Here is a 136513-nt window from a genome sequence, read left to right as displayed (position 1 = left end):
TTGGGAATTTCACATCATGCACCCCAATCCAGCTCACTTCCCAGTCCCTCCATATCTTCCCCTCACCTCTGTAGTATGCCCCACCAAGTCCCCCCAAATTAATTAAAAACAAAACATCCAAACACACACACACACACACACACACACACACACACACACACACACACACACACCTCACTCCTCTCTTTATGCAGTCCAATAGGTTATAGATGGGTAAGATGTTACAGTGGCCAACCCCAGGCCCAGGATAAGTGTCTGTGTGGTACCTGAGCTGGTCAGTGTGCGGGGGCCAGTATTCCTATGGGAGATGGGACCAGATATCCTGCTGCAGTGTCCAGCGAGGGAAAGGGTCAGCTATCTCAGGGGTAGCGAAGGGCAGGACCAACTCAGCAAATGTACATTCCTTAGAACCTCAACCCTGTGGAAACAAAGGAACATACAGAAAAATAAAGAGTCAGAGAAAAAACACAAGAAACATATATCCACAGAGACACACACATTGACAAACTCAGAAATCCCATAAAAACACAAAATCAGAAACTAGAATATATAAGCAAAAGATACTTAGGGTAAACACAAAGATGAAAAATAAATAAATAAAAACTGCTGAAAACACCACTGGTTTGTTTTGTGTTGGCCGTCTACTGCTGGAAACGGTGCTTGCATTCAAGAGTGGTTTATATAATCATGAGACTTCCGTGGGGAAAATTAATTTATCATTTGTGCGATGTTAACAATTGGAAATAGCTTCTGGGTTAGGGATGTAAGATGCGTACACTCCCACTCTCAGCATCCATCAGGCCCAGAACTGTGCAGGTCCTGTGCATGCTGCTACAGTCTCTGTGAGTTCACATGTTTACCTGGTCCTGCTGTGTTTAGATGGCCATGTTTCCTTGATGTTCTCTATCTCCTCTGACTCTTAGAATTTTTCTGCCTCCTGCTGTACAGGGGTCCCTGAACTTTGAGGGATGGTGATTGTTGGAGACATCCAATTTAGGACAGTGTTAAGGTATTTCACTTTCTGAACATTGTCCAGCTGTAGGTGAGTATTCATTCCCATATATTGCAGGAGGAAGCTTCTCTGGTGATGCCTGAACAGTTTAATCTCTTTATACCACCTACTATTTTCATTATAGTAGCACTAGTTTTAATATTTTTAAGTGCACTAATGTCCATTGCCTTCGTATTGGATCCCTACTAACTAGAGTGGCCTTTGGGGTTACCTCCAGTGGATTCTTTGTTTTAATTCTTATCCAAATCCATAGATCATCTGCATAGAAAACTACCCAGAATTTCAAACTACTCATTTATATTTATAGTATTTATCAGTACTTAATATTTTATAGGATTTCTTTTACTTTAACCTGTGTGTAATATTAACTATGCAGAGATCTCTCATCTTGTCTATAATAAACACTAAGAACAGTTGCAATAAAAGTTAATTTATAATATACCTGTAGCATGTTGATTTCATTATCAACCTTGTTTCTTTATCCTTCAAACCATACCCTTACATGTTAATTTTAATTCTCCTCATTAATGAGACATGGTCTATTTCCCTCTACATAGTTTTGGGTTGACCTTTATTGGTGTTGGTTGATTAATGACCATGTCCAGGCTTCAAAAAGCCATATAAATTTTATTTGATTTCTTCTACACCATAGAGCATTGGTATATAAGCTTGCCTTGGGTAGGCAGCTGATAAATGAAATCTGAAACATAACTGTATCTTCCTAGTTACTTCAGATGAGGTCATTCTATACCCACTATCAGCTGAATATCAGATATGACAGGACAACAGAGCATGGTATATAGCAGATCACACTATAAACAAGTACCACCAATACTGAATTACAGAAGTCATTTGCCAGTTCTATGAGATACATTATAATTATTTTAAGACAATGACATTGTTTTATTGAGTCAGAAGAAAAATCATACAACCATAAACCATAAAATTCCATGCAATATATTATTAATGTGTGTTAGTTGAAGAGGCTGTAAGCTATACTTGGTAAAACTGGACCTTTTCTTTGAGCTAAGGATTTGTATCTCTGCCTAATGTCTTCCTAAGCTGAACAAAACAGTTCTTTAAAAATCAAATCTAGGGGCTGGAGAGATGACTCAGAAGAGCACTGACTGCTCTTTCAAAGGTCCTGAGTTCAATTCCCAGCAACCACATGGTGGCTCACAACCATCTGTAATGAGATCTGGTACCCTCTTCTGGCCTGCAGTCATACATGCTGTATACATAATAAATAAATTAATCTTAAAAAAAATCAAATCTAAAGCTGGGTGGTAGTGGTGCATGCCTATAATCCCAGCACTTGGCAGGCAGAGCTAGGTGGATCTCTGTGAGTTCTAGGCCAGCCTGGTCTTCAGAGCGAGATCCAGGAGAGGCACCAAAACTACACAGGGAAACCCTGTCTCAAAAAAAAGCAACAAGAAAATAACACTAACAATAATAATAATAATAAAATCTATCCTCTTCTCTCCATTTCCATTTCTCTTGTTAACAGTGCCACTACCCTAGGCAATTAGTTACCACTTTCATTCCGAATTGACTTATTTTTATTCCCCATGCAAGGTCACTCTGTTTTCTTACCATATGGGAAGCTTGGAGTCCTTGCCTTCTTACTGACTTTTATTTCAACAAAGCTAGTCAAGACCAACTCCTCTAGATATTAACAAGAAACTAATTGTTATATTTCTTAGTGCTTCACAATGTTAATATGTTTTATTTAATAAGAGAACCAACTCCACAGAATTGTCATCTGATCGTTATGTGTGCATCATGACACACTCTCACTAATGATACTAAATAATTAAAAAAAAACTGTATCAGTCAAGGCTTCTGTAGTTTACTTCAGAGTACAATGGCAGTTATAAACTCTTTGTTCTGTAACATTCCTCAACTAATACTATAGCAACCAAGGTTCTTTACCAGAATGGTTACTCAAAGATCTTTAAAGGTCTGTGTTCAAGTAACTTTTAAACTCTTACCCTGGAATAAAGTCCACATAGATCCCACGTGTCACTACATGCTGCTACTGGAAGAATTTTTGTAGACAGAAAATCCTCTTTTATAAATACTATATTCATCTCTTAAAATGAAGAAAATCATCATCCTCTTCTGGATGAGAGTCGAGTGTAATCAATGTGATATACAGTGTCTTTCTGGGTCTCTCCAGAAATCACGCCAGTTCATTGGCCTCTGGTAGCAAAAAGTTGAGCATTCAGGAAGGAAAATGTACAGATGGCCATGATGAAAGGAGGCAATGTTTTAAGTGCAAATATGTACTTGTTCTCATGGGTATTCTGGATATGAATTTTTTAAATTAATCACTATGTTGATCAAAGAAAGATTCTGACTGACAGCTGCAAAGCAAAGCACCTGTTATATGGTCTAGGGCTCCTTCTGCCTCACATTGCTTCTGGTAATATGCTTACACTGCATCATATAATCTTATCTTGTGTCTATGCTCAGAGACCTTTATAGGAAACTGCCGTGTTGGTCTGAAAACCTTGCTTTTGTCAAAATCCCAGAAGTCACCAATCAGAGATACACAGGAATTGCACTAAAGAAAGTCAAGCTTTCCTATGTAGGTAAAGCAAAGCTGAGAATGGACAGGAGGAATTGAACCATGGGGATGTGGAGGTGACTGGGGAATTTTAAACAAGAAAAATCATAAGAGCAAGTGATTGCTTTTTCCCTACCCTAAGGCTAACCTCCACTTCTGCTTAGTTCAGGTTATAGCAAATTATATTACAGGAAGTCTAATACTGTTGGAAATCAAGCAAGTTACTTCCTTTCTTCACACAAGTGAAGTAGTTTTTAAAATTCTTCTCATTCAGTAAGCTCATAAGTAACTTGACAACTGAAAACTTTTGGTATCAATTTATACATGTGCTCACAGTGGAGACACTATAATCTCTGGTTCATAACGTTACTCCAAGTTAATAATATTTTACATGCTCCAGAAATAAGTTTGGATGGAAAAATTACATTTTAAAGTCATCTTTATTTTGTTAAATGATAAAACTTATTTCTACCTTACCTGAAGTATTCATTCTGATATGCAGCTGGTTGCTTTTCATCATAATAGTCACTAATTGTGATTCTTTGTAGAGATCATACAATGAGATAAGGATTTGCATATGACCAGAGAAGTCTTTGTATATAAACATATATTCTCAAGACACTGACTGCTAGTAGTAGTCGTTGTCAACAGGACTATGTGTGTAAGCAGATTTTTCTGTCCCACCAGCAAGCTCCCAAATAACCACATGGAGACTTATTATTAATTATGAAAGCTCATCTAATAGCTTAGGCTTGTTTCTAACTAATTCTTATAACATAAATTAACCCATTTCTATTAATATACATGCTGCCACTTGGCTCACGGCCTCATTTCCTATATGTCATGCTTCCTCTACATTTGGCTGGTGAATTTGCCTTCTTCTTCCCAGTGTTCTCTTTGCTCCTCAAATTCTGCCTAGGTTTTGGCTTTTAGATTTTTATTAAACTAATCACAGTGACATATCTTCACAGAGTGTAAAGGAATATTCCACATTTCCATGTTTTTGTCTAATTAAAAAGTAAGTTTTTAACACTAACATAGTAAAACTACATAAAGTAAGAACAATTATCAGGTATTGTCTAAGTAGAAAGGAAAAATATTAACTTTAACAAATGAAACTATATAGCCAGGCGGTGGTAGCTCACGCCTTTAATCCCAGCACTCAGAGAGGCAAAGCCAGGTGGATCTCTGTGAGTTCGAGGCCAGCCTAGTCTACAGAGCAAGATCCAGGACAGCCTCCAAAGTTACACAGAGAAACCCTGTCTCAAAAAACCAAAAACAAACGAACAAACAAACAAAACAAATGAAACTATAAAAAATAAGAACAATTATCAAGTAAGAATTAGAGTTACAATTTCTAGTCCATATGTATTTGGCAAATTTAGAGAAAATAATCCATTATATATTTTCTTTTGATGAGTCCAAGTCTTGTACTTAATATATCTTCTAACATAACTAAGGAAAACTATAACTATAACTATCTCATCTTCAACAGTATCAGGGACTCAAGGAGGATATAATATTACCTGAGTAAACAGGAAGTATAGTGCAAGCCACTTCTAAACCTATAGAAATAACAGACATCTGGATGCCTGGACTCAGCCCATCTTTTGGGAATGTTGACATTTTGTTGTCAAGACTGCTTTCTGTTGTCTGTGGGTGCTGGCATCTTTGGGGGACCCTGAAAAAATTAGGATAATGATCAAGTTCTGGCTAGAATAGTCTGTGATGCTGGACCATCTCAGCTAGCAGCCTTAAAGCTGTTCTGGAGACAGAACTCTGAGGAAACTGCAACAGAGGCACTCTGAGAGTTGGATCACCTGGGCCACCTGTTTTCATTGGTGTGTGTTCTTCTTGCTCTGAAAAAAACATTAACTTTCAAAGGTAGTATATATGTCTTCATTAACACAAGTATGGGCTGTGCATTGTACACAAGCCAGCCAAAGATGACATTTTTACTTTTTTTAATATTTTTTTATGGTTTTATGTTAGAGCAGGTAAATATATGTCATCTGTCTTATAGTTACTTTATGTTTCTTTCTTTATGTCTGTAACCAGGATTTTCAGAGGTTCTTCCATGATCAGATCTGATCTCTATCAACTTTGAATAAATCCATAGTCTTTCATTTTCAAAAGCATAACCTCTACCCAATGTAAAATGATTTTGACTTACATTTTGAAGTTAAAATATTTTAAAAGTATATAGGTCCATTATTGAGCAGTTTCCATAATCCAATGTCTCTCAGCAGATGTTTTTTCATAAGCAATCAAAAAATTTAAAGTTAGTACAACACCATATAGGTGTAGACTCACTGTGTATTTCCCATCTCAACATGACTTTTTTTATTTGTAAATGATTTACTTTTCTCTATGACTGTCTACACCCATTTTCTTTTTTCTTCTTAAGCTTATGCACATTTTTAAGCACCCTGTAATCTGTTTAGTTATTTTTTTTCTGTTTGAACCTGCTTTACTATGATCTATTACCTTTTCTGTCTGCATAAGTTAAATCTTAAATCACTGTGTGCCTTATCATGGTGTACTGGTGGCTCAAGTCTACAGGCAGTGCCTGAGAGATACATCTCTGTACCATGGCCCACATGAGAGAATGAAGATCTAGGAAGTGGCATTTGACTCCATTTTTGTGTGTTTGGAACCTTTTTTTTTTAAGCTTTGCCACATCCTATGTAGAAATACTTTCCTAGATGTTGGGTACTATTTTTGTTTGTTTGGTTTTTGTTTTTCATTTTTCATTATTAAGAAATTTTCTACTCACTCTACATACTACCCACAGTTCCCATCTCCTCCCTCCTCCCACTCCCCAGCCCTTCTTCCCAAGCCACCCCACATCCCCACATCCCCCAATCAAGGTCTCCTATGGGGAGTCAGCAGAGCCCAGCACACTGAGTCTAGGCAGGTCCAAGTCCCTCCCCACTGCACCAAGGCTGTGAAAGGTGTCACACCACAGGCACCGGGTTCCCAAAAGCCTGCCCATGCACCAGGGATGGATCCCAAACCTTCTGCCTGGGTGCCTCCCAAACAGTTCAAGCCAAACAACCATCTTCTGTATCTAGAGGGCCTATTTCAGTCCCATGGGGGCTCCACAGCCACTAGTCTAGAGTTCATAGGCTTCCACTTGTGTGACTGGTCATTTCTGCACATCTTCCCATCATGATCTTGACGTCCCTCACCTGCAGAATCTCTCCTCTCTCTCATCAATTGGATTCCCAGAGCTCAGCCTAGTGCCTGGCTGTGGATCTGCCTCCATCAGTCACTGGACAAAGGCTCTATGATGGTGGTTAGGGTATTCATTAGACTGGTCACCAGAGTAGACCAGTCCAGGCAGTTGGGTACCATTTGTAAGCAGATGTTTATGTCCTGCCATCAAGCTCCCAAATAACCACATGGAGACTTATTATTAATTATGAAACCTTGAACAAATAGCTTAGGCTTGTTTCTAACTAGCTATTATGACTTAAATTAACCAATTTCTGTTAATCTATCTGCTGCCATATGGCTCATGACTTGTTACCTCATTTCCTATATGTCATGCTTCCTCTCTGTCTGGCAACTCTGCCTTCTTCTTCCCAGCATTTCTTCTGCTCTCAAAATCTTGCCTAGCTATTGGTCATTTAGTTTTTTATTAAGCCAATCACAGTTATATATTTTGACACAGTGCAAAGGAATGTTCTACAGATTATGTGACAGAAAGTTAGAAAGTTTTCCAATACTCTGTTTTTGAAGCAAGGTTTTTTTGTTTTTTGTTTTTTGTTTTTTTTTTTTTTACTTTACATTTTATTTCTAAATGGAGAATGTATCTTCCTGGATAAAATTTTTATGATAATAAATGATAGCTTTAATTATTATCAGCTCCTTGCTAATCTTATAAATAAATTGTTCACAGATGTACAGGTCAAGCTGACCCAATGCCAGACCAGCTCTTAAGGTCTAAACTTCAACCAATGATGAATACACACAAAAGTAGTTCTGTTCTCACTTTCTTATGCTGTCAGGATGGGACTGTTTTGAAATCCCCAAGCTAATGTCAACTCTCAAACCATGTGAGATCCTATGTGGCACCACTGCAATTTCTATTTCTATCTTGCAAAACAAACAAAATTTCTAAAGTGCTCTACATGAATTGCCTGTATGCTAATTGCCATCTCCAAACATATGTTCCAGGGATATCAACTTTAGTATTGCTAAATTGTTCACAATTCCAGCTTGTCCAATAGTCAATGGATAATGAATGAGAACAATCATGAGAATACACTTTTGTTTTGGCTTTTTTTAAAATGTGTAGTGGTTATTCTTTATTGTCAGCTGGATTATACTAAGAAGCTCCGAGATTCAGATTCATAAATTATGCTTCTGGGTATGTCTGTAAGGACTGACTAAGGCTAAAGGAATCTGGCTCAAGGATGTAGAACACTATCCCATTAGCTGTAGGTGTAGACAGAATCAAAAGAAAAGGCTGAGTAGCTGAATTTTTGTCTCCTTGCTTCCTGGCTATCATGAAGTGTCATGCTCTTCCCATTACGAGGTACTTGTAAAATAGCACATCTCTCCTTATAATTTACCTCAGATATTTTTACATATAATGAAAGTCTCATAGAACACTATTTAGTTATTTAAATTCAGTTCTTCCTGTTCGTAAAATTGCATTCAAGGTTTTAAGCTGAAATTTATTTCTCAAAATTTACTGTCAATTTTAAAGCTAACTGCAAAACACACTTTTCTAAAAAAAAATGGTTTCTAATTTTCCTTTTTTTCTGTAAATTTTAGCATCTCTTTTTGTGTATCTTGATTATCCATCTTAAAAACTGTGATGGTTAGAATTTGAATCTATGTAATTCTATGTATTAGCTTCATGGACTAAACACAAAAGAAAGAAGAGGAAATCTAAATGAGGACCAGCATTTATCTTTTATTTCATGTTGGCAGACAGTGTGAGCAGCTGTCTCAAGCCCCTGACACCATGGCCATAATCACAATTCAAAACAAGCCCTTCCTTAAGTTCTCTTTCATCAGATATTTTGCCACTATAATGAGTAAAACAATTGATGCACAAACTTATGATGACTCTACATATGATAATTAACTTATTCTTAAAAATATAACACTCCAAATCCTGTCCATCACAAAATTCATCTGTCAATATTTTAACAGCTTTCTCTGGCTATTACCAGCCAGTAGCTTTGACTCTTCTCAATGTTTATAACAAACATCTTTATTTTTTATTACTGCTTTTATTAAGAATTTTTTAATTCATTTTACATACTAATCAAAGAACCCATCTTCCCTCTACTACCCCTCCAACCTCCCCCTCCCAAACCACCCCCATTCTCTTCTACAAGAAGGTAAGACCTCCCATGGGTACATGAGGTACATTTAGTAGAGGCAAGTCTGAGCCCCTTCCCCTGCCTCGAGGCTGTGCGAGGTGTCCCATCATAGGTAGTGGGCTCTAAAAAGCTTGTTCACTCACCAGGGATGGATTCTGATCCTGCTGCCATGGGGCCCCTTTAACAGATCAAGTTACACAACTATTTCGATATGCAGAAGGCCTAGTCCAGTCCTATGCAGGCTCCACAGCTGTGGATCTAAATTTCATGGTGAGCAATGGAGGGTAGGGGATGGGGGATGAGAACATAAGGGAACCAGATGGTCGAGCTGGAACATGGATGGAGTGGGAGAGCAATGAAAGAGATACCATGATAGAGGAAGGCATCATGGGAGTAGGGAGAAACCGGGTGCTAGGGAAGTGCCCAGGAATCTCCAAGGATGACCCCAGCTTAGACTACTAGCAATAATGGAGAGGGTTCCTGAACTGGCTTAAAACCCAGTGATCAGATAGGTGAACACCCTCAATGTCTTCATAGAGCCTTTCTCCAGTAACTGATGGAAGCAGACGCAGAGATCCACAGCCAAACGCCAGACCAAGCTCTAAGAGGCCAGTCCAAGAGAGAAAAGAGGGATTCTATGAGCAAGGGCATCAAGATCATGATGGGGAAACCTACAGAGACAACCAAATAAACATCTTTATTATTCACTCATTTGTCAAAAAAACAACTCAGCTTCTTCTATGTAGTAACTGTTTCATTGAAAATGGAAACACACTTAACAAAGAAGCCATGTAACACTCTCAGAACCCTTAACTTCAGCTAATAAGAATTTTAATTAATTTGTCGTTTTTAACTTCTTTTCTTTCTATTTTTTCTGCACTAATCTCAAAGTTCCTGACATATTAATTACTAATACAAGCACCTAATCAAACTAAGAAATATTTCTTTGTCTGTCCCTTTCTCACCTTCACTCTCTTCACTTTTAAGAAACTACAGTGATCCAAAACTATGCATTCAAAAATGGCCTGTTCAATTGAACTGACAGAATATGAACTATTTTGGATAATATATGAATATTTTAGTAAGGAAGAGGAAAAAAGTTTCATAAGATATCCCCCAAAATTCTCCATGTATTAACTATGTATTAAACATTAAAATGTATACCTAGTGCATGCATAGTATACATTCTTTACAATATTGAACTAAAAATGAGAACCAGACTAATATAATCACAATCATACCCAATTTTCTAAAATGTTGAAAATATGGGATCATATGGCTATCACTAATGGCTTTCTCAGCAATGAACTGCATAAACAAAACCATAAATATGGTAATCTCTCTGTCTCTCTGTGTCTCTGTGTCTGTCTCTGTGTCTGTCTGTCTGTCTCTCTCTCTCTCTCTCTCTCTCTCTCTCTCTCTCTCTCTCTCTCAGCCAGTCTGGTCTACAAAGTATCCCACAAAGTATTCTAAGGCATAAAGGCCATATATTCAGGGAAAATTTTGTGGAGACCTAGACAGGGAACTACAAGTAATTAATGACTATTGGGAAAGGAGAATTAGCCTCCTACAATGATGGGTCTCCTTGTTTGCACAATGCAGAGAAGTCAGCCCTGAAACCATATATACAAAAACAGAAAAGAAGTGGATCAGCAGGTTACACTCACATATTTGTTCATAGGCACATGTACATGTGTGTATGTGTAGCAATAATATTCAAAGAAAAAGAGACTATCAATTTGAGAGAGTGGGTATGTGATAGGTTAGAGGGCAGAAAGGATAGGGCATGTGATGTAATTATATTTCAATTAAAGCATATTTAAAATAAATTGTCCAAAACCACTTAATTTATTAAAGAATCTATATTCAAATTTATCACCAATATATGTATGTACATAGGTATCACAATTTTTGCTCTGTGTGTCCTTTAATGTAAAAAAAACAAAGTCAAAGCAAATTATAATGTGGGGTTTAATCCAGTTCACTGTATTTGTACTTGTTCTGAATTAGCATCTAAAACTCTCCTTTTTTAGCATTAGCCACACTACTTGTTCTATTACTTCAAACCACATTTTTGTCTATAACACCCACATCCATAGTACACTTTGATTCTCACTTATATTTGCATAGTTTGTTCTCTGATGTGCCTTTGCATAAAAAGCACAAGTCTTCAAATCAAGACGAAATTAAATTCAGAAATAACATCTGTGACTACACATTTAAAAAGCTTTATTAAACATTTTAAAACATGCTTTATTTTAGCTGGAAAAATAAAACTGGAGAATTCAGACGGCTTTGCAAGAGTCTCTACATTATTTTGTATCAAAGCAAGGCCTTAATATTATATAATAGGTTGAGAAAATATATACAAGAGTACAATCTAAATCTATTTGTAAGAATGCTGTATTAATCCTACATTAGAAAGAATTTAGTTATATATGGTTTTATTTTAAAGTTAATAGTAAAATTTAACCATGTTTCAATACATCTTAAGTGTATAAGTCATTTTTCATGTTTTTAAAAATAAAAATATCAGTTTATAAATGAATCCATAAATCCAAAACTAGTTAATTTGTAAATATTTCATAAATTATTTCACACATTAAACGGTATGACATGTATGTATATAAAATGACTGACAAAACCAAAATCTATATACCTCTGGACTTACTTGGTTCCATACATACAAGTTTACCTCCAGTCCTCATAGACAATTACAGTACTGGATAGTCAATTTAAAGCAACTGATGTATAGGAAAAGAACCTGTGATATTCGTTAATTTGAGAATCAGATTGTAGAAGACAAGTTGACTCAATAATGGATGTATATTTTCTTCTTTCTGGCACAAACATAAGGGTTAAATTTGAAAGCAAGAGTAGAGTTTCTCAAGTCAATGAAGGCATTTAGTTCATTAAGTAATTACACAGTCATGCTAATTCCGTCATTTGGGTGACCCTGTCCTTTCTTTCTCAGTCTCCACATCAGGGCATAAAAATAGGAATTTCTATCATATGCAATCAGTGTTTGGGACACAGTGATTATTTCATAAATGCCATGAAGCCCAATTATGTATAATACAGCTAAGAAAAAAATGATGACTTATAGTAAAATACCTCTTTATTCCAGAGTGCTCATACTCCCACATTTTTTGGGTGTGTGTAGCTGGAGAATTTTTCTCCAGCTCCTGCCACCAAGTCCCGCCAGTCCCAGAGCCCATTTATAAAATAAACATACAAACTCTTATATTATTTAAACTGCTTGGCCATTAGCTCAGGCCTGTCATTGTCTAGCTCTTACTCTTATATTTAGACCATTTCTATTAATCTTTACTTTGCCACGTGGCTTGTGGCTTACCGGTACTTTACATCTTCCTTGTCCTGATGGCAGCTGGCAGTGTCTCTCCCTCAGCCTTCCACTTCCCAGAATTCTTCTCCTTGTCCCGCCTATATTTTCTGCCTAGCCAATGGCCAATCAGTGATTTATTTACTGACCAATCAGCAACACACTTGACATACAGACCATCCCACAGCAGGTGTGTGTGCAGACCTGGTGGAATTGATAGCTATTAAAGATGAAATGAATATATTGACTTAAATGGATGGTCAGAGTAATTCAACAATGTCTGTCTCACACTAGAGAGGCCAAGAACTTTGTAGTTCTTTACTCAGTTCACAATGCTGGATGCTTCCACAGTCCAACCTGGTGCAGGAAGACTGCGTGATTTCTGAACAGCAATTGGTACTCAGTCAACATTGGAAGCATGAAGAACCTGATTTTAATATTAGAAAATTAACCAGAAGTGGCAGCAGTAGAGTCCATGAGTTTGACAGTGTGAAGGCCACTCAAGCAAAAAGCAGAAAAAGTGGGCTCTTCATATCAATTAAGACAATTGAGACAATATCCCACAGGCAATCCTGATGTAGACAATACTTCACTAAGATACTCTTCCCAAATTATTCTATGTTGGTCAAGGTGACAATTAAAAAAAAAATCACTACTTCAGTCCTTCACAACTTTACCCACAAACACTTCACTCTAAACCACAGCTTGTCCTGAGAATTCTAAATTTATTTCATAATATAAAATATAGTGCAATATTCTAGACCCTCCATTGCAAATAAGGCTTCACTTCTCGTGGCTTTTCTAGGCATTTCTGCAGGAAATACAGTCCTGCTACGTGTTGTTAGGCCTCAGTTACTTACGATGACTTTTCAGCAATGATATCATGTTGACAACTCATACTGCATTGCTAAGTTCTGCTTCCACCCAGAGACGTAGCCTGCAACACTGCCGCCTTGGATGACAATTGTGTGCTGACCACAAGAAGGCATTTTTCTAATGACCTAATAGAGTACAGGAGCTGGTGCTGATCTCTTTAACAAGCATGGCTACTTCTTTAGCCACAGAATGACTAGAACACACAGAGTCTTATCCAAAATACCACACAACAATACCCTATTCCTGCTCTTGGAAGAGTATTTGCTATTTTCCAAAATCCAATGAACCTGGTCTGAGTAGACTACGTTTCTCTCAGTATTCTTATATAAGCTCACACTGAAATAGCCCATTAATCTCTGCTCCAAGTATTCAATGGATTTTTTTTTTTTGGTTTTTTGAGACAGTGTTTGTCTGTGTAGTTTTGGTGCCTGTCCTGGATCTCGCTCTGTAGAACATACTGGCCTTGAAAGCACAGAGATCTGCCTGGCTCTGCCTCCTGAGTGCTGGGATTAAAGGGATGTGCTACCACTACCTGGCTCAATGGATTTTTTTAGTGTAGCATATGAAATGCTTCCATGTTTCTCCCACAAAGTATTCCAAGGCATAAAGGCCACATATTCAGGTAAGAAGCCCACTCTTGGTACTGATTATGTACTTCTTTCATTTTTGATGCTGAAATAAAATATTAGTAAATCCTAGGATGTAGTCCATCCCTGTAGAAGGAACACGAGATAGCTAGTCATATCACATCTATAGTTAATAGCAGAGATAAAAATGTTGCATACATGCTGGCCAGCTTGCATGAAAACTGCAAGATTTCTCCACTATTTTACAGTTCAGGACCCCTGCCAATCACAGAGAAGTGTTTCTTCCCATATTAATTAATGTAGTTAAAACAATTCTCCACAGACATGCCCACAGGCCAGCACAATGTAACGAGCCCCTAAAGATCCTTTTTTTCAAGGTAATTCTGAATTGTTCCAAGTTGAAAATTAAGGATAACGATCACACCTGTTTGATTGCTTTGTTTAATTTTTCTGTTTTTACGTATAAATAAAGGATTGAGCTTTTTAATGATCATATAGAGCCAACATAAAGTAAGGATCATAGAAAAAGTGAGAGAGGGAGGAGGAATATTTCTCAGCAGCATTTGTCTTATTTAGAGATATATCCTATAGGCTATCTTTTCTCCATTTGGATCTCCTTTCATACAAGAAGGTAGACAACATTAGATACATCAATGTTAAATCTTGATTAAGTCCATCCAGAATCTATTTACCGAGTAATGAACAACTACACAAATTAAGGTGTTACATTACTACTGCACAGAGAATCAGTAGGATTGCCAATATTAGGAATCTTTATTTCTTAAGGAATTATACTATAGTGCTCCCAGTAATTTTCATCCTTGGAAAATTCATAGAATGAATATATGATTTGTTATTGTTGTTAGATTCTAGAGGACTAAGGGTGCCTATAGAAGTAGAGATTTATTCAGATTGGAAATACCTGCAGCTGCCACGAATGTATTGTAGTGCACTATGCTCTCAGCTCCTTAGAAGAACTAGAAATAATATGATCAGCCATGATCCATCCTGCTTAGAGCATTGTTTTAAACTAAGCTAAATGTTTCCAACTTGGTAAAAAATGTATCTATTACTCGAAGAAGTTTAAAATTGCTGCTAGAATTAATGTGTAGATACCAAAAGTTTTTTTTTTTTTTTTTAAAGTGGGTGAAATGCAAAAATAAAAACATAGATGTTTGGAGAAAGTTAGAACAGGCATATATACTTTGGAAATTATTTTTCTGGGCTTTTAGGGAGAAATTCATGCTTACTTTTATATGGTCATAGGCATGCGAATGTTGGATGTGTTTCTTCCACCATGTGTGTTCCAGATAAATGTGCTGTAAGTATATTTACCATCTTTCTTGCCTTATATGCATTTTCTTTTTTTTTCTTTTTTTCTTTTTTTTTTGCATGTGTGCAGTCTATTTATTTTTACTAAAGTTGTGTTCACCAAACAAGATATAAAGTAGAAGTTTTAGAAAACACTGAACCAAATCATGTATCATCGACTTGAAATCAACATTCAGATATTATCATCACATGAGATTTCACAGCAGAGTATTATTTTTTAAAAAATGTGCTGTTTTAGTTTTTTTTTATTAAGGGATTTTCTATTCATTTTACATACCAACCACAGATTATCTTGCCCTCTCTCCTCCAGCCCCCCAGCCTTCCCCACCAACCCACCCACCCCCATTCCCACCTCCTCCAAGGCAAGATCTCCCAGCAGAGCCTGGTACATTCAGTAAAGTCAGGTCCAAGCCTTTCCTCCCTCCACCAAAGCTGTGTAAAGTGTCTCACCATAGGAACTAGGCTCCAAAAAGCTGGCTCCAAGCCCCAATCCCACTGCCTGTGGCCCCCCAAACAGTTCAAGCTAAACAACTGTCTCATCTATCCAGAGGGCCTAGTCCAATACTATGGGGCCTCCTCAGCTATTGGTCCACAGCTCATGCATTTCTACTCATTTGGCTAGTTGTCTCTGTACTTTTTCCAATCATGGTCTCTATATCCCTTGCTCATAGAATCCTTCCTGTCTCATAGATTGGACTCCTGGAGCTCTGCCTGGGACCTGGCCATGGATCTCTGCATCTGCTTCCATTGGTCACTGGATGAGGGTTCTACGATGACAGTGTATTCAGCCATCTGATCACCAGAGTAGGTCAGCTCAGTCACCCTCTCAACTATTGCCAGCAGTCTATGGTAGAGTCACCCTTGTGGATTCCTGGGAACATCTCTAGCACTCTGCTTCTCCCTATTCGCATGGTGTCTTCATTTATCATGGTATCTTTTTCCTTGCTCTCCCACTCTGTTCCCATTCCAGCTCAAACCTCCCGCTCCCCTAAACTCTCATCCCCTGTTGCTTGCCCTCCATTACCCCCCTCGCCCTCAATTTGCTCATGTAGATGTCATCCATTTCTCCATTTCTGGGTGATCCATGCATCCTTCCTAAGGTCCTCCTTACTAGCTAGCCTCCCTGGAGCTGTGGGTTTCAGTCTGGTTATCCTTTGCTTTATATCTAGAATCCACTTATGAGTGAGTACATAGCATATTTGTCCTTCTGAGTCTGGGTTACTTCACTCAGGATGATACTTTCTAGTTCCATCCATTTGCCTGCAAACCCCATGATGTCATTGTTTTTCCCTGCTGAGTAGTACTCCATTATGTATATGTACCACATTTTCTTTATCCATTCTCCAGTTGAGGAGCATCTAGGTTGTTTCCAGGTTCTGGTTATTACAAATAATGCTGCTATGAGCAAAGTTGAGCATGTGTCCTTGTGGTATGATTGAGCATTCCTTGGGTATATGCTCAAGGATGATACAGCTGGGTCCTGAGGAAGATTGAGTCCTGATTTTCTGAGAAACCACCATACTTATTTTCAAAGTGGCTTTACAAGTTTGCATTTCCACCAATAGTGTAAAAGTGTTCCCCTTGTTCCACATCCTCTCCAACATGAGCTGTCTTCAGTGCTTTTGAACTTAGCCATTCTGACAGGTGTAAGATGGTATCACAGAGTCATTATCTAATGTTATCTACCTCCTTGTATGAAAGGAGATCCAAATGGAGGAAACCTAGACATATAGGATATATCTCTAAATAAGACAAATGCTACTGAGAAATATCCCTCCTCCCTCTCTCACTTTTTCTATGATTCTTACTTTATGTTGGTTATATATGATCATTCAAAAGCCCAATCCTTTATTGATGAAAAATACAGATTCACTGCTTCAGATCCACCTATTAATAGAAAATTTCTCCATTTTGTTTCAGGCCTCCAAGTCAGTGTTTTTCTATGACTCAACAATGAATCATTTTCTGATTTTGCCTGAAAGCTATAGGCCACAATTACCTACTCATAATGACCTCAGAACTTTTTCTCCTTTTCAGTTAATGTTTCCAAATCTTGTAGATTGCCATAAATATCTAAGTGATTTAACATTACTACTTTTTAACATAATGACTATACATTCTTTATTATAACTATTAGACATTTTTCTTTTCTCACTAACAACATCTGGGATTAAACAAAACAAAACAAACCGACAAAAGTCAGGAATACAGAGATTGAAACAAATCAAAATAAATTTTATGTGAAAAACCCACCTTCACCTTTGTGTAAGCAGCTTTTAGTGTTGTTGGATTCATGTGTTTTCTCTTTAGTGTCACCCTCAGGTTGGATATAGAAACTCACTTCTAAGTGATATAGAAGAAACAATGGATGCCACTTCTGAGAACAGGTTACAAATGACAGAAACTATTTGTTTATCTCCTATAAATTTCACATTTTCATTAAGAAAAGACAATTAGTATGTTTGAACTACATTAGAGAAGGTCATGCAGTGGCATTAAAGGGTCTGAGAATCACCTGTGGCACAAAATATCTTGGAGTTCTATTCTCACCTGTAGTTGAACTTTAAGGTTACTACACTGTAGTTGAATATTTGTTTAACTATGCAAAGATGTGTTGCATTTGTTTAACTCTATAAAGAAAAATTCCAGGTACAAATAGCACCCAACAGGGCCTGAATTTCCACATAGGGCTTGGGAAAACTGAAAAAAGAAAAAAAGAAAGAAAGAAAGAAAGACCGGATATGGCTTCTTTAAAAGGTGGTGCTGTACAGCAGAGCACTTGAACAGCTGATACACAAAGTAGAAACAGCAAGCTAAGTAAAAACACCTGCCACAGTGAGTGCACCAACTTTTTAGTGTTGAGGCAGTTAAATGCAGCTTTGTTAAACACAGCTCCCAGTCAAAAGCAGCTCTCAGGCAGGCCAGTGGGCTTAAGGCTCAGCTCTCATAGACCCAAGGAGGAGCTGGAGCCACCAAACAGAGGGCATAGGGGCCACTTAGCAGTTTAAGGTTTGGCTCATGTCAGAAAACACTACAGGTACATGATAAAACAGGACCAGACCAAAAAAACCTTTAAACAGGTTACAGTGTGCATATGTGATTAGGAAAGAAAAGAAAATGGGTATAGACTTTTTTCCACAGGAAAAATTAAATAGTTTAAAAATAATTAAGTAAAGTCTTTAAAGAAAGAGTAAGGAAATATAAAAAGAATAAGCCTCATAAAGACGGGAAATATACAAGGAGTCTAGATCCTGTATGATGGTCTTTTTTTTTTTTTACTTTGAATTTTTTGAATTTTGATAAGAGAATCACAGCTGCTAAGAGGCATGAGATTATAAAAGGAATTGCTGAATTGAATGAGCCCAGATACTTTAGGGATATTTTAACTTTAAAATAGAATTCAGAAAATGTGTTGCATTGGGGGAGAGGTTGTGCTTTTGTTTCCACAGGAAATAAAAGGCTGTGGATTCTATGAATTTAATAGAGATCATAATAATTGATTGGGGGTATCCCCAGAAAATCTTGGCTACAGATACAACAAAATAAACCTATAAACACTACAAGACAGGTGACATATATAATGATCCCTTGACATGGAAACAGCTCTGAAACTGAGTGAGACATAATAAATCTTGTTGTTTACATAGTCCTCATGACTTCTTATTACATGGCCTCCTTTCACATAGCATGAATAGAGGTGTAGTTACACAGTCCAAATTTATTAAGTTTACAAATTTTTTTTACTTGCTCAACCATAAAATAAATAAATAAATAATATATATATATATATATATATATATCTTTGGCTGGCTTGTGTACAACACACAGACCATACTCATGTTAATACAGGTATGTATGTTACCTTTGAAAGTTTGTATGTTTTCAGAGCAAGGGAACTAGATACCAATGAAAATTGGTAGCCCTGGTGATTCAGCCTTTCAGAATATTTCTGTTGCAGTTTCCTCAGAATTCTGCATTCAGAACATGTTCAAGGCTGCTAGCTGAGATGGTTCAGGCTCACAGGACTTCAGACAAGCCTTGTACTTTCCCATTACACAGAGACTGGATGACAAATGTTACAGATAGTTTTCACAAGACTTGACAATTTTCTCAATTTTCTCAGGGTACCCTGGGGATGCCATCACCCCATGATAGCAGGAAGCAGTCTAGAGAACACAACACCAACACTTCCAAGAGGTGGGGTGGGTGATTTTTAGTCATTCAGTGGGTTAAGGATGCTTGTTATTGTTTGGGGGGGGGTATAGGAATATAGGATAAAAGACAACTATTATTCTCAAATATTTTACATTTGTATGGATTTTGATATATTGATACAAATTTAAAGTTAATTTTTATACTGGACATATGTTTCTACTCTTGTTTAAGATATTGTACCTCTGCAGCTCATTTAAAAATGTAATGTATAATTAAGAACTACAGATTAGTAATTAGTCCTGTATAATAATCAAACTTGTAGTCAGTCGTGTTAGATATGTTCTCAAACTTAAACAGGTATTTTTTAGATAGATATGTTATCTTCAAATGCTTCAGAGACCTACAGAATATGGCATTTAAAACATCTAATAACCTAAGGCTTTTCATGACAGTGAGACATGCCTGCTCCTGGCAGCACCAATTTACTTCAAAAAAAAGGATGATAGGCATTGAAGAACCTCCATATGGAGTTTGCTTTCATGTGGCAATTTAGCAATTTTGGGAAGAAAGTATTCTTTCCCTGACTGCTGACAGTACACTGTCTAAACTAGACATGTAGGATACAAAGGAAAGTGACTGCTGAACTTTTCCAGGACAAGGTAGTACAGTACTTCAAAATTCCTTCTTCATAGAAAAGTCTGCCAGATATTCTGCAGGACACAAAGGATATCTGTCAGATATTCTAGACCTATAGGCTGAAGATGGATACCCCAATGCTGCAAAGAAACTTTGGGTGACTGTCCAGGCTGCCAGCTGTTTCTGTCATTTCAATAGTTTTGGAAGTGGCTTGTACTACACTTCCTGTTATCTCAGGTAATATTATATCCTCATGTCTCTGATGGAGTTGAAGATGAGAGAGTTATAGTTACAGTTTTCCTTGCTACTAAATTAAAAAAAAAAACACTCACGAAAGAGGTATAAAGTGTATAAGGTTGAGAGACATAAAAGCTTAAATTGTTTATCTAAGAAAATGTTTTGAGGTTGGTAATGCAAGTTAGAATAGAAAGTAAATTAGGTACACAAATTTGGATTCACCAGGATAGGATCAATAATAAATATTTTATCTGAATTTGCCAAATGCAAGTAGATATTGTAAATGTAATTCTTACTTGATAATTGTTCTTATTGTATATAGTCTTACTATGTTACAGCAAAAACCTTTTTTTATTTAGAAAAAAAGGATGAAATATTGCAAAATATTTGTTTAACTGTGCAAAGATGTGTTGCATTTCTTTATGTGGCAGAATACTTGTTTAAGTATATAAGAATGTGTTGCATTTGTTTAGTTGTCTAAATATGTGATGCTGTTTCACCTCTCCTGCCTAAGGCACCTGATTGGTATAATAAAAAGCTTAATGGCCAACAGTGAGGGAGAAGGTATAGATAGGAACTCAGGACAGGGAGAGTAAGTAGGAGGAGGAATTAAGCTTGAAGAATGAAGGGAAGGGGAAGGAACAAAAGAGATGCTGGGAGACATCAGTGGTCAGAAAGCCAGAAATAGAGGAAGCTGGAAAGTAGGACATATAGAATGAATTAAAGGTAAATACCCAAGGCAAAATATAGATGAATCAAAAGCAGATTAAGTTAAAAGAGCCAGTGGGACAACCTAAACAAAGGCTGAGCATTCATAATTAACAATAAGTCTCTGTGTTGTTATTTGGTTGGTGGCCCAAAGAAAAATTCTAACTACACTGCACCATTGGTTGATTTATTTGCTGCAACTTTGAATGAGAGCTTCATTGAGAAAAATACAACCAATTTAGGACCAGTTTCTGAATTATAGAAATTACAAAATAATAATTGTTGATTATAGTAATTACTGAGTTTTGGAGTAATTTGTTATATACCATTAGGTATCTAAAACAAGGCTTCAACAAAATTTACTGAGAAAATTGTACAACCTAATATTTTTTTTATTAACTTACCACTTGTTCTGTTCTAGGTATATATTTACCATGAAAGAAAATTATTGCCTCAAAGGACTATACATATTAAGCCACATTAAAATCACTTTATTATCAGCTGGGCGGTGGTGGTACATGCTTTTAATCCCAGCACTCGGAAGGCAGAGGCAGGTAGGTCTCTATGAGTTCTAGGCCAGCTTGGGCTACCAAGTGAGTTACAGGACAGGCAGGATTGTTTCACAGAGAAATCCTGTCTTGAAAAACAAACAAAAAATTTATTTTATTGTCACATGTAATAATGATGCTACTTTTTAAATTAGTTAAGTTAAATTGCCTATTTGTGATTTATTTTCTTTATTTATAAAATGTAAATCACACATTGCTGTATACTTTAAGTAAGAAAATGAGAGAGCCTATGTAGCATAATGTAGTGTATTCATTTTTTAAAAAATGGGATATCTACACTAATACATATAAATATCACATCAAAAAAATCTTATGCTAACAATTAATAATGATGTATCAATTGATAAGAACTTCTATTGGTTTTGTGGCTGTCACTGATTTATTTACTTCAAGTTATGAGGTAAATGTAATTATCTTGTAGAAAAAGCTCAATGAATATAAAAGTGTGAAAAAGAAAATTAAAATAGTACTCCATGATAACACATGGAACCACATGTAATGATGCTAATTATTCTGCTTTTTCAATTTATTAAAATATCAAATGTTTTACATATTCATACTGGTATTTCTTATAATAGTGTTACATTTTTTGATGGTAAAGATCAGAGATGATTATAGGAATGATTGAATTGAACAAACAAATTAAAGGATTATATCTCAGTTCTATTTCTGTAAAGAGACAGGATGACCAAGGTAACTTAAAAAGAAAAAACATTTAATTTGGGGGCTCGCTTACAGTTTCAGAAGGGATGTCCATTGCCATCATGGTAGAGAGCATGACAGCACACAGACAGGCACATCACTGGAGCAGTAGCTGAGAGCTTACATTTCATATGCAAGTTGGAGGCAGAGAGAGAGGCTGGCATAGGCTTTTGAAACCTCATATCCAACCCCCAATGACAGACTTGCTTCAACAGGCCACCCTCCTAATCCTTCTCTGCACAGTTTCACCAACCAGGAATCTAGCATTTAAATATGTGGGCTTATGAGGGCCATTCTCCTTCAAACCACTGTAAATTATGAACTGTCTTCATAATTAATGCATTTACCTTTATATTTATGTTTAAAATTTAAATTGAGAACATATGCACAGGAAAGAAAACCTTAAATTTCTTTTCGTTTTTAAAAATAAGAAATGTGTATCTATATCTGTTTCTGAGTATGTCCATCTCCATGTGGGTGCCTGTTGAGCCCTGAAAAGGGTGTCAAGTTTCTTGGGGCTTGTATTACAGGCAGTCATGATCTGTGCATAGGTATTGGCAAACAAATTCTGGTCCTCTGTAAGAGCAGTATACACTTTTAACTGCTGAGCCATATTTCCATCCTTGAAAAAAAAAACTCTTACATTCTTAAGCAAACAATTGAAATAATTTCAAATATTTGCAAATTAATGGTGAAAGTGTTTTGTCTTTGTATCCAGCTATCACAAATTGCTATTTTTCAAGTCCTGATGAAAGAACTGCTTTATTATCATTACTTAATACCCAAATAAGAATTCTTTATGAAAGCAAAAAGTACCAGATGTTTCATAAGGCTCATAACTGCTCAACAAGCAAACATTAACTTATAAAAAAGTCATTGAAGTTATCAAAAATCATTTGCCTTGCTGTGAGTGATCTTGCATTATCTTTCATGTTACATTGATTATTGTTTTGGATAAACAATTACTCATGCACTAATCTGCCTTGTAAAACATGTCTACGATAATTTTCTTTTTTAAGTTATTGATTTCAATGAAAAGTTGAAGTCGTTTTCAGTTAGTTTTGGTTACTGGGCTGGGTCAGCTACAGCCTTAATCTTTAAGTAAATCAAACTGCATATTTTCATGATCACTTGCTTGAACAGCATTGTCTTAATTACTGCTCTCTGGCTGTGAAGAGACACCATGACCAAGGCAACACATCAAAAAAGTATTTAATCAGTGTCTTGCTTAGAGTTACCAAGAGTTATAATCTATTACCATGCATGATAGTTTTGGAGCAGCAACAGAGAGCCTTTCATCCTGATCCACAGGTAACAGGCAGGGACAAAGACTCTAGGCTTGCTGTGAGCTTTTGAAACCTCAAATTCCAGTTCCAGTGACACAGCTCCTTCAACAAGACCACATGTCCTGATCCATTCCAAACAATTCATCAACTAAGCTTACAAGTGTGAGCCTAGTGTGGGCATTTTCATTTAACCCACCAGCAGCATTGAATACACACTGCCCTTAAATGTGTTGTGACAAATGCTAAGGATACACACAGAGGACGGAATTTCTAGATTTTTTTTTAAATGTTATTTGTGCTAAATGTTTCATTACTGATCTCATTTTACATTTTTGTAGAAGTTTGAGATTTTCTTGCTACTAAGTGGGTACATTTTGTGAGTTCCTGAATTTTAACTGGCCTGATAATTTCTTCTTGCAATAGAATACAGCAGAAGTCATGGTGTGCATTTGTGAACATAAGCCATAGGGAAGCATCCTGGAATTTCACTTCCTTTTAGAATTTGATTTCTGATGTAAGAGTGAACCCAGCATAACTAAAATAATTAGATTGTACCCAAGAGACAATTGGATCCATGAGTCATCTCAGCCAAAGGCCATACATGTAAGAATCCAGCCAATATCAGCAAAGCTTCCCAGAGGAAAGGAAGGTCCTTGCAAAAAATGTTTTTCTGTTATAACATGAGCCCCCAGCACCTCTCTGCTTATCTAAATCAAACACATAAGATATGGCTTATATGCTAAGTTAATATCTACTGTTTTAGGAAGCTAAAATATTGTTCATATTTTATTTGAATGATTTAATATAAAATTAATGATGTATTTTAAATAAAATTTCCATGTTAAAAAAACTAGACTCATTTTTGTAGTTGTTATGTATTTTTAGAAGAATATTTCAATGTTCTCAAAATAGTGTCATGTGACCAAAAAGATATAATCAATTTTTATTATGTGATTAGATAACCCCTTATGTTTAAGAAAACGTAATTCACCTGTTGTATAAGTAGTCAAGTTTTATTTTAAGACCTTCTCTACAAAAGTAAATGTATTTACCAAAAATTCAAGATGCTTTCTGAAAAGATAGCTGAGGTGTTCACTAAAAGTTTTAATGTAGACATGGAAAGAACTCTAAGAAGAGGTGACAATGAAAACTCAGTTCAGTCCAACTTAGTTTACCAAGCTGGATCAAACTTTGGGAGTTTGATGGCAGGCAGTTTATTGCCAGCATATTTAACATAGTATAATTTGGAAAAAAAAAAGAATTCAGGTATAATACATTTCCTGGTGCACAAGGAAATATAATTACATCATTACTCAACTGAGGGTACGTGTCATTTCTTCTAAGAAGATGGGCTTTGGAGACAGGTTACCTGTATTAGTTTAAGGGTTTATGGAAGGATCTGGCATGGTTTTGGTAAAACAGGTAGTATAGAGGGAATTTGGGCTATTATACACCTCTGGTCCTGGTTGTAGCAGCTTGAGGGAGTCCCTGGCTATGCAGATAGTGTAAAGGTCTTTGGGACTACTAGCCACTTCCAGTACTGGTTGTGGAAGTTTGTTATGGCTTGGCCCAAGAGAGATTGCAGATCACCAGGCTGTTAATCACCTCAAATTCCTAGGTTTCTTATGTAAGAAGAGGTACCTTATCCTTTGAGGAGACATCCTTGTGTGATTAACATTCCTGTTTTCCCTGGAGATCTGTGGGAACAAGGACCTTCATGATCCCAACAGATAGCAACCAAGTACAGTTGGATAAAACGTTTGGAAATAAAAGTGGACACAAGTGGACAGTGACTAGATACAACAGTGCTTTCTAGCTTGCTGTAATTCAGTGCCTCTCACTACTGGAGGGGTATTCTCTCCCATGGACATATGAAAGTTTTGGGGTTATTTTTATTATTTTATAATATGGGTACTAGCATCCTATTCTGGATATAGGCAATGAATCTTGGTAAATACATTATAACACAAAACGATGAGACCAAATTGTGAAAAGGATCCTTATAAAAATTTGTATTGTGTTTTAAGAAAGAGAGAACTAGAGCAAACAAAAAGTGACACAGGTTGATTTCTACCCTAATAGCATCATTTTTAACAGTGCTGTTGATTCAAGGATCACTAGGAAAACAAGTCCTCAAGAAGCAAATCCAGTTGGTCAGGATAAAGATATGTCCTTTTGGATCAGGTTTTGGATAAAGGTAATATAAAATGATCATTTACTTTTAAAATATAGACCATTAAAATTTCCTGTTGTATTGCTTGTGAAGTCAGAGAAAAACGATACAACAAAAAAATTTTAAAAATGTAATTGAAAGTATGCTACATAAGCAGGTATAATTTTCAACTATTGTGAGGTAGTTGTGAAAGGGAAATAAAAGTATGTTTATATATATATAAACACTAGAAGATTAGAAAATTCCTTCAACCCTTTACTCTATTTTCTGTTTTAATAATAGTTTATTAAAATATGATTGAATCATTTTTGGTGGTGGTGGTGTTTAGTTTTGTTCATTTTGTTTCTGTTTTGTTTTGCTTTTTTCTCAACTGAATGTTATATTTTCTACCATCTCAACAGTTGTAGCATGGAGTTCTTGTGTTTTCTAACTGTTTGTGTATTGTTGTGGGAGGCCAGCTCTTACCTTTTAAAGGGTTGCTATGAGGAGGACAGAGGAATAAGAAACTTTTACATAGAAAAATAGTGGAGAGGAGACAGACAGAAATACAGGTAATTTTAGGAGGACCTGAATCAAAATCCACTGACTTCTTCTGTTTCTTCAAAGGGGCTTTTTATAACAATGCCAATGGGTAGGGCAAAAGACCTCCTCCTTGCTAGATCAAAGCACACAGCACAGCCAAGTGTAGACCCTTCCAAACACCTGGTAACTATGCCCATGGTCCAATCATTCCCGTATGTAGCCCGGCTGGGTAAAGTGAACTCAGATCTCACTAGGAAATTTCTATGGGTCTCTACAGTTTGTGCACTAACCTTTTTCAATCCATATTGTGTAAAGTCAAAGTTGTGTGTACATACCCGGTATCATGTATTTAAAAAAAAATGTTAAGATGTCATTTATTACCCAAGACATTTTAAAAATAAAAATGCAAGTTTCTGATTCATTCAATATTTTCATGTGGAAGGATGATGACTCAATTGTTAATGTTTAGTTGTCCCTTCAGTAGGTGATAATATACTGTGTTCAAGGGAACAGCAGGCTAACTTTCATCATTTCAAGGACAATAAAGATGGAAAATTCATAGACAGTACTCACAAGAAATTCTATGCTCGTCATCCCATGGCAAGGTTTCTCATGTTCCTGTCTTTGCAGTCATTAGCTGTGAGACTGCCTCCTTGACTGCTCTAAGAGTACAGCCAGTGCCCTGGCTGCCTGGGACCCACTTCCAAGCCTCGCCTTTGCCTTTAATACTTATCACTCTCTGAGAAGTTTACTTAGCTACTTTACCTAACACTCCTCAAAAGCAGGCATTTATGCAGTTTAAAAAAATCTGGAACTTCCCTGTGCATTCTCAGTCATACCATTTAAAGGTCCAAGCTATTACCCTTAAAGTCTTTCCTTTATATTTGTAATTCCTTCTAAATCATTCTCTTCTGAATGAAACATATGCTGCTCACACATTTACTTCAATATGCTCCCACATAAAACACACACTTTCCTAACCAAACATACTTCTCTGTCATCCTACTCTATTTTCCTAGTTGGCATCACAACATTTCTTAGTCACCACCTCTGCTTCCCTAGCCAATAAAATTCTGAACACTTTTGTGCTATGGAATAATCCTCTTGTACACTGTAAAGATTTGTCACCCTGATTAGTTTAATAACATGCTGATTGGGCAGAAGCCAGGCAGGAAGTTAGGCAGGACAATCAAACTGAGGACTTAGATGAAGAAGGGCAAAGTTGAGAGAGACACAAGGGAGCCACCCAAGAAGCAAGATGCCAGAGGACCAGTAAAGCCACAGGCCTTGTGACAATACATATATTAATAGAAATGGGTTAATTTAAATGTAAGAGCTAGTTAGTAATAAGCCCAAGCAATTGGCTGAGCAGTCTGTAATCAATATATAAGTCTCTGAATATTTATTTGGAACCAGGCAGTCAGGACAAAAAAATGCTGTTTACATGTAGTGCTCCAATGTGGCACACATACATCCACATAAAGCCTAGGAAACTTAAAATAAGGGTTCGAGATACACAAAAACAGAGCCAAGAGCAGCTTTATAGTTCATGTCTTTCATGTGGGCCATGGTACAGAGAAGTATCCCCTGGATGCAGGAAACATGCTTGAGCTGCAGCAGGGCAGATTCCCACAGTCTCACCCCAGCTGCAGTACAAGCGTGCACCATGTGGCAGGTTAGATGGAAAGGGTTAGAGATACACAGCAAGGACAGATTCAGACAAAAAGGTCTCTGAACAGGTCACAGTGTATTTGAAAAATGTGCTTAGGATTGGGAGTGATAAGAGAAAGGGAAGAAAAATTCACAGATTAAAAAATGATTTTAAAAATAGTAGTAAGGTCCTTAAAAAGGGAATAGAGTAATAAACATATGAAAAGCCACATAAAGATGGAAAATACAGAGTCTGAATTCTATATTTTATTATATTTTCTCTAGACTCTTTTGATTGTTAATGGACAAATTATAACTGTTGAGAGACATTTGATTATAAAAGCTACTAAATTAAATCAATCTATATATTTTAATAATATTTTGACTCCAAAATTTAAGTCAAAAGGTATGTTGTTTGGGCAGAGAGGTTGTGTTTTTGTTTCCGTAGGGAATGAGAGGCTATTGATTCATTCCAGGTTAATGAAAATCGGGTTTGATAGAGGAAAACTCCCTGAAATCCTGACTACAGACATGAGAAATAAACCTCAAGTATGGTAAGACACATGATGTATATTTTACCTGCTCAAACATAAAACAAAAATTATCTTCGGCTTGTTTGTATACAATACACAGTTTATATTTGCATCAATACAGATATATATGTTACTTTTAAAAGTTTGCATATTTTTAGAACAAGGGAACCAGACACCAATAAAAATGGCCCAAATGATCCAACATCCAAAACAGCTTCAAGGCCGCTGACTGAGATGATCCAGCCTCACAAAACACTCCAGCTAAGACTTAACAATTATCCTGGTTTTCTTAGAGTCTCTCGAAGATAACCAGTGCCCACCAATTAGCAGGAAATAGTCTAGAAAACTAAGTCCATATTCCCAAAATATTGGTTATAAATGTTTGTTTTCATTTAAGGGAGGGGCTGTTTACAAATTGTTATTGGTCATAGTCAATCTCTTTCTAAAAGAAGAAAGGGCAATATCATATAGAAATGGTGGGGAGAAGGGTAGATTATAATGATGAGGAAAAAGGTAGATTATTGAATCTACTTTAATCCAAAACACAATCTCAAAATATTTTACATTGGCATAGATTTTTATAGTTAATTTTGCTATAATTATATATACTTCTCTTTTTTTAAGGTATTGTGTTTATGCAATTTAACAAAAAATGTATAATTAGGTGATACTATGTCTTTCTGGGGTCTTTGATCTGAAGGCTACACAGTTATAATTATAGTTTTCCTTAGTTGTGATAAAAGATAAATTAAATACAAAACTTTGGACTCACAAAGATAAGACAGATGATAGAGCATTTTCTTTAATTTTGCCAAAACAAATAGACTGGATATTGTAACTATAATTCTTACTTGATAACTGTTTTTGTTATATATAATTTTACTATGTTAAAGTTAAAACCTTCCTTTGTAATTGGGCAAAAAAGGAAATGCTGTGGAATAATCCTCTTGAATACTGTAAAGATTTGTCATTCTTGAATTGGTGTAATAAAATGCTGATTGGTCAGTAGCCAGGCAGGAAATTAGGCAAGACAATCAAACTAAGGACTTAAATGAAGAAGGATGGAGTTGAGAGAGACATGAATGAGCCACCCAAGAAGCAAGATGCCAGAGGGCTGATAAAGCCATAAACCACATGGAAATACACAGATGAATAGAAATGTGTTGATTTAAATGTAAAAGGTAGTTAATAATAATGCTGAGCAATTGGCCAAGCATTCTGTAATTAATATATAAGCCTTTGTGTATTTATTTGGGACTGGATTATAGGAACAAAAAGCACTGTTTACACTTTTGCCTATATTTATTGCCCATGTTTACTTTCACGACCTTCTCTGCTATTGTCTGTATTAATAATTTTTTTATATTCAGGCTAGCAATAATGCTTTCTCAAATTGTCTTGATATTTCAAACCCTGGTTCTTTACTGTCTTTTTTATGCAGCAAAAGTACCCAGATTATCTCAGAAACAGAAATGAAGTCAAAATTTTAATGTTCTTTTTTTTTTACCATACTTAAAAAGACCACACTGCTTGTTATTCCTTTCTTGAATTAAAAAGACATATATTTCTATCACCTACTTATGCCAGTTATAATGAACATAACAATAGTTTTGTGCAACTCAAAATTTATTTTATGTGACTTGAAAAAACACAATGTCTGAGCTATCCACCAGGCAGCTCTGATCAGTAGCTCCTGGGCAGGCCAGGCCACCTAGCAGCTTAGGTACCCTAGCACAGGACAGGCCTTGCTCCACTAATGAATTATCCACCAAACAGTCCTGATAGGCTGGTGAAAGAGCCCACTTTGTGAACTCTGATAGCACAAAGTTGTTGTCCAATGAAAAGATGAAAAATTTAAACTCTGGGAATAGTCTCTAGAAACACACAGCCATGGTCCCATGAGATTGCTTCTCTAGCCTCTGTGCTGCTTCTATCCGTTGGCAAGAGGATTTGAGGCTCAGTGTGTGGCCCTGGCTTCACTGTCCATTGAACTTCTGGTACTGTTGCCTGGACCACACAGGCCTGCCTGTCAGCATACCTGCTGGCCTATGCACTCAAGAACGTCCTGGACTCAATGAGTGCCAGTCTCCAAGCCTGCCATAGCTGAAGGACTTCACAGCAGACATGCATCAAGCCTGCAAGCTTCTGAAGTATCCTCACCAGTGAAGATTCTCCAGTAGAACACTACAACAACATTTCTGCCCAACGAACAGTTCATTCCCCATGGAATGGGTGAGATGTTTGTTTAATTTTTATTTTAGCATATTATCATAAGGATTTTTTTTTGTGTGAGTAAACCAAGGATATTGGAAAGGCAAATCTTGTGTAGACTTCCTAATTGCTGAGGGTATTACAACCATTAGGCCTGTGTTTTCTGTACTAGTGACTGTTGTTTTATAGGTTCATTGCCTCATTTATAAATTTTCAGGCAAATCAAACCCTCTCCTACTTCAAAGTACACAGGTCTTCCCCCCCCCACCCCCCACCCCCGCAAAGTGGATAAACTTGTATCTCAGTCTTTCCATACAGTCAGTGCTCTTTTCAAAACCCAGCACATAAAATTCCTGTCCCTGTGGACCTGCAATGTAACATTTTTGTACCGTCTACACTGTCATTTTATTTCTCTTTATGCTTCTTTAATTTTCTTCAAACCATATATTATCAATTGTTTTGAAGCCTTTATTCATTTACTTTAATACTGGATTATAGAATCTCTGTAAACAATAGCCCTCCCTCTCTCCCTTTCTTTGTTTCTCACGTTCTCTCTCGTTTCATCATGGGCACTCAATAATTAATTATCAGGTGAACAAAGGATAGAAAAAGATTCTTCTGCTAAATCTCTTTGAAGGAATGGAAGAACACAAATGCAAAGCCCCTAGACATTTGAACACACTGATTTGTGTTCCCAGAGATCTTCTTGCTTATCTATGAGCTCACCACATTTATCTTTCTGTCTTTGCAAAGACTTGTGCTTTGGGTTTGGTTTCCTTGTGCTATTTAGCTTTGGGCTTCTTTTTTCCCCATACATTGCAGATTCCATTCATACTCTCTGGATAATCCTTTTTAATCTAATTTTTAGAATCCTCTTCAACGACATGAAGAGAGAATATAATTCTTGTAGGCTTGGTCTTCTCATCAATTGCTTAGTATATGACAACCACCCTGAAAATAAGATCCCTAGACCGGAACTTGGCCCTCACTCTAGACCTTGTTTTCCAAGTACTGAATAAATCAACCTGACCTTCTCAGGCTGCATCAAATTAAGTACAAATGTAATAATAATAATAATAATAATAATAATAATAATAATAATAATAAAACTACCCCAAACAACCTATGATTCTTCCATGCTCAATGAATTAATAACAGAACACCAAAGGACAAAATTACAAGCCAAAGGTTTTGTAGTTTCTATGTTATCTCTAAACATGTACCAAATCTATCTTCTTTCATTCTTTCCAATATAGTGCTTTGTCTTCTGAATATCTTACTGAACAATCAATCCTCAAGTAGACCTGCCATAGCCTTTCTTCCTCTGCAAACTGATTTGCTTATATTTTCCACCTGTAATAAAGGGAAATATTTTACATGACTTACAGTGGCTTACATGATCAGAATTCCAATCTAATGTCAGACTACCTCCCAAGTAACTATCAACTATAGAATATTTTCAAATATCTTGAATTTTTATATGTGAATTAATCTCATGAAAAAGTTAAAACTTTGTTGATCTTTTATTCGTGGATTGATATACTTTGTGTTTAAATTTAAGAGACCTGGTTATTTTAATATCTCCAATACTTAGGTCTTCTGAGGGTCTTAATTCAAATCTTTGCCTCCATAGATTTTTTTTCTTCATTTTAATCCACACTATTTTATCGCCCTGTTGTATAGCCACATAAGCAAAATCTACTGTCAGGTCTACAGTTCTATTCTGTCAGGTACTCTTTGTTCCTTGTTTCTGTTCAGTTGTGGGCAAGTGTCAATAGTAATCACCTTTCAGAGGTAGTCACTTCTTTAAGGTTTTCTGACCTCTAAAGTCTTATGCAAGTCCTTTCTTAGATACTTTAAGTCCTTTACAATAATGCAAGTTCATAGTTACATAGACTTTTAAGTAATTTAATTTCAGTTTCAATGATTTGACTGCATACCCCATGAAAACATATAGTCAGTATAGAGGATGTTCCATATTGACTGTACAAATTAATGGCTCTTACAGGGAAAAGATAATAGATTTGATACCATTTCCCCAATTGTAGATTCTTTTTGAACTTTTAAGGTTAACTACTAAGTTAATTAAACCTTTCTTTGTCCTTTGTCAATATATTAATGCGGGTAATGCTCTGCCTCTTTAAACACGACTGAATTCTCTCAGGCATAATTTATTCCTGCTCTGCAAGCTGAAATGCAGATTCTATGACCTTCTCTTTCCCCTAGTGTGTTGGACAGTTATTTAGTCACTTATGGTTATTTAAGTGCCAGATTATATCATTCTCTATAGTTGTCCCATAGGATATTGAAAGAGATACCTTGGGGTCACACAGCTAACAGGATGATGGCAAAATACACAAAATTTTTGGAAATGTAAATGGACAGAACATTGTAAGAATCTCTTTTCCAGTATTTCAATCACAAAACCTTTTCCTAATATAAAAGAAAATAATTTCAAAATCCAGGTGGCTGACACAATGTAAATAAACTCTTATGTAAGTAAAATAAAGCAAGCTATTTGAAAACATCAAGAAAGTGTGCATTTAACTCTAATATCCCATTTAATCTCTTATTGAATCACTATATAATCATCAAATAAATTAGTTATAGGATATGAAAGTGATTTATGGCAATGGAATAGTAATATACAATCTAATAAAAATAAGTTCATAAATTTTGACTCTTTAGATATCCATGTGGTTTGAGTTATTTTAACACTAAAAATAAATGAAGTGGATTATATGTGCAGAAAACTCAAATATGCTTGTTTATATTTTTACTAAAGGATATAATAACCTATCAACATAATGTGGTAATACACAAAGTATACTAAGGGCTCTCTTATATATTTATCAGTTACATCAAAGTCAATGCTAAGAGAGGAAATGGGCTTAGAGAAATTATTTGTAAAAATAGACTCAGCCTGTAATAGTTTTGAGGCAAACTGGCCAGATCTGCAAGGGGTCTTTCTGATCATGTGTCAAACCCCTATCATGTTCCAGATGGGGAAGGAGTTTTTGTGAGTTCACAGAGGTCACTGAGTCTCTGGTCAGAGGTCTCTGCTACTGCAGAGAGGGCAGCGTGGGCATGGGATGCAGTTTATAAATTATCCATTACCTTACAACTGTGGTGATAAATCAGTACAGCAAAGGCTAGAAATCAGATCTGAAAATGACAGAAAGCCACATAAAGGAAATCATTGTCTGCTCAGACTGGCTTTCATTGTGAGATTCTGACACTGAGCTGATGAGATAGAATTTTTGGGGGCCTTTAGAGGAGATAAAGGCATTTTGTGGAAGCAAATGACATAAATGATTAGGAGTTAGGTTGTGACTACAGTGGATCGTCTCTTAGGTGGTCCCTAAATTACGATTCTTCCCCATAATCATACCTTATACGATCAATCTGTTTTTCTGGGGCCTGGGGGCAAACCCTGACTTTCTCCTAACCAATAGAATGCAGTTTAGGCAATTAAATAGCACGCTGTGATTTAATAAGAAAGACTGAATTTCCTATAGTATGAATATCCGAGTCTGGATGTGGCAATAGTATTGTACAACATCACATTTCTGTAAGTAAAGGTGATGTCAACCCAGTGGTACCTGAGCTTAGGCATCATGCACTGCCAGCAACACCTACTCATGTGCTGTTAGTGTTCTCTGGACTTAGTGATCTCTTGTTGTTATAAGCCCCATCCGCAGAAGCACAAGCTTAGAGCCCACGAAATTATTTCTGCATTTCCTTAACTTTCTTTTTATTTATTCTTTGTGTCTTTCACATTATGTGTCTCAATCCCGTTCACTTCCCCGTCTCTTCGTACCTGCCATCCCATAGAATAAAATTTAAGAGAAAAAAATATGAAAAAAAAAGAAAAAGAAAAACCAATCTTGTCATGGAAGCTGTAGTGTGACAATGAGTCACCTGGTAGCCCTTTTGTCCTTATATCTTACTCGCAAGTGGTTCAAAGCCTCTGTTTTCTGCTACACTGTTGATGCTGGGCCCTCACTGGTATGCCCCTTGGGTATCCTATTGTTGTCCTGTGTTGTGGAGATCCTGCAGCTTTGAATCTGCAGGACTGGCCCCTTCACGTGCTCCTGACGATCATAGATGAAATGAATGTTCGGGTGGACCAACTTATAACCCTAGTTCTGGGCAAGGGTAGTGGCAGAGTTGGCCAGTCTGCCAGTTCTCCCCTATCCCCACAACCAGGGTGAGCTCTCCAACATTGCACTGGCTAGTTAACCTCTTAGAGCAAAGAGGAAGGGGCTGGACTAGTTCTCCTCCTTTCACAACTTCAGGGTCCATTCTCCAAACACCTGGCCCATCAGGGCGGGCTCTACTGTGTCGCCCAGGCAAGGTACAGGGGCCACTCTCCCTAGTGCTGCAGCTGGTGAAGGAAAGAGACAGCTCTCCTGTTCTTAGGACCTACAGGGCCATCTCTCCTGCCCACCACAGGTGGTGGTGGTGGAGCATCTCTCCCACAACCATACCACCAAATGGCAAGTGAGGGGCAGGGCCAGATCTCCATGCACACGTTCTTGGAGCTGGTTCACCCGTACCACTTTTTTTTTTTTAAGGAAGTTTTAAATCAATTTTACACACCAAAGATCCCCCTCTTCCCTACTCCTGCCTCTACAGCCGCCCCCCCAACCCCTCCCCATTCCCTCCTACAAGAAGGTAAGGCCTCCCATGGAGAGGTACACTTAGTAGAGGCAGGTCCAAGCCCCTTCCCCTTCCTCAAGGCTGTGCAAGGTGTCCCATCATACACCTGGTACCATTCTTAATAGTGTCAGCTCTGTTGTGCTTCCCAGGTGAGGTACAGGGCCCATTTTCCTGAGTTGCTGCAGCGGTAAGGGGGAGGGTCAGTTCCCTTGTCCACCACAGGTAGAAGGGTCAAGGGAGGGGAGGGCATCTTTCCCTCACCCTCAGCACTACACGGCAGACAGGGGTGGGGGGTGTAGCTGGTTATCCCACTCTCACTCCCTCAGGGCCAGCTCATCCGTGTCCCTGTAAACAGGGTCACCTCTGCTGTGCTACCCAGATGAGGTGCAGGTCAGAGCCCACTTTCCGGAGTGTTGCTGGCAAAGTGGAGGATCTGCTCCCTCGCCAGCTGGAGGAGATAGGGGCAAGGGAAGAAGGCATCTTCCTTTGCACCCACTGCCACACCACAGAGGAGGGAAGCAGACCAAATTTGCCTCTCTCCCACCCTCAGGGCTGGCTCCCCCACACCACTGTCTATTGGTCAACTCAACTGTGCTGCCCAGGCAAGCAGCAGGGCTTGTTCTGAGTGTTGCAGCTGGTGAGGGGTTGGGTCGGGTCTCCCACCTGCTGCAGGGGGCAAGGGGTAAGGGGTGAGGGGAGGAGGGCATCTTGCCCTCACCCATGCTGTGACACTGCATAGGAGACAGGCACAACCTGCTCTCCCGTGCTCATGTCTTCAGGGCCAGCTCGCCCATGTCCCTGAGAACAGGGTCAGCTCTATTGTGCTGCCCAGGTGAGGTGCAGAACCCGCTCTCTTGAGTGCTTCAGCTGGTGAGGAACAGGACCAGTTTTTCCTTAGTGTTTCAACCAGTGAGGGGCAGAGCCAATTCTGTACAGCCCTGTTCCTTTAGTGTCAGGAGCCAAGGACATCAACAGAGATGGTGGCTACATCAGAGCCACGAACCTAGACATGGGCTCCAGCAGCAGCCCAGGCACAGACATCACCATGGTTCTGAGTGGCAATCAAACCACCCACCTCAGCCTGCTCCTTATTTCTTTTGCGTCTTCTGATATGCCTCTGTCCACAGGACATGAATCTTTCTGTTTGTCTCTATCTCTGTCTCAGTCTCTCTCTCCTATACCACATACCATACATTTGCTCACCATAGTAGTGCCCATCTGCCAGGTGCTGCCAGGTGCTGCCAGGTGCTGTATTTTCTCCCCAGAGCCAGGGGTGGAAAGCCATAGGCCTGCAGGTGCGTTTTCCTTTTCCCACTCAGTCTGTCATGGAGCTGGGTAGGACCCTGCTTCCTCATCACGAAGAGATCATAATAGTGCCTAACTGCCCAGTGCCAGAGTGGGCTCCTGCTTGGTGAGGAGGTGTTGCTAGAGTCCTCACACTGACCGTGGCTAGAAAGCCTGGGCTGCCTTTGGTTGAATTCTGCCCTCTTGAGCTGCAATATTTGAAAGGTGGAATATTTATATATTTATTTATATAATTTTTGTGTGCATATGTGTTCATGTGGTTGCCTATTCCTGTGGGTGAATGTGCAGATGCTGACATCTGTGGGAGGAAATCAATTTCTAACTTATTCCTTTGAGAGAGAGTTTCACTTTAAACATAAACATCCCTGTTTCTTTTCTTTTCTTTTCTTTCTTTTTTTTTCCAGCCTGGCTGGCATCCTGCAAGCCTCAGTGATCTTGTTTCTGTATCCCACTTCTGACCTTCACTATGCCAATGGAGACCTGGAGACCTGAACTAGGGTTCAGAACTATCTCTCTAGCACTGTATTATTACTTATCAGTCCACTTGTTCATTCTTATTACATTACTGGGTGATACCATACAGATGTTGGGTAGAGACATTATTTCAGAGACGCTTAACCCATTGTGGCACAGGAGCTGCTCTGTTAGATGCTTACCAGAGAGAAATACAAGTTAGTTAATAAGCCTCTTTTGTAAAAGACAACAAAAGATGTAGTTTATATCTTCCATGATTCTGAAAAGGATATAAAATCCAAGATACACAAAAGCTAGAGTGATGCTTCATGGATTATAGAAAGAAGAATTTTCATTTTTGTATCAGCAAAATTTATATGTATATATTTATTAGCTACATCAGTAAGTTGAAGGGACAAGACTGAGTAACTAAGGTATTTATTCACATCAGACAAACCAAGGAATTTACTGGGAAGAAACTTTCAATACTTAGGCTTTTATACATCTTTTGTAAAAATTTCCCACATAAATAAGCAATCACAATAAAACTAACTATATGGTAACAATGAATCTCATGATGTCTCTAAAAGTATTAAAATACTACTCTAAGACCAAGTGAACATTTAAGACCCCTTCTCTTCTAAGCCGCTTTCCTATGTAACAGTACGCTTTCCTTGAGACACCATTTTTATCTATAGTAAAATTTTCACTATACTTTTCTCTAATAAGTGATTTTTGAATGAATCATAACCTTCCTCCAGTATAAGAAAACACTATAAAAGATACTCAGCCAGATAAGTCAATGGCTAAAATATAACTAAAAAGAAATTGGGAGTTGGATGGTGGTGGTACACATCTTTGATCCCAGCACTCAGGAAGCAGAGCCAGGTGGAAGGTGATCTCTATCAGTTCGAGACCAGCCTGGTCTAGAGAGTGAGATCCAGGACAGGCACCAAAACTACATGGAGAAACTCTGTCTCGAAAAACCAAAAAAACCAAAAAACCAAAAACCCAAAAACCCAAAAACCAAAACCAAAAACAAACAAACAAAAAACAAAAAGGAAGTAAAGTTTCAATATCAACAGATTCTTGAAGGAAGATTTAAATACTTATCTACCCACTTACACTCAGACAGCCTATTAATTGAAAAGAATGAGAAGTGAGTAAATATTATAAATATATGCTTTTAAACTCCTTGTGCATTAACAATTTTATGTATGAGCTGTGATGGTACTTGTGCTGGCTCATTTTTATGGCAACTTGACACAATCTAGGGTCATATGAAAGGAGTGACCTCAGTTTAGAAAATCCCTCCACAAGACAAGGCTGTAGACAAGCCAGTAGGACACTTTCTTAATCAGTTATTGATGTGGGAAAGTCCAGCCCGTTGTCAAAGTTGCCACCTTCGGGCTAGTGGTCCCAGGTGCTATAAGTCAGTAGACTGAGCAAGCCAATAAGTAGCACTCCTTCATGAACTTTACATCAGCGCCTGCTTCTAGGTCCCTGTCCAGTTTGAGTGCCTGCACTGACTGCCTTAGATGATAAACCATGAAATGGAAGTGTAAGCAAAATAAACCTTTTCTCACAGAGTTGCTTTTGATCACAGTGTTTCATCATAGCAGGTGAAGCCGTAATTAAGACAGTAACATAAGTATCGATATAGTAATACCAAGAGGAAACTGAGATAAAATAGGATCCTGATTCTCTAGAACATGGGTCCATGCAAAGACAAGCTGATATGTGACCTGATTCAGAGAGAAGAGACATTCAACTGTCAAGTGAAGGTTCACTAGATATCAGTCAGGACTGCAATAGTTACTCACTAATGTTAAGTGGGAGAAAATTGCCATGGAGATAATGATGAATCAGCTAGTAAAAAATTATGGTAGTCACAGTAAAAAAAATGTATTTCATCTAAGATGTGAAGATGAGGAGCCAAAAATCTCATTAGGTATCATTATTTCATTAGAGAGTGTCATTTTCTTGGTATTTTATTCTGCCAATATTGAATTATCAATTATTTAGTAATTTCCATTTATTATATTTTATCACATAAAATTTGATATAGGGTTGTGTTTCCTCCCATGTTCATGAATATAAAGCACACAATTATTCTAATGACTAATGCTATCACAGAATTACCTATTAAAACAATAAATAAGCCATAATGATAAAACAAACCTATATTTTAAAATAATTATGCACATACCATAATGATACAACGTCTTTTACTAATCCTTGGCTCTTCCTTTTGCTTCAAAGAATAGCTGCTCATATGATCATTTTATACACTTGCTCTCTTTTTGTCTTACTCATTGGAGGTTATAGGAAACACATTCAGTCATTTTATATTGTCAATGAGGTCACTAACCCTCTGCACGTATGGCCAATTTGGCATTATAGGAAACACTACATAGGTCAAAAGGTAAACCACAAACCAGTGAAGCACAGGGGAAAGCTATGGTCCTCAGCCACATGCTATGTAGCACATTTGTAGATGACCCAAACAAAGACTTGCAGCTTCTGCCAAGAACAAAGTTGAGACAAAAAAAAATAGAGTTAAAAAAAGAATCACAAGGGTCACAGAGAAACATTATTTTAAAAATATCAACCAATGCTAAATCTGTGAGATTTCATGGAGTCTGTCATCAGATTAAGTAATCAAAATCAATTTCCTAGGAAAGAAACCTAAGATATACATATATATATATATATAATATTACTGTCTAACCATCACTTACTCATCTGTTTTTATTATTACTGCAATTACAACAGAAGTAGGATATTTACTTAGCCCAAATTGGGGTGAATATTAATTTATATATTGCATGCAGTCCAAAGGAAGTATATTCATAAGAATCATTTTGTTGTTAGGAACTTGCTGATTTCTCCATTGGATAAGCATTAAGTACATACTGGTTGAATTTGTGACACAAGATATCTTACAGAAGCTAAGGTATTAGCATTAGGTAGAGAATACTAATAATCTGAATCTTAGTTCAGTGATATTGCTTTACTGTTAATTTCTAATTAAGACCAGAAAAGGTTAACCTTGTGGGTCCTAGGATAGAGTATCTAAAATATCAACACCTTTTTTTTGTTGTTGTTTTTTCGAGACAGGGTTTCTCTGTGTAGCTTTGTGCCTTTCCTGGAACTCACTCTGTAGCCCAGGCAGGCCTCGAACTCACAGGGATCCGCCTGCCTCTGCCTCCCACGTGCTGGGTTAAAGGCATGCACCACCACTGCCCAGCAAATATCAATATCTTACATTAAATAGTATTAATTACCATAAAAATTAAGTTATCTTTTTCCTCATCTGTAACTATTATAGTTATTTGTAAACCTCTTCATTTAGTAATTTCCACGGATTATGCATAGTCAAAGACTATCCCCACCCTGAGCTAAGGATGCAGACTTACAACCAATATCCTCCACCCACAGCTACTAAAGATTGACTATTGGCATGAGAAATGTAAATAATTTTCCACATATCAAGCACATTATTGAAGGCACCCATCTTTCTAGGACAGATACACCAGAATTTCTGAAGTAAATTGTTGTGGTTTTGCAATATTAAAAATGGTTGAGCTTGCATAGAGTAATTTTGAGATTTTTAATTGAATATTATTGATAGTTCATGGCTCTTGGAAACATACAGCTTACTATATGATACACAAATGACTAATTATTAAATCATTAGTTACATCATGTTAATGACACTCACTGAGACAAGCAAAAACAAAGCTTTGCAAGGTATTGAAGAGACAGTGCGCTGGTACCCTTTCCACTTCTGAAATTTTCGTATAGTATAGATGCCACCAGAGATTTATAAGTGTGTGTGTGTGTGTGTGTGTGTGTGTGTGTGTGTGTGTGTGTGTGTAAGAATTTGAATAATTATTAGAGAATGGGAATATTTGTTTTATGGTTTGGATATTTGGTTCCCTTGGACTGCATTCTTTCCCTAGGAATTCATCAGTTTACAAAACAAAAACTTCAGTTTGTAGATACCATGATGGCAGTGGTATCATCTACGCTTGTTTGTCTTGCCTCACAAATCTAACTAGACAAAAGTTTCTCTATTCTTTCAAAGATTTGCAGGATCAGAAAAAAACTACACTTCAGGATTCTAGAAGAGTTCCTATTTTAGAGCTGGGCAGTGGTGGCACACACCTTTAATCCCATCGGGAGGCAGAGGCAGGCAGATCTCTGTCAGTTCAAGGCCAGCCTGGTCTACATAAGGAGTTCCGGGAAAGGCACAAAGCTACACAGAGAAACCCTGTCTCAAAAAACAAAAACAAAACAAAACAAAAAAAAAGAGTTCCTATTTTAGAGAGGGAACTAAATTATGTACAAGTTTGACAAAAAATGAAATACTTTGTGACTACCACATATATCTGTTTAGGGGCACTAAAATAGTCTAAAAGGAAACACAAATTGAAAAAATGACAAATCCGTGCCAGAAAACCAGGAAGGCTGCCTGCAGACCTTCTCTTCCCTCTCTGTTTCCCCAGATACAAGCTTCAAGTCTCTGGAGAAGAATACCCATGGCAACCTTCCCTGTCCTTGTCTCATCTCCTGTGGGTACCACAGATCTTCCTACCCTGGCTTGTTGCTTTGCTGTAGGCCTTAACCCCAGCAGACACTGCTCTTATAAGACCACATTTCCACTCCCCTTTTGTTAAAGCTAGAGATCATATGTTCAGAAAAATAACAAGAAGAGAATACTATCAATTCAAAAGTCTCCAAAAGTCTTCATTTTATCCCAATATTTATTTTAAGTTTAATGTATTTCTGCTCATCATTTTTGCAAATGCATGATTTTGGGTTTGTAGATATGATATGCCATCATCCTAAATGAGACTAATTATGTCATGGGAAATTGTAAGGTACTTAGAATTAAAAGTATTTTAAAGTGAAAGAGTATACAGACCCTAAAGGATTGAATAAAAAAATCTAAACAATGTTATAACGATAAAATAACAACATATCTTCCATTACAATTTTCTTTTTCACAAACAATGCTACTCCAAACCTTAATTATCTTTCTTTACATCAGCAGATATATGTTCAGATATTCTTTTTGTACACTGTGAAGATGTGTTTCTGTTTTAACTTACCTGCCTAATGTGCCTTCTGATTGTTTTAATAAAGAACTGAAAAGCCAATAGCTAGGTAGGAAGAGGATAGGTGGGACTTCCAGGCAGAGATTGGAACTCTGGGAAAGAATCTGAGGTGGGAGAATTCAGCAGCCAGACATGGAGGAAGTTGGACATATGGTACTGAGGAGAGGTAAGGAGTCATATGGCAGAACATGGATTAATATAAATGGGTTAACTTAAGTTTGAAAAGCTACTTGGGAACAAGCCTAAGCTAAGGCCAAGCTTTCATAATTAAGAAAAAGTCTCTGTGTTATTATTTGGGAGTTGGTGTTTCAAAGAAAGTGTGACTAGATATATCAGATAATGGAGTAAAGAAAACAAACTTCAAACATAGTTGTGTAATGTTTGACTCAATTTTCTTTCATGTTACTAATTGAGTCAAGTAGAAGAAAGTTATTAGTATGTATGAATGTCATTCTTGATTCGGTACCATTAAGAAAGTGATTTTCTGAAGTAGAAGTTAATATTCTCTCTTTTAAAGAATGATTATCAACATTTCCCCAATACGATTGAATACAGAAGCTAGCCATCATAATTCTCAGTAGAAACACATACACAGATGGTAGTCTTAATGGTACTTAATTTTCATTTTTATTCAGATTTCTGAGTTCATTAGAGAGCAATATAGAAATGCGGGTGTATTTAGCATAGCTCTTCCCATTTGGATAACTAGAAATCTCCTTCCTAGCTTATCTGAATAAGCCTTTCTTGAGCTTTTAAAGTAGTCATCAGCTGTGCTGTGAATGAGTGGCAAAGATAAGATGGTCTCCCAGCAGATGGAGAAACATTTCAAGGAAATGTCAAATTTACTCATAATATTCAAGATATCACATTAAGTAAATGGCCACAGAGAATTTTATTCTGCTGCTTTGAAGGGGTTCTATTTTTTCCTTAAGCATTCTATGTTCCCCTTGGTGTATCACATATATAGTTTAACACTTAATGGGGATTCTACAACTCATTCATGGCATTTTCTGTCTCCTCCCTTCTGTCACCTATTATTGAGGTTATCACTAGTATACTATTCAGATTAATGTATGATTCTCACTTGTGTCATATAACAAATGAGTTAGACTCACAGTTTGAGGGTCATGATGTTCTACAGTTGATGATGTGATTTATATTTCCTCCCTAAAGTGTGATAACTCTATTTGCAGAGGGAACACTATTAAGATTTTATAGAAGTGGGAAGTTCCTGTCAAGGAGACTTAAAATACAATCAGCATTCACACAATGTTTTATCTTGTAAGATTTTGGTTTGGTATTTTTCCGTTGAATCATCTAAAATATGATAATAATGAATTATTTCATGTCAATAAGCTCTGGGGTAAGCCTGTCTCCCCATTCAGCACTAGGGTAAAGGGATTACATTATCATAATTACTTTTTTTGTGAGTGCTGGTTTTCTGAGCTAAGTTTCTCAAATCTGCATAACAGGTCTTCTTCCAAATGAATCATTTTTTTCACCCCTTTTACTTTGCTTTTAATAAGTTTTTATGTTTTAACTTTTGTTAACTTTACTTTGTCAAAAATTTAAGTAGCTGGCAAAAACTCAATAATTAAAATATGATGTTTTATAGTTGGATTATTTTACAATACAGAAAATGCCAGATATTTAAGTAAAAGCAGAAACTCGCGGTCAACTTTCCACCCCTGTTTTGCAGGATGCATCTTTTCCAGCTCTAGGCTTCAGTCCATTTCTGGAATTCTTGCTTTTTCCTTTGTGACACTGAACAATCCATTTAATTTCTTCATACTTCAGTCACCCTATTGTAAAATGAAGATTAATAATAGTATTTTTCTTGAACTCCATATGGTGGCTGAAGGAAATAAATAGGATAATGATCTTGAAATCCTTGTCATAACATGCAGGATGTACAGAGTACTTGATAAATGATCACTATTAGAATTATTATCTCAAGCATAACATTTGTCATAGTTCTTTAATTTCAACACTGGATCAAATAAAATACATTTCATGAACCAGGCACATAACTTTCCATTGGTAGAATCTTTCCTAGAGTCACAAAGTTCAGATTCAGATATCACTTAAGTGTTTATGAATATTAATTTCAAACAAACTGTAATGCCCCTGCAATTTTTCAAATTATGATCATCAGTTACAACTAACATTGAAAAACACATATTTTAATAATGATCTATGAAAATAAGAGGTCGACATCGTTGCGTTTTACTTGAACTTTACATGTTAGAGACTGTTGTGTGCTCAGTCATAAATAAAACATCTATAGCACCTTGACAAAGGCTCAGAAAATGCCATGGAGAAGGAGAGAAGATGGTAAGAAGAAGATGAGGAGGAAGACTATGAAATGCTATCCTGAAGATACGAGTTGACCATTGCAGTCACATATACATATATGCATAAGACCTGCATAGTGAAATAAAATATGAATATACAAGTTGTAGGAGATGGGAAGAAAATGGGCCAACAAGAGTGGAAAATTGATAAGATGGTATTGGGGTAGGTGGATGTGATCACAGTGTGTTGTATAAATGCAGGAAATGGCCAAGAAATGTGAAACTAAAAATGGTGATCACTTCACATTTTATGAATGTTCTGCAATTAAATAATTGTAGGGTATTAATGGGTAAATTATAACTTACCAAATTAAGATGTTATTTAAAACATTATAAATATTGGTGCATTTTTCCCATTTAGTGACTTAATTTTTGCATTTTGGCAGCATCTTTAATTTTTTTCAATTCTGATGAATTTTAGTTTATGTATTTTTCATTGTTTGTGTTTATTAAGTCAAATAAGCCTTTGTTGAGGTATCTTCATATGCTCTGAGGGAATTTTGCTTATTTTTCAAGGGATGCTGACTAATTGGAATGGTTGGATCAGAAAGTTGAAGTGACTACAGCAATGTCTGAAGATAGCAATGAAGGCTGTAACATTTAACTATTTTTAAGGAGAATTTTGTGTGACATATGTTGCTCTGTTGATAGCATTAAATATTCTCTAGGATGTTCAAATTTGGAGTCAGTTATCAAAAATGTTGCTATGGCTTTATCATATATATATATATATATGTATATACATATATAATTCTAAATAATTTGTCATCTTATTATGGTTATAAAATGATTATAAAACCATAAGTATATTTCATATCAAGAAACTTTCTTTTTTTTGTTCATCCATAAAAAGCAATTGATCTAATTAAGCTTGTCCTGAGATTTCAGCACTGCAGGCATGTTGTCAAACTCTAATTTAGTTCTGGGCTTTCTATTTTGATCTCTACATGAATGAGGTTTGGGATTTTATTCTTCTATCAAGCTCACCTACATTTTTCTTATATGAACAGCCTCTACCTCATTTTCTTATTATTTATCTGTTTGTTCGAGTGGCACTTCTAATTTCTTTCAAAAATTTAATTCTTGGATTAACAATTGCTAACTAGCATTAGAGACCTATGTTCAAGCCTAGATTGGCTTTTCCCAAGTTTTTATAAAAGACGCCTTTTGATTCCAGGCAAAATCTGTACAAGTCTTCCTCTCCCTCACATCATGAAATTAACAGGTCTGATTCAGCACTAATTTGCTTCAGGTAAATGGGAAGTATAAACATGTAGATGAGTTTATAGGTGGCAGAAAATTCATCGTACATGTTTTGTGTTGTTCATTATAACTACCTCTTTCTTTATTTTGCTAGGAAAGCCTTCAACTTCCTAATCTTTCAGCTCTTCTCTTTATCATCATTCATAGAATGATGATCCAAAACCAGTCTAAGACTGGTTTATCTGAAATGGCCCTGACCACCTTCCTTCATCTTCAAATATAATGATGCTGTGATAAGAATATCTAAGATAAGCTCAATGTTTGTAAACCCATCCAAACCTTGTGGCTATTTGCCAAGACAAGAGAACATCCAAACAAAATCCAATAAAAACAAAGCACTTCTCATGTTCCAAAATGCATAAGACATGGGGCGGGGGAATCCTCCGTGGTAAAGAGTATGTATTGTTTGTGCCAAGCATCTGAGTTTGATTTCTATCCTTTATATCATAAGGCTCACAACACCTCTGTAACATCAGTGCTAGCATCCATATGACCCTTCCCATGTTTAAATGAAATGACACAAAAATAAATCTTCAAATGCTATAAGAGAAGATTACATCTTGTTATAAACACACATGAGTACGTGTGTGTCTTTCCAAATGTGAGAATGTATTTAATAGCAATACATTATAATCTGCTAGTTTTATTGCCTGAAATTCACTAAGAAAACCTCATTTACCTTGGTCATTTGACAAAGTTTAAGTTCTGTTTCTAATATTAACTCTAAGACTACACATTAAACATCACAGGTTAAAACATATCTACACATCTATATTTGTAGTATATGCAATGGCTAGAAAGTATCAAAAGCCCAAAGTAGACATTCCAAAATGACTCAGTGCGTATGAATAATTCCACCAAGCCTGACAGCAAGCCACGTTTGGACTTTGGGAAAAACACATTACAAGCAAAAAATTAAAAAATAAAAATAAAAAAAGAATTTCTGCAAAACCGCTCTGGCACACAAGGACGTTAGGTCACATCTAAATCCCTACTAAAGTGCAGACACAGTCATCAGTGTCAGTGAGATTTAGAAGAGAAACAGTGTGATTGGATAAGCTATAATCTTTGGATAGTTAAACAGTTGTAACATGGAAGGAAATAGACAACCAAAAATGAAAAATTATTGTGTATTTATAACATCAAAAGGTGGAGGAAGCTCAGATAACAGAACACACATGAAAATAAACTTATATTACCCTGAAAGGAATAAGCAAGTTCTTATCATAAATCTAGTACAAGACAGAGTTCTCTGAAAAACTATAGCCCAGAATAGAAGATATGGCTGAGCATGATGACTATATATCACTTAATGTTTGTGTTAAGGTATCTAATGGGGAAAAATTTGTTCAGGACTCCTCTGGCACATGGTTTTGTGACTTAAGGATGTTAGGTCACATACAGTTAGGAAAAAAATAACTATTTTAAGGAACTGAAATAGGCCAAGATAATTTTGTTCTGGATTTGCAACATTGTAACTCTCTGCAACCTCTGAGGTTGTGAGCATCCTTCAGTGGGAAACACAGATGTGGCTCTTTTCTGGGAACATCAGCTAAGAGTTTCCTTCTTGGTCAGACATCACATTTTATGAATGATCACATTTTATGAATTGGGAAGCTAAATAATATTCTACAACTGGATATTATGGTTCAGTTCTAGAATGTAATGAAAAGAGACTAGGCAGGAATGGAGTATTCAGAATAGAAATAATTGGTAAAGCCATTAAGGAAGGAATCCCTGCTTCATAGCAAATTTGTTTCTAATTTTGCTCTTTGTGTCCTCTGTCTGATACAACATTTACAAATGACTCATAGTGTTACAACACTTAAAGAGTCTAAAGTGGGACTTTAATAAAGTAAAACTGTTATTCAGACAGTTCTTTTTTATTTTATTAAAACCAATGTGTTATAAAGAATGTGCAAATTTTAAAAATCACACAGTTAAATTAATGTTTTATTTCAGAGTATTTAATATTTGATCTTAGGCATATTACTTTACTTATTTATCTTTTAATATCAACTTTTTTAGGTAAATCTTGCATGGATAATCTAATCTTTTTAAAAATATCTATGTAATTCAATAAGATTACATCAGTTTCCTCCTCCCTTTAGTTCTCCCTGCCCCTCTACTATGCTAGCCTCCTTAACCCCTTCACATATGGCCCCCTTCAAGCTCATAGTCTCATTTTCTTTGATATTATTGTCGTGTGTGTGTGTGTGTGTGTGTGTGTGTGTGTGTGTGTGTGTGTGTGACAGAGGGGGCTGTTCTAAAAACTGACCACTGTATAATGAACAACCAGTCATGGGGCTCATCCCAATGAGAAGCTAATTCTCCTTCTCCCAGCAATCATAAATATTCTTTATATAATAATAATCCCCTAAGAGTGGGATTTCAAAATTTTCTCAAAAATTTCCCTTCCCACTTCAACATTTCCATTGATATTGTCAATATCCGTATCTGGTGTTTGCAGCCATTTCTAGGATAGACTGTTTCACAGCTGACTTCCTGGTGGTATTCTGGTTCTTACACTGTTTCTGCCTCTTCTTCTACTGTGTTTCCTGAGCTGCAGATGCAGGGGCTGTGATGTAAATGTGTACTTCTGGGCTGGGCTATTCATGATCTCTTGATTTCTACAATTGTGTCTAAATGTGGTTTCTATGTGATGGTCTCTATTTTCTAGAAGGAGAAGCTTCATGTTTGTTGTTGTTTTGTTTTGTTTTGTTTTGAGACGGGATTCGCTTTGTAGCCTTGGCTCTACTGGATCTCATAGACCAGGCTGGCCTTGATGTCACAGATACTCCTGAGTGCTGGTGTTAGAGGTGTGTACCACCATCACTCAGCAGGAGAAGCTTCTTTTATGAGAGGTGGTAGCTACACTTCTCTGTGGATATAACGATAAAATTTAGAATGTAGTAAGGAATCATACTGGTCTAGCAAACTGGCAGCAATAGATTCCCTTCTAAAGCCCATGACCACACTAGGCTAGGAAGCTGTTTAGGTTTCCAGTACCTGGCATGATCTCAGGCATTTCCACAATTTTTAGTTATAGTTAACTCAGTTATATTGTTTTCAACTTTAGGTTTCAACTCTCAGAACTCGATAAACAACATACTTTAACATTCTGGTTTTATTCTTTTCTGTCTATTTCCATTCCAAGAGTGGAATTATGATAAATTAGTTTACACAAAACTTTTCCTACCTTAAAGAATTTTTGTTTTTGTTTAAATTTCTCTATTTAAATTCATTTTATAATTATGATTTAATATGTCTTTTCTTATTTGATGGTTTCTTTCTGTCCTACTATTTACAAAATCATAAAAGTACACATTCTTAATTAAACAATTATATTTTAAATAAAAATGTAAAAATCAATCTGAGGTATCTAAACTAATAATTATGAGTAAAGGCAAAACATAAACATAGACTCATAAGGATGAATTATTATCAGGAATTATGAAACAGAAATTATATTTACGATGTGATGAAACACATTAGGACCATTTCTAACCCTTAAGATGTCTTTGCATGCCTCTAAACCAGCGGTCTTTTTCAAAGGACTATATTTTTACATAGTAAAATCTTTGAAAAGTTATATAAAAAATATAAACATTATAACAAGCAAGTTATAGAATATGTGACATGATTAAAAGGAAAATCATTAACATTTAATTAGTTTTATAGTCTTTGTATAAAGTTCATAAGGAAAAGGTGCATGTTTCCAGACAGTTTAAGGGAAAAGGTTTTTCCACAGATAGATAGGAAAGATTGAGGTAGTAAGGGGAGTACATGCTGTTAAGCAGGGTGAGGGCTGTGGCTGCAGTCATTTTGTTGGCTATGTAAGAGCCATCTGGGAGTCTGTGGATGGATCACAGGTCAATATTTAAACTGAATCTTATGAATGAGTTAGCAGTCTTATGTAAGGAAAATGATTAAAAGTAAATTAGCTCTCAGAGAAAGAGCAATTCACTGTTGTGGAGAAACCAAAAATCTGGCTACTTTTCCAGATCAGGGAGTGTGCAGAGAGGGAAAACCGCATAGAATGGTATGGTACTATTTCAAAATATTCTCCCAATTATGGCCCAATCACAATCACCCATAGTCTCAAGGTACTCTTTCCTAATAAAGCTTATTTGACAGGTAATTCTGTGTGGCCTCTCCTTTCCCATACTAACTGTTGCATTTGTTTATAATCATTGAATGTAAATTCATGATGACTGGAAAATTAATACAAAAAATAATAAAAATTAAGCAATGTTAACAGGCTACCAAAATATGTCCTAAACATGACCTAAGTACCTGCTTTTTAAAAACTTATGCTAATACATTTATGAATGTGAATTGCCAAAAACTTGAATTTTTATAATAAAGGTAATAATGAATATTATTTAAATCACAGTAAAGTGAAATAAGACTGTAAGGCAATTAAAAAAACTGGTTTGAAAAACAATTTACTCAGCAGACTTGTAAAATATATATGTGATCTCCATATGTAACAATTTGCCCTGCTGTATGCAGGCAGGAAATGAGGATGAATTCACTATGGAATGGAAAAGGCATTGATTGTTTTCAATCATCATTTCAAATTTCCATTAAGTTAATTTTTTTGGACCTCTCTCAATAGGACTTTTAACTTCATTTTTTTTATCATTTAGAAAAAATATTTAACCTCATAGTGAAGCATTGTGCCTTTAAAATGCAAATTTTATCATGTTTTCTCTATGACCTGATAGCTAGTTCTTTAAAATGCAAATTTAGAGCATTATATATTAGCAGATAAAAGAGATAATTGAGAATTAGACAAATGAGAAAAAAAACATTAAAGTCACACCTATCCTCTTCCAGAAATTTTAGTAAAATTATTGCTGAAACCTTGTCCCATCTTCCAAAAACTTGGATTCAGATATTTTATGAAATGATAAGCTTTATGTTGACAATATATTGAGCACAGCTAAATCTTTTAAAATAAAAGCTATGTATTTTCCAAGATCTTTGAGGAACGCTTTTTATTTTTCAGTGTCCTGTACTTGGTTGACAAATATCTCCCTAGATAGTTGACATCTTTTGAGGCTACCATAAAATTAAATAAATTATCCTCCCAATTCATTTTTAGATTCTTTGTTGATATTACATAAAAATTCATATTTGTAAATATATTTTCTTTTATTCTACATCCTTTCTTGGGACATTTATTAAGTCTTATGTATCTCTGTGTGTCTGTATTCATTACTTTATAATTTTTTGTACATGTGATCATTCATCTTGTCCTGGAGAGATGGCTTGGCAGTTAGGAGACCTTGATGCTTTTGCTGAAGATTCTCATTGAGTTGTCTATACTCTAGTTTAAAGCCTCATAATCATGTGGACCTCTAGGGATCCAAAGCCTCTTTTCAAACTTCCTGCCCCTGTACTAATGTGAACATACACCCATCCAAATCAGCACACCAGTACCTAATTAAAAATAAATTTTAAAAGGATAATTCAGCTTAGATATATATGATTTTATTATTTTTTTCTGATATAATGTCTTTTTATTACAATTATTAAGGCAGAAAGCTTTAAGTTCAACATTATGTTGTTTTCCATTGCCTTTTAAAAGTGTTCAACTTTTTAATATTTTTCTTTAAGCTTTGAGATCATAATTGCATCATTTCCTCTCTCCAAACCTTCCCGTATACCCCTTTTTGAGTTCTTCCAAATTAGTGGACTCTTTTTTCTTTAAGTGTTGTTACAAGCTCCCTTTTCATAAATTTCCTTAAAATGGTCAAAGAGAGAGGTGGGGAGGCAGTTCAGTAGTTAAGAGTACTTGCTCTTCTTGCAGATGACCCAGTATCCACGTGGCTACTCTCAAATGTCTCTTAACTCCAGTTCCAGGAGATAAAATGCTCTCCTCTAGCCTCGAGGGTCTCCTACACAAACATGGTACACATACAGACAAATGGGTACTCTTCCCTACTTTTGGAAGTATTTATAGACTGTTACAAAGTTTTTCGACTTTAAAAAAAAAAAAAACCAGAGAAAAGGAGATTACTGGGTGCCCTTTCCAAATTGTTACATTTACACAACTCCTATACTTTAGGCACACAGAAAATTGTAATAAATAAAGCAGAAATATTGTAATGTGTGGAGGACCAGGGCACCTGTATCCAATGAGTGTCTTCTGAACATGACAGATATTTATACTCATGAATTCTCAACATGATCACCTAAACCCAACTGGCATAATGATAACACCAGTTGACATGTCAATGCATATGGAGACATTTCCTAAGGCTACTTCCCTAGAAAAAGTACTATAAACAATTAATGGATACTTAGAGAAGGAAATTAGTTTTCTTCAGATATGATCTTTTGTGGGATAATGCTTTTGTACACTGGTTTAATAAAACACTGATTGTCCAGTAGCCAGGCAGGAAGTATAGGCGGGATAAACACACAAGGAGAATTCTGGGTAAAGGAAGGCTGACTCAGGAGATGCCAGCCTGCCATCCATGGAGCAGCATGTAATGCCACACAGGTAAAGTCACAGAACATGTGGCAACATATAGATGAACAGAAATGGGCTGAGTTTAAGTGTAAGAGCTAGTTAGTGGTAGGCCTGAGATAATGGTCGAGCAGTATTAATTAATATAAGCTTCTGAGTGATTATTTTATAAGTGGTTGCAGGGTCTGTGGGGCTGGGCAGGACCAGAGAAAACATCAGCTACGGTGATCCTCCATACCCAATTTCAAGTAGGCAGCCCTGAACACATGTAGATATAAACAACATTAAATAGACTCAGTGAATTACATACATACATATATACACACATGAGTAAATGTATATTATATATATAACTAATATATATATACATATATACATATACATATATATTGATTAAAGGAAAGGTCATGAATTTGAAAAGGACCTAGAGGAAGCATGGAAGAAGTGAGAGGGAGGAGAAGGAGGGTAGGAATGGTGTAAACACAGTACACAGGTATAAAATTTCAAAATTAATAAATTTAAAAAATAGATTTTTTTAACATTTCAAGAGATCTTTTGCTATTTATAGCTTCCCCATATATCTGGAATTTGGGGTCAAGACCTGTCTCTGTTAATCCCATCATGCACAGCTCACTCGTCTTCAACAATAAACCATTAAAAACACAAGTGGAAGCAAAGGACAGATAAAGGAGCTTAGTTCATTGTGGCCACATTTTGAAAGCAAACAAATAAATGGGTATAAGCACGCAAAGTCCATCTTTCTGTGTTTTGACATGAGCTTTCAGCTTAAAGTTATTTGATATTTGTAATTATCATTTGTTGATAATACTCTTTTCTTTAATGTACCTTTTTGTTTCTTTCTCAAATATCAGATGTCTGTAGTTTTAGGTATTCATGTATATGACTTCTGTTTTGTTCAGTTGGCCTACATGCATGTCTTTTTTTGTGTGTGTGTCAGTGTCAATATATTTTATTACTATATCTCTATCATACATCTTGAAATCTGAAATGACAATCCCTCTAGTATCACCAGGCATGAGAAAAAATTCTTTAGGAGAGCTGATTTGTTAGTACAAATGACTCTCAAAATAAGGTAGATTATGGCTGTTACTATTGTTTACTTCTCAGAAGTTGAAGGGAAGCCTCTGTTGTTGAAGACTGAAACCTTAGGACACAGATTATTTCACTTGCATCTAATATGAAAGCCTCCTTTCTGTGTTCTAGATTCCCTGACAGCAAAAAGTACTATGGTGAGCTGCAAAGTGAGAGAAGCAGTTATGAGAAACCTGGTCAAACTCCTGGAAGCATGGGTCTTATTGGAGAATTCACTGCTGCCACTGCATTAGACAAGCATAATTCCTAATTACTTTCTAAATCATGTTCTCACAGCCACAGATAAGTGTAGCTACCCTCCTCATCAAGGAAGTTTCCTTTACAAAAGAGACCATCACATCAATCTACAACTGAACACAATGCAGAGATCAGCAGATCATGGGAAGCTCAGCCACAACTGATGCATTCCCATCACAGCTTCCTCATCATTGCAGAAGAGCTGGTGGAAGGAATGTAAGAGCCAGAATACCAGGGAACCTGCTCTAAAACAGGCATCAAGAGATATGCTAATGCTTCAGGGGAGAAATGGCAAGGGGTCAAACCCCTGTACAAGGAAACACAGACAACTAATGACTACTATGAGAGGGAGATTAGTGTCTACTAAAGAGCCCCTATTTGGCTGTCCAATGCAAAGTAGACATCTCTAAAACCCAATACACACAAACACCAAAATTTTAGCCAAATGATTCAGCAGGCTGTATTTATATATTTGTGTACACACACACACACACACACACACACACACACACACACACACACCAACACATATATAACATTAGTAATTGTAGAAGAAGAATCTGTCAATTTGTCAATTTGTGAGTGATGGAGAAACATAAAAGGAGATGGAAGGATGGAGCTGGGGAGAGGCTGGGGAGAGGAAAGGGAAAAGGAAAATTATGTAATAATATTTCAATTAAAACGTATAAAACAGGAAAAAACAATTTAAAATTCACTTGGATTTTCCACGTTGTGTGAGAGTAGCATAAATCCCTAACAGATGGAGGAACAACTACTTCCCAAGAAAACGTTAACTTTGTGGTACTGATAACTTATCACACAGCTAAAGCTACATATGCATGTTTCTTAGAATTTGTTTAATCTTTTCTATAAATTTTAACACTGCTGCAGGCAAGGCAGAAAGAAGCTGAGAATTTTTCTTTCTCCAGTTCTGCCTGAGCTAAATAAGCCTAGTGCATTTCAGTCGTGCGCACACCCCACTCACTCCAGATTATAGAGATTTTAGGTTTTTTCTAATCATAAAATATTAGGTTTTTCCAGATGCTTTTTCCAGAGTGATTGGGATACATATGTATCCCTTTTTATTTTTTATTTTCTTCTTTTTATTCCATTAGTTAATTATATTACACTTACTATTCCTTTTTCAGTTGTTACTTTTTTTCAGGGGCCTGGTAACCCCTGCTTAGTTGATTCCATGGGTTGTACTCTGCTGCTGTCCTTGACCCCTCTGGCTCCTACAATTCTTCTGCCCCATTTTCCACAGGGTTCCCTGAGCTCTAAGGGGAGGCGCCTAACAGAAACCTCCAATTTGGGCTCTCTTTCTGCCTAATATTGGTCTATGTGTCTCTGCAGCTATCACAGTCAACTGCTAGAAAAAGCCTCTCTGATAACAATTGGGCTAGGCACAGATCTAAATATATGAGTATAGCAGAATATCATTAGTAATTATTTTATTGATTTTTTTTCTATTATAGGACTCTGTGCTGTCCAGCATCCAGGTCCCGGTTATCCAGGCAGTATCGTGGTTTGGGCTCAAAGTAGACCAGTTATTGGTTGGCCACTCTTACAAGTTCTATGTCTCCACTACCCCAGTACATCTTGCAGGATGGATAGTTAATAGTCAAAGGTTGATGTCCCAGTCCTACCACTGGAAGTTGCTTGCCTGCACTTGAGACCCTTTTCCTCCTACTGGATTGGCTTGCCTACTGGATTTGGTTTGGACTTAGTCTTATTGTCACTTGTTATGCTGTTTTCCTTTAATATGCTTGATAGGCCTGCTTTTTTCTGAAGAGAAATGGAGGAAGAGGATTTTATCTTGGGGAGAAGAGAGGTGTGTAAGGGAGGGAACTGAGAGTAGTGCATGGAGGGGAAACTGATTGGGATGTATTGTATGAGAGAAGAATTTTAAAAAATTACAGCATGGTAGGTATTAATATATGTTAGAGTGCATGTATGTGTTAAAGGGCTTTTAAATTTAAACCAAGCTATGAACTATCTCATTTATCTCCACACATATACTATAATGTGGTTGTGTATGAGTAATCATGCAGTAATAAAAAAGATAGACACAGTAGTACATGCCTACAATCCCAGAATGTGGGAGGCTGATACAAAAAGATCATGAATTCAAAACCAGCCTAGACTAAATGTAGGGGATAATGAGGTAGGAACACACAGATTAACAAGTTTCATGTTTAAAATAAACAGGCCAATTACTGGCACTATAAAAAAGAAAAAGAAAAGATAAAATGAATAAATAAACCAAAGAGGAAAACATGGAAATAAACTGAGCTATATTTATGTGTTTTTTTCTTGCCTTGTTTTAATTCTCAGTCCAGATTTATTGGAATAAGTGCCTTCTAGATAACTTGAGTACTTTGGCTCTTCTGCTGTCTTTATGATGTTAGTGAGAAACCATGGGAATTATACCTGTAACTTAAGGGAAGAATGAATTGTTAAATTCAAATAAGGTCCAGTATACATTGAGCCCAGTTGCTTTTGAGGAAATCCTCACTTCTAGAATTTAGACTATACCCAGTGTCCTGCCTCACAGTGGTGAAACCATATCATTTCTCCAGCTAGAAAAGGAAGCTTTAGATTTACAAACTTATCAATTTAGTTTGATTATGAGTATTGTAAAGAGTCCAGAATACAGTTCCTCTCAGAAAGAATCTTCCATGAGATTAAAAAAGGCAAATCCTATATTTCCCTTTACAGTGGTTCTGATGAGTGGGAGCAAAAAGAAAATACTTTAGCCAATTCTTGAGAACAGATTGTCATAATTTGGCCAGAGAAATTTTAAAGTACTGTGATGATATATTGTGTCCCCCAATATATTGCGTACCCTAATAAAGCTTATTTGAGGATTAGAGGAAAAAGCCAGCCACTATATTAAACATAGAAGCCAGCCAATGGTAGCACATGCCTTTAATCCTAGCATTCAGGAGGCAGAGAACCAGATTGAGTTCAAGGCCACACTGGGGAGCAGAGTCAGGCATGGTGACACATGCCTTTATTCCCAGCACTAACCATAAAGGTCTGGAGGTCTGTACAGACAGACCCAAAGAGCTGTAACTGTGCGAAGAGAAGAAGTGAGATGCAGAACAGAAAGGCACACAGGTGTGGGTATATAGGAAATGGCTCTTTGGCTGAGGATTTCCAAGTGGTAAGAATGTAGCTGGCTTCATTCTGCTTTTCTGATCTCTCAGTTTTTACCTCAATATCTGGCTCTGGGTTTTTTATTAATATGACCATTTAGTAATTCATCTTACAGAGTACAATGAACGTTTTGCTCTTTCTGTTTCATATAACTGTCACTGTATTCTCAGAATCGAGAAAATTTCATACTCTATTTGAAATAAAAGCAGATACATTGTCACTGAGGATGGTCCTTGCTGAACTTGGAATAGTTTCCTTTTAAGTCCTGTAATAACCCAGTCAATATATCCACAAAGCCTAAAAGATATTTAAGTCTTATTGGAGCGGTTGTCATGATGATAAAACCTACTTGCCAGTCTCCTCCAACAAATGTGCCTCTAGCTTCTATTGCTGTTGCTAATGGGAGTACAGGTGCTTTGGATGTTATTCTATGGGTAGCAGTTTTCTGTAAAGTTCACTGTGAGTTTTTAATCATGCAACCTTTACTATTCAGAGTCATTTGTTCTGTGCAGTTTCTTTAATAAAATGAATATTTTATATTTTTTAAAATATAAATTTTAAAATAATATTTTATAAGAATATATTGGTGACTTTAATATTGCTTAGGCTGCTTTCTCTGTCAACAAGCCATTGCTCTGCAAGTCTGACAACCTGAGGTAGAGATATTGGGAAGTCTATCTTTTAACTCTATGTCTTCCTCTGAGAAAGGACTGAACTTCTGTGAGTGTGGAATAAAAGGCAACCAGAGAATTACTCCAAACAAAACTGCATGTTTAACTCCCTTGCCAGCTACATGGTTTCTTCTTATCACTGAAGTTCCCCTTCAATGTCCTCTGCAGTAGACAACTGACTAACTTAGAATGGGTTATTTACTTCCTGGAGCAACTTAAATTTTCCTTTTCCACGTCTGACTTCTTTGCCACTTACATTAAAGAGAATTTCCTCTTACTAAATTCCATTATCAGTACAAATAATTAAGAAAACACAGCCAAAATCTGTGTAGACAGTTCTTGTTCCTACAGGTATTATAGTTCAAGAGGATAAAGCTTTGGAATGGAGTTATATACCATCTGTTTATTCTACTTTTCTTGCTCAATTAGCAAATCAGAAGAGGGCCCAATGACAAAGATTATATACATTTATCACTGTTGTATTATATTACCCTTAACTAATAATTGGTTTTTAAAGAGCATTTCAGAACTCAGTATTGTTAAAATTTCATTTGTAGATTACTATGGAAGGATAGGAAATCATTATCCATTTGGCAAGATATGGGGTTTTGTCATACAAACTGAACTTGTGATTATAAAAATTGCCCATCATTCTCCCATTCCACAGACAGATATTTATTTTATTGATGATTCATATAAGGTTATAGGCAGGAATTTATGTTCTGCACATTCATCGATCTATTAATATTTCTTTTTCCTCAGCTCTACAATTGGCAACTGGCTTTTTAGATTAACCTATTATGATTAATTCATAAATTCGTAAATATTGTTTCAGATTCTGCTTATGTTGTAGGATTGTCTCCAGCACACATGTGCTCATGTTTGTGCATACTCCAACTTCCCTGGTTTTACTGCAGAAAGAAAGAAGCATGCATTAACTTACCCTATTTGTACTTCTCAGAAGAAAATTGAGAATGGGTATGCATCTGTCATTGCACATGAATCTATTGAAACATTATGGATTCTTCTTTTGCTCTTCCAGCCCTGGGCCATCAAGAATGACAGTAGAGTGCAAAGGGACAACAGAAATAATTAGAAAGACAGCAGACTTCCAGCTAAATGGCGAAAGGAGAGACAGACCATAACATCAGAAGTCTAGCTTGCTCATCTAGGGCCAAGTCATATTTATCAACTGAGAATTTGTTCTATAAAACACACACAGATCAAAATATCACCTGATGATATTTTTTCTGGAGATACTAGCTGCTTTGACCTGTGCAGTGAATGCCTCAGAGTACATGTATTGGTCCTATATTTTTCATCCTCCTCTGCTTCAACTTGTAGATTGGATGGATGCAGCTCCTTTTATCTTTACTAATGCCTTTGTATTTATCACAGGAACTCAGGACCATAATAGACCCATTCATTCCTCTGAAAAAAGGACTTTATTTTAATTTTTCTTTGAGATTTGACTCAAATCCCACTTTCATAGGAGATCACAACATTTGTCTTCCTATTAAAGTGCAAATATGGGCTTACATTTTAGCAAGAGACCAGAACTATTAGCCATATATGTCTCTTTTCAAGATACCTTTAGATTTTTCTCTAATAGTATAACCAATAGCAATAGATATAGTTTGTATCCCTGTTCTTAGTGGCAGAATATAAGACAAACACTTTCACTGCTCTGATATTATCCATTATGCTATAATTTGCTTGCTTATGGGATACTCATCCATCAAATGACAATTAGAATCTATCAATAACATCAAATCAAAACCACTTTGAATATCATGCTATTAAAAAATAAAAAGTGGGGAGATGTCAGAATATGTTCCAAGAATGGAGTCTAGTGAGGAGAATTCCAAGTGCTTGTGAGAAAACTATGAAGAAACAGGAGTCTTGTGACCTCAGTTGCTTCAGAAACATAGAGTTGTTCTCAGAATGCGATTATATGCGCCTGCCAGGTGTAGTGAATAGAAGTGAGATTACTTCAGATTATTCATTAAATTGGCTATTTTTATTTGTTTATAATCTTTATTAAAAAAAAACAACTTTTTCCACTTAAAGCTAATGACAATATGAAGCTTTCTCTCATGAGTGCGCACTTTACTCATGTGACCCTTCTTAGCCCTCAGAATAAAAATTGTCTGATGCTCTGAATAAAGCAGGCTATTGCATGAGACTTTAGTCCATCTCATTTATCATCTCCATTTTCCCATATCCTACTGCCAATTATGGTGGTAAATAATTGGCCAAAGAGAATATAACATGTCTTAGTTAGTTAAGCTAAAAGATAGCTTAGATAATACTGAATAGCTAATTTCCCAATGATTCTTTAGATACAATTTTTAGTCATTATTAAAGGAATCCTTCATGATTAGTTGAACTGTGCCTTTAGTATTAATCAAAGCCCTTTAAAGTATGTCTTAATTTTTACTTTCTTCTTGTAGAATTTGAAGTTTGAAAAATGGTGATAAATAAGAGCTTCCTTACAAAATTTCCTAAATATGTCCAAGGTGAACCATTTGCATATCTTTATGTATTCCAGAAAACATAGTGGAATGTCTTGGTCCCCCTATGGATACCTCTCTTTTAGCTTGCTTTTAAACTTGTTGCCTAGTCTTTCTTAATGCTGCCCTTCACAGGAAAGTACGGGATTAACACATTTTCTCATTGAAAATTTTTATAAATGTTTCTTGGATGCAGACACTCAGTTCCTGTTGCAAGTCTAGTAAAACCAAGATTTTAAAGGAAATTACCAAATAGGTTAAAAAAGAAAAAAAAATATATTTGGCAATGAGGCCCTTTTTCTCCCCTTAACAGAAAGAATGCTGGTTGTGGTGGCACACACCAGTAGAATTTGCTGAAGGAAGAGGCAGGAGGATCACAAGTTCGAGGCTAGCCTGGGCTACACATTTTATGGCTGGGTGGTGGTGGCGCACCTCTTTAATCTTAAAACTCAGGAGACAAAGGCAGTTGGATCTCTCTGAGTTTAAGGGCAGCCTAATCAATAGAGTGAGTTCCAGGACAGCCAGGGCTGTTAAACAGAGATGCCTTGTCTTGAAAAACCAAAGGGAAAAAATAAAGTAAGACTATAAGCTATATTTTGTATTTTGTCAATGTTGCTATCTCTCAAAGGTGAAATGGAAATACTAAGGCAACTTAAAATGATGTTAAATTCAATCCTATTATTGAAATTTGGTCCTTTTGTTTGCATAAATGCTTCTAATTTGGTATAAACTTTCAGTTAAGTTTACAGTTCAGAAAGAATTTGTGCTGCATATTTCTGTTTTTTTTTTTCTTTCTTTTTTTTTGAAACAACAAGTTGTACAGGTTTAATCTAGACATTTGTTTGGCCGTTTTATTCCATCCCTCTCTTTATAATGCAGTTACTAGCCCTCTTCTTTGACTCAGGCCATATTTACACCTAAATGTAATTCCTATAGTAATTCCTCAGTTACTATATGTATTCATTATCCTCAGTTAACATACATATTTATTTTATGCTCTGTGATTATTCTTTTCAGATAATGTGTATCCTGTAGTTTCTAGTATTAGAACGCCTTTTCAGAGTTCCTGCCTCAGCATTCTCATGAAATTTATTGATGAGATCTTACAGATCACAAAACATCTGTGAGATCATAAAATTTTATGGTCAAAATAGTTATTAATTTCCTCAGGAAATCATATAAGAAGAATATATGACTCTTTCAAATTATATTGTTATTTTGTTATTGTTGTTTATTTAAGTCAGGGAATCAAAGGAGTCAAGCTGGCCTTATACTAGATATTTAGCCAAGGATAGCCTTAAACTCATGATTTGTCTTGTCTTTGCCTTTCAATTAATAAGATTACACATGTACTTTATTACACCCAGGAAAAATAGGTTTTTATCTTATCAGATAGTCTTGTCCAAAGATCTTCAGAAACTATCCTATAATAAAGGACTAAGGAGGGGATGGGGGGACTTTCTCGGAAACTGTTTGCACAATACAACTTCAGAATCCATTACATTTTTAGGTATGGTTATCCCTAGACAGTCAAGGACAACTTTGACTCTTACAAAGCCTGAATCCATGTCTTCTGGTTACAATGGCCTTTTATTAAGCAACTTTCTTGTCCTTAATGTCTTATTTTACATGAATGGCTAAATAATTTCTGAAGAAATTCCTACTTTGCTTCCATGCTGATCTACCCTGGAGATTCTGGTTTAGTGCCAATTTCTGGCTACTCTGAGTAGAGATCTCTACAAAGAAATGCTCAGATTGCACAGTTGTGTTTCTCCTCTACTGCCTCTGACACTTTCATTAGCATGTAGATAGATTCTCTCTGTCTTCTTTGTTAAGCAGAAATAGATACTCATGACTTCACAAGTTTATATAGATGTGCACCTAACAGAATAATCAAGAGAATGTGGTATTGATGTCACTTTCTAATTACTAATGACTGCTACTTGCCACAGACTGGCCCATCGGGGGGTACCACAACCGTAGGGGGATCAGAGCTTGGGTAGTCAGGAAGGCAAGGATTCGGCGAATGACAGACAGACAACGTACTCAGAAGTGGTTTGAATCTGTTGCAATTTTACTTCTGCAAATCAGTAGTTCATATACAGAAAACTATCAAGTCATACAAGGAGCAACAAGAGCTTGGCAATAATTTAATTACATCATCTTTAAAAAACAGCAAGCACAATTATTAATCAGTGCTAGACATATCCCTTTACCCATAAGAACTTTATGACCCAAAGAGCAGTCTGTGTTTTTTAAACTTAGTATGGTCCCTAGACTTGTGAAGGCTTCTTTGCAGTTGCAACTGTGTCCTTCATCTTTATCTCAGCCGCTCTCTAGTTTATTATGTATTTTTACTTTTCTGGTTCTCATGACCCACTTAGCCAGTTTGAATGCTGCAGATTCTCCCTAAGTCTTTCTTCAGTTTTTTTTATCACATAACTGTTTTAATATAAAAACTTTTTACCTGCTGGAATATGGACTCCTGTACTTTTATACCTGTAAGGGGAAGGGGTTCTGTTGTAGTCCTTAAGTTTTCCATGCTGAACTTCCTCAACAGAGGGGCCCACCATCTGCCTTCTATGAGATAACGTTTTTTGCCATAAATCACTTTAGTTGGGATTCCTAAAGGATTCCTAGTGGGTGAGTGTTCATTCCCCAGAAGTGCCTGAACTATTATACTTTCTATTATCTAGCATCTTGGGGTCTTTAAAGAATAGCTCATTCTGCTATATCTAAATAAGGTCCATGTCCAGCTTCCCCTTTCCTTAATAGTTCACAACCCAAGCATTCATTAGATTGGGCTATGTTTTATAGATTAATTAGAACATTATCAGAAAAGCAGTTATACAGAACCCATAGCCCAAGGAGCTCATGATCCATCAAGCACGTCTCCTTCAAGAAGGAGGCATAACTGGGGCACTCTGCCAGGGACCTCCAGGGAGCTTAGTCCCGTGGGACACGTATCTCCTGTCCGCTATTATTGACATAATTGTTCATGTCACACAGACTACACTGGAGTTGGTGTGGCAACTACTCACTACTAAAGCAAGCTGTAGAGGTACAGGCTCATGATACCAACAACTAAAGGAGGTTAGAGAGTGGGAACTCAGTCTTGGGGCCATCCAGAAGTACACAAAGAAACCCTGTTTCCAAAAACAAACCAAAAAGATCAAGTATTATTTTTCTGTTGTGGATTATTTAGGTGAAATATATCTCTCAAAAACTCAGGGATGCATTGAAGAACAAGACTATTTTGTAAACTAATGAGAAGTCTTAGTATCACTAAAACTAAGCAGTAACTAAAGAAGTAGCTTTTTATCCTAGGTTTTAACCTCCTGTTAGGAAAAATGATGAAATGTTGAATTCATCACAAAGGCCAATTGTGTATGTAAGCATACACAATTAAGATACCATAAAACCTCCAAAAAAAACCCAGTGTAATAATGAAATGAGTTATAGGAGAGCAATCTGATATCCCCTATAGAGTTTATTGTTGGTAGTATGAGTGGAACTTCTGATAAAGAAGAACAAAAGCAAAAACAAACAAACAGAACTCAACTGCATTAGAGATATAATGCTGACTGACTGATTGAAATGTCTATGATTGTGAAGAGGTGGGTTTTTGAAAATCTAAAAAAGTTTTTCTGGGCAGGTCATAGCCCTTTGCACAGCCATCCATTGCTCATATCTAATTCTGACACCCACTTCAGGAAACAGTGTACAAAAATATCCAAGACTTCTCGTGCCTTTGAGTCTTTCCCTTGAGGGTCCTTTATCACTTATAATTTTATTTAAAAAGCACTTTGTATCTTTGCCCTGTTATACTTCTTTTAATTATAGGTGTCTTAGTCATTAAGCGTGTGAAGCATGAAGAAAATACACTGCTTTTCCACTTTCTTGTAGTAATCAAGTTACTTTAAGAAATACCCATTAAGATAATCCCTATTCATTTCCTGTTGTATTAGGAAGTCAGCTGTCTATCTTTAAACATATTATTCCTTTATTAATAAAATGTTTGTGATATTTTCTGAGTTTCTTCTGCTCTGTGGACCTTTTCTATTATAAGAGTAGATTTATTTTATTAGTTCTACTTGAAAGGCACAGCTCTGTTTCTGAATCCCATCAGCAGGCTTCAAAAATTTATTTCCATGGTGGTCCTAAATCCCATCAAGTTGACAATCAAGTTACAATCATAATATTGAATCAGCTATGATGAATATATTTACATGAAAAATATAATCTTGACTACTGTAAATTGTGGTAGACAAAGACTGCAACAGGATGAATTTAAAGTTTTAACAATAATCCGTATATATGATAGCAATGATTTATGAGCAGTGGTCATCAAAAGAGATCTATAATAGAAATTTTGGTGTGAGGTTGAGTGATTTTAGAATATGACACAGTAATATAGACAAATGATTACTTTGAATGATTATTTTTTCTCCAACCTGTTTCCAGTGGCATTTACTCTACTAGTCATAATTTTACATGTGTTTTGAAAGAATATTACCTATGAACAATTGATGATGCAGAGACTTTTAAGTATTTATTTTATAAGCATAATAAAGAGCTACATTTAAAAAAATACCCTGTTATTATCCCTTCAAATATTTACTCTTCTGTGCATATTTCTGAGCTTTAAATGTACGTAGTTTCCCTCTCATTATGATTCTAATATATCTCCTTCTTCTAATTTTCCATCATTTTATTTCACTCAGCTTTAGCTATGCAGCATTTTCAGAAAAGTGTATCATTCCAGAATTTAGCTTGATGTAGTGGCACATGTCTGTATTCATATTTGAGAAGCAGAAGAGAGACTGAGGGCAGCTTGGACTCTAGCGTCAGACCCTTTCTCAAACAAAACAAACAATCTGACAACCAAACAAAATCAGTTCTTCCCTGCCTCTTTCTCTCTGGTGATGTTAAACCATTTTAAAAATCTTAATGTAAACTGTTTCTTAACTTTGGTATTTTCCCTTTCTTCATTTTCTGTAGCTGTCGTACATTTTTCTTATCGGTTATCTATTGTAAAAGTCATTGCTTGATTCCTCTAGTGAATAATTTACTAGTAGAATTATTTTCATTTTATTCTTTTTTTTGCCAGAGAGTAAACCCAGGGTCTTAGACATGCCAAGAAATCTCATAGCCACTGAGCTTCATTTTGGCATTTGTTATCTCTCTCTCTCTCTTCTTCTTCTTCTTCTTCTTTTTTTTTTTTTTGTTTTTTGTTTTTTTTTTTTTTTTGTTTTTCGAGGCAGGGTTTCTCTGTGTAGCTTTGCGCCTTTCCTGGAACTCACTTGGTAGTCCAGGCTGGCCTCGAACTCACAGAGATCCGCCTGGCTCTGCCTCCCGAGTGCTGGGATTAAAGGCGTGCGCCACCACTGCCCGGCTTCTTCTTCTTTTTCTTCTTCTTCTTCTTCTTCTTCTTCTTCTTCTTCTTCTTCTTCTTCTTCTTCTTCTTCTCTCTCTCTTTCTCTCTTCTATCCTCCTTTCCTAGCCAAACATCTTCTGGCAGCGTTTGGTCATATTTTTCTGGTGACAGGAATTGATCTCTTCATATTAAAGTGGTTTTTTTGTTATTTTTCATGTGTTTTTTCCCTTATATGTTGTTTTTCCTTTACTTGAACTTTTAATTCATGTGATGGTCATAGCACACTTTCATAATTATAAAGTTGTCAAAGTATTGTCTATAAGCAAATCTTGATCCATATTGTGATAAATACTGACTGAGCTTATAGTTTTGTTTACTACATGTTTCATGCTGTCGTAGTTTTGACCCTATTCCTTTCAGAAGGACATGAGAGGGTCTCATTCACTTCTGCAAATACACCTATTCTTTCATATAGAATCTACACAGCGATTTATTAGAGTATGTTTGTGTATGTGCTCATATGTGTATAGAGTCACTGGCGTAAGTCTGTGAGGAGGCTAGAAGTTAACGTTGGAATGACCTCAAATGATTCTATACTTTTCTTTTGAAACAGAGTCTCTTACTGAACCAAAATTTATTATTGTGTCTGGATTTACAAGTGAGCTCCACCTAAGACCCATCAGAACTTGTGTGACAGATATACATCATCATGCTTCAACTTTTGTGTGAGTGTTGAAGATCCACACTCATATCCTTGTGCTTTCATAGAAGTATTTTACCCACCAGCCCTCTCCTTAGCCCCTCTAGAGGTTTATGGATAAAATCTTTAATGGCTGCATGTCAATTCACTTTGGCAGGCTGAAGTGGATTTTTAACCCAATATATAACCTAAGTAATAGGATGGATCTCTACACCCAACAAAAATTATTAAAATGTAGAAAAAAATTATGAGCTTTAAGTGAAGAAAAACACATGATTTGTAAATCTTTCCCAAAGCGTGATCCTCATGTAGTGAAGCAAAATTATTCTTCACCCCCACCTAGTAATCATGCTCATGCAAATGGACTCTGACAATCAAGGTCAACAGCTGTCACAGCCAGATGGCCCTTAACTTGAAAGTAGTTAACATGTACTCAGGTGGTTATATTTCCTTAAAAGTGTTTTATATGGTCTGTTTCATTTTTGTTATGTTCAGTAGTTACTGAACAGTTGAATACTATCAATTTTATTAAAGTAACTTTATTGATCTATAAAAATTTGAATGAGTGGATTTCTGATGGCATGATGTAATTCCCACCATATAATCCAAGCCTTCTAAACTTAAATCTTATGGCTGATCTTAGTAAATTAAATATATTAAAGAATTATAAATTATTCTTTACTTTGAGGAAACAGCTTTTATTTGATATATTCACTACCCCATAAAGTAGGAAAAATTAAGTTTTCAAGATTAACAAATAAAGGGGAGCTTCAGTAATATTAAGAATGTAAACACTTTGCACAGTTTAGATGTAAGAAAGCCATGCTGGTTACTGGCATTGACATTAAAGTAATTACTACTCATTAGTAACATAATAATGATTATGTAAAAGAATGACTTAAAACTATTACCTCTGAACACAGAAAATAGTATTTTCTTGGCGTATCAATCTATAATGTCCTCTTAATGGAGCTTTAAAATATTTGGTATTATTGTAGAGTTGGTTTTTGTTCATTGGTTGTTTTGACTTTCATTTTATTTTTATTTTGAGAGAAAGAGAAAGAACATGAAGTTGGGTAGATAGGGAGGTGGGAGGATTAGGGAAGAGTTGTAGGGAGGGGAAAGTATTTGGTCAAAATGTACTATATTTTAATATTAAAATGGTCTTAAAAACTCTTATTTTCACTTTAAAAAGCTATAAATTCAAAGGATAGTTTACAAAGGATAGCACACTTCTTTAATTTTTAAAGTTTTACCTTATTGTGCTCAAGGTTTTTGTTTTTCTCTTATAAAATCAGAACACTAATTATCTTGGCAGAGTAGTTGTCTTCATATTAAGTTTCTGGAAAATCTTGACCAACTATTAACCAGGCAGTTCAATGACCATTTTATGAGTATGCGAAATTGATTCTATTTTCCATCCTTGAAAAGAAACAGAGTATGGGAGAGGTATAAATAACAGCAAAGAACACTTCAAAAGCTACATGGAAGCCACTACTGTAGAAGCTTCCAAATGCCATCATATACATATGTGTATATATGTGTGTGTGTGTGTGTGTGTGTGTGTGTGTGTGTGTGTGTATTCATATCCACAAAGAATTTAAGTGGAGTTACTCTATAATGGGGTTTGGTTAGGTGTGGGAAAATGCCTTTCACAGTTACCGTAGGCTATCCAATAAAAGCCCAGTCCCAGGTATGAATTACCTTTTCTAGAGTTGTTGGTCAGTATGGCTGCACAGACACTTCCAGACATTACAGGCAATTACTATAATCTTTGTTGCTTTCCTGAACTTTATGGTAAAATACTATAACTAAAGATTCAAGTCATTGAACAAGGAAAGATGAAGCTTGGAGTGATCTGGGAGCATCATCCTTTCTATTTAGTTTTCATAGTGATGGAAGGTATTATGCATGATTTGGATGAGGAAAGTGGTCACCAATCTCAACCAGCTTTGAACTCTACCAGCTACACTAAGGATAGTCCTGGAAAGACAGATCCATCGGATCAATAGTAGATTAAATGTTAGGGGAGAAATCAACAATTTTTGGACTGTATTTAAAGCCTGCTCCACAAGGTAGAAGACATATCCAATACTGTTAATGGAACTAAGAACATACATCCAGGTGGGGCATATGCCCTAGGGAAGAATCTACTACATTATTATGCAAAAAATAACTGTAGTATTAAAGCAGCTGTAGTATTAGGCTGACTCCTAAAGATTTGTCATTATACCCATAGATTAAGGCATCTCTCAGGTCTTATTGGAGAGGCTTTGGTTTGCTGTAGATAGTGATTAACACAGAGACTCACTGCTTGTCACTATGGACAACATGATCCAATCACAACAATCAAAACATGGATGGAGGGATGTTCATTAAGTCCTACTAGCTCTGGAGCTATTAAAAACTGATGGCTGTGCCGGGCAGTGGTGGCACACACCTTTAATCCCAGCACTCGGGAGGCAGAGGCTGGAGGATCTCTGTGAGTTCGAAGACAGCCTGGTCTACAGAGCGAGATCTAGGAAAGGCACAAAGCTATACAGAGAAACCCTGTCTTGAAAAACAAACAAACAAACAAACAAAACAAAACAAAAAAAATTGATGGCTGCTAGGAGAGGGAGAGCCAGGGATATGAAATTCTCAATTTAAAAATATGGACTGTGGGTCAAAGTGAGTGAGGACATTATGGTCATTAAAATTTGGGCTTTTTGAATTGCATGAAAATGTGACATAAAGACAGAAGTTCTATATAGTATGGCTTTCTCATTTACCAACAGAGATCAAGAGTTTGCTCTAAGAACAAAAATAAGTTGTTTATTTTTGCTAAATTGGATTAATTCATTTTTTACTTTAACTGACCTGATGTTTCCTTCATAACATCTGGGTATGCTCTTGCTGGTGTTTCTCTGGCTACTTATTTCTGGTTTCCTTCTTTGCCTCATGTTTTGATTCAGATGAGTTTTGGTACAGTTGCTCAATGAACTTTATTGGGAAAATAAAATTTGAGCAAGGTCATTAGTAAAGTTAGGATTGCATGGATGAGGAGAAAGGTTTCTGAGAAGAGGTGTCAATCAGAGCTCTACTCCTCTAAAATAATTGTGTATATCATTTCAGATAAAAACAAATATCTAAGTACTTCTGGAGCTGAGATAGGGAGAAAGGCCGTAAGGGACTGGAGCTACTACAATCTGTGAAAAGTCATTTGATCTGCAAATTCTTTGTCTTTGAGGGAACTGAAAAGCTATTGAAAGGTTTGATCAAGGGAGTTGCATGGCTAGCATACTCTAAAATATTGCACTTTAGGGGGTAGCATTACATTTTGTTTGTGATGGGATTTTATAGCCAAAGACTGAAAGAAAAGATTTCATTTGGGATGCACACATTGCAACAACATAGGTGAAATTTAATGAACTTTCTGAAAAAATAAAGCAGGTAAAAGTTATGAGAAATAACAGGATACTAAAAGTATTGTGAAAGTAGGATTCACAAGATTGACTGATAGCTTAGATAATGAATATTGAAAGCAAAAAAGGACTCAAGAATTAGTTATTGGTTTGGGAAATTGGGAAGTTTGTTGACTTTTGTTAGAGGCAAGGTGCATTGAAACAGGTGGCTGTGGTAGTGGTAGTTAGGGGAATGATCACAGTAAGATGTATTATTTGGATATGTTGACTCCAGAATGAACACTGGACATGCATGGGAAGAAGGGGAAGAAGTTTGACTATGTGTTTGAATGAAGATCACGATTTTTCTTTTTTTTTTCTGCATTTGGATATATTTGCTGAGAATAATAACATAAGGAGGCATGTAGGCCCTTGAATATTAGTTATCATAATTTGCATATGAATTGAGAAAAGTACCAAGCACATAACCTTTAATAGCATCAGTATTAGGAAAAAAGAAAAAGAAAACAACATAAATGAGAAGAGAAGGAATGATCACGGTGAAAGGACAGTGCTAAGAGCATGAATCCAGGAGGCCGGGTGCAACATAACACAACAATCCTCAGACTGTGTATGTTTATGTATTTTCTCATCTTAGGATGGCTCGGGAGTATGTGCAGTCAATTCAAATCTTACTTCAAATTTTGAATTTTTATCTTTCTAAAGTATGGAAGCCCTTTGGCAAAGTTGAGAAGTAACAAAGGGTCATGGCTCCTAATCAATCAAGGAGGCATAAGTGTACACGGCTATGTTGTACGGTCTTCTGTATTGGTGACGCCAAGATATTTGATAGGCCTGGAGTATCAAATGCATTTTTTATTTAAGAAATTTTCAATTTATGATAAATTTATTGGGATAGAGCCCCAATATGAGCCAGGGAACATAAACTAATAGTGTATTAACTAATACTTCAGATGTTGTTTGGTCAAGTAACACTTCTATTGAACACTGAATTAACAACTTGAAAATCATTAGTCATATTGATGATGTTTGCTTTTTACTTTTTCTTTTTCAATCAATATTCATTTTTTCTCTTTTATGTTTGGACATTGATTCTTGCATGTTGTGCATGCTAGTCAAGTAGTCTACCATTGGGTCATACAGTAGCCCAGAAAATGCTCTCAATAGATTTGAATTATGCAAGTTTGATCAGTATGATTTAAAGTAGAAGCTGAATAGTAAAATTAGACACAGAATGCAAAAAGAATATTTTCGTACTTTTTTTTAACAATTGAGAAGTAAAAAGCGTCTGTCATTATCTGCTTGTTGGAATTGTTGCCTAGAACTTATTTTGTCTGCAACAGTAGAACAATAACATACATAAGGAAATATCCATCATATCCCCTAACTTTTATCACCTCTAATACATTTTCCTGTAACTCCTTAACACTTAACAAATTCTGTTAGCTATTATATCCCATTGTTCACTTAATATCTCTTTGTCATGCAAATCAATTCACTTTTTTTCACTCTTTTTCTTCAGGTTTCAACATGAATATATAGCTTCCATATAGCTTTTATGTTGGGCGCCTTTAATTCAATCACCTCACAACTACTGTGCAAAATATTTCATGTTTTTATCCAAAACATAAATGACTGTGCATTACCTGCAAGATAGGTACACATTTAATTTTACCAAGGAAAAATATCTGACTATTCCACTCCTTGGTTTAAAAACTATCTTCATTAATTATCACTTGCTTGAAAAAAAATCAATTCCCTTGATTATCCATGATAGGCCCCATGACATAGAGCTCCTGTTTATCCTTCGGCTCACATTGTACTAAGATTCAGAAACAAAGGTAGGAGAAGAAATGCCTAAGTTTGTTTAATAATGTATCTCAAGGGCATCAACTATTTGACTTGAGTTAGTCCTTTACAAAATGGATAAACAAGTGGCTGAAAACGGTTTAGTGATTAAGAGTACCCACTGCCTCTATGCGCAGTCCTCTTGCAGAGGACTACAGTTTAGTCCTCAGATGCAAGTTAGACATTTCCTCAACTACCTGTAAAACAGCTCTTCTTGACTCTGCAAGCACCTGCATTTACTGGAGCACATCTGTCCTGCAACCATGTCCACTCATATAGGCACACAATTAAAAATAAATTCAGTTTTTCAAAAAATGAATAAATGAAATCTTTCCTGTGTTTTGCTATAGATGTCTATCATGTTTTGAGAATATAACTGTGATCATCCTTCATGCAATAGAATAGAACAGAACACATAAGTGTCCACAGATTTCTAGATTTTTTTTCTGATTGTTTTATTTGCTGGATGGGACTTTTATGACAATGTCCATCATCTCAGACTGGATCTCCCCATATTCTGGGATTACTGGCATTTACTACCAAATCTGACTTATTCTTCAGTTTTATGATTTCCCTGCTTATTAATTGGGGAAGATAACTTCATGAGTTTTTCAAACAATTTTAAAAATTATCTTTAAATAGTATTTGTATGTATGTTCTTGCCTCGGTGTGTACATGCAGCTGCCTGTGTGTGCCACAGGGTCAATGTGAGGTGGGAAGACAGCTTCCAGGCTTCACTTCTCTCTTTCCACAGCGTGGGTCCTGGTGACTGAACTAGAGTCATCAGGCTGGGCAGTAAATGCTTTTACTTACCATCTAGACAACCGACTTCATTTGGTTCCATGTGTTAACTATCTGTTTCCCATCTACTTTAACATCCCATTCAGCATCTCAAAAGACTGCTACTGTGTTCATTTTATTTTGACAAATAGTTTAAATTGTGTAAGGGAAACTTCTTTAAGAAAGTAGTAGGAATGTATGGTAGTAGTTTGCATTCATATAACCTGGTTAGAAGTATGAACATGTGTTCTTTACCCATCTATGGATGTTGAAGCTAAGAACAGGTTAGAATTTGACACTTTTTAAAGCATACCACAAGAAACTCATCCAATATAAATCACGACTGGGACCCACTACAACTCAATGTCCTACTGAACAGTTCATTGTAGCCAAAACTCAATCCTTATTACGTATTTTATGAGCTTACTACAGAGTGAAAACTTTTACATGACATGATACTGCAAATGAATGTTATTATTATTATTTCATTAAGTAAATGACAATAATGAAGAAAGAAACAGCTGTTGCTGTCACACTCAGTGCCTCAGGAGTTACAAATCTGCCCATGAGGAAGGAGACAGGGGGATTCAACCCTGAGCATGTCTGACAATACCTGTCGCTTTCCACAAATGATTAAGTCGACTGAAGCACAAGCACCATTTAAAATAACTTGTAAGGCTGACATGGTAGGCTGGCATTTTTTACCTAACAAAAACACATTTTTAAAAGTACATTTGTATAGTAAGTAGCAGAGTGATCTGAAAACTACATTACTTTTGACTCTTAAACAATAGAAATATTTGCTAAGGAACAATTATGAAATTTAAAAAATAATCCTTTCTATTACCAGGTCTCTAAAAATATAAAATCAACATGATATCACATTAAGGAAAAGTATAACTGACAATTTATATTATTATTCCCAGTGGCAAATTGTGAGACTCAATCCTACTAAGTAAATGCAAAATCTTACTTACATAGCTTGAGAATTGGTCACTTCTGGTTTATCTCAACTAAAATAATAAAGTTCAAACACAGCCAAGGTCTCCATTTACTTTTCAGAGCTGTGAGTTGTTCAGTTAGCTTCAATGACAAAATCATAGCAGGCAGTTAACTGAGATCCCATGGAATGGAAAGATTCTGCATCTGTAGATTAAAAATATAGTAAGATAAGAAAAAGAGGAGTAAGAAAGTTTTCTTAAATAGAACTTGTTCATAAAGAGGCAAACTTACAGAGGTATGTGTGTGTGTGAATATGGTTATAAATCATGAAAATGAGATATTTGAAAATAAAAAAAAACATTTGTGTAAAGGACTTCAGCGAGGATGTTATATAGTTTTGGTTTTTTTCCATTGATTTTTTTCTTTTGATTTTGCTTTGTTTTTTGTTTTGCTTTTGCAAAGAGTTTCATTTGGTAGCCCAGGCTGGTCTAGAACTTACTATGTGGACCGTGTTTGCTTCAAACTGACCCCCACGAGAGTTGAGATTATTTTCCTGATCTAACACATGCACATTTGTCACCAAAATTTCTATTTTGATATTAGTTAGGACACTTCCAGATATTTCTAAATAAAAAAAGATAATATCTTAGAAATAATATTGAATAAGACACTACAAAAATTTAAATTCAGGGCATTGAGAAATGGCTCAGCAGTTAAGGGCACTTTCTACTGTTTCAGACCACACAGCTTCTGTTTCTAGGATCCACACAGGGTTTACAGTCAGCCATATATGCAGTTCCAGGGCATCTTCTGCCCTCTTCTTACCTTCCTGGGTACCAGGCACACACACCATGCACATACTTACATACACAGGAAGCACTCTTACACATAAGGTTAAAAATAAGTAAGTCTATCTTAATGTAAATTAATTTGTGGAATCTCGCATTTTGGAAAAAAGTTAAAAAAATTAATGTAAAATAGCCATTTGTTAAGATTGCAGTTTTGAGTGAAAGTCATCAAAAGCAGACAGGTGTTAAAGGTATTCTTGTTGAATTGTTTTGGTTTTGGTTAGCATTTTGTCTTTTCAGTATCTCTACTATATTTTAACATGTCTTTATTAGAGTTATAGATCCTTACAAGTTAAAAAAAAAGAATTAAGAAAACAAAATAATGAGTCTCTAAGTCCATGTGCTTTTAATTTTAAGGAATAGAAAATTTAGATTTTGTTCTAGATCTAAAGATTATGAAGACTATGATGGCCTCTGGCATACATAAGGAAGAAAAGTTAGGGGTGTTGTTGGGAAGAGGAAATAGAGAGCTTGCTTTTCCAGCAATAGGGAGTAGCTGATGGTAACCACAACTGGTATGCACTGCTAACCTTCCTCTTAGAATAGGTAGTTTCGTTCATTCTCAGCTGTGGGGTAAAACTACTTTATAAAAATAAAATCCAAAAATCACACCAGGAGCAATTGTTCCCAGACCAACGTGTTCGTTGTGAGTATTGTCCCCTTTGGCATCTCAGTTCTGTATTTTATTGAATATAATAAGCATGTTCTCGTTTGTGCACTCAATTTCTGAAGCTGGATAGGTGCTCCTGTAGACAGAGGGTGAGAGAGAAGCAAATGCTTAGAAGGCTTTTAGATATTTGAAGAATAAATATATTTTAAAACTATATCCATAATATCCAGTTTCCTCAAAATTTCATTTTTATATGGACCGTTGTTAATTGACCTTGTTTGTCACTAAAATAAATAATTCATCTTGTGAAACCTTGGTGTTTCTCACTTTAGGAAATGATCTCTGTCATGACCATCACTTTCCAGTCTGACTGAAGTGTTTCGACTAATCCAAAAATCAGTCTCTGCCAGTCACTGATGTTACTTTGTACACGTATACATATTTTTCTAGAATGTCTCCAGGTACTCCAGGTGTGCTAAATATATATATGGGCTATTTTTCTACATTACTGACTAACTATGCCTCATAAACTGGCAATGTATGGAAAATAGACTATAAAGTAGTCTCTTGGTATGTATTTGAGATAAATGAATGATTTTTAAAATAAATGTGAATATAATTCCATGCCAACAAAAATATGGAGATGGTATTAATTTCCTCAAGAAGAGAATATTATATTAATAGACAATAAATTATTATTAAAGGTGACTTATTTGTTTTATAGAAGATAAGCATTTAGACTAATCTAATATTTTTAGAAACTAAGGAGGAAATTAAAATAATTTGTTTCAAGTTATTTGTCTTGTGCAGTACTGGTTACAGTGTAGTAACTCCCTTTTTGAGATCTTCTACTACATATGTGCATGAATTATCTCTGTTATAAATTCAACTGTGATTCCTAGATGCCTTTTTTTTGTCTGTCTCCAGCAGTTAATGTTAATAATATATGTTTATTCATCTGAAGAGAAGAAACAGGATCTCATTTTTTTAAAAAACAGACTAAAAATATTTATTTTACTATTCATTAGCTATTTGGGTAAAGGAATTGTTTTCTGAATGAGATTGAGGTGAAAGAAGCGATTCTGGATAAATGAGAAATTTTACTCACAAACGCAGGTGCTCTCTGGGTAAAACATCAGAAGGGAATGTAGGCCACAGAACAGAATGAACAAATGAAGGTGCCATACAGATGGGAAGTTAGTGTAAGACGACTATAAATACTTCACTTTTGTTTCTGGACTACTTCATAATACCAGATTGGTAAGACTAATGAATAACATGTAACTTTCTTACTCCCATAACTGAAATATGCCCATTGAGGTGTGAATTTGTGAAGCTTAAATGGAGAGGGAGGAGTGAAAGGTGATAGAACTCAAGGTATAAAGCAAGAATCCAGTAACACTTATAGTACATTCAGTTCTGAATATCAAGAGTAACCCAGGGCAGTGCATTCACTACATGCCAAATTCCAACCATTATATTAAAAATAATAATAAAGTTTGAATCAATTACAGACATAGCAACATCTTTATTACTGTGTATGGCTGACACTGGCCGAGTTGCACCAAATGTGTGGTTCCTTCCCATCTACTGACCTTCCTCTCTACTTCCAACCCTCTCTCCCTTCTTTCCTGTTTTCTTATTCTTCTTCCTCATTCACTCTTCCTCATCTTCTTCTCCCTTTCCCTCCTATTGTGGCTTTTGAAGACTGAATCAGGGACTTGTGCTAACTAGGCAACGTTTTTCCACTGAGCTGTAACCTGACACCTTTTTACTTTTATTTATTTATTTGGTAATTCCTGTAATATGGTCTCACTGATGCATGCACATTAGCTTTGAGTCTACTCCTTAGCCCAGGCAGTCACTGAATTTGCAATCTTCCTGCCTCAAACTCCTGTCTGGATGACCTGTACTACCAGACCAGGCTGTTCCCTCCCCAGATTTTATTTTTAACCCAGGAGTTAAATAATGCTTAGTATTTTGTTTTCAATTTATTGTCTCCAAACTCTCAAATGATAAATGTTGCCCACTGAATCTTCTCTATTTATAATATCTAAGATGTAAATACCCATTAAATATTTGATAAGTGAGAAAACAAATGAGATTGTTGATATTATCTAAAACTTTAGATATAGTTATGATGAAAATTATTAGATTTATTTTGTTTCTCTGGTTTTGTGTCTTTGATGACTCTTAAGAAAACATCAAGTCTCAGTTTGCTACAACAGAAGTCACTCTGTCACAGAGGGAATATCAAGTATTCAGGAGCTCTGTGTCATGAAGCAGTGTGAGAAACTAAGTATTAAATTAAATTCTGCACCTAAAAATCCCATGATTCAGTAAACTTTAATATTATTATAAGAAAATATACATATTTTATAATATAATGCATGCTCATATACTTGACTAACAAAAGAAAATTTCCTAAAGTATTGAAGGAACTTGATGTAAAGTCTTCAGAAATTGACACAACTTGAGTGGATAATCTCACACTTTTCCTCCTAACATAGTGAAGCTTTTTCTCTTCATTTTACTTTAAGCTTTCCTCAGAAAATTCTTGGGAAGCCCACATGTGCTGTACATCTAGAATTTATGCCCAAATTTGTGAAATTACCAGCTTTTTATTAAACAAAACCAGCCAAAATGTTTCTGTGAAGCAAATCATTCCCTTACTTTCCATTTCAAAATGTATCTCTATTGAATAAAAAGGATGTTTTTGTTTGTTTCTATCTGCTGGTGCCTGGGACCTGGAATAATGCCCAGCAAATAATGACATAGAATTTTATTAATGAATGATAAATATTTCATTAGTTGATGACAACAAAGTGAGCCGTTCTGTTGTCACAATCCTCATTCTAGACTCTGATTTTGACAGCAGCATAGAGATGTAGAGTGAGTGACATCAATATTAACATGAAAGCCAGTTGACCTAAAAGATTGGAAATCCTTCTTCACTTGGTCTACATGTAGCAAAGATGGCACTCATGAAAAAAACCCTAGCTCTCTACACAGTAGACTGTTCCAATGCTTAAGAGTATACTCTCATTCTTAATAATAAAAAACCCTTCAGTTCCTGTTACTATGTGTACCTAATGAAATCCATTGTCTTATTGACATAAGAACCAGGAAATCTTGCAGATACCCCTGGATTCAGATCTATGCCTATACTAAAATGACTAAAATCAGTTTGGTCCTAATGAATAACAAATTAATGAACTTGATATTTTACTCATACATCTTTCAGTAGAGAAATTTATTAATCTACACGGCTCAAAAGTAGAATATTCCATAATTGCCCTAGTAAACACTATTAAACTGAAAAAAAGGAATCTACTGGATTTTTTTCTGCTTAATATATATTATCCTTGACTTAAGTTGATTCAGTATAGGGCTATTCAGTTTTAGGAAAATACATGGGTGATACCTAATCAATAGAAACTGGAATTGGAATTCACAACTTCCTTTGCAGTTGGCTTTAGTTCCTCACTTGGGTTCACAAAGTAACTAAAATCGGGATAAAAGTCTTGCACCTCTGTTTTCCCTTTCTGTCTCTCTTTTACTTGAAATCTGACTTCTGATTTACTCTCTCTAAGTAACCTTTCTCATTCCCTTTCAATACTAAAGTACACAGATAAGTTATTGCCTCATCCCTGGAGTCACTGTGTGTTCAAAGAACAGGGGATCCTGCTTCAAAAGTTGGCAATCATTTATGCAGGTGAGGACTCTATCCTGAAACAGAAGTGTTCATTCAATTACAGTTCTTTTTCATCTTATAGGAAGCAGATCCTATCTGGGAGGGCAGTGATTAACAGAGAATCACCTTACAGAAGCAAACCTGGAAATTGATGGGTAGTTACTATTTTGTTCTTATTTTTTGTTTGCTTGGTTTTTAAGAGCAAGAATCTCTAGTCTAGTGCTATGCTTCTGGATTCCAGCCACCTTCTGCTTCAGTATCTAAAGTAGATGGTACCATTGGCAAATGTCACTGTTGGGAAGTTAAATATCAGAGGCTTGAAGGTCGTTGAGGATGTCTCCCACCCTTGGTTTGTAAAACTTTAAGCCTCTAATTACTGTTCAAAAAAATAGGTTCTGAGTCAAATCTCTGGCTATTGGTAGGGGTATGACAACCTGAACTGACTAGGATTTCATAAGGTTATAATCATGGCAATGCCTTTCCAATAAAGAACAAAGACATACCTTGCTCCCTCCCGTAAGAGTTAATCCAAATGAGTTGGTCAGTCACCTGGAACATCCTTGAGAGGAACCTGACATTTCTAGAGATTTTAGAAACAATATAAAAGTCATCTAAAATGTAGGCAGGCACAATGATGTCTCTGACTGTTGCCCACTCTTCCTCTGGGAAGGGGAAGGTGCTCCGTTCTGCAGTATTTTCCAGCACAGTCCACTTTACTCACTAGAGTGTTTCTTCTCCATTGTTCTCTCTGGCCATGTTCCATTGTTACCCCATAAGAATTTGCTCTACTCTCTAATGGTTCCATTTGCTATTGTTCATCTTACCCCCCTCAAAAGTACTTTAGTTTGCTATTTCTTAAACTCTGACTAACTTCTTCATTATAAGGCTGCTTCATCTGAATTTTTTAGTAATGACCATAAGTACTTGAGAACTGAGGAAAGTCCAGAGTGAGACTAATGTCAACTATCATATTGCTGTAGGATACTTTTTGTTTCTATTTTGAGAAAGGATCTTACTCTGTAGCTCTGGTGTGATTTTTCTGCCTAAGCCTTTTCAGATGGCTGAGATTTTAAACACGTGGCATTTTATCTGACCTAAATGTATTTCTAACTTAGAATATTTTCTAACTTTACTTTACTTTATTAACATATAACAGAAACTGAAGAGCACTTAATTTAAAGGATGTTTAGTGTAATACAAGGGAACATGGGATGTAGAAGAGATTTCAGAAGGAAAATACACATTTTGATAAAAAAATTCTAATATTAGATATAGACATCTTGTGTTTGTTACAAATGAGACTAAAGAGACTAGGAAGGATTTTTTTTGTCACATAAGGAGAGACTATTTCTTCTAATGAGGACAAGCAATTTGAGGCCTTTGAATCCTTCTTGCTATTGATATGGAATCCAGAGAAGAGCAGCAGGTAAGTAGAATTCCTACATTCTCTGGACTCTTGTCAGCAAAATTCCTTCCATGGACTGCACCCACCTCTTCATCTCCCCTTAGCCCTGTCTGAGTTCAGATTTATACCAGAATGTGCTCGACTTTAGTCTTGATTCTGGGGGTCCATGTTTTTATAGAACCAGAGAAAACTAATTGAAAGACAAATCTGGCCAGCCACGTCATTCTTCTTCTCTTTCGTTGGCAGAAGCATGGATACAGAATCTGCCCCTTTTTTGTCATTCTTTCTTCTAGTAATTATCTTTGCATATTTTATACTCAAATAACACCAAGTAGCTTCTGATCCTGGCTCAGCACACTGCACTTTAGACCCAGTGATTTCTTCTTACCATTCTTAAAGAAAATCAAGATTTCATATATTTTTGAGGATTACTGCTAGTGTAAAGGAATGAGAACTGATTGTGTTGTTTGAAATAGGAAGGGAATAGCACTAAAAACACAGAAACTGTCATTTATTCATGTATAAATAATCAAAAAAGGACTCATTTACCACTTTATTTCTTCTGTGCTTTCCATCTTCTCCAAACATAAATTTTGGTAATATTCTGGAGCAATGGTCTAAGTGTGGTTTTATGTTAAATATTTAAATTTGGAAGAATTATAAAGCAATTTTTCTGTTTTCAGTACTAGAGCTGTAAACTGCAGTCACTGAATGATATCGTAACTCTTCAAAGCAAGAAGCTACCAAGTAGGATTAATGACAATATTATTGGAGCACATTAATGTTGAGAAACTCAAACATTTATTACTGTTCCTGTTACATTGTTATATTTTTGTCTGGGAATAGGAACAAATCATGGATTTGCCTTATATAAAAAATATTTTGTTCTCTTGAATGCTTGTATTTTTTGCCTCTGAAGCCAGTACTTCCATATACTATATTGTTTTTACTGTTCAAAGAAATAGAAACAGTGATTACATCAATTATATCTATCACATAGTTATAAAAAATATGAGTGGAAACTCAAAATTTAGGCTTCCTACAATAACTCTCAGTCCATTCATTTAGTATAAATGGAATGTCTGAAATGTGACAGAGGATGGTAGCACTGTTTAAACAGTAGTTTGTCACCATTGCTAAGAAGTTATGTTATTTACAAAGTACACTTGTGAATTTTTATCTGGTCCTACCCTAGATGTTTGAGTTTCTATTACAATCAGAAGAGAAAGTGAATGAAAATGACCTTCAGGCTTAATTTTTCTATACTAATGCGATAGATCTTCTGACATAGTTTTGCAGTAATGAAAATTCTTGGACAAGGCTGACTTTGTCTTTCCATGCATGGTTGGTAATTTCCCCAACAACATTTCATTTGTATTTCAGAATATCCTTACAAATTTCCCATATGGGAGTTGTAGAGTTCTGTTAAGAAAGGTCTCTTTGTTGTTTTGTTTCCTCTTAGAGTTTCTCAATATGTAATCATTAACTTAGAAGAGGAATGGCATTACTTCATCATACACAGTACATTATAAATTTAATTTTGCCATACCTTCTGCTGCCCTTAGACAACTAACTTTAGTGTAACCGAAGTGAAGTTATTGAAGGTCTCTTTTTATTTATCCTTTCAAGCTCCACCATGCCATTTGACCTATAGACATCTATACCTAAATCATTGGTTGTGGAATTTTTATCTTCCCAGTAGCCCAGGTTAGTTTATAGTTCATTGTATAAATGGTTATTCTTCTGGTAAATATTCCCCAATACACAGACATTATAGCCTTCAGTTCACATAACTTAATATTTTATCTCCATTTGATGAATGTGTTTACTTTATTATATAAAAGATGATAAACACTTTAAAAGCATTACATAATCATATCTACCTATTAGTATAAAACAAAGTATTTGCACAACCATATGGACTATGAAGTTTGTATCATTTATAAGATTTATTTTTATATTTGTTATAACTTTGGAGAAAATACTAACATCATTTTTACTTTTAATGATGAAACATTTTGTTTGCTACCAAGTGTATCATATTATAGTATTTTTTAAAGTTGAAAATTAATGAAAGATAAAAAATCATTGATTATTGTAGCTTTTATTTAATTCATTGGTAATTTTATAAACTTGCCTTTTATATGAGATTATTTATTATATAAAAGAAATATAGAAACTTCATCTTTCAGGAAGTATTTCAGTGCCTCTGAATATCTAAGTCCTAACAGATAATAAAACATCTGTCAAGAATTTTAATGTCTCAATTTTATGAGACTTTGTCATTTTATCCCCTGCTTCCATAATTTTCCTAGTGGTATAATGGTATGCAATCACAATTTTTGAATATGCTAATGTATAGATAAATTTACTGAAGCCTATGAATATTATACAACAATGTATAGAAGATAATTCTCTGGGAGATACATGTAACTATCTAGTCATGATATATATAGTAGGAAAGAATGTATTTTTCAGGTATTTATATGTTCAATGTCCCTACTTAATATCTAAATTTAGAGAAGAAGGAAGCTTGCCTTTGGTGATTATGTGAGCATGTTGGAAGATTTATTCTCTGGAAAAACAACCACTTAATTGTTGAAATTTATAAATGCAAACTCTCTTACTTAGGGTTTCTATTGCTGTAATAAAATACTATGACCAAAAGAACTTGGGAAAGAATGGGTGTATTTGACTTAACATTCTACATTTTAATTCATCATTGAAGGAATTCAAAATAACTTAAACATGGCAGGTACCTGGAGCCAGGAGTTGACACAGAGGCCATAGAGGGTGCTGTATATTAGTTTGCTAATCATAATTTGCTCTGCTAGTTTTCTTATAGGATCCAGTACCACCAGACTAGGAATGGCATCACCCAAGATGGGCTAGGTCCTCCCACATTAATTACTATTTAAAAAAATTGCCTGGCAGCCAGATCTTATGGAGGTATTTTCTCACTTGAGTTCCTTCCTTTCAGATAACTCCAGATTGTGTTAAATTAACATAAAACTAGCCATCACAAAATTGAGTTTGGTGGTAATTGACTTAAAGACATAGAAAATCAAAATTTATACCTTTGTGAATATATACAACACATACCTAAATATAGACAATGTCTCAGGAATTTGGATCTAATTCAAGTAACCATCATGTTACCTTCAGTTGGATATTATAGGAACTCTACTCCAAGTGTTTGCAGCAAAGAAGATAGAAGTTAACTTTCCTCTAAATTCAGAAGCATAGAGCTATGGTGTCCAAAGTGAGAAGAGAAGATGTAGCTAGAGTTTTCCTGCCTGGCCCACGGTCAGGGCAAATCTCTCTCAGGCTGGAGAATTTCTCTCCAGCTCCCGCCACCAAGTCCCGCCAGTCCCAGAGCCCACTTATAAAATAAACACACAGACTCTTACATTATTTAAACTGCTTGGCCATTAGCTCAGGCCTGTTATTGTCTAGCTCTTACTCTTATATTTAGCCCATTTCTATTAATCTTTACTTTGCCACATGGCTCATGGCTTACTGGTACCTTACATCTTCCTTGTCCTGATGGCGGCTGGCAGTGTCTCTCTCTCAGCCTTCCACTTCCCAGAATTCTTTTCCTTGTCCCGCCTATACTTCCTGCCTAGCCAATGACCAATCAGTGATTTATTTATTGACCAATCAACAACACATTTGACATACAGACCATCCCACAGCAAGAAGATGCCATTTATTTTCTAATCCCACTCCCAGATCTGGGTTCTGAAATTCATTCTGGACAGATATGTTTGAAGAGATCAATCTCCTTTCTACCTCTTCTTCCATAAGGCTTCCTGGACAATAAAAAGAAGAATTTGATGGAGGCATCCTATTTAAGGCTGGGTGTTCAAATGTCTCTCATTTTCTGTGTAATATCTGGCTGTGGGTCTATATATTTGCTCCAGATTGCTGTAGAAAGAAGCTTTTCTGATAATGGATGAACAAAGCACTTATCTATGAGTATAGCACAATGTCATTAGGAGTCATTGATTTCAAGTTTACTTTTTAAGAGTAGTGTATTGTTTTTCCTTAACTCTAGTCTTAATCTCAGGTTCTTGGTAACCCAAGCAGTTTTCAATATGGGTTTTGTCTCCTAGAATTGCCTGCAGGTCAAATTGGATATTGGAGAAGATAGAGGACACCAAAAAATCAAAGCCCTCTAAATCAAAGACTGAGGCAGGACACACGGGGCCTGCATGGGACTGCAACAGATGGCATCATAAACCTAAAAGGAGCTGGGTGGTGGTGACACACGCATTTAATCCCAGCACTCTGGAGGCAGAGGCAGGCAGATCTCTGTGAGTTCAAGTTCAGCTTGGTCTAAAGAGCAAGATCCAGGACAGGCATCAAAACTACACAGAGAAACCATGTCTCAGGAAAAAAACAAAAACAAACAAACAAACAAAAACTAAAAAGATAAGTGGACACATAAACTCTTCCCTAATCCCTAAGCAATCTCCTGAAAATTTAATTTTCTCAAAGGGAGTCTTATTGAGGAAAATACTCTATAGGGTAGACTCCTTCACAAGAAGTAAATGGCCAAAAGAAAACAAACTCAACAGAATCTTTGGAGGTCCCTTGTATCATAATTCAATGTCAGGGATTTTACTTTTTTTAAAAAAATTATCTTACTATTAATTTTAATTTTATTTTATTTAAATATATTTTCCTCTCACTTTTTACCAGTCATAGTTTGGGTTTCAATTGCTGAGAAGAGATACCATGACCACAGCAACTTTTATAAGGGAAAAAGATTTAATTGGGGTGGCTTACATTTTCAGTTTAGTCCATTATCATCATGGTAGGAAGAGGTGGCATGCATGTAGACATGGTGCTGGAAAAGTAGCCACATCTTGACTGGCAGGCAACAGGAAGTGGTGTGAGACACTGAGCATGGCTTGAACATATATGAGACCTCAAAGCCCACTTCCACAGTGACAGACTTCGTCCAACAAGGCAACACTTACTCCAACAACATCACACCTCCTAATAGTACAACTTCCAATGAGCTTCTGGGGGTCAACTACATGCAAACTACTACATTCCATATCTTGGCTTCCGTGGCTTGTAAAAATATCATAATACAATATACATTTAGTCCAACTTCAAAAGTTCCCATAGTCTATCACAGTCTCAATAATGTTTTAAATCCAAAGTTAAAATCTCCTGTGAGATTCATGCAGTCTCTTAACTGTAATCCCCTATAAAATTAATATCATAAAACAGATCACATACTACCAACATATAATGGCATAGGATATATATTACCATTCCAAAATATAGGGAAGGGAGCATAGTGAGGAAATACTGGACCAAAGCAACACTGAAAAACAGCTGGCCAAACTCCAAGTTCTGTATTTCCATGTCTTATGACAAAATGCTCTTCAGATCTCCAACTCTTTTCGTCTTTGTTGACTGCAACACACTTTTTTCCTCTGGCTCCCCTCCCTGTTAGCAGCTGTCCTTGGCAGGTATCCCATGACTCTGGCATCTCTAACATCTTGGGTTCTCCAAGGCAATCCAAATTTCAACTTCACAGCTTTTTTTTTTTCTGAGACAGGGTTTCTCTGTGTAGCTTTGTGCCTTTCCTGGGACTCATTCGGTAGCCCAAGGTGGCCTCGACCTCACAGATTATCCGCCTGGCTCTGCCTCCTGAGTGCTGGGATTAAAGGCGTGCACCACCCCTGCCTGGCCTCAACTTCACAGCTTTATGCAATGCCCTCTGTACTTGGCCTTCATTCAGGGGTATTCCTGATACAAGGCTGGCCCCAGTGGCTCTGTTTCATAATTCCTTTCTTCTATCCCATCCAGCAAGAAATCAATGATTCAGTTCTGCTAAGATGTTCTCCAAGTCTTCTAAGCCAGTGAAGTTGAGTAGTCCTGGTTCAAGATCAGCTTACCATTCAATACTGTGCTTGTTGCTGGTAAAGTCTCTTATAACCTCTTCTTACCAGTAATCTATATACTAATATCAAAGTGTCGCCTCATATAAATGTGTTCATACCAACTAATCAAGTAATTAAAACAGCTTGGGTGCCAACTGAAGGATATTTATCAAGACTGTTATTAAAGAAGACATCAAGGCAAATTGGGAAGGACTGCAGTTCATGCCTGCACCAAGAACTTTGCTTGCACTTTGCATTTGTGCTATCATGGTGTACATGAATTCATCGGGAAGTAGACATTCAAAGAGATAGTGTATGACATCAAATAACTTTAAAAGGATGATTACATCATAAATCAACAAAGCTGCATCAGATTTGTCACGTATTTTCACCCATGGAGAGAAAGAGGATGAAATGGATGAGGTTCTAGAAGACCCACTTGAAAAGCTAAGAGTTTGCTGGACTGATGTAGAAACCTATGACTAAGAAAGAAGCGAAAGAGAAGGAAGCAATAGGGGAAGAAAACATCCTACTCTTTTAAATTCACATAATTACAGTTAGCATCTCAATAAAGCCCTTAAAAATTTGAAATATAGACATTGACAGAGAAATATTATTATTAGTGTGGAAAAATGCTCCCAATGCATTGTTTGTTGGAAAATCTGTGATTTTGTGAAAAGGAAACAGACCAATAAAACCACCCACCTAGCTAACTACTCAGTACTCAGTGATAGTAAAGTAATGGTTATTGAAAGAGGATCTTCAGCAACTAGTTTACAGAGCCAGCATAATCCTCATCACAATCTATAAACATTTGCCGATATAATCACAGGGAAGGGCAGTCTTCACCCCCTCATGAAGGAAACTTTTCTTTAAAACTAACTGAGATGATTATGTAAAACCACCACCAATCAAAATGCAGGGGCATGGAGACCATTCTTAACGGATACATTTACAAAACATTCCTGTACCTAAGACTCAGGGAACATTGCAGAGGAGGGGACAGAAAGGTTGTAAAAGTCAGAGGATCTGGGAGTTTGCTTTTCGATAGCATCTCCTAGTAATATCAGAGACTACATCCATAAATTCTCATCAACATGACAGCCCAAATGTGAGCTGAAAAAGGACAACACCGACAGACATTCCAATGTGGATGGATAAAACAAAGGACAGCATCGAGAGGACTAAATGGCAGCCTACAGAATGGGAAAAAGATCTTCACCAACTCCATATCTGACGGAGGGCTGACTTCAAAAATTTATAAAGAACTCAAGAAACTACACATCACCAAACCAAATAATAAAATTAAAAATCGGGTATAGATCTAAACAGAATTCTTAACAGAAGAAATGCAATTGACTGAGAGACACTTAAAGAAATGTTCAACATCATTATATTTCATTTCCCATCAGGGAAATGAAAATCAAAACAGCTCTAAGATTCCATCTTATACCAGTCAGAATGGCTAAGATCAAAAATGTAAGTGACAGATCATGCTGGAGAGGATGTGGTGCAAAGGGAACATGCCTCTATTGGTGGTGGGAGTGAAAACTTCCATTGCCACTTTGGAAACCAATATGGGTGATTTGTCAGAAAACTGGTAATCAATCTATCACAAGACCCACCTATACCACTCTTAGCCATATATCCAAAGGATGCTTAATCACACAAGGACATCTGCTCAATTATGTTTATAGCAGCTTTATTTGTAATAGCCAGAACCTGGAAACAACCTAGATTCCCCTCAACTGATGAATGGATAAAGAAAATGTGGTACATTTACACAATGGAGCATGACTCAGGTGTTAAAAACAATGACATGAAATTTGAAGGCAAATGGATGAAACTAGGAAAAAAAATTACCCTGAATGAGGTAACCCAGACTCAGAAAGACAAACATGGTATGTACTCACTCGTAAGTGAATATTAGCTATAAAATAAAGGATAGCTATGTGACAATCCACAGACCCAGGGGGACTAGGTAACAAGAAGGGTTTATGAGAGGTTGCCCAGACCTCGCTGGGAAGGGGAAATAGAAGAGATTTTCGGAGTGAACTAAGAGTGGGTGGGGATAGGAATCTGAGTGATCGGGTTGAAGGGAGGACAGGCGGGGAGAATACTGAGAGAGATTACTCGAAATGGGGGAGCATTTTGGGGTCAAGTAAAAACTTGTTACAAGTGTATCTCTCAGGAATCTACAATGATGCCCTCAGCCAAGACACCTAGCAATAGCAGATATGTAGGCTGAACTGCCCATTTCCTATGACTAGGCAAGATGGAGGGACTGTGAAACCAACCAGTCACATAACATTTGACCTATAATCTGTCTTGCCTACGGGATGTGCCAGGGTAAGGGTGCCTAGAGATTGAGGGAGTGGCCAACCAATGACTGATCTAGCCTGAAATACATGGTAGGAAAGTAAGCCCACCCCGACACTGCCTGGAGCACCAAGACCCACAGGCTGGATGACCCAGAGACCTAGAATTGAACCAAACACAACTTGAGGAAATGAAATGTCAATGTAATGGTGCCTAATGATGTTCTGCTAAACAAATAGATTGGTGCCTAACCCAAATGCCATCAGAGAGGCTCCAACCAACAACTCATGAAAACACATACAGACTCATAGCCAAACATTAGGCAGAGCTTGGGGAATCCTGCAGAAGATAGGGAGTGTGGTGATGTATTGTGTCCTCCAATATATGGTGTCTCCCAATAAAACTTGCCTGGAGATCAGAGGAAAAATCCAGCCACTATATAGAAGTCCAGCAATGGTAGCACATGCCTTTAATCACTTGGGAGTCAGGGATCTCTCTGGATCTCTGTGAGTTCAAGGCCACACTGGGGAATAGATCCAGGTATGGTGACACATGCCTTTAATCCCAGCACCAACCATAGAGGACTGGAAGTCTGTACAGACAAACAGGAAGTGATAGAGCTAGGCAGGAAGAGGAAGTGATATAGCTGGGCTGAGAGAGCAAATGAGAGAACAGAACAGAAAAGCATATAGGTGTGGGTATATAGGAAGTAGTTTGCTTTGGAAGCAATGGAGTTGGTGAGGTGAGATTAGCTGTGGCTTTTCCTATTCCTCTGATCTCTCTCAGGCTTTAACCCTAATTTCTGGCTCTGAGTTTTTTATTTAATAAGACTGTTTAGCAATTCCTCTATAAGGGAGAAAGGATTGGAGGAGTCAGAGGAGTGAAGGGCACCACAAGAAAACTCACAAAATCAGCAAACCTAGGCTCTGAATCCACAACCAGGGTGCCTGCATGGATCTGACCTAGGCATTCTGTGTGTATGTTACAGTTATGTAGCTTGGTCCTCTTATAGGACTCCAAACAGTGGGAATAGGGCTGTCTCTGACTCTTTTACATGCTCTTGGGACCGTAATTCTCATACTGGGTTGCCTTGCTCAGCCTTAATACATGGGCATATGCTTAGTCTTACTGTAATTTGATATGCCATGTTATGTCTATATCCTTGGGAGACCTGCCCTGTCCTGAACAGAAGTGAAAGTGGAATGGATTAGGGGTGTGAACAGAGGGGTGTGAACAGAGGGGTGTGGAGGTGGAAATGGGAGCACAGGAGAGAGGAGAAAGTTTGGCAGGGACGTAAAATAAATAAATAATAATAAAATATTGAATTACATTTTCCTCAAAAAAAAAATTAGCCTCTACTGGATGTAGAGGTACATGCTGTTAATCCCAGCATTCCAGAGGCACAGAGTGATCTTTTTGAGTTTGAGGCCAGTCCTGTCTACATAGTGATTTCCCGGACAGAGAAAGCTGCAGAGTGAGATCCTGTCTTGAAAAAAAAAAAAACAAAACAAAAAAAAAAAAAAAAAACAACAACAACAAAAAACAACAACAACAAAAAAAACAACCAACCAACATTCATTCATTTCTAACATGCAATGTACTAATGTCTTCACCGGAATGTTAGTTCAAAATAGAAGGATTTATTCAACTGAATTAGAAACACAATACAGCATGTTCTAATCTTAATGTTTCAGAAAGTAAATTTGTTAATGGCAAAGTCCTAATGAAAAGAAAACTGCTTTGAACCTACTATGTTTAGTAACTAGGGCTGGGCTAGTTTGGGCAGTATGGTCTACAATGAATTACTGAGTTGTTACTCACTTCATTTATCCAGTCTTCAACTACTCTCATTTACTGAATTCTCCAACCTTTGTAGGCAGCTGTATGCTAAGCTACTCCGGCTTGGGGGGATTTCAGTTGAAACACAACACGTGTATGTATTTCTAAGTAGTTGTTTTAGTGAGCATTTTGTTAGAGAAACGCCATCTGAGAATAAAATATAAGCCATAAAATACTGACGGTTCCAATTCCCCAATCTCTAAAGTTCAGCTACATGCACCTTTTCCCCTTCTATCATCTGCTACATGCCTTTAATGTCTGTCTTTTATTATTCATTGTGTCTCAGTAATGTCTAGTGTAGTGCTGAAGATGGAAGTGACTAGATCAGGATAGCTGACTCCACATCTCTCTCAAATTCCTATTATAAAAAACAACAAACACAGACAGCTTGGCACTGACCACTATGGGGAGGCATTTACATGTCATTGTATATGCATTAGTGCAAATTAATATTGTTTCCTGCTTGCATTGTGACCGTAGCATTTACAGACCCAACAGTCTAGCTTTGTCTGAATTCTGATCCTCCCTTGCCATCTCATAGCCCAGTGATAGTTTAGGGGTCCTCATTTTGCCACACCAGTTGAATGTATTAGACATGATACTCCATAAAATCAATAAAATAAAAAATGCATACATGACATGCTTTCATGTTTTTCTTGTTTCATTTTCATAATCTCTGTATTCTATAGGTAACAAATATGTTTTAGTGTTTTTTTAAACTTCTTTTCCATTTATTTACTTTGTGTTCATGGGGATATGTACTATAGGGACTTGACACTGCACATGCAGAGATTTGAGGATAAATTGTAAGACTCCTTTCTTTCATTCCACTTTGTCGGTCAAGGGTTTGTCATCTGCTTGTCAGGCTATCTTGTCTGCCAGGGGATTCCTTAGAGAAAGGACATTCTTCCTTTCACGGGTTTGTAAATTTCTTTGTTAGTTTGGGCTTCTGCAGTGTTCTTCCTGAATCATTCTAAGTTTTCTTTCATCCACTGTCTGAAAGCAGGGATGTCATTTCTAAAAACACAAACAACTTATCGCCACTGTTAAATATCTTGTCTGACTTGAAGTTTCTTTTCTCTTTTCTGTTACAAATACATATATAATTTTTACTTTGATACAGAGCTCATTTCAGCAAATTACAATTATTTATTATAATTGCTGATCTTTCTGCTGTGTCTTCAGTGCATCGGAATCTCAATGGGTACCTGTTCACAAACTCATCATTTCAAAAACATCTTTACTACTAATGCTGAAGAATTGAGGAAGCAAGATGAACCACTGAGGATAAACATGCCAAAACTCTCAAGAGTTCTGTCCCGTGCCAAGCTTTTATTGCACATGATAGAACACAGAAAGTTTGGGCCATCAAACATTCCTTCATAAAATAAGCAATCTCATTTAAGAACATAGGCTTTTAAACTGAGCATATGAGAAATTGTGAAGTGAGAGTTATTAATGCAGAACCAAATTACTTCAGAGCAGGCAAAATAGTAGATGCTCATAATGGATTCTTCTAGTCATATGTCATCTGAAAAGCTCATATTTTCTAAAAGTGAAGGGGAAGTGGGTTGGAGGGAAGACCAGGAAAGGATTTTTCATTTTTAATCCAGGATTAATTCTATTATATGGTGAGGGTGCATTTTGAAGCACACAGTGGATATTGATTCATAACCACATTTATATGATATGGCACACATGTTTAAAAGCAATTTATTTAAGCTGCTCCCCAAAGCTGTCTGAAATCCTATTAAAAAAAGAGCCCTCTGAAGAAATACGTCTTACTTGTTGTAAAGGGTTTACCAATACAGGTATCTGAGTAATCCTGGCTCAACAACAAATGTTATCTCTAATGCAATGCTATGCTGAGCAGGCATAAGCTTCTCTGACTCCAGTTATGCACAAAGCAGATATAAGGGGCATACAACGTATCTCTGCCTGGGATACTTGGCTAAATAGAAAACTGGACCTGTGAAGATGAAATATTGTTATCTAAAGTGATGCTTATTCACCCAGCAAATGTTTAGTACGTGACCCTGACAAGCTGGGATGCAGCTTCAGGCCAGTAAGATAAATTGGTGGCAGTGAGGGATGTGAGAGACCGATATTAAATTATAACAATAAAGTCATGCTGCAAAGAAAAGTAATGATTCTTTGAAGGCAAGAATAGATGCAGACATCACAAAGCCTGGCAAGATTATAATTTGGCAACCTTTTAAAGAAAAAGCTCACAATGTGACAAAGTGTATTCAAAATCCAAGGGAAAGACTGAACAGAATACAAGAAACTGAGGGTTTCTGGGACTTTAAGAGCATCAACATAATTTTCTACCTCTGTTACAGTGTACCTGACAAAGCAAGGTGATTTAAGAGAACACCACAGCATGGCATCAGGACAAGTACAAGTCAGAAAAAGTACACATGCTAATCTGAATGAGTCTTGGTCTGAGAAGGAAAACATTTTCATCCTGTGGTTAAAATATTAATTCACAGGGAAATAGCAGAGCAGAGAAAGAGGAGCTAAACACCTTCAAATGTAAAAAAAAAAAAAAGACACCATGATTGTGTAAAAAAAAAAAAAGACACCATGATTGTGAGTTTGTGCTATTGGTATTTTCTGGTAATTGATGAGACAATTTGAACAAAGCATAAAGTGAAGAGAGACAATGAAACAGTAAAGACTGCTTTATAAGCAATCATCAAACACGTTTATGCTAACTAAAGCATATATTTTGCTTCCTAGCTGTACTGACAGCATTGTTTTTAGATCTAGGTCAGGGCATCTCCTGCATGGTACTGATGGCCGTGGCTCTTCCTGAGATTTGAGTCCTTTGTACCTCCTTCTAAACTCATTTATGCTTATTTGCATGAATTCTATTTTTGTTTTTATTTCTTATATTGCTCTTCGTCATTGAAGAGCAGTATGAGTACGCTTGGTGTAATATTTGGAGAATTATCCATAGGTCAATGATGCAAATGCTTATATTTATTGTCTGAATAAATGGATTAATACTTACATATTTATTAATTATTTTTATTGTTTTAAAATTTTTGTATTTAATGGGGTAGAGTGTGTTTTTTCAAGCTTTGAGGTAGAGTCTCATTATATAGCCACACCTTCAACCCTAAGAACTGTGTTCATAGGCTTCTGTTACTATACTCATCTCAAAATGAAGTTTAAATTCATATAAACAGTCCATAACAATCTAGCAATGCCCCTCTTTCAGATAGAGTTAAGTATGATACTAGGTGCATTGTTTCTGCAATGCCTCTGGTCTCATGGGGTGATCCTCTATACCTCATGTCTCTGATGCAGAGATTATGTGTTGGTAAGCATCTCTCACCTCAGCTCACTTATGTTAACTTCAGATTTCTTAAGTCTGCTTCAAGATCACACATTTTACGTGGCCTGCCGATCGTGTCGGAGCAATGCTGCATTATTGGTACATGTGACATTGCTTCTTTTCTCAACCTGCTTTCATGCTCATTAGCAGCTGTAGATCATGAGATTGTCTTCCAATGAATCTGCTAGCTAAAGCAGTTTTCTACATTTTATGGTACTGTACCAGAAGCAGGAAATATATTCTCGTTTGATCTTGTATGTGTTCATAGCTTGGTTTCAATGTAGTGCTGTTCAGAAGTAGGGCCAATGGGAAGTAATTGTAATTGTAATCTCGACTTCATGGATTGCTTAATTCATAGTTTCCTAATTTATTGGGCTATTGAAGATGCAGGAATTTTAGAACGTGAGACATGATAACAACAAGTGGATTGGTAAGGGAGTGTCTTGAAGGGTGAATTCTCTTCTGTTGCTTCCTCTCTGGTCACTTTTGTCTTTTTTTAATTATTATTTTTTTGAGATTGTAATATAACTACATCATTTCCACTCTCTCATTCTTCCCTCCAAACTCCCCCATATACCCCTCCTTATTCTCTTTAAAATTCATGGCATCTTCTTTTCATGAACTGTTGTTACATGGATATTTGCATATGCACAGATTATGAGGTGAGCAGCTTTGTTCTGCAACATATTGCCCACCCCAGTTCTCTACTTTACAGAAAATAGGATGGCATATCTATGTCCCCAAATCTTAAAAGTAGGAGTTAAATAAAATATTTCCTCCTTGTAAGTTCTTTTGTGTTTTCTTTCTTTTTTCTTTATTAAGAATTTTCCTACTCACTCCACATATTATCCACAGATCCCCCCTCCTTCCTCCTCCCTCCTCCCACCCCTAGCCCTCTTTCCCAAGCCACCTCACATCCCCACATCCCTCAAATCAGCAGAGCCCAGCACACTGAGCCTAGGCAGGTCCGAGCCCCTTCCAACTGCACCAAGGCTGTGCAAGGTGTCACACCACAGGCACCAGGTTCGAGAAGCCAGTCCATAGACCAGGGACAGATCCCGATCCCCCTGCCTGGGTGCCCGCCAAACAGTTCCAACCAAACAACCATCTTTCATATCCAGAGGGCCTAGTAAGTTCTTGATCTCAGGTACTTTGACATTGTAATTGGAAGCCGAGAAGCATGCATGTAATTGTAATGTGTTGGAATAGAAAATTTTAAGAAATTAAATGTGAAAAAAGTGGGGAGTGTAGCCTAATTAGATAAGTGTTGAATTCCCATAGAAAGACAGAGTTTTGAAAACATAGTCTAATGTGATTGTTTTTGGCTGTGGTTGTTTGTAAAAATGTCTATCAATTTGTATTAATACAAACTCTCATTACACAACCCAGACTAGCTTTAAACTCGGGATTCCCCAGCCTCAGCTCCCCAAGTGTTACAATTGTAAGCATGGAGCACAATGCCTCATTTGTTTGGAGTTTTAAATGCTTTTTTCGTAGAGCAAATATTAGTGCTGCAAAATAATATTTGTGAGACATTCCTCACTGGGAAAGAATTGTTTCCAGGGAAAATATAATCATGACTGCTACTAAAGCATCAAATCAGACTTAATTATTTATTACTGCATATGCAACACTGCCAGGCACTTCAGTCCTTACCATTTTATGCCGATTTGTTAAAATGTCATGCTCTAACACTTTATCTTTGTTATTAGCCACAAGAGCTGACCTCCAGCTGCCACCTGGACTGTCACCAATTCTCTTAAATGGAAGTCTCCAGGCTGCCAATGCCATAGCTCACTGGAATTGGAACACATCAGAGGATGAATGGTAAGCTTTCTGTTCATCAAATGCCACTCTATCTCTGTATAACATAGGGGTATGTTTAATACACTTGCTACACTACACTGAGCGTTGCACACATCATTCATGGCATTTTAAAAGCTCCTGAAACTACTACCATAACTGCTGAGGTGAGAGATTTCATAAAGAATTATGCCTAACTCATTGCATTAACATTTCTTCCAACCTTAGGAAAATAAGTTAATTGTATTCAAACCTCTTGAGCAGCTCCGCATTATTCTTACAAGGTGATCCTCCTAAGAAAAAAGGAAAACAGCCTAGGATACACAAGCATCTGCCTTTGTCTCTCTTTCATCTACATTTATGCTGGAGGCATTTTTATTAAAACTTGGAAAACATTAGTGAATATCACTTTAAAAATGTCACCTTATAGCATGTGTGTGAATATTTTTGCTATTTGTTTTATGGAACATGACATAGTGTTCTTTGATTTGCATTTGATTCCTATTTCAAAATAAGTTGAACATGACATAGTTTTCTTTCAAATACTTAGCTTAGTAAGGCTCAGCATTTATGTTTCAGTTAAATTTTAGCATATGCAGCACTTCCAGGAGATGGCTGGGCCTCATAGAAAACTTTTTAAAATTCTGCAACAATCAACTGGACTGGACATAAAGTCTGGTATGCTCTAATGGCTTTAGACGCTTAGTGAGTGAGCATGCACTTCAAAGACCTTTTGTTACATTTATGAGGTACAGAATGTTATTATAGCTTAGTGCATCTTAAAAAAATACTACGTCTTAGGGGGAAGGAGAATGGTTAGAATTTCTATTTGGCATATTTTGTTAACTGTCTTAGTTCATAATTGTGATATACATAAAGTTTGTATTTTCATTTTAATGAGGATGAATAACAAATTGAAAGAAATAGGGAGTGCTTGAAGCTTTTGGAACATCCAGGACCTCAGATGTGTGGATAGAAGCAAACCCCTCATAGGGAAGGAAACTCCTGTGCCTGCAATTCTTACACAGAACTCCTTATGCCTCTTTACAATTGCTTCATTAGTTATGGGAGTCTCAGTATTAAATTCAGAAAAGAAAATTTATAATTTTGACTGACGTAGGTGTTCTGATTTGATTACTAGTGTGATAAAACATCCTTACCAAAAGCAATATAAGGAGGAAAGAATTTATTTGTCTTATGGCCAAAACTAGGGGAAGCAAAGAGGGACTCAGCGCAGGAACCTGGAGGCCAAAACTGAAGCAGAAGGCCTGTAGGAATGCTGATGACTGGTTTGCTCAGCCTAATTTCTTGTATCACGAAGGGCCACCTTCCTATGAGTGTCACTGCACAGAGTGGGCTTGATAATTCCATACCAATTTTAATCAGGAAAATGCCCCACAGACTAGGGTGTAGAACAATTTCTCAGTTGAGATTCCTCTTTCCTAGATGACTCTAGCTAGCTTGTGTCAATTTGACAAAAGACAAGCTAGGAAAGTAGGTAAGTAAGAATTTCATTTGGCATTTTATGTTCTTTAATAAAATCCATCTTTTTCCTCTTAAGTACAAAATACTGTCACAAAATTTTAAAAGACAAAAAAATCCCATGAATTATTTGATTTACTTCAAATTGAATTAGTGATGTATCAGTACCATGAAAAAAGGCAAGGGATTGAAAAATGAAATACAGAATTCTTATGTTGGGAATAATCTTTTTGTACACTGTGAAGCTTTGTCTTTGCCAAGGTGCCTTCTGTTTGGTTTAATAAGGAGCTAAGTGGTTAATAACTGGGCGGGAGGTATAGGTGGGATGTCAGGTACAGAAAGGCCTCTGGGAAGAAGAGAGGCTGGGGATGTCAGTCCAATGCCAAAAAGACATGGAGGGAATTAAATATAAAGAATGAAATAAAGGTTTAAAAAAAAGCCATGAGGCAAAATGTTTGTTAATATAAATGGGTTAATTTAAGTTTTAAGAGCTAGTGAGATTAACCTAAGCTAAGGCTGGACTTTCATAATAATAGCAAGTTTCTGTGTCATTATTTGTGAGCAGGTGGCCCAAAGAAGAACCTATCTACATACTTGTATATATCTTTTTTATTGAGTATATGAACTTACTAATTTCTTACAAACACCATTAAAATGTCCACATTATATTAGTTAGTATTCTGTAGAATAAACCTAAGAAAATGAGTATGTATTAGAGAAATGACTCATTAGATGTGTTTACATCCAACAGGCTGTGTAGTCTAACAATAGCCACCTGCAAACTGAAGAGGCTGAGAACTCAGGAGCTAATCATTTACAAGGATGGATGCTGCCACAGTCCCAATCTGATTCTGAAGGCCTGGGGAGTTTCAGGAGAGCTGGTGGTCTTTAGTTCACAATGGGAGGGAGGAAGCAAGAAGTGGAATACTGTGTCAGTGGAAAATGGCATCAGGAGATGCGGTAAGAAGATAGATGCATTTACCAGAAAGATGCAGTGATGGGATTACAAAATTAGGAATGATTTTCTCCAGAACATTTTTTTAATTAAGAAAATTGTTTTATTCATTTTACATACCAATCACAGACCCTCTTCTTCCCTCCTCCTACCACTTTAGCCTCCTCTCCCCAAACCCATCTCCCATTCTCTCCTATAAGAATGTAAGGCCTCCCATGGGGAGTCAGAAGGGCCTGGTACCTTCAGTAGAGGCAGGTCCAAGCCCCTCTCCCAGCCTCAAGGCTGTGCAAGGTGTCCCACCATAGGTAGTGGGCTCCAAAAAGCCAGATCATTCACCAGGGATGGATCCTGATCCTACTGCGGGGGCGGGGGGAGGGGGCCTTAAGCAAATCAAGCTACACAACTGTCTTGCTATGCAGAGGGCCTAGTCCAGTCCCGTGGAGGCACCACAGGTATTGGTCTAAATTTCATGAATTCTGATTAGTTTGGTTTGGTTGTCTCTGTAGATTTCCCCATCATGATCTTGATGCCCCTGTTTATAGAATCCCTCTTCAACTAGACTCCTGGAGCTCGGCCTTGTGTTTGACAATGGATCTCTGCTTCTGTTTCCATCAGTTACAGGAGAAAGTCTCTATGATGACAGTTGGGGCATTCACTGATCTGATTACTAGGGTAAGCCAGCTCAGGCACCCTCTGCACTATTGCTAGTAGTCTATACCGGTCATCATTGTGGATTCCTGGGAACTTCCCTAGCACCCGGTTTCATCATATCCGCATGATGTCTCCCTCTATCATAATATCTCTTTCATTGCTCTCCCTACCCAACCCTGTTTCATCTTGACCATCCTTATGTTCTCATCCCCCATCGTCTACCCTCCACTGACCCTCTCACTCATTCCCAGTTTACTCATGGAGATCTCATCTATTTCCCCTTCCCAGGATAATCTATGCATCCCTCTTTGGGTCCTCCTTGTTTGCTAGCTTCTCTGGAGCTGTGGGTTATAGTCTGGATATCCTTTGCTTTACATCTAGTATCCACTTATGAGTGAGTACATATCATGTTTGTCCTTCTGAGTTTGGGTTTCCTCACTCAGGATGACATTTTCTAGTTCCTTCCTTTTGCCTACAAATTTCATTATTTTTTTACAGCTGAGTAATACTCCATTGTGTATTGATCAACATCCTTAGTCATCAGGGAAATGCAAATCAAAATGACTCTGAGATACTATCTTATACCTGTCAGAATGGCTAAGATCAAAAACACTGACAACTGCTTATGTTGGAGAGGATGTGGAGCAAGGGGAATACTCGTACACTGTTGGTGGGAGTGCAAACCTTACAGCCACTTTGGAAATCAGTATGGTAGTTTCTCAGAAAACTGGCAATCAATCTTCCTCAAGACCCAGCTATACCACTCTTGGGCATATACCCAAGGAATGCTCAATCATACCACAGGGACACATGCTCAACTATGTTCAAAGCAGCATTATTCATAATAGCCAGAACCTAGAAACAATCTAGATGCCCCTAGATGCCCCTCAACTGAATAATGGATCAAGAAAATGCGGTATAGCTACACAATGGAGCATTACTCAGCAGTAAAAAAAAATAATGACACCATAAAACTTGCAAGCAAATGGATAGAACTAGAAAATATCATCCTGAGTGAAGTAACCCAGTCTCCAGAAATTCTTGTATGTGTACTACCACTGAAAGGTGCTGTACACTGTGTCTACCATCTTCAGTTTGTTCTTTATTGAAATGCTTTCACAGATCTCCACAGAGACCATCATTTCTTAGTTGATTGTGGATCAAATAAAGTGACAATCTCATTTAAAAGTCACACAAATGAAGGGATATCAACAGGTTGGTAAAATGGCAAGTCAGCACCTATAGGCAACCACAGAAACAAGATAACATTAAACTGTAATTTTGCAAGATCAATGTTCAGTAAAGAAATTGTAATAGTTCATAAGGTACAAATCCGAGATGATTTACTTTAAAGTCATGCCAACCATCTAGAAGGTGACATGGGTCAGCTTCAAGTGGTATCCACTGAACCTGTGTTTTTCCTTCCCTTTCAGAACACTGACCCAAAGGCCCATTTCCATCTTTATTCACTCAAAGTAATGAGTTAACCTGTGTGCCTAGACTCTGAAGGCAGTTAGTAAAGGACAGGAGGAGTATCCTTAGAAGCCTCCTAAGAGTTGTAGGATTAAAATAACATGAAAAATGTCAAAATATCTCCTTCAAGAAGATGGAATAGAAGTAACATTTTCAAAGTATTCCTGAAAGTATAAATGTTTTAATAGGGTACCCACTCCCCAGATTACCCCTTTAGAAGTGAAGATAAGATTTGGAGCTTTCACAAAATGTCCTGGGAGTTTAATGACCTGCTCTAGGAAAAACAGCTCTCAAGATTGGCAGGGCTTTGCTGCACAGGAGAAAGGCAATTCAGAAGCATCTTCTTCAAGAGTATGTTAGGCAGGAAGAACTAGAAACCCGTGTCCCAGCTTCATAGTGGTTCTTGTTCCTGTAGAAATGGAAGAAAAAAAAGTCATTTAACCCTGAGATAAGACTGTAGAAGGAGAAATAATGTGAACCCAGATCCCACCTACTTGCCAATGTACTTTGGGATCCAGATGAGGGCAGTTTATGATCATCAGCCATGTTTGTCATTTGGAGAACCACAGCACTCTCAAAAGTTTTATCTCATGAGACAGGAGTAGTGAAAGCTTGCATAAATTCATAAACATGGCTGAAGAAAGAGATAACCAGCTTCTTGAGTTCCAAGAGACCCATGTAAGAGTCACATATATTCCACATGAAGACATGATATTCAATTGCCAAGTAAAGACAAAAATTGAAACTGCAAATGAAAAAAAAATCATATACATATATAATGTGTGTGTATATTATTAAATATAGATGCCATGCTTCTAATAAATGTTGATATGTTTGATATGAAATGAATTCCTACCCATCGCACAAACAAAATAAGCCATGAAATACTATAAATATGTGAAGGCTTCCAATAGACATGCATTCCCACCTACAGTCCATGGAAAGCAAGATTTGATTCCTTAATTCCTATGTCTTCATGTGGAATATATTTGACTCTTACATGGATTCCAGGAACTAAATAAACTGGGTATCTCTTTCTTAACTTTTATAGATAACTCAAATAACTAGAATCACACAATGTTAATCATTTTAAATATTTCTTTAACTGGTTTTGGCTACTTAACAGGATGTCCTTAGTGTTTGTATAATTCACTCAAAGGAAGAATTACTTTTAAAATGTTGACTAATATTTCATCATATGTCTATATCAGTCTATCTATTCATTTGATAATATAAACAAGGATTGTTTGGCTGTGGGATAATGCTTTTGTACACTGTAAAGATTTATCACTCAAATTCGTTTAATGAAACACACAATGGCCAGTAGCCAGGCAGAAAGTATAGGTGGGGTGATCAGACTAGGAGGATTCTGGGAAGAGGAACGTCACAATCAGGTGTCACCAGCCAGATGCAGAGGAAGCAAGATGAGAATTCCGCACTGAGAAAAGGTATCAAGCCATGTGGCTAAACATAGATAAGAATTATAGGTTAATTTAAGTGTAAGAGCTAGTTATTAATAAGCCTGAGCTACCAGCTGAGCATTTATAAGTGACATTAAGCTTCTGAGTCTGTTATTTGGGAAGCAGCTGCTGGATATTTGGGAACAGGCAGGCAGGAGAAAAATTTCCACCTATATTGTTTCTTTACCTTCATTGTTGGAAATTATGCTGAGGTAGGCATGGATGACTTTGCCTTCCAGTGCTTGATTCAGTACTTTTGAATATGTAGTTGGATGATAATTAGGTTCTTGGGATCTCCTTTGCTGTACTTTCCTGAAACTGTATGTAATTTACATCATACTTTATTAAGAATTTAAACCTCGTAGTGATGTTACCATAAAATGTAAACAACCAACCAACAAACAGCAACAACAAAAACAAAAACAACTAAACAAAGAAAGCAACAGAACACAAGGAAATCTGGAAGTGCTGTATTTCTTTGTCTTGAATAGTGTTGGTAGTGACATACACAATCCAGTCAGAGAGTGTGTATTATTTACATAGTACTCTGCTTATGATTCTACTTTTTTCTAAATATTTATGTTTATAATTTTTGATTATGTGAATGTGTTCATGTATGTACACTTGACTACAGGTACCTGAAGGGGCCAGAGGGGTCGGATTCCCCTGGTTGAATTTATGCCCAGTATAGGTGGTGGGAATCTAACTTGAGGCCTCTGCAACAGTGGTGCATGGTCTTCACTACTGAGCTGCCTCTCCAGCTCCTATATGTATGTAATTTACCAACCATTCTAAAAGTAAGAAAGTAACAAGTATATGAAAACATAAAAATAGTGTTTGATATGTCCTTAATGACTTTAACTACACCAAGTATGTTCTGTACACTATTCTATAGAAAACTTGCAGTCTTGTGGTTGCCATAAGATTTTGCTGGTCCCACTCTTGCTTTACAGAAATATTGAACATATTATTACAAGACTTTAGCAAAAGATCTAGATTAGAATTCGGTGTTTATTTCAAAAATGCTGTTTGTATTACTATTGGTGGTGGGCACACATTCAGGTAATGGGAACATTGAACAATAATTCTGTGGTAATGTGTTCTCTTTAATTAGTCTGTGTGCCATATTGAATAAATAAGTCAGCTGATCAAAATGCTCTTGCAATGGTAGATTTTGATTATCAATTTGATACGCTTTGGAAGAAGGCATTAGAATTGCTGAATTGCCGCTATCCGCTTAGCCTGTGGTAAATGTCTGTGTGAAATTTTCTCAACTGCTAATTGATATAGGATGGCTCAGCCCACAGGGCTGCATCATCTCTATATGGGTAAGCCCAGGCTAATCCAGCTGCAGAAGGATTGTAGGAGTCATTGTGGATGGAGGACACCAGGAGAACACGGCCCACTGAATCAATTAAGCAATTTGTATACGGGCTCACAGAGACCGAAGGAAGGGGCTTGCAGATGTCAGCACCAGGTCCTCTGCTTATAGGTTATTGCTGTTAACTTGATGTTTTGGTGGGACTCCTAACTCTCTGATACTTTGTCCTGTTCTTAGGACATTTTCTTCCTGTTGGGATACCTTGTCCAACTTTGGTGCAAGGGCTTTTTCCTTGTCTTACTATATTTTGTTTTGTCATGTTTGGTTGCTGTCTCTTGGAGGGGGAATGCATCCAGAAGAGAGGAGTGAAGGGAGGGGAAACTGTGGTTGGAATGTGTTGTATGGGAGAAGCATATATTTTCAAAGAAAGAAAAAAGAAAGGAAGAAAAGATAGGAAGCTCAACATGTGCCAAGAAACAAGCCAGTCGGTAGTTTTCCACTACCATGATCTGTCTCAATCTCCTGACCCAATTTTCTGCCATGACTGCCCTACAAAATCAACCCTTTCTTCACACACTTGATTTTGGCTAATGTATTTATCACAACTGGAAAAAAACTTGAACAAATTTACACAGACTAGTTTCTTTGAAGTAAATTTCTGTACTCATATTCTGTGTGTGTGTGTGTGTGTGTGTGTGTGTGTGTGTGAGAGAGAGAGAGAGAGAGAGAGAGAGAGAGAGAGAGAGAGAGAGAGAGAGAGAGACAGACAGAGAGACAGACAGAGAGACAGACAGAGAGACAGAGAGACAGAGAGAGTATGTATATGTTTACACGTTTGTGCAGGTGTGGGCTTATGTGCATGTGGAGGCCAGAAAATGACACATATTCTCCTCTATCACCCTCCGTCTATTCATTTGAGGGAAGATCTCTGCCTGTACCTGGAACTCAGTTGCTGGCTAGGGTGGAAGTCAGCAAGACTAGCAGTTCTCCTATTTCTGCCTCCCTCAGAACTGTGGTTAGAGTTGAGTTTTGAGAACACCTGATGAGGTATTGTGATCCAAGCTCCAATACTTTTGATTGCAGAACAAGCAACTTTAACCTGCGAGGCATCTTTTTTGCTACCAAGTTTTTTCATCCATTGTCTTTCCAACTCTGGAATATTAGCTGACATCTTTAAAATCTGAAGCCATGCTTGGAAATCTCTCCTCTCAGGACTGGAGAACGTTGAAGACTTATTCTTCTAAACTCCATGTTGTGTCTTGCATTACTTCATTGTCCTTGTTGTTCAATCTATCCATTGGCTGTAGCATTTGGAATGCCATTTGCCTGCCTAATTTACGAAGCAGGCCACTTATCATTTTCAAGAACAAATTGCCCTCCTCTATATGCAAACAGGTCAAACTTCCACGGAAGAATACCCCTCTAATTTGCCTTCTTGTAATTATTTTTGCACTCGTGGAACTAGCTACCACGTTATTTTGCACATGGGTCACTTCAGCTGTTCAAACAGCATAACCTCTTTGTTTCTCAACAATTAAAAAACCATAAGCTTTGAGATATTGTATCACCTTGCATGAAATTGGGCAATTATTTAACCTATTAAAATTATAAAGACATCATTCACACAGTCTCTGCTTCAACAGCATGATTCAAAATACTATGTTATCCTAAATATTGATTCTTTACTGTTTTTTGTGAATAGCCATCTTATTCATATACACATACGAATTTTGGCTAAAATAGATAATGAAAGCACCTAAGATTGGAGAAAAACATAACTAGCTTTAAAACTTAATTATTCCTGCCAGCAAACAAAAGATAAAAGGACTCTTAGACAACATAGTTATGACAGTGTTTCAAATACAAAACATATTTCTCACAGTAACTTCTGTTCTATGATTATAGCAAATAAATTGATAAAGAAAAATGTAAAAGAAAAATGTAAAAGTTAAACTTGCACATTTGCTTCACTAAGGTCACATTTATCAACACAGAGAGGACAGCACAAGGAAATCACATAGATATGTGTATTTGTGTTAACCTGTGTATGTTTTGGATACACAGGCTCCAAAGATACCACTGAAATCAAGTAAAAGAGAGTTGGTCCCTGAAGCTTATGATAACTTAAAATATTTGTTGACTGTTAAGTAAATATCAGCCACTGATCAAGGTTCTTAATATATTTTATTTAGAATTTTAAAGTAAAATGGAATAACCATTATCTCACTTTATTGATGATTTGTAAATAACTCACAAAATCGCCAGAATTTATTTCCAATCCAGAAAATTTGTTTCCATAACTCTCTCTCTCTCTCTCTCTCTCTCTCTCTCTCTCTCTCTCTCTCTCTCTCTCTCTCTCACACACACACACACACACACACACACACACACACACAAATAAAATTCAGTGTTTTATGTATGTAAAAGTGCCACCAATGTTGAGAAGCAAAGAATGAGTGCTATGTAACCATATAAGATTCTTCAGTAACTTGGCAAAATAATTGCCCACCTCTTTCTACATACAAAATTATGTTGTCTTTGAATACCTTAATGCCTGGCATAGGCCCCGTGATAAGGTTTGTAACCCAAATCATATGGCAGCAGCCAGAGAACCTTAGAATAGCCCAGGCATTTTCACTGGTGGGACCATGTAGATCATTAATAACTGTCAATGATTTCAACAATTAATAAGGAGTAGTAATTCCCTTTTGCATTCACAAAAAAATTCTAAAACTATTTAATCTTTGAATATTACATCTAAAACTCCACTGAGAAACTTTTCTGAAATGTTTGTTTTTATCATATTTATTCACAGGGGATTGGATGAATTATGTAATATTTATGTAATATAGTAAGACTGGAGTTTATGTTAAAAGATTTTGCTGCCTTGAACTTTGAGTTTTACTAAGAACAAAAACAACAGTCTCACCCAAATCTATGATGGTATTGAGTTTGGACTAGAACAAAAAGAATGATGAACCCCAAATAATATTTCTAACCTTCTCCTTTCAGAGTCAATTTATAAACATTTGAACAGGAACAAAACTAAGTTAGCTTAATATAACCATTAGAAAATAAATTAGCTTGTAAAGTAGATTTAGAATAGCACCGGCTGCTTTTTAGATCAGTTACTCAATAGATACGCACATTACAAGCTGTTCTAATCACATACGCATTGGACACAAACAAGTCTGTCATAAAGGCCATTGCTACTACAGGCTGTTAGTAAAAACAGAAACAAATTTCAACAACACCGTGCTTGACATTTTCCATCATCTTTGCTTGTCCTATCGCACTGTTTAATGGCAAAGCTAAAATACATGTGAGCAGATAAAAAGGAAGCAGGTGTTCCAGTTTGTTCAGCCAGAACATGAGTTCCAGCTCTGCATAGAGAGATGAAAAGTCTACTCTATATGCTGAAATTAGTTCATGAACTCTCCATAGTCAATCCTATATAATTTGGGTAATAATTTTATTAAGATAAAACAGAATTTCATTTTTTAACTTTATTTAATGATTAAATGTAGCAAAATAAATGTTGGTTGCCTGTAAAAGTTGGAAGAATACTTTTATTCTTTGAAGGAAATAGCAGCTTGGATCTATTTAGTTCAATACTCACTTTAAAATATTTACAATGTGCCGGACGGTGGTGGCACACGCCTTTAATCCCAGCACTCAGGAGGCAGAGCCAGGCGGATCTCTGTGAGTTCGAGGCCAGCCTGGTCTCCAAAGCGAGTTCCAGGAAAGGCGCAAAGCTACACAGAGAAACCCTGTCTTGAAAAACCAAAAAAAAAAAAAATATTTACAATGTATAAGATATAATGCTCATAATAGTAAATGAAAGATTTCATTTAGGAATCTTTCCTGTTGGTGCTAACATTTCAGTATGAGAAAACAAATAATTGCAATATGATACAAAGCAGTTCTTGAAATATCTTTAATCTGGCATGCTTGGCTTTATATCTGCTCTAGGAGTCATCTACACTTGATTCCAGAAGAGCAGCCATTTGGTTATTTACGTATTTTTTTCAGTAGAGAATCAATCACAAACAAAATTTACATGTCAGAAAAATTACAGTGCCTTCACTCTATTACACAGTAACAGGGAGAAGTCACCGTGATAGAGTCATACTCCTTCAGTCCTCAGTCATTCCCTTCTGCTTCATTTTTGAGAAAATGACATTTCAATTTCTGCCTCTCCATGTACTTAGGAATGTAGCAGTGTATAGAATACAGCATGTATAGAAAAAGATGTCATGAACACATACAAGAGAGATGGGAAAGTGCATAGAAGACCACAGCACCATGATAGTCTTACCTATTGGTGGTGAACATGGGAGAAGCTATTACATCTGCTAGTATCAAATCTGCCAACCTCATCAGTGTGCTTCATTCTACTGACAAGCTGACATGATATGAGTTATGTGAAAAATGAACTCACCTGAAGCAGTTTATGTTCTCATAACAATGCTAAGGGTATGAAAGTGCTAACAACTTTCCCCTGGAAAAAATGTCACATCTCGTTCACCTTTAACTGAACTGCATGCTTGCATTGTATTGTGCCTTCTTAAATAGGTATACCAACACACATATAATGACCTATCTATCTATCTATCTATTTATCTATCTATCTATCTATCTATCTATCTATCTATCTATCTATCTATCTATCTATCTATCTTTATTATTCTATTTATTATCCATAGACTAGGAAAGAAAACAGAAAATAGGATATTGAAATTTTGGTTAGAGACAAACAAGTGTCTCTGATATTCTGTTTCTGTTTATTCAATCCCATTTTTAACTATGATCAAAATACTATTGTCAGAGGAAATAGACGTGAAATGACATGTCTGTGCAAACAGTTATAATGTATTTATTAACATGCTTAGGCTTTTGCTCTGTTTCATCAGTTTAAATGATTTTTTATATTTAAATAATGTGTTCCCAACAACCCTTTTCTTGATTCTCATGCAAATATGCTGCATTCTTCAGGGACTGTGTAGACAACCAAAATCAGAAGTAACAATTGAATAGCAAGTGAGCATACAGACATGAGTAAAGCATAGTGTACTGTGTGTGGGTACAGCTCTGTCATAAAAGCAACATTCCAGCATGACTATACAGAGTAATTTTATTAATGAATGGAGAAGAAAAATCTATTGCTTGGTATCCCGCTATTATTTTCAGGACTGTAAACAGCCACTACGGTGTGAAGTAAATCATTTTCACTTTGTTTATGTATTCCTTTAACAATATCACTCAACGCAAAAATATTTCACTAAAAAGTATTCATGTCTGATATTTGGTCTATGTTTGAATTCAATACTGCTTTGCGTTCGTTAATTTGACTTTGACCTCACAAAATGTATGTAATATATGCTCATTGATATAACAATAGGAAAGATCTGCATACATATGTTTTCAAGTTTTGGCTTGCATTTTTGGAAGGCATTTCCCTTTTGTGGAGGAAAGGGATTTGACCAGGTTTAGTATCATATTTTATGTTACTTCAAAGGAAGCTCATGTGTTTTCTTGTTTGATAAAGACTGTTACTCTTATCTACTTCAGTCAGAAAATCCTGAATAAGACGCACAAGGGAGGGCTCAAAGTGTCATTGCTGCTCTCTCTCTCCCTCTCTGCATTTCTCTTTTGGCACATTTTAAGCCACATTATCAAGTCAGTACAATACAATCAAGGTATATTGCCAGTGTGATCACAGTTACAGAAAACACAATAGACTGCCACCAGATAATATTATTGTTTGAATGAAGATAATTATAGTGCCAATCTGTACAAAACTTCATAAACATATTTATGGTGACCAATAAGAGCTTTTGTTGCTTAAAAACTACTTACATGTTCTGAGTATGGGAAATCTGTTACATCACTTTTCATGATTAGGAATAAAACCTGTTAGAATTATGAGCATGAATAAAAATAATTTGTTTCCTTAAAATAATTACTATGTGAGTGGTAAGAATAGACTAAAACTAATTATATTATTATACATATTCCACTTTCATATTTTATATACATTTATTTTCAATAAAAGTTTTGAAGAAAAAGAATAACCTGAACAATAATTTGCCACTGTAGAAACAACTTTTAAAATTTTGATATTTACCTTCAACCTATTACCCAATTAATAAAATGCATACATGCATAATTTTCTTTAAATAACATAAAACTGTACACATGTTTATAAATTGATTTTGTGATTTAATAGCATATGTGTACTTTTCCATGTCAGTAAATATACATTTCTGATAATTTAAAACCAAAACAATAGTCTCCATAGGTGCTGGGGATGTCTTTCTGTATGCTGTGAATGTGTTGCTCTAATTGGTTGATAAATAAAACACTAAGCTGGGTGGTGGTGGCTCATGCCTTTAATCCCAGCACTTGGGAGGCAGAGACAAGTGGATCTCTGTGAGTTCGAGGCCAGCCTGATCTACAGAGTGAGTTCCAGGAAAGAAGCAAAGCTACACAGACAAACCCTGTCTCAAAAAAACAAACCAACCAAACAAACAAACAAAAATAAAATGCTGATTGCCCAGTAGCCAGTCAAGAATAGTATAGGCTGGCTAAGCAGAGAGGAGAATTCTGGGAACAGGAAGGCTGAGTCAGGAGTCACCAGCCAGACAAAGAGGAAGCAAGATGTGAAGGCAGAACCGAGAAAAGGTACCAAGCCATGTGGCTAAACATAAATAAGAACTATGGGTTAATTTAAGTGTAAGAGATAGTCAATAGTTAGCCTGAGCTAATGGCCAAGCAGTTTAATTAGTATAAGCCTCTGTGTGTTTACTTGGGTCCAATTGGCCACAGGTTCGCAGGAGCCAGGCAGGACCAGGAAAACTTTAGCTACAGGTAGGTCAAGTAATACCATGACTATAAAATAATATTTAGTGTAGTTATAGTCTCTATCACTGATTTTCCTTCTTTTGTAATTTTTTCCTGTTTTTATGTTGTCTCTTCACCTCCCTAATCCCATTTTTGCTTTATTCATTCCTTCCTTTGTGTACTTTGTGGGTTTACAAAGGGATAAGTGTAATATAAGTTTTTATAATAGGGTGTAAAATGTACTAATATGCCACAAACCAGAGAGTGTTACATGGTCACATTCATTGCTTTGCCTCATTTTTAAAATCTCCTCTGTTGGCATTACTTTGGCTTCTTGTCTCCCTTTCAGCATGACCATCAATGTTCATAAACATCTGTGACTGCATAAATGATGAGTCCTCTTATGTGGATGGTACACATGAACACTGGAACAAGACTGGTATAGATTTATTTATAATGTTCTCCCTTCTGACATTTATGCTTTAGATTATTTATATAAAATATCAGATCTACAAAATATTCTAATCTACAGCTGGATGTCATATAGTCAAAAATATAAAACAAGCATTATAGGAGCAAGTTAATAAAAAATTTAAACATGATTTTCTAAGTTACATGAGTTTAATTGTTTACTGATACTTTCAGAGTGGTGATTTTGCTGATCTTTTACTAATTCTACCAAGACATTTACTTTTGAAAAATAATTTTGCTTTTAAGTTTTATGATTTTCTTAAGCAGGGCTCTTCAATAAATGTTACTTGTGATGACGTGTTACCTGTGCTGGGTGCTTAAGCTCTTTCCTGTCCATGCTAACCACGATCCTCCACAGGCCTCTGCTTTCACCTTCTGCAGAAAAATCTGCACTGAGTATACTGGTAAGGTTCAGTTAGTCACAGGAAAGGAGCTCATTTGAACCCTGACTCCAGACCTTCTGTGCACATGTCCCTCCTCCTGAACTTGAAAAGTATGTTTCTCACGGCCTCTGCTTTCTCTCCTCTAACAACTACAGCCTCTTTCTTCCTTAGCACAAACCATGTCCGTCCTCAACCAGGAAGAGGATTAGGATTGTGATCCACTGTTGGCGTTTGCCATGAAAACTAGGCTGTGTTATATAAGAAAATTTACTTTTTCAGAGGAAATTATGTTACCACTGAATACAGTATAAAATATATAAGATTCACTAACATGGTAGCTTTGAAACAAGAGTAAATTTATGGCTTCAAAAATACAGTAATATAAAAAAACATCATTTTATATAAAAAAGTTAACCTTATTGCCCATCTCCTCTACTAATGCATTGGAAGTGTGACTGCAGATATTAGTTTCATGTTTGAGATTCAGCACAAGCAGAAGAGAGGCATTCAGTCTGAGTTCTCTAAATGCTGACCTAGGAAATTACTGCTTAGACTATGTTTTATTGACCCTTGAGATCAATTTCTTAGGGGTTCATGTTTTCCGTGTGATCTGGTTACATTGTTATTATGACTACAAGTCTCTTGTTTGTCATAGGGATGATTCAGTTTAATTTTTCTCAAATTCTGCTATCTACTGGTAAGTAGATGCTGAGATATTTATTATATATTCCTTAGCATCTTACTTCCACACTGTTGTAGGAAGAATTATATCACCAAAGGAGGTATGATGAAATACATTCAGATTCTGATAAGGTGTTCTTTTTTAAAAAGATAGCTTCTTCAAGTGCACTTGCTTAAAATGATGTCACACCCAAGCGTAATGGACTCATAATAGGACCTGTGCTTTTTTAGAAAAGAAGAAAGTGGGAAGCCAGGCAGTGGTGGAGCAAGCCTTTAATCCCAGCACTCAGGAGGCTGAGGCAGGCAGATCTCTGTGAGTTCCTGGCCAACCTGGGCTACAGAGTGAGTTTCAGGACAGGCTCCAAAGCTACACAGAGAATCTCTGTCTCGAAAAACCAAAAATAAAATAAAATAAAAGTGAGAAATAGAGAAAAACAGAGAACATTAGGAAACATGAGGACAGAGTTGGAGTAATTCAATCTGAAGAAAGGATGTGTAGCATCACCAGCAAAAGTCCAGAGAGCAGAGAAAGAATTCTTACAGGGCTCAGTGGGATCTGCATTGTCAATCACTTGATTTCCTTTTGCTAGCCTCCAGAACTCTGAGAAAAATAAATATCTTCTCACTAAAAAAAAAAAAGAAAAGAAAAGAAAAAGAAAACAGCTTTGTATCAATACCACCTTGTCATGGCAGACCTAGACAATAAATGCAAATTTTGATAAATTACCATCTTCATTTTAGAAATGAGAAAGCAAGGTCTGACAAGGTCAAGTAAATTGTCCAAGTTTGCCATATTGTTGGTTAATGGTGTGTTTACTCTCAATCTATTACTCTTTTAAATATGTTACCTGTCACTTCAAATACCTAATTTATGAAACTTTTATTAAGCAATTCAATCTACTGTGATAAATATAATAAAAGCTAGCACGTCAAAAAAAAAAAAAGAAAGAAAGAAAAACCTCCTTAGTTGGATTTTGTATGTATTTTTCTCTACAGAATAAATAGCTTTAGAATTTTTCTCTGGTTTTTGTTTTATTTTGTATGGTGTTATTTTGTTTTTGTTTTTTCTTTTACAAGAGCAAACAAGAAAGTATTGATATTCTGTGGTGTCAATAATTTGTTGCCATATGTTGAACTCAGTCAACAAAATTCATCCTTCTGACCTCTCTGATACTCTTAAAAACAATGAGAATGCTAAAATTGAAACTGACTGTATGCTGTAAGAGAATCATAAAATGTGTGTGATCCACATACCCTGGTTAATGACTGCACATGTGGGAAGCACAGGAGAACTCAGTGAGAATCAGCAGCATTCCTTTGCAGAAGCATCTTTTGATGTCTTACTGTAAATGTTGACAGCCATTTGGAAGAAATATTTTACGTGTCACTCATTGAAACTGTCTTCAGCTGCAGGTTCCGAATAGATATCAAGATATTCACAGGACTGTGCTGTTGTGTGAATGTGAATGCAAAAAAAACTTGAAAAGGAAACACACAAGGAAAACATTAAATAAAATAATTCTAAGGGAACAGTTTATTTCTTTAGATCAATATAAATATATACAACAGTAAAACAGGCACCATAAGAAGGAAACTACCTCGGGGTTTAAATGACCATAAGCTGATGTTGATGAAGTTATGATAAAATTCTCTTATATAAAAAAAAAGTTCACTATAATTAACATTGAAAATGGAATATTTTTATTTTAATTTAATTTACTTAGTCATTATTATAGTTGGTAGGATAAATTGGATGAATAATTCAGTAATATTAGCATTGTATACTCCCAGTTATCTATCTAATATTAAAAGTTTCCAAAAATAACCTGAATTCATTTAGGCCTTGGTCACATATCATGTCATAAAAGAAAATGAAGCCCCATGGCTACTATAATAATCACAAGAAGATTTGAGATACAATTGCATCATTTTAATTGAATTTCCTGCTATATCTGTAAGACATTTCAGAAAACTTCACATATTCTGAAAATGAATCTTAATTTTCTCTTAATAGTTTCTAAAATGAAAAATAATGAATGATGAGATGAAACACCAGTGAGATCTGCAAGTGTTGGACCAAGTGAGCATTTTTAGAAGCCAGTTATGTTGACCTCATGCAAGCTATAGACATGGTTCATATTACATTTTCCTTATTTTTTAAGCTAATTTCTTCGTCTTAATGAAGAGTAACATGTTTAAGTAAAAATTATCCCAATTAATGGTAAGACAGAGAACAAATTAAAGATACAGACTTCCTTACTTCTCAAAGAAAATAAAATATTCAAATGTTAGAAACTCATAGAATGTGCCCTTATTATTGATTCACTTCACTGTACATTTCCTTATGAGGCAGAGATATCTGCCTGTGACGTTTGAGTGCATCCATCATGTCATACATTGTAACACAAATTTTAAAATGTCTTATTAAATAAAAAAAAACTCAGGGAAGCCAGGTATTGGGGTGAATTCTGAAAAGTCAGAGAAGCAGAACAAGCCACAGCTAACCTCACCTTGCCAACTACTCAGCTGATCCTGTTTCCTCAAACTGAAATCCTCTGAGTCCTCATCCAAATGAATCTCAGTTGAACTGCTGCTAAAAGCCTAAAAGCTTAAAAAGCCTCTAGTTCCTGATTTTCACTCCTTCTTTACCTTTCTGCTTTCCTGCCATCACTTCCTGAGATTAAAGGTGTATGTCACCATGCCTGGCTGTTTCCAGTGTGGCCTTGAACTCACAGAGATTCAGATGGATCTCTGCCTCCAGAATGCTAGGATTAAAGGTGTGTACTACCATTGTCTAACCTCTATGTTTAATATAGTGGCTGTTCTGTTCTCTGACCTCCAAATAAGTTTATTGGGGTGCATAATATATCAACCACAATACATCATTATTAGTTCCTTATCTTTTTTTTTTTTTTTTTTTTTGTACTTTTTGGCTCTTAATTAAACTCAACCTTAATTTTGACATAGTATCTTTTTTATAGTATCTTGAAGCAGGACAAGTTCTTTGTGGTCTAACATATCATACTACTTTTAATTATATTTACAAATGGTTTATTTATTTATACTAAATGCCAAAATGGTATTATATTATTTTAGATTTTTGGATGCAATGGGACCAACCCATTGGTTGCAACTTAAGAACAGAGGGACAAATAATTGCTCCTCAGTATTGGTAAAGTTGTCATACACTGGGATTTCTTCTAGTGCAGCATTTACTCTGTCCCACTGCCTATATTCCTTTGAAGACAGCTGTTTATTGCCTTCTTGGATCATCTAGAGACTGTCATTTGGTCAGCATTAATACTTAGCAAAATATTTAAAATTTGCCTTGAACTAAAACCTTAACTATTCCAATTTTATATTGGAATATAAATTTTATATGGTTTCTAATTTTATATGATCACACTACTCTATTCATGTATATAGGATGACCAGTCAATAATTCCATTGGTGAATATTTCCCTTAGTTCTCCTCTCCTTTCCTCTCCCCTCCTCTCCCCTCCCCTCCCCCTCTCCCCTCCTCTCTTCTCCTTTCTTCTCTTCTCCTCCTCTTTTTCCTTCCTTTCCTTCCTCCCCCTTCTTACCTTCTTTTCTTGGTGGTTATTGAAGACTGGAGGATACATGTTTTCATAACAGAACAACAGAGCTGGCTGGTGAGGTGGTTCAGCTGCTAAGTGCTTTCCTTCAAGCCTGCCAACCTGAGATGATCCCCAGAGCACACATGATGGAAGGAGCAAACTGATTACACAAAGTTGCCAACCATCACACTATCGTTGTCATCATAGTGTATACAATTACACACGATAAACAAATATGGTTTTTCGAGACAGGGTTTCTCTGTGTAGCTTTGCTCCTTTCCTGGAACTCACTTGCTAGCCCAGGCTGGCCTCAAAGTCACAGAGATCTGCCTGGCTCTGCCTCCTGAATGCTGGGATTAAAGGCGTGTGCCACCACTGCCCGGCTCAAATATGGTTTTAAAGCAACAGAAAGAACACAGTAGATTTGACTGGATTTAAAGTTAGCCCTACTCAGTTCCTAGTTCAAAACATTTCCTTAGCTCCTGGCTTATAGAAAGAGTAGTTTGAAAAGGGCAGATGTAGTAACAATTGTAATTTTTAATAGCAAAAGAAGAAAGCAATGTGAGACTATATATTCACTAAAAAATAATAGATGTGAGGAGGGAGATGGGACACTGACCAGAGGAAAGTAAATTGTTTCTATTAAAAAAAAATACATCATGGATATATTCATTTTCAAAAATTAGCTTCTCAGTGTAATGTGTCAGTTCTGTCATCAAAGACACAAAGCCAAAGACTGGGCCAAAGCTGAGACTGGAGTCCTTAGCTTGGTGTTAGGCTCACATGACATAGAATCAAAAGACTTTTGCTAAGCACTGCTTTACCATGTTACTAACTTCTGTGTTGGTTTTGATTTTTTATGAAGAAGTGGCCATGGCAGAGATGTTGGGGTATGACATTCTAGTCTAGCCCTTGGCACACAGAGTCTTTACGTCTATTAGCCACAGCACTTGCTTACTGATGTTGTAAGTCAGTACCTTTTTGTGGATAGGTTGAAGTGGGGATCACCATCACTGAATGCAGAAACACTCAGTTGCTATGATAACAACAACATGGCTATAAAATCCATCAAGAACATTTGTTTTACATTCTTTGATATTCAACCGTTTTATGTTCTCTTATGGTAAGAGTGACAAAGACAAGCTTTTTCCTTTATTTTTCAATATTTTGTGCACCTTCAACTCTGTGTATCATAATTCCCTTATGTTCTCAATATAAATTAAAAACTAGCTTAAGTCAAGCTAGAGAGCTCTTAGTCACCATCAAGGAATATAAGCCACTACTGTACCTTTAGGATTATACTGTAATACTGGTCTTTTCTGTGTTTTTTTTTTTGTAAGATATTATCAATAAAAAAATTCTAAAATGTCAGTTACTTTTGATAATGAGGATATACTTCCAGATTATTTTCAGATTTCATAATTTCTGTTGATGAAATATCTGACAGATTTCAAAAATCTTTTGAAGGTAGTTTTTTTTTTCATAGAGAACTGTTCAAGTTTTATTTTCAAGATCTGATGCTCTTGAGAATTCTTACAGTGTCTTATTGATTAATGTTTCTTTTTGTATTGTTTCACTTTCCCTTTTTTTTGCTTTTTACATCCCCCTCCCCAGCACCTGGGAACAAACTCAGGGCATCTTTCTAGCTTGGCAAGTGTTCAGTGTTCTATACTCTCAGCCTTTAGAGGCTTCATCACATCCTTATTTTGATGCTAGAGAAGGCATAGGCTCCCTTGGTAAGTTTTCTCCTCCCCTTGTAAAACTGGCCATTTCTTTAATGAACCTTCATTTTATTTTATTGAAGAATGACTTTGGAAACTAATATTTGAGTGCTAGTTGTATTAATGGATGGTTATTATTTCTGTCCTCTGCTGTTAATGCAAGTCATACTCTCTCTGTCTCTGTCTGTCTGCCCTGCACCCGCGCCCCCCCCCCCCCCCCGGCCCCTTTCTCTCTGCTTTTTGAGTTGGCTTCTAAGCAGTATCTGAAGTTACCTAGAAAGGAAGTCTTAATGACAGACTGTTTCAATTAGGTTGGGCCCTGGACTGAATGAAAGGAAAGAGGAAGTTGAGCACAGGGACTTGTCATTATCATATTGACTGCAGAGGCAAAGTGACCAGCTCCTTAGAGTTCCCCCTGCTGTGACTTCCCTGCCATGTTTGAGTGTAAGCTGGAACTATGAGGTACACAAAAGCTATTGCCTTGCACCTACCTTTTGTCAGGATATTTTACCACAGAAATGGAAAACAGACTAAGATAATATGTATTTATAAGTACTTTGCCACTAATTGACATCTATTAAACTAATTATGAGTTTATGTTGATGACTCTGACTCTAATCTTGTATTCAGATAATCCATAATTATCAACTTGACACAGTGTAGAGGACAGGTCTCAACTGAGGAGGTACCTAGATCAAACTGTCCTGTAAGCATGTCTGTGGAACCTTGTCTTAATTATTAATTGGTGTAGGAAGGCCCAACCCACTGTGAATACCGTCACTAGGCACATGATACCAAATTTTCACAAGAAAACTTGAAGAGCATAAGCCTGCAAGTAAGTCAGCAAGGGGATTTCCTGCATGGTTGGTTTCTGTTTCAGCTCCTGGTTGAATTTCTGGTCTGGCCTCCTTTGCTGATAGACAGTGACATAGAAGTCAAAGCCAAATGAATCTTTTTCATCCCCAAGTTATTTTAGGGTGTCCATTGTAGTCAAAGAAGCAAACTAAAAGGTTGTTCTAATCACTTTCTCCAAATCTTTTCTAACTTTGAGCCCAAGGATCTAAGAAACACCAGACTATTGCCATTTGCCAGGTCTTTACGTAGTTGTTCAATTCCAGCTGTATATGTTGAGCAGTCAATTCTTTATGGAACTTTATTAATGAGGTAATAGAACTTACATGCAGTTTGTTTCTTATAAGACGAGTATCTAAATGGTCTTATTAATAAAAAACCTGAAACCAGATATTGGGGTGAATGCTGATAGATAGAAGAAAGAGAACAAGCCACAGTCAACCTCACCTTGCCAACTCCTCAGCCAATCCTGTTCCCACAAATCCTTAGACTGAAAGCCTCTGAGTCCTCACCCCTGAGAGTCTCAGTTGAACTGTTTAAAGCCTCTAGTTCCTGGTCCTCATGCCTTTTATACCTTTCGGCTTCCTACCATCACTTCCTGGAATTAAAAGCCTGTGTCCTTCCCAAGCAAAGGCATGAGATCTCAAGTGCTTAGATTAAAGGTGTGTGTCACCACGCCTTGCTCTGTTCCCAGTGTGGCCTTGAACTCACAGAGGTCCAGAAGGATCTCTATCTCCCGAGTGATAGGATTAAGTGTGTGTGCCACCACTGTCTGGCCTCTGTGTTTAATCTAGTGGCTGGCTCTGTCCTCTGATCCTCAGATAAACTTTATTTGTTAGAACACAAGTAAAATATCACCAAAATTGTTTATAAACTCTACTCCATTTCCAAAGTAAAATTTTCTTTTACCTCCTTTACTAAGGTTGTTTTATACACTCTAATAGACCACATAGTAGAATCATATTCTGCGTTGACATGATACTATCATGAAATGTCTTAAATAGTCTTAAAATTGTATTCATTAGAAATGTTAGAAAAAAATACAGACTTGATCTGCTATAATATCAAGAGAACGATCTAGTGTAAGCTGAATAACAGCTGTCAAAATGGATGGTTGTTGCTGAAAATCCCCAGTCTAATAACTAAGTAGAATATGACATTGACAACAGAGAACAAGAAAACACAATCTATTCTAGAGGGATTTGGTAGCTTGCAAAGCTCTCCTCTCTATGTGAGAGTGAGAAATGGAGCCATATTAAGACAAAGAGCACCCACTTCTGCACTGAAACAGAGACAAAGTGGCTAGGAGGAAGCAGGGAAGAAGTAGGGGAGAGAACGGGAAGAGAGAAGGGAGGGATTGTTAGGATATAAAATAAAAAATAAATAAAAGAAAAAGACAAAGATCCTTGGGAGATAAGCACTGGACTCTCTAACAAACACTTTAAACGAAAAACAGAGTCAGAAAAAGGAGACGAACGTGGTAAGTGGTGCCAACGGTGTGAGGAGAATCAGCACTGAGAAACTTTCTTTGCATCTTCAGGAACAGAGGAGAGAAGCTATCTCAGAAAAAAACAGAGCAGTGATCAAGTGCAGCTTTGCAGCCCTACATCCTGGACTATCAGCACTCTGGGCAATCTATGAGCAAGTTTTATGGTACCCTATACTCAAACCTGGCCAGCAGAATACCCCTAAAAAATGGTTAAGAAAAAAATATCAGAAGCCTTCAGAATACAGTCTTAAAAAGAATTTAGATACATGTTCCAAGCTATTTTCCATGTTGCAAAGATGCCCATAAGTAGAGGCAGCACTCCCAGAGACCTAAAGGGCCACAGAGAGTTATAGCAAACATGTATGGCTGAAAAACTTGACATCCCAAAAGAATGCCTAGGTGAGAGTGGCATTCACAAATTAGCCTGTAAAAGAAAGTCTAGAAGCATGAGCAGAGTGTGCCACTACATTCTTATAGGAACAACTGTATGTGTGACTGCCATCTGGTATCTCGGGGAGGAACATTCAGAGTTGAGATTCCAATGATCAATCAGTTCAAAATGCATTCGGTCTCCTGACACTCATGCATTTGTTTCCTTCACATCTGTTTAATACATAATGCAACTTGAGAGGCTGTTCTGTGTCCCCTACTCCATTTTCCCATTTTCTGTGTTATTTTCCTTTCGTTTTTCCATTAGTAGGCTTCCCAAAGAACTTATGTCAACTTGATTTTTAGTGTCTCCATGTATCAGGTTCCAAAGATTTACAATTCCTTTAGCTTATCTAATTGCATTTCTTTACCTGTGTCTTTTCACACTGCTACTTTTAGCTAAAAATGCCTATCTCATCTGTCCCTATCTTGCAGCCCTTATATTTACTTAATAAAACAGTAGAGTTTCATTATCAACATACACTAATGATGAGTCTTGTTCTGCTTTTTATTCTTTCCACATAAACTAAGAGTAACTGATATTTTAGTGTATAATGCATGATCAGAGTTTGTACTTCTTAAAACTACTGCATTTTGAGTGTTTTTCTTATTTAAATATTATTGTACACTAATACAGTAATAATATCCATGACAGCAGTCCAGACATAAAATTCTTTTCTCCACTCTACTATAAACTAAGCGTTCTTAAACATTGAAATAATCCCACTAAAACAGTGTAGATAAAAAGTAATCTATGCCAACCCCAGAGTCACAAATCTGAATGTGAAACATGAGGAATATGGAAACACTAAGGTAACAAGAATCCATAAAGAAATCAATAACCCCACAATAATGTCTTCAAAGGAGAGTGAATTATATAAAATCCCAAAGAATTTAAAAGAATGGCTAATGTATGGTCAAGGAAATCAAAGCTGATAAAATAAAAGTCTGAATGAATTACAAGAACACACAAATGGTTTGACAAAACAAGGACTCAAATACAGTATATGAAAGTAAAATTTAATTAAGAGATAGAAATAGTGGAAAAAAGAAACCCTTAACACTGGAATGAAAAATTTATCATGCCAAACAAAAAGCTCTGTAGAAAGTTTCAACATTAAATTAATCATGAAAGAAAAGAATACTAATGTGTAAGATGTCAAGAAATTGGAACATGCAAACAATGACAAAGAAATTAATAGGAAAGTATGAATAGAATACTCAAGGCCTAAAGGACAGTATGAAAAGAAAAGAAATATACAAATCATGGGCAGAAGTGTGAAGAATTGCTTATTGATGTTACAGGAAATATTTTCAATAAAACTGTCACAAATTTTGCAAAATACAGAGAAACTGGATACCAATGTTTATACAGGGATCTTTCAAACCCCTAGTGTACTCGACTAGAGAAAAACTTCCCCATATATGTTGTTCAAAACTAAATATACAGAATGAAGACAATCTATTGACTGTTACAAGACAGAAACACCAAGATACCCCTGAAGGCCAGGCCGGAGGAATAGCATCACATTGCTTTTAACAGAAGTGATGAGAGCCAGAAGGGATGGGAATGAGGTAATTCAAGCTCTGATAAATGACACCTCTCAACCTAGACTAGTATACGCTGCAAATCATTCTATTATAACTTAATGAGAAAGATGAAAATCCCAGTGTAAAAAAGGTTAGAGAATTCATGACCAGTAAACTAGCTCTACACAAGTTACTTAAAGGAGTCTTTCTGACTGAGGAAGAAGATAAACACATACATGAGAATCCACAAAGAATAAACAGCTCTAAATTAATCATTCATAGCATTAAGTAAATGAATAATTAGAAACTAACAAGCATAAAAGTTTCAAAAGAAAAAGATGACAGACTAAATATAATTCATTATTAACTCTGAATGCTAGTGATCTAAATTTCTCAATCAAAATGCACGGACTAACAGATTGAATCAAAGAGAAAACAGAGAGAGAGGAAGGAGATATAAATGACACTGAGTATGTTTAAAAAACCAAGAGGGAAACAAATTATTTCATAATGAAACACATTTATAATGTGTTTATACATGCATATTTTACATATGCATATATGTCATATGTCCATTAATGGGGACTATTGGGGTCCAGCCCCTTGATAGTCCTCTTCCAGGGTTCAAGAAGAATCTACAAGCAGCTGATAACCTAATCTTTGATGATACTAAATGAATCTACATACTCGAAACTCTTTAATCCATTCCCTTCATTCGTTTGAGTCATTTCTCTCTCCACACAGCTTCTATTTTGCTCTTTCATTTAGCTCCTTTCCCACTTCATCTTTCTGCTGTTCCTTTTAAGTACTATCTTAATTCCTTCATCTTAGTTTGGCTCTTTCCTCTAAGTGCTATCTTAATTCCTTCACCTGAGTTCTGCTCTCTCTAGATCTTTCTCATCTTGTTCTTACCCACCTAGTTCTTCTCCATCCGCCTCTTCCTCGGCTTCCATCTTGTCCTTCTTGCTCTCTGTCCAGTTCTGCAGAAAAATGTTGTTCTAGTTTCTGAGGTTTATAGCTATATACCCACATAATAGCAATGCTCTGGCTTAGGCAAGGTCACCAGACTTGAATTCCCTCAGGGTCAAAAGGAGGGGCAATAAGATCCACATAAAAGAGCAGTAATTGCCAGCCATCATCTGCATCTGCAGCCCAAAAGAGAAGTGACTAATGGGGAATAGAATCAACTGAGGGTTAAATTTGGTCACTATCTGAGCAAAGGGGATTTTATGTGTTCAACTATATTATTAGAAGTGGTTAGTTAAAGTGTTAGGAGTCTATCAGTGACAAGTGAAAACAAAACTGCCTTATTTTCCTTTGGCCCCTATCTGTCCAAGCTATTTTGGCTACTGGATTTTCTGGTAGGGCAGGGGAATGCACTTGGTGGCTGGGCAGCCTGAGTCAACTTGATGTATCTGTAAGAAGAAACCCTTTTGTTCTGAGTTACTAGTTAAAGATAGACCTAAAACTAGAGATTGTTATGCCCAGATCACCCTCAGAGAGACCATCAAAGACCAAGGATATCCAGAATGCAACTACAAGGTTTATTGTAGGCAGTGAGTCCCCAAGCACTCACTACAACGAGGCAGGGAGGAGTTGCTCTTTCTTTGTGAGGCTAGCTTTTTTTCCTTTTTTATTTTGCAATACAATTCAGTTCTACATATCAGCCATGGATTCCCTTGTTCTGCCCTTTCCCGCCCCCCTCACCTTCCCCCCAGCCAACACCCTATTCCCACCTCCTCCAGGGTAAAGCCTCCCCCAAGGACTGAGATCAACCTGGTAGACTCAGTCCAGGCAGGTCCAGTACCCTCCTCCCAGGCCGAGCCAAGTGATCCTGCATAGGCCCCAGGTTTCAAACAGCCAACTCATGCAATGAGCACAGGACCTGGTCCCACTGCCTGGATGCCTCCCAAACAGATCAAACCAATCAACTGTCTCAGCCATTCAGAGGGCCTGATCCAGTTGGGGACCCCTCAGCCATTGGTTCATAGTTCATGTGTTTCCATTCGTTTGGCTATTTGTCCCTGTGCTTTATCCAACCTTGGTCTCAACAATTCTCGCTCATATAAACCCTCCTCTTTCTCACTAATTGGACTCCCAGAGCTCCACCCAGGGTCTAGCCATGGATCTCTGCATCCAGATCCCTCAGTCTTTGGATGGGGTTTCTAGCACGACAATTAGGGTATTTGGCCATCCCATCACCAGAGTAGTTCAGTTCGGGCTGTCTCTCGACCATTGCCAGCAGTCTGTTGTGGGGGTTTCTTTGTGGATTTCTGTGGGCCTCTCTAGCACTTTGCTTCTTCCTATTCTCATGTGGTCTTCATTTATCATGGTCTCCTATTTCTTGTTCTCCCTCTATGATGTTGATCCAGCTGGGATCTCCTGCTCCCCCAAGCTCTCTTTCCCTCGAACCTCGCCCTTCATTTCCCCCACTCATGTCCAGGCTGTTCATGTAGATCTCTTCCATTTCTCCATCATTGGGCAATCCCCGTGTCTTTCTTGGGGTCCTGTTTTCCAGGTAGCCTCCCAGGTGATGTGAGTAGCAGTCCAGTTATCCTTGTTTCCATATTCTGGCTATTACAAACAATGCTGATATGAACATAGCTGAACAAGTGCTCTTGTGGTATGATTGAGCATTCCTTAGGTATATGCCCAAGAGTGGTATAGCTGGATCTTGGGGGAGATTGATTCCCAATTTTCTAAGAAAGCACCATATTGATTTCCAAAGTGGTTGTACAAGCTTGCATTCCCACCAGCAGTGGAGGAGAGTTTCCCTCGCTCCACATCCTCTCCAGCATAAGGTGTCTTGCAGGTTGTGGTGATGCTAGCTTTTTTTTTTTTTTTTTTTTTTGGTTTTTCGAGACAGGGTTTCTCTGTGTAGCTTTGTGCCTTTCCTGGAACTCACTTGGTAGCCCAGGCTGGCCTCAAACTCACAGAGATCCACCTGGCTCTGCCTCCCGAGTGCTGGGATTAAAGGCGTGCGCCACCACCGCCCGGCTGATGCTAGCTTTTTAAAGGCAAAAATCACGTGTCCCTCCAGGTTGTGGGGGAGTTAATATGGGTACAATTCTAATTGGCTCAATTTTCCTGGGTTTCCGTGTTATCTTATTTTAGTTTGTCCATTTGCTTTGTCAGAACTTTTATAGCCCATCTCTGGAGTTGAGACATGCCATCTCCAGCATTGGGCCATCCCGTGGTTAATTAGTCACCACCAAAAGGCCTGGCTTTTGTCTGGCATTTGCGGCACTCTTTGGTTAATTAGTTGCTACTAGATGGCTCTTCCTGACTTTGTACTTTTGAGTTCCTGGGGCTGGCGCCATCATTTCTGGGAGCTTGAAACTGGCCTAGGTCTATCTATATTAAGATATCTTTGTCGAAGCCTCCTTCTTTGTCTTAGAGAATAGAGTGAGGATCTCATAGAGATAAGACTTTGGAAAGGAAAAAGTTAAGCTTAATTAGCACATCTACCAGGACTTCTCAAACAGATAGTCTGGATGCTTAAGTCTGTTCTTAGAGAGTACAGAGGTATCTCTGATAAGACACTTTCATTCGTCCTGGGATGGTCCTGGCTGGATGCTTCTAATGATGATAATTTCAGGGAGGCTTGAACTGGGGTTTTGGCTGTGTATAGCTGTCAGCACAGAAGGTTGTCTAAATATTCCTTTAGTAGAAGGGAAATGGTGCCCACTAAATGATCAACACACTGTACTTAGAAAAGGAATTGAATGAAAAAGCTACAATAGCATGCAAGAAATTTCATTGCAGGGAAATGGCTACTGAACAAAAGCCAATATCACCAAGACTCCTTGAGCCTTGGCTTGACCTATGGAAGGCCCTTGGCTTCTTCCAGGTATTAGTTTGTCATAATCAGCTGAAATCCTACTTTATATTATTGCAGCAGCTTGCAGCAGTGTGTGTGTGTGTGTGTGTGTGTGTGTGTGTGTGTAACACACATAGAATGATGTATGCTTTACCAAGTACCATAGACTAATAGAAACCCAAGTAGCAAACATGGGAAACCTTCCATTGGTTTATGGAAACCCAAGCAACTCTCCTGTATTAGGCTATTGTCATTGTTGCGAATTTAAAGGGAATTAAATTCAATGTGTAAATTGCTTTGTATAATATGACCAATATAAATAGTGAGGAAAATGACTAGGATGGTGATAATGAGGAAACCTGTTTTGAAGTTATATCTCAGAGCTGGAGTAAGTGGAGTAGCATAATTCTTGCATATAAATATGTACATAGACTCAAATATAAACACATGAAGCTACAGCACCATGAATCTGACAAAGACTCAAAACACTCCCACCAAGAGAAAGACAGGCTATTTAACAAATGATGTTTGGAAAACTGCATACCCACATGTAAAATAATGATACTGGATTCTCATTTCTTGTATTACATAAAAAATTAAGATCCATGTGCTGGCTAGTTTTAAATCAGCTTGACACAACCTAGAGTCATCTGAAAGGATGGAACCTCAATTGAGAAAATACTTTCATAAGATCTGGCTATAGTGCTCTCTCTTAATTAGTGATTTGATGAAGGAATTTGCTTCTCATTGTGGATGGTAATATCTCCTGGCTGATGGTCCTGTGTTCTATAAGAAAACAAGATGAATAAGCTATAAGGAGCAACCCAGTAAACAGCACCATTCCACCACCTCTGTAAGACCTCCAGCCTCCAGGATCTTGTCACGTTTGAGTTTCTGTCCTGACTTCTTTCAATGATGGACTGTGTAGAAGTGTAAGCCAAATAAATCCTTTCCTCCCCAACTTTATTTGGTCATTGTTTCACCATAGCAATAGCACCTTTGACCAGGACACTCCATATGTATATTAAATATCAAGAATATTAACATGAGACCTGACACTCTGAAACTGCATGAGAAAAAGTACTTTTAAATAGGACTATAGTCACTATGGACATCATATCACCAATTAACATATTAGACTTTATGACATTGAGAAGATATTTCAAATCAAAGGAAACAAGTGGGTGTTATTTGAAAGACTTCCTAGAGAGATGTAACATAGACATGTCTAATTACTCCCAATAAAGAGCTCACTATAGACTAAAACACATATTCAACAAATGTCCAATATAGTGAACCAATAAGTTTTCTTGGGATAACTTACAAAAACACAGGTGAATAGTTACTGAAAGGAGCCTAAATGACTCAATGACAGCTGAATCACCAAAGTGCACCCAAGCATGGATGACATTTCACCAAAGACAGAAACCTGGAGCACATTGCACAGTCTCCAGGCAGCTAAACTCATTGGCCAGTGTCCTTCCCAGACACCTTAGCAGGTCTTTGTTTTTCTCATTATTTCTGTTGTTCTCTTCTTCTTCCAGGTTATGTGGCTTGTCTGAGGTCTTCTTTGCAGCTTGGCTTGTCTGAGAATGACACACAGCAGTCTTTACTTTTTACTCTTGGGAATTTAGGGCCTTAGTGAATCTGCTCAGTTTCAGGGACTTTAAACTGTTTTGACTTGTTTACTTCCAGTCTTTTTGTTGTTGTTGTTCATTTCCCATCTTAAGGAGCTTCCCAGTAGCATGAGATGTTTCAACCTGGGGAGAAACTTCTATACAACAAGCAAAGACACAGCCTACAGAAGGGGTAAAAAAAATCTTTGCTAGCTTTACATCTACCAGAATATCAATATCTGAAATATGATAACTAAAATATTAGAACTAAAAAAGTCTACTTGAATAAGAAACCAGATGGCCTATTCATTAAAAGGAATTATGAAATGAGCACATACTTTCCAAAAGCTGAAATAAAAATGTTTAATGAATAAATGAATAAAATATTGAAGTTCACTACCTATCAAAGAAATGTATTATAACAATCTTGAGTTTCCATTACACTCCAGTCAGAATGATAGGCATTCAGAAACAAATAATAATTGCTGCCAAGGTTGTGGGGAGAAAAGGAACCATTATAAACTGATAGTAAGAATAAAAATTATTACATATACTATGAGAATCAATATGTTGTTCTTCAAATTAATATTAGGTCTACCATGTGATTGAGCTACACCACTCCTGGGCATTTAACTAAAGTACTCCTGTAGCTAGAGTTTTCCTGCCTGGCCCACAGTCAGACAAATCTCTCTCACCTGCCAGTCCCACAGCTGCTCAGACCCAACCAAGAAAACATAGAGACTTATATTGGTTACAAACTGTATGGCCGTGGCAGACTTCTTGCTAACTGTACTTACATCTTAAATTAATCCATTTCTATAAATCTATACCTTGCCACATGGCTCGTGGCTTACCGGCATCTTCACATGCTATTTGTCATCGTGGCAGCTGGCAGTGTCTCCCACTCAGCCTTCCACTTCCCAGCGTTATTCTCCTCCTTGTCCCGCCTATACTTCCTCTTGCCTGACTACTGGCCAATCAGTGTTTTATTTACTAACCAATCAGAGCAAAACATTTGCCATACAGAACATCCCACAGCACTTCCCCTACCCCTTTCTGTTTATTTAGCATACGAGTTTTATTTCTACAGGAGAAGATAAGCTTTGGGTACCATCAAAATTGATAAAGGTTTGATTTGAAAAAGAGAGACCTCTTAATTAAAGGAGGTGATGTTCATCAACCAGCATGAACATCCAATTTAAACTAACCTATACCAGTAACACATGCCTTTTCATTTAATCAGATAATAACTTGCCAAAAAGAAACATCCCCAAAATTAGTCTTGGGGAAAGGTTTTTATTTTTGTCTTTTAGGAGAATGAAGGTTAAGGAATCTGAAGAACACAGGACAAATGAGACAGCTGAAGAAAAGGGACAAATCATCTGTCCCAGGAAACAGAGTGAAATGGCCTATGGGTATATCATCTAAAAATTTTTTATAAGTCTTCCTAAATGTTTGTTTCTGCTCTTCTCTAAAGAAATTTAACACTATTGCTCTTCTAATAGTCCCATTTCAATTAAAATTTAAAGCTGACTTTGGAGTTGGAGAATGGCTCTCTCCTTCTTTAAACTCAAGCATGTTGTTAAAAGGAAAATGCAAACTCCCTGTGTTGTGCCAGAAGAAAAGAGCCATCTTCTGCTATGGGACAGGAGAAAAGCCAAATTAACTAAGGGACTATTCTATTACTAATCTCAACTCTTTGATTCTATTCTGATTCTTTAAACTTTTCTTAAAGTATAAATTTTATATCAAAATTTATAAGATTAATATATATATATATAGATATATATATACATTTTAAAATTTGTTAAGATATGAATGGTCATATAGAGTACTAACTAATTCTAGAAAAAAGGCTTCAATTAGCTGCATATATATGTCTTTGTTTTTGAGTCTCTTATCAGTTTTCTGCAGGAAATCACGGCCAGGCCTAACATCAACTGAAGTCTCCAGGAAGAAGTTGGGGCCCCACAACAACAACAATTCCATGTGGACAATAATAATATCACTAAGCTGACAAACATCATCTTCAGATCAGCTTTGAACTACAAGGTGCTCAGAGCAATTTTGAGAGGGCTAGCTGAGATGATCCAGTCTCAAAGACTACTTGAATAAGAACTTGAGATAAACCCTGAACTTTGGCATTATACACAGACTGGATAACGAAGGATATAGTTACCTTTCCTAGAATTTGACAATTAACCTAAAATTTTTCTTTCAGGATAAAGATAACTTCGCTCATACCCAGCAGGAAGCAATTTTAAGAATACGATGCCCACATTCCCAAAGAGGTGGTGTGGGGTGGGTGGTTTTTTGGTCTTTTTAATGGGTTTTGGGTCTGGGATAATTTTCATTGTTTAGAGGGGTTGGTTACAAGTTGTCGTCAAGGGTTAGAAAAAAGGCTAAGCAAAGGAGATTAGATTTAAGGTTCTTGTCTTTAAAAAAAAGAAAAGAAAAAGACAATTACTAGTTTTAAATACTTTACATTGGTTTATATTGTTTTATGTTGTATACAAAATATATATATTGAAATTGATATTGTTAGAAAATGCTATATGTATATTTCTATTGGTACTTATATCATTCATTTAACAATGTAATTTTTCTGATCCTTGAATGTTATTATTACCAACTATTAGGATATAAAGAAATGAAAGTTAGGAGTTAGACATTACAATAGAACTTGTAGTCATATTAGGTATGTTTTCAAGATTGAGCAGATATATTTTAGATAGACAGATCATCTTCAAACACTTCAGAGATCTACAGAATATGGCATTTAAAATGTTTTAATAACTTAGAAAAAAATTTTTTTTGAGACATGTCGGCTCCTGGCAGTACCAATCTACTTCAGAGAAAATATGGGCATTGAAGAAACTGTATATGGAGTTAACTTTCATTGTGGCAAAAGTTAGCCACTGGACAACAAATAATCCTCAAATCAACAGGACAAAATGGACAGACAGGACATGAAACAAAGGACTACTGGTTCTTGCCAAAACAAGTTAAAGTTATGGCTTTATCAAAAGGCATCTTCTGAGGCCAGGACAAAATGGCACCATCCCTGAAGTGGCCTTCATAATCCGGAAAAGGTACAGTGCCCTTCTATTCGAAGGCAGCTGAACAGGCAGTGGGCCGATGGCTTTTGATGTGCAATGGAACAGCAGCTGAAACAGTTATTCTTGAAGAGTAACTAAGCTCACTCCTCTCAATAGTAGACCGGCATTTAATGGAGGGATGTGAAGAAGAATGGGATGCTGAGATGAAGCCACATATACACAGCCAAGAAGAATGGACAGCTGAATTTAAAAAAAAAAATCAACAATTTCCAGAATTTAAAATCCTGGATCATGACATGACACTAGTGGAATTCAGGTGTTTCTGGTACATGGACTGCTCTCACCCAATGTGAGGTTGAACTGTTGACCTTGTGTACATCCTACTTCACAAATGAATCTGTCAGATATGCTAAGCCTATAGGCTGAAGATGATGCCCCAACACTGAGGAGAAACCTCAGGTAACTGTCCAGACAGCTGGCTGTTTCTGTCAACTCACAAATTTTTTGGAAGTGGCTTGCATGCACTTCCTGTTTTTATTTTTGTTAGGTAATATTATTTCCTTCTTGGGTCTCTGAGGGAGTTGAAGATTAGTTAGTTATAGTTGAAGATTAGTTAGTTATAGTTGAAGACTTGTTAGGATAGAAAGTGAATTAGGTACATTTTGGACTTACCAAAATAGGATAGATAATGGAATTATTTTCTCTGAATTTGTCAAATACAAATGGACTAGACATTGTTTAGGTATTTATTACTTGTATATATTGTATATAGTTATTGTACTTTTGTATATAGTTTTTCTTATGTTAGTTATAACCTTTTTCCTTTTTTCTTTTTATTAAAATAGAAAAGGAGAAATATGGTGGTATTTTATTTGTACTGAAATGTGATTTTATTTGTATGTTAATAAATAAAGTTGCCTGGGTGTCAGAGTTAATAGCAAGCCGCACTTGGTAGGCAGAGCTATGTAGATCTCTGTGTTCAAGGATACAGCCAGCATTGGAGACACATGCCTTTAATCTCAATACCACAGAAGACCTGGAGGGCTGTACAACAGACAGTGACAAGGCAGTCATGTGGTTGGTTTTACAACCAATGAGAAGGCAGAACAGAAAGTCTATATAAAGAAAAACAGACAGGAAGTAGCTCCTTTTCGGAGAGGTCTCTTGGCTTAAGAGGCTAGCTGCACCAGGTGGGTAAGGCTCTTAGCTCTGATCTCTTGGCTTTCTTCTTTGCATTATTTCTGTGTTTCTTATTTAATAAGATGGTTGGTTACATCTACATACTCCAATCAACATATCACCGAAAATTTTTCACATTGATATGTATGCAGCGCTCAGTAAATCTAAGTCCAGGAGCAGAGGTATGGATAAAGAAAATATAGTTTATATATGCAATAGAATTTTTTTTGCTTTAAATAAGTACAAAATCATGTCATCTGCTTGAAACAGGTTGAAACTGAGATGATTACATATAACAAATTCAGGCAAACTCAGAAATACAAAGATATTTTCCTTTCTTTGTTGTTTCTAGATATTATATAGATACATAGAAGCACATATGTAAATATGGTATGAAAGTAGGAACAAAATTGTCTTTGGAAACAAAGTGGATACATTGGAGTATGGGAAATATACTCAGTGTTCAATACATACTTGTATGAAGGATTCTTGTGGAATATATTATATACACAATAAAAATTTTAGATGAATTTATTAAGCCAAAAAGCTCAATGTATTTTAATATATGAATAGTCTCATAATTTTACAATAGAAAATTTTGTCTAAATAGTAAGATAAAGGCCCTTATGATTTATCTACTCAACCGCAGTCTAGAAAATACTGTAGTGTTATGGTGACTATTGCAGCTTGTTGTTTGAATTTCATATCATTGGAATACCACATAAGATCATTCAGGCTACTTTGCATTTAGAAATTTAAATTTATATATTTATAGCATTTCATTGATTTAACCAATCAATATTAATATTATATCACTTTGCTTTAGATATCTATTTCATAAATTGTTTTTCCATTTTCCAATTGTATGACAGTTTGATACTGAATTTATTAATATCTATAAAACTATGGCATGCATATTTTTACTCCCTTATAATTTGTGTTGATATCTTTAAAGTTGTTAATAAATAAATACATAGAATTACTATTAATAGGTCATATATCAGCTATGTTTTAGCTTTGCAAAAGATTGCAGAACTCTGCGATAAACTAGCTATATGATTTTGCAATCTCACCTGTGAGGGTTATCTACATGAAAAACTCCATGCTCCCACCAACTTTTAAAATGTTCACTTTCATTGCCATGTAAGATATTTCATTATTTTCATTGTAATTTTAGTTTTAAATATTCTAATGAAAAATGAGATAAATCCATTCACAGCATTCAGTGTCTCAATAACTGGGTATCAGGAGTTCCTAGTCTTCAAGATAACCAAAATTTGGCCAACAACAATTTGTTAAAATTAACATCTAGAGGTTCTTATGTGTTTATGCATCCTGTCATTCCTGACCAACTTAAACTACTGTCATCTTTAATTCCCAGTGTCTCTAGACTGCACTGCAATGCTATTGTTTTTCAAATGCAGCTTTTCTTGCCATGGAATAAGACCTTAAAAATCTTTCCACGTTGATCTCTTCATAAATTTCTCTTTAATTTGTATGAACATGCATTTGATGAACAGTGGGATGCTTCAGTGTGGAAACATGCTCACCTGCAAGCCTAAAGATCTGAATTTGATCCCTGGGACCAGCAAGACGTAAGGAGAGAAAAAAATCCAGCAAGCTGTCTTCTAACTTCTACACACTTCCTTGCATATGAGTAAACACACATACACACACCAAACACAAAACAAACAAAAGCCATAAATAAATATGGATGAATATTTGGAAAATTTTAAAGTGAACTTCATTAATTTGATTTCTTTGTAGCAGAACATTTTTAGAAATTTCTTGACAATAATAGTCAAATTGTTGATGGTTGATATTTCAGTGAGATTAATAGACATTATTTTCTACTCACTGCATTGTATGTTATTTTCTCTGACTTCAGGCATTTTATTGTTTATTATATGCATTTTATATAGTTTCTTTTCTTTTTTTTTCTTTTCTTTTTTTTTTTTCAAGACCGAATTTCTCTGTGTAGCCCTGGCTGTCCTGAACTCAGTCTGTAAACAAGGCTGGCCTTGAACTCAGAGATTCACCTGTCTCTGCCTCCCAAGCGTTGGGACTAAAGGCATGCACCACCACTGCCTGACCTAATTTCATTTTCTTCTGTCTTAGATTTCAAGTAGTTTCTTCTAGAATAGTGTAGAACTGATGAGTATAGCTACCAGTTGCTTGAATTTTTATAACTTGAGTTTCTTAGTCATGCCATCTTCCTTCAGAAATCTCTTGATTTCGCTTGAACAAGATGACTAAAGAACATGCTTCATCCTCTGAGACCTGCATCAACTCTGATGCTAGTATTCTTTCTTGACTGAAAGCAGTCTTGCAGTTGATCTTGCCAGACATGGAACTGATTAGCTTCACCCCATCCCATGATTCTCTCATTAAATACCACCGAATTGAATTTTGCTTCTGAACTCTTAATTCAAGATTTTCAAATACCTCACAGAAAAAGCAAGACCCAGGTCGCTTCCTCCTGCCTTGAATCTTGGCTTCTCATCTATTCATAATGTTCTTAACTATGATAAGATTTTCCATACTTTTTTTTTAATGCAAGGTATCTAGATGTTCTTACAAAGAGAGTTGTTTTAAGTTAAGCTGGCTATCTATTAACAGAGTCAGAAATTCTACAGTTATTTATAAAAATTGATTATTGGGTTATTCATTAAAATAATTGTATAAACAATGTTTTTAATGTTGAATTGCTTTATGTTGTATATATAATTGTATTCAAATAATGAATTTTAAAACAATATTTCAAAATATAAATATAATTAGAGAAAAACATCTTGTAATGATAATTTTAAGCTCTGATCCTAAAAGTATGTCACGGAGTGTTTATATGCTTTTTTTTTTTAAACAAAATCTGTCCCACTGAAGTGAAATCATTTAAAAAATAGGATACTGTTGATGTTACCAAAGTCTAAAATGTTTCCTCAGGCTTTTTGTAGTTTTTAAAAATCATCTCACTTTTTTTTTGTACTTTTCTAGGACATTATAATTTGATTTTTCAAAGCTACTGTGCTTTCTTGTAAATCTGTCCCTAAAATTGTTATTCTCAGAACTATTCCAAATATCTGACTAATATATCCACAAAAATGAGGAAAATTGGATCATTTCCAGATAAATATTTATAAAGGACATGTTTATATAATATGAAAGCTGCATAATTCAGAGCAGTGGTCCTATAACAATATATCCCAAAGAAGATGACATTAGTTCTAATTTTTCAGCAATGTAAATTGCACTAATCACTATGTGAATGATATAAGTATGGCTATTACCAAAATAGGAGTTGATTGTTAGAATGTTGGGTTTTTATTCTCTTCTGTACTGTTTAATGAAAACATAGCTCTTTGATAACAAAGTAAGTGTTTATCTGATATAATGTTTAAAATTTTGACAACAATAGTACTCATGCTTTGTTAGAACTCTTGTATTATTTGAACATTATTTTTAAATTGGAAATTTAAAAACTATCACTGAATTCTGTCATTTTCTTTATCCTTTCAATTCCTGATCTTTTGTCCCTCCATCTAACCAGCTCTTTATGTGTCATAGTCCATAATATTAATTTACTTGCTTTTCTTTCACTGTAGATAACATGGGCAGGATCTTTCACAATCTTTATTACTGACTAGTCAACTTAGAACTGACTAGTCAACTCAGAGAACTGATATCTGATATCTAAGTTGCTTTCATGATAACACACCTGCTTTGTCTGTAGTGTTTTCTAGTCATAAGAATCATTTTTAATCCCCTATATTTATGCACACCCCTTCTCCTATCCTGGATCTACTTAACTGAAGAAAACACATGCCCTGTCTTAGATAAAGTAAGTTGTTTCTATCCCATTTATCAACTTCTTCCTCTCACGTTAATTATAATGCACAGAGGAGACAGAAATGCAGACTATATGGCTAAAAATATGCTAAAATAACCACTGGATTCTATAATTTATAAGATACATAGGATAAATCAAAACACAGTAGACATTCAACATCCTGTAACATAAAAATGGAGAAAGAGGAAGAAATTTAAAAGGCTAGTTTCTGTGAGAATCAGTGCTAAGGAGGAAAGTCTGAGAGGCAAATTTCAAGTTTCTTTATGGCCAAACACAAGAATAAAACAAAGAAGACAATGTAACATTTCTTTTCTAATATAAACACATGTTTTTAATGCTGGGATTGTTCTCAGCTCTGAATTCTGAGAGGAGTATGATCATGTACTTTTGGATCTAGGGACTTTATATGTACAAATGGCTCCTGACAGCTGCTCTATTTATGCAAAAAATAATTGAAGTTTTATCTACAAAGTTCTTCCAAAATAACCTTTTTGGAGATGTTTTATTTGTCCTCTAACAAATAAAGGTTGCCTGGGTATCAGATGACGAAGCCAGCCACTATATTAAACATAGACGTCAGGCAGTAGTAACACATGCCTTTAGTCCTAGCATTCAGGAGGCAGAGAGTCATCTGGATCTCTTTGAGTTCAAGTCCACACTACTGTACATATATTTCTAATCTTGCCCAAGGTATTCTACCTATACAGTTCACTTAACAATGTAATGAAATTTGCTAGTTCTTGAAAGTTATTATTAGCAACTATTAGGATATAAAGAAATGAAAGTTAGTAGTTAGTCATTACAATTTAACTTGTAGTTATGTTAGGCATGTTTTCAAAGTCAAGCAGAAATATATTTTAGATAGACAGGTCATCTTCAAACACTTCAGAGATCTATAGAACATGGCATTTAAGATGTTTTAATAACATAGATTTTTCTTTTTTTTAATGAAAATGAGACATGCCTTTGCCTGGCATCACCAATCTACTTCAGAGATGATGGGCATTGAAGAAACTCCTTATGGAGTTTACATAAATTGTGGCAAAAGTTAGCCACTGGGCGAGAAAGTGCCCTTGCCTCGACTGCTGACAGTAAGCTGTCCAAAATGGACAAGAAGGTCAGAAAAGAAAGGACTGCCGATTCTTGTCAAGACAAGGTAAGAAGGCTCTTTAGAAAATCCTGCTTCACAAATGTGTCTGTCAGATATGCAAATCCTGTAGGCTGAAGACAGATGCCCCAACATTGCAGAAAAATCATGGGTGACTATCCAGGCAGCCAACTGTTTCTGTCATTTCTCACATTTTTCGGAAGTCACTTGTTTGCACTTCCTACTTACTTAGTTAATATTATTTCCTTCTCAAGTCTCTGAGAGAGTTGAAGATTAGATAGTTACAGTTCTCCCTTGTTAATAAATTCAGAACAGAAACTCACTGAAGAGGTGTAAAGTGTATAAGTTTGAAAGACATTAAAAGACAGTTTTTGGCCGGGGGGTGGTGGTGGTGGCGGCGGCGGCGGCGGCGGCGGCGGCGGCGGCGGCGGCGGCGGCAGCGGCGGCGCACGCCTTTAATCCCAGCACTCGGGAGGCAGAGGCAGGCAGATCTCTGTGAGTTCAAGGCCAGCCTGGGCTACCAAGTGAGTTCTAGGAAAGGCGCAAAGCTACACAGAGAAACCCTGTCTTGAAAAACCAAAAAAAAAAAAAAAAAGACAGTTTTTGGTTGGTAATACATATTAGGATAGAAAGTGAATAAGGCACAACATTTTGGACTCACCAAAATTGGCTAAATAATGGAGTTTTTGTTTGAATCTGTCAAATGTCAATGAACCAGACATTGTTGATGTACTTATTGCCTGTATATATTGTATATAGTTATTGTACTTATTGTATATAGTTTTTCTTATATTAGTTATAACATTTTTTTATTTTAGAAAAAAGGGAAATGTAGTGATATTTTATTTGTGCTCTAACAAATAAAACTTGCCTGGGGATCAGAGGACAAAGCCAGCCATTATATTAAAAATAGAGATCAGGCAGTAGCGGCACATGTCTTTAATCCTAGCATTCAAGAGGCAGAGATCCATCTGGATCTCTGTGAGTTCAAGGCCACACTGGGAACAGAGCCAAGAATGGTGGTACATGTCTTTAATCCCAGCACTAGTTAACACAGAGGTCTGGAGGTCTGTACAGACAGACAGGAAGTGATAGATATGGGCAGAAAGAGAAAGTGATGTAGCTGAGTGGAGAAATAAAATAAGATGGCAGGGCATAGAAAGGTATATAAGCCATGAGTATACAGGAAGTAGCTCTTTGGGGCTGAAGATTTCCTAGTGGTAAGAACTAAGAACTGTGACTGGCTTGTGTAGATGCATTACTAAATGGTCTTTTTTTTTTTTTTAGGTCTATTGATGTAACTGTTTCCTTTAATATCTTAAAATATATGTTTAGTATGCATACGTGCATTTAATGTGTTTATATTAAAGCCACCCCCAATTTCTCCCCTGTCTCACCTAGCGTTACCATCACACAAATTCATATTCTCTCTTCCCATAAAGCAAAAAGCAAAACAAAACAACAAAAACCATTGAGCTTATTTAATGTTGTCTGTATGCAAATGTGTGGGACCACATCCTGAGCACAGGTAGCCTCTCAGGAACCACATCTCCAAAGATAACTGACTGTGTCTCTCACAGCAGCTATCAGTTGTCAATTGAATTCTACCATACCTACTGATAGGACCTTCTGACTTCTCACCTCTGCTTGTTGACATTCTCGCTGCCTCAGTCTTGCAGAGGTTTTATATACGCAGTCAAAGCCAATGGAACGTCATGTGTGCAAAGGTACAGTCATGTGTGGCAAAGGTGCTGACCAGCTTGGAATTGGATGCTCCTTGTTTGATATCAGAAGAGAACTCAACACTGGTATTCTGCTCAATGCACACAGTAACAAACTGCCACCTAAGCTATTATCTTTATACCCATGGATTAGTGCATCTCTCAAGACTCATCACGGTAACTTCCTTTTGTGGAGAATACAACTCATACAAAAATGCACAACTTATGCAGTGAGTAAGAGACAGCAGAGCG

General features: G+C 36.5%; 2 long non-coding RNA genes across 2 annotated transcripts; one reads left to right on the top strand and one right to left on the bottom strand.

The window, feature by feature from the left end:
• Positions 1-67096: 67096 nt before the first annotated feature.
• LOC131912657 (uncharacterized) lies at positions 67097-78735 on the bottom strand. Its single transcript, XR_009379667.1, has 5 exons — positions 78484-78735; positions 74289-74422; positions 72864-73032; positions 68714-68836; positions 67097-67276 (listed from the first exon to the last, which is right to left on the bottom strand). It is a non-coding gene; the product is annotated as an uncharacterized LOC131912657 (long non-coding RNA).
• Positions 78736-79321: 586 nt separating this feature from the next.
• Positions 79322-109379, top strand: LOC131912656 (uncharacterized). The gene is made up of 4 exons (XR_009379666.1): positions 79322-79406; positions 94502-94616; positions 96826-97034; positions 109127-109379. It is a non-coding gene; the product is annotated as an uncharacterized LOC131912656 (long non-coding RNA).
• Positions 109380-136513: the final 27134 nt, after the last annotated feature.

The sequence above is a fragment of the Peromyscus eremicus genome, chromosome 6 (assembly GCF_949786415.1).
Source record: "Peromyscus eremicus chromosome 6, PerEre_H2_v1, whole genome shotgun sequence".
Classification (NCBI taxonomy): domain Eukaryota; kingdom Metazoa; phylum Chordata; class Mammalia; order Rodentia; family Cricetidae; genus Peromyscus; species Peromyscus eremicus.
This window is presented reverse-complemented; position numbering and strand designations above follow the sequence as displayed.